Source organism: Bactrocera tryoni, chromosome 1 (genome assembly GCF_016617805.1).
Source record: "Bactrocera tryoni isolate S06 chromosome 1, CSIRO_BtryS06_freeze2, whole genome shotgun sequence".
Taxonomy (NCBI): Eukaryota; Metazoa; Arthropoda; class Insecta; order Diptera; family Tephritidae; genus Bactrocera; species Bactrocera tryoni.
Genome location: NC_052499.1, coordinates 32,830,267 through 32,974,445, shown reverse-complemented (window position 1 = coordinate 32,974,445; position 144,179 = coordinate 32,830,267). Strand labels below are relative to the sequence as shown.

The 144,179-nt window shown below is 37.8% G+C and overlaps 5 protein-coding genes and 1 pseudogene across 10 annotated transcripts; 1 reads left to right on the top strand and 5 right to left on the bottom strand.

Moving 5' to 3' along the window:
- Positions 1-37,314: 37,314 nt before the first annotated feature.
- On the top strand, positions 37,315-37,872 carry LOC120766728. The gene is made up of 3 exons (XM_040092377.1): positions 37,315-37,326; positions 37,388-37,603; positions 37,660-37,872. The coding sequence occupies exons 1-3, from the start codon at positions 37,324-37,326 to the stop codon at positions 37,870-37,872; spliced, it is 432 nt and encodes a 143-aa protein (XP_039948311.1). The 5' UTR covers positions 37,315-37,323.
- Positions 37,873-38,585: 713 nt separating this feature from the next.
- On the bottom strand, positions 38,586-39,517 carry LOC120766727. Its single transcript, XM_040092376.1, has 3 exons — positions 39,234-39,517; positions 39,042-39,172; positions 38,586-38,974 (listed from the first exon to the last, which is right to left on the bottom strand). Exons 1-3 carry the CDS (start codon positions 39,446-39,448, stop codon positions 38,586-38,588), a joined length of 735 nt encoding a protein of 244 aa, XP_039948310.1. The 5' UTR covers positions 39,449-39,517.
- Positions 39,518-48,129: 8,612 nt separating this feature from the next.
- LOC120766719 (extensin-like) lies at positions 48,130-48,792 on the bottom strand. The gene has a single exon (XM_040092366.1). The coding sequence runs from the start codon at positions 48,790-48,792 to the stop codon at positions 48,130-48,132; it is 663 nt and encodes a 220-aa protein (XP_039948300.1).
- An 8,990-nt stretch (positions 48,793-57,782) lies between these two features.
- Positions 57,783-96,672, bottom strand: LOC120772027 (epidermal growth factor receptor kinase substrate 8-like protein 1). Of its 3 annotated transcripts, none has more exons than XM_040100414.1 (7): positions 96,655-96,672; positions 70,789-71,205; positions 69,808-70,716; positions 69,587-69,743; positions 69,225-69,464; positions 58,048-58,388; positions 57,783-57,981 (listed from the first exon to the last, which is right to left on the bottom strand). In XM_040100414.1, exons 2-7 carry the CDS (start codon positions 71,200-71,202, stop codon positions 57,886-57,888), a joined length of 2,157 nt encoding a protein of 718 aa, XP_039956348.1. In that variant the 5' UTR covers positions 71,203-71,205; positions 96,655-96,672; the 3' UTR covers positions 57,783-57,885. The 3 variants fall into 3 exon arrangements, with proteins under 3 accessions (XP_039956348.1, XP_039956332.1, XP_039956340.1); XM_040100398.1 differs by lacking the exon at positions 96,655-96,672 and adding an exon at positions 78,951-79,032; XM_040100406.1 differs by lacking the exon at positions 96,655-96,672 and adding an exon at positions 74,953-75,079.
- A 144-nt stretch (positions 96,673-96,816) lies between these two features.
- LOC120772047 (peroxidase) lies at positions 96,817-113,469 on the bottom strand. 4 transcript variants are annotated; one of them, XM_040100438.1, is made up of 11 exons: positions 113,231-113,469; positions 103,904-104,012; positions 103,340-103,670; positions 103,124-103,277; positions 102,934-103,067; positions 102,221-102,828; positions 102,012-102,156; positions 101,775-101,945; positions 101,470-101,590; positions 97,491-97,650; positions 96,817-96,962 (listed from the first exon to the last, which is right to left on the bottom strand). In XM_040100438.1, exons 1-11 carry the CDS (start codon positions 113,319-113,321, stop codon positions 96,914-96,916), a joined length of 2,073 nt encoding a protein of 690 aa, XP_039956372.1. In that variant the 5' UTR covers positions 113,322-113,469; the 3' UTR covers positions 96,817-96,913. The 4 variants fall into 4 exon arrangements, with proteins under 4 accessions (XP_039956372.1, XP_039956363.1, XP_039956358.1 ...); XM_040100429.1 differs by having other exon boundaries at positions 102,880-103,064; XM_040100424.1 differs by having other exon boundaries at positions 102,880-103,067; positions 113,231-113,467.
- Positions 113,470-132,473: 19,004 nt separating this feature from the next.
- Positions 132,474-132,901, bottom strand: LOC120766707 (annotated as a pseudogene).
- Positions 132,902-144,179: the final 11,278 nt, after the last annotated feature.

Below are 144,179 nucleotides of genomic sequence, written 5' to 3'. Positions count from 1 at the left end.
GATCCCCACGTGTTTAAATGTTTGCCCCTGCGATTTATTAATTGTAACGGCGAAGGATAGCTTAAGGGGAAATTGAATTCTTTTGAAATTAAAAGGTATATCATTTGGGATCATCGGGATGCGAGGTATAAGTACTGTTTGACCAACTGCTGGACCAGTCAAAACAATTGCAACGATCACGTTATTGCGAAGAAATTTGACTTGAAGTCGGGTCCCGTTGCATAAATTAGGTGGTTTCAGATTTCTAAGTAAAATTATTGGGGCGCCTATTCTTAGCTTAAGGGAATGTGGAGGAAGGCCACTTGGGTTCAAAGAATTTAGAAACTCCTGTGGGTAATGTACCACATCTTCTTGATCCACTACATTATCAATAGATGTGTATGTGACTATATCTCCTTCAAGTTTATTTAAAATTATGTCATTAATTTCGTCCACGCTACTGTTTCTCGTCGCCAATATTGCCCTTTGACCCATCCATTGGTGATATTTATTTTCTATTTCGCTGATGTCAGGGTAAACTTTTGATATTAAATCTTCAATGTTACCTACTCTTACTCCTAAATCGCGGTCAATTTCAATTTTGTTTTGAAAGTGAGGTATTTTCCCGTCTCCTACCTAAAGTAATGAAGTTGAAGGGAAAGTTATACTACCTCCCCCCAAATGGGCTCTCATATTTGTCGAAAATTTTAAAATATTTACAAACTTCCATAATCGAGAACTTTTAAGGCAAGACTTTACAATGTCTGCTCTAGTTCTCCTTACTATTACGGGTAAAGTTTGTCGAAAGTCCCCAGCAAACATAACAGTAATCCCACCAATGATTTTATCACAGCTTCTAACATCTCTAAGAGTTCTGTCTAGAGCTTCTACGTGTGCTCTATGGATCATGGTACATTCGTCCTAGATTATTAAATTGACATCTTGTAAAACTTTTCCTAAAGGGCCATTTTTACGTATAGAGCACACGCTATCTTTCTCTAAAGAAACAATGCTAAGGCTAGCTGTCCCTGAGACATTACTTTTGCTAATATAAGATTAGTAATGAAGGTCTTGCCGGTCCCACCGGGTGCATTCAAAAAAAAAATTCTTCCTTCATTGAAACGAACACTTTGCAGAACACCATTATACGCTGTCACCTGGTCATTAACTAATCTTGGTTCATTTTGAATAATACTATACTCATTTAATTCATTTATATCATATGGTTTTCGCGATGCTACTTCCAACGCTTCCAAAAGCGAATAATTTCTTTTTGATGCAGGAAGCCCAAAATCAGTTAGGGATTTGTCGCAAATCTCATTAATTTTATCTTCAATTATGATTAGTCCATCATTGTATACATCATCATTATATGCTTATGTCATATCCTGATTCAAATTTGTAGGGCTCCGAAAGGCTAGGATAGGCTTTGCTCCCCGAAAATGAATTGATAACACTTATTTAACAAATTATTTATTTAATGGAAAAGTTAATAATGAAATTGAAAGAATAATCGTGCGCGTGAATATCTACTCGTGTCGCGGTGTTGCAATCAACTCGCTTGACAGTTGAGGAGAGGGTTGCCACCTTTACAGTTCGGCCTTTCCTGAAACTTCGGAGCGACCTCGCTCCGCTGCCGATGGATCTTCGCTAATTTCAACATCGCTGGTTTCGTCGTCATCATACATTTGTGGTAACGAGCACCACGGTTTCATTTTATTGCTAGCGTATACGGAGGAGTATTGGCGTTGCGTTCGTTGGGACCCAGGAATATCCTGCACCACGTAACGATCATGGTTTAGTACTTGGGTAACTTCAAACCTGTACTTGGCGCCTCATGTTCGAAGACAACCAAATCGTTGATGTTATATTTGGTTGGTGATGCGTGCTTTTTATCGAATCGTTGTTTAGCTTTGAAGCGTTCTTCTTCTATACGTTCTGCTGCTGCCGCTCGGAGTTCGTCTAAATTATCGTATGATGTATCGTCGTGTTGCATTACAAGGACGATCTTATTTTGGAGTATATCGCGTGGTTGAAAACCGAAGAGTAACTCTTGAGGTGTTCGCGATGTTGTCTTATTTCTCATACTGTTGATTGACCACCGGATCGCCAACGTGAAGCTCGCCTTCTTTCTTGCCACATGGAGTTTTGTTGTAAGCACATTCGATACATGATTTAATATACGACTTTACGAAATTTCGCATACGAGCAAATCCTGCAACTGCATGCCAAACAGCCAATCTTCTTCAGAAATCTGTACCTTGTCGGTTCGTAGCGATTCTGTTTCAATTTCGAGTGATGCTTCAACAGGAAAACGACTTAATGCATCTACATGCGCCATTCGCTGCCCACTACGATGGTCAATTTCAAGATCATAGTCCTGAATACGCGTTTCCAGCTCGTAGCTATGATAATGTTTTTCCGCGTCCGTAGTCCGCGACTATAGTATATGACTGGTTTCCTGTCTTCGTTTTCTTTTTGCAATAGAACGCCGGCCAGACCGATCGAACTCGCGTCAGTACGTACTTGTTGTTGTGCATCAACCCGGAATGCAGTCATCACTGGTCGAGACGCTAAAATTGTTTTCAGTTTATTAAACGCACTTTCTTGATCTTCTGCCCATATGAATGGTTCGTTTTTATGAAGTAAACGATTTAGCGGGGCGGCTATCAACGCATAGGCTGGCACAAATTTACGAAAGTACCCGCTCAGACCGAGAAACTGCCGAACTTCGACAATACCGTCAGGTGTCAACTCATGACCCAGAAATTGTATACTGTTTTAACGTTACGTTTGCGTCGCGAAGAGCACTCAACACTTGATGTAATTTTTCATACATTTCGTTTACCGTTTGACTTCCGATTAATATATCGTCCAGTTCATCATATCGTCACTCTTAACACGCTCTTTAATTTTGGCAATTAATCGCGAAAATACGGCTGGCGCATTTTTAAGTCCAAAGGGCATTCGTTTAAATTCGAACAACCCTTCCGTTGTTACGAAAGCAGTATATTTTTGACTATCTTTCGCAATCGGTATTTGGTAATACCCACTATTTAATAGCTTTGCGATTTGCAACTGTTCCTCAATGTTTGGCATTGGAAAAACTTCTTTACGCATATGTAGATTTAATCGTCTGAAATCAACGCATAAACGTTCACTACCGTTTTTCATTTTAACTAGAATCATTGGACTCGCATATTCAGAATTTATTTTGTAATAATATTACACGCTAATAGTTCGTTAATCATTTCCGCGACGATTTTCTTTTTAGGTTCAGGGACCCGAAATGGTTTCTGCGCGATAGGAACGTCAGTATCAAGATCTATGGACATCTCCACTAAATCGGTTTTGCCTATTTCATGCATGTTTGTTGCAAAAATACCACCGTAACTATTCAACAGTTCAACTAAATCATTTTTAGCACTTAACTCGCTTATACCGCCCTTTATATCATCGATAGTAAATTTATTATCGCTTACAAAAGTTATACGACCATCTACAATAACAGCCCGCATATCATTAAAAAGGTCTTGGCCCAGCAGTAGATCTGCTGTTAAGAGTTGATCATCTACAACATATAATATAACGTCACGCTTTAGGTTTTCAATTTGTATTTGTACACGAATTTTCGCGTGGGCGTATATAATACCATCACAAAACCCACTTATTTTTAATGCGCATTTTTCTTGTTCACATTTTAAGTTATTTGCTACCGTAGCTCTGACCATGCAGCTCTCACTGCCTGTATCAATAAATGCCATTAATTGTTGACCGTTTACAACAACACATTGCTCAAAAATGTTATTCGTTATTGTTTCTCGCGCTATATTCGTTTTTCTCACTATGGTTTTCTTTTTCCCGCAATTTTCCGGTTCACTTTTAGGATGCACTTTATCACAACCATTGCATCTTGGCCTGCGTTGTGGTTTAGGACATTTACTCGAAAAATGTCCTTTCTCTTGGCAATTATAACAAATTACTTGTTTATTTATATCGCTAACACTTACGCTTTTCTCACTTTCAATGTGTTTCATATATATTTACCCGAACGCAATTTTAAAACGAGTAGTTGCCATAGCCGTTTGTAGTTCACGATGTTTTAACTCATCTCTAGCATATTTCACAATTGCAGACTCACTTAAATCGTTTCCCTAATGCACTCACGCGAAAGCAATAGTCTAATAAGTTTTCATTTGGCTTACGCACTGCCTGACTCATTTTGTAGTGTATGTCAGCTTCATCTGGTATGCAGCTGAACTCTTCGCACAACTTCTTTGAAAGTTCGTTCCAATTGGAATACAATTTGTCTGTCGAATTGAGCCAAATTTTCGCGGCGCCTTTGAGTCGACTATAAACAGCCAACAACAAACACTTTTCTTCCCACTTATAGGCACTCATAGCACCATTAACTCTATCTACAAACTGCTCAACCGTGATTGACGATTCGGATGTTTGATCGAAGTCTGGTATCGTTTCTGCAATTTCTTTTACAGAATAGTTAATTTTAGTCACCCTTGTACTAGGTCAGGCCCGTCCAACATAATTTTGTGAAGGGCCAGGTTTAGCATTTTCATAACCGTAACGGGCCAAAAAAAAAAAAATAAAATGACCTTCAGTTTTGGTATATTAATTTATTTATAAAAAACAACATCACATAAATCTTAATATATTATTATTAATGTAACTATGGCCTTAGCATATAAAGATATTCTAATTCTTAAAATCTAATTAATGAGATGTCTGAAATTTTTTCTGTTTGCACAGCGCATCTATGTCAGCTGGAGTTTTAGAAGTGGCTACGCGCAAAATTTTAAGATGGCTTGTATCGGATCTGGTTTTTGATTTATTAAATTTCATGCGAGAAAACAGCTGCTCGCAAACATATGTACTACCAAATAAAGTGATTTTTAAGAGCTTGATAACTTTTTTTAAAAAAAACGCATAAAATTGCAAAATCTCATCGGTTCTTTATTTGAAACGTTAGATTGGTTCATGACATTTACTTTTGAAGATAATTTCCATTTAAATGTTGACCGCGGCTGCGTCTTAGGTGGTCCATTCGGAAAGTCCAATTTTGGGCAACTTTTCGAGCATTTCGGCCGGAATAGCCCGAATTTCTTCGGAAATGTTGTCTTCCAAAGCTGGAATAGTTGCTGGCTTATTTCTGTAGACTTTAGACTTGACGTAGCCCCACAAAAATAGTCTAAAGGCGTTAAATCGCATGATCTTGGTGGCCAACTGCCCATGCATCCCGAAAAATGCACTGTTTGGTGTGGTTTGTACGCTGGTGGAATCATTGGACCGTATTTTTTCAAAGATGCTGTTGGACGCAACGTTACGGTGAATGGCGATCGCTATCGTTCGATGCTAACAAACTTTTGTTGCCAAAATGGAAGAACTGAACTTGGTTGACATGTGGTTTCAACAAGATGGCGCTACATGCCACACAGCTCGCGATTCTATGGCCATTTTGAGGAAAACTTCGGAGAACAATTCATCTCAAGAAATGGACCCGTAAGTTGGCCACCAAGATCATGCGATTTAACGCCTTTAGACTATTTTTGTGGGGCTACGTCAAGTCTAAAGTCTACAGAAATAAGCCAGCAACTATTCCAGCTTTGGAAGACAACATTTCCGAAGAAATTCGGGCTATTCCGGCCGAAATGCTCGAAAAAGTTGCCCAAAATGGACTTTCGAATGGACCACCTAAGACGCAGCCGCGGTCAACATTTAAATGAAATTATCTTCAAAAAGTAAATGTCATGAACCAATCTAACGTTTCAAATAAAGAACCGATGAGATTTTGCAAATTTTATGCGTTTTTTTAAAAAAATTATCAAGCTCTTAAAATCACCCGATAGAACCTATATAACTGTGTGCATAGTTGGTCTTTCCCTTGTAGTTTTAAGTTAAGATCAGAAAGATATTTAGTTATATCAACCAGGAAAGCCAGATCAGCCAACCACTCCTCATCAGTAAGGAAAGTAATTTCTTGGTCTTTGTTGCCAAGAGAAATCTTTAAGTCGTCCAGCAGAGAATAGAATCGTTTTAGTGTAGTTGCTCTGCTGAGCCAGCGAACGCGACTGAAGTATACAATGTCTTCGTGATCTGAACCGACATCAGCCAGAAAAGCCTGGAACTGTCTGTGGTTAAGCCCTCTTGCGCGTATAAAATTAACTGTCTGCACTACTTTATCCATCACGTATTTCAGGCCTATACAACTGGGATGCCCAAAGACTATAAGAGATGGCGGGCCGGATGAAGGGCCTATGCGGGCCGGATGGTGGCCCGGGGGCCGTATGTTGGACAGGCCTGTACTAGGTGATTCTAAACGTGCTTGTTCCGCAAACGAATTTAAGTTACTCACGTTATCACTCAGTGTCGTATTCGAATTAGACTGCATCACCTGCAGCACCGAGATAAACATTTCGCGCAACTCATTTATTTGATCTTGCACAATCGTCTGTGTAAATTCTATCACGTCCGCACCAACCGCTTCACTTAGTAGCAAAATTAGTTCATTTTTATGCCCTTCCGTTTCTAAACTTCTTTCGCTAAGTAATTATTTTATTTCAGATAATTTCAGACTACTGATTTTCACTACCGCCATTTTGATTATTTACGTTTGTTCGATTGTGTGTGTTTTGCACAGAATTCTCATTAGAATTAAGTCGTTTTGTTTTGTTCATTAAAGTCGCACGTTGTCGTTACACTTACGCTTACATGTTTTCGCTACCGTTCAGGGATATAACTCGATTAACCCTTTTTCGCTAATGGACAATTAACGTTCTGCCCACTGCATTTGAATTCAACGTTCAACAAAATACTCGGGATGCCAGCGGAGCACCGACGCTTGCCCAGCGGAGTCTCAACAACCCGTTGCTCGCGAAATTTCACAGTCTTATGCGCAAACTCATCCCACTTCTGACCTGTAAGGCTCCGAAAGGCTAGAATGGTACTTTGCTCCCCGAAAATGAATTGATAACACTTATTTAACAAATTATTTATTTAACGGAAAAGTAATATTGAAATTGAAAGATATATTAATATTAAGTTAGAGTTATGTCGAACTCGTGCTCGTGGATATCTACTCGTTCCGCGGTGTTGCAATCAACTCGTTTGACAGTCGAGGAGAGGGTTGCCACCCTTACACATTACGCAGTCTGTTTAATATATCTTCACATAAAGCATTACGAAATTTATTCCATAACTCTAGGGGGTCAGATGGTCGGCAAAATATAAGGATGATGGTAAATAATTCCCTTAATTTTGTTGCTGACTCGGATATGACAGCATCAAACATGGTATTTTGCCAATGTTCATCTCCCTCCAGTACACCTAATTCCTTGCAAGCACCTTGATAAGTTTGGAAAATAACACCATTCACGGTCCTTAGATGTTCAAATGACACTGGACCGCGAACATATTGCAGTAGCATCCTTAAATAAAAACATTGAGTTTGAGTTGGATGAATGTTGTAAACACGGCCTAAAGTTGTGTCTTTTTTTACACCGGGATATCCTTCAACATCTTGTCCACGTTTTCTTCTAGAAAATGAATTTCTTTGCCACACGTAATACTGAGGAACTTCGTGATATAAAAGGATTTTTGCAAAATCGTCGCTTCTGCAAAGATCAAAGAACGCTGTAAGTGTCGTTGATGAAGGATTGTTAACACAATCTTGGAGATTTCCATTATTATAAAAATAAACTCCTTGTCCATTTTCCAAATGAACTGCTAAATGAACTACTGTCGGAAAACGTTCATGAATAGAAAATTGGAAAATTCTCCAGAACGCTTCGGAGGAACTTATATAGCGACCATTTAGGTATCAGGAACTACTGCCGGAAAACGTTCATGAATAGAAAATTGGAAAATTCTCCAGAACGCTTCGGAGGAACTTACATAGCGACCATTTAGGTATCTTTCTACTTCATCGTTATTCATTTGTAACGAAAATGTGGCTTAATCAGAACCTTTATGAATATACTTACAGATGTACTTAATAGCTTTGACCGATTGACAAAACTCTACGTTAATAAATATATGCATTGAAAATTCGTGATTATAGGAAACCACCCAACGATTATCCACGCTCATTTCTGTACCTTTGACACGAATTACTGCTGTGTTTCCACCATTATCTGGAGACCTGCGTCTGTAGGTTGGGTAACCGTCATCCCCGGTTTGTGTTTCCGAAATAAAATGTTTAGGGTACTTTTTAGAACAAACGTTTTCTTTCATACATGGTGACGCAGGATTATGAAATCCGCAAGGACCATGTATCATATTTTTTATGACAATTATATGAAGAATTGAATCTTGTTGATTGTCAGGTATTTCAGCCGATATTATTGCATCTATAAAATCTGGTTGTACTTTGTTAGCCAGCCACAATAAAATGTGGGCGTGAGGTAAACCTCTTGTTTGCCATTCTACGCTGTAAACAAAGGCTTTCGATGGACCAAAAATATTCTTCTTCGTTAGTAGGTCTATCATTTTCTTGAGTTTTAAATGAAATACTCTAGAAACCAAATCATGTCTGTCGTAAGAATGCTGATTAGGTGATAACTCAATTTTTATTTCCGGCCATTCTGAGTTACATGTAAATGTAATGAAGAGATCAGGTCTTCCAAATTTCCTGACATATGTCATGGCATCTTAACTTATTGGTTGAATAATCCTTTGAAATAATGTATGCTGTTAAAGTCATTTATTCTCACCATGAGTCTAAATGCATAAAACTGCAGGTCATAAGATCTATGAGTTTCAGAAACTCGTTGAAGTCGACCATTTCTCTCAGTCAACACAATATCTCGGGGACCTTTGTCTTCGTCGATTAAAAGAACAGCTACCTCATCTACTACTGGCGCATTATACCGACCTCGATGCTCGTTGGGCGGTTTCACACCAGCATGAATAATAAGTTTTAAATCATTGGGCGTTCTATTTTCCAGATTGTACTTAAAATTTTTAATATATGTATTATGATGGTGAAGATATGTTTGGAGAACGTCGATAAGATCGATCTGCAAGCTAGGGTTTAAATTTGAGCGCAAAGATATCTGATCTGCATGGGAAACTATATTTGCAAAAATTCAGGTTGTGTCCTTTCAGCTGGAAGTAAGTCACCGATCAAATGATAAACTTGCCCTTGGACTTTAAAAGTGGGCATAAAGTTTCCCTCTCGAATTTCTTTGGCACCAAATGAAGTCATCTGAAATAGTGTATTATATTGTCTTGAGTGATTTAAGAAATGCTTTGATGATGGATGTGAGCCTGATATCAGTTCTTTTAAAACTGATGTAGGTTGCGGAATTATAGGTATATTTACTTTACCACTACTACAACACAGTCCAGGAGCTTCCGCCGCCCATTTTTTTGCTTGGCATAAGTTGCAAATTTTATCCATTCTAACAATATCAATATCATTTAACTCAGTATAGTCAAGGGTGCAATCATAAATAAACGCAGCATACAATAACTGCACTGAACTCGTTGCCTGCGAGTTATATTCCTTGCTGATCGGGCATTTTGCTGTGCTAATCGATGGGATGGCAGTCGCTTTGCAGTAGCAGTCTGCCGAGAAAGCTGAGTTATTTTCTAGGCATTATAGTGACAAAGAAAGAACGTAGAAAATGAATAAAATGAATGTAGAAAAAAGAAATGTAAGATTAATAATTATTTTTACCTGCACTTGGTATTTACGTAAGCTGAATATTATGTCAAAAGAATTACCATAAAACGAAAAAAAGTTAAACTAACCTATTTATTTAATTAATAATCTACATACATGAAAACAAAAAAAGGATTAATTACTATGAAACTATTAGAAATAAAGTAATATACCAAAACAAAAAAATAGCTACTATATAGAAAACAACTACAAAACAAGTAAGGAAGGGCTAAGTTCGGCTGTCACCGAACATTTTATACTCTCGCATGATAAAGTGATAATCGAGATTTCATTATCCGTCATTTACATATTTTCAAATACCGTATTTGTGTAAAGTTTTATTCTGCTATCATCATTGGTTCCTAATGTAAGTATATATTATACAGAGAAGGCATCAGATGGAACTCAAACTAGCGTTATATTGGAAGAAGGCGTTGTTGTGAACCGATTTCACCCATATTTCGTACATGTCATCAGGGTGTTAAGAAAATAATATATACCGAATTTCATTGAAAAGTAGTTCCTGAGATATGGTTTTTGGTCCATAAGTGGGCGACGCCACGCCCATTTTCAATTTAAAAAAAAAAACCTGGGTGCAGCATCCTTCTGCCATTTCTTCCGTAAAATTTAGAGTTTCTGACGTGTTTGTTAGTCGGTTAACGCACTTTTAGTGATTTTCAACATAACCTTTGTATGGGAGGTGGGCGTGGTTGTTATCCGATTTTTTCCATTTTTGAACTGTTTATGGAAATTCCTGAAGGAAACGACTCCATAGAGTTTGGTTGGCATAGCCATAGTAGTTTCCGAGATATGTACAAAAAACTTAGCAGGGGGCGGGGCCACGCCCACTTTGCCAAAAAACTTACGTCCAAATACGCCCCTCCCTAATGCGATCCCTTGTGCAAAATTTCCCATCTTCGAACTTAACCTTCTTATGGAGCCAAGAAATACGTGTACCAAGTTTCATCATGATATCTCAATTTTTACTCAAGTTACAGCTTGCACGGACGGACGGATGAACAGACAGACATCCGGATTTCAACTCTACTCGTCACCCTGATCACTTTGGTATATATAACCCTATATCTGACTCTTTTAGTTTTAGGACTTACAAACAACCGTTATGTGAACAAAACTATAATACTCTCCTTAGCAACTTTGTTGCGAGAGTATAATGAAAATGTGTTTAAGAAGTATTATTACCTCGATAATATATCGCAAAAACAAAATAGCGCTGCGTTCGACCGTTCAGAAGGAGCCGACCGCGCGAATGATAGCAGAAACAGTGGAGAACGTAGAACGTAGGCCCGACTCAGCTGATACGACCGTTCTTACGGGGCATCTCGACAGGATAAAATCTATGTCTAATAGCACAGCCAGTGAAAAACGCTACTGCCTTCCTTCCTTTTCCTTCCTCATCGGGAAAATGTGTGTACAGTGAAAAACGTAGTAAAAACGCAGAAATCAGCCATCTTTGTTTGTTTGAACAATGTTGCCATTGCCCAATACGCATATATAGTTTTGAGCACATCTTTGTTTTCAATTACAGTTTTTTACAATACAAAATATCAAAACTGAAAACAAACTATTAAAAATAGTTTACATATTTATAAATAATAGCACTTTGATTTTGAGTTATTTTATGAAAATTTCAAACATATTGAACAGATTGAATTATAAAAGTTGATAATTACTACAGTGTATCGATATTGGCAACCCTGCGTTGTGAGAGAGCAATCAGCTGACACGTTTCCACGGCAAAAATCCAAATGTCGTGAATTCTCACGTCATCGCACGTCAAAGAGAGAAGGGAATAGCGTTTTTCACTATTCAGTTGCATTGCGCGCCCATAAGATAGGTCGTGGCAGCTGACACGAGCCACGATTCTACGTTTTTCACTGGCTGTGCTATTACTAACTGTCAAATCTATTGCTATTGCCATTGCCAAATCTGTATGTGATCATTTGTTATCATAACATAATCATTTGCGCAAAGGCGTATGGTAGGTAGGTTCGAGCTGATGTAGTGCACGTTTTGGGCTCTTGAATATTTTTTGTGGAAAACAAAAAAAGGATAAAGATCCCTTTGTTTACAAATGTATTCCTGGGAAAAATAAGATAATAAGAAAAGGAAATTTTTGGGAAAATAAGAATTCATATTTTTGGACTACTATATAATAATTGTTGCATAAATTTTATATACCAATTAAAATAATAAATTCAAAATGAGAAATGATATTTTGATTTATGCTTGTATAAGTTGGCATTCTTAGCACTATTCGCGATTTGAGCTCTCAAATTTTCATCGCCAGCATCAAATCTGAAGCGTAATAGGGCTCTAAATTTTCCATCCTTCTGTTCAGGCCGAGTTAATGACAGCGCGCCGCTACCATGGTTGCCTCTTAAAGGAAGTTCTTGCTCTGCGCAAAAAAGGATTGTTTCAATAATAGGTTTGAGAGCACTTCTATTTTCTTCTACTTCCTTTGCGCGCTGCATATCCAATCGAGATCTTATCTCTTGTTTGCTAGATAGCACATTTAAGAATGAAGTGAAGATTAGAAGTGAACACATTCTGAATGGTATATGTTTTGCTTGTGTTTATTAAAATTCTCTTTTGCATTCTTCCATTTTCGATAGCCAGTCACAAAATGTCCAGGATTTTGATGCCCACCTTTTCCCACACCTTCGTGAAAAAATAACCAACAAGGCTTACAAAAAACGCTGTCTCCACTTTTAGAGTAGGCAAACCAAGCGAAATCTCTATCTGTAATCCACTTGCATCAACTATTTCAGGAGTTTGATTTAAACTGTCATGCTGATCTAGATATGTATTAACAAAAAAATTTGAAAATCTTTAATTTATTATTTTGTTTGCATTCTTTTTTACCTTTCTCAGTGACATCAACTAAAGAACTTGAACTACACACATTTGTACTGCTTGGATTTTCCAAAACAACATCTATAAATATTTAAACCAGGCCTGTCCAACATACGGCCCCCGGGCCACCATCCGGCCCGCATAGGCCCTTCATCCGGCCCGCCATCTCTTATAGTCTTTGGGCATCCCAGTTGTATAGGCCTGAAACACGTGATGGATAAAGTAGTGCAGACAGTTAATTTTATACGCGCAAGAGGGCTTAACCACAGACAGTTCCAGGCTTTTCTGGCTGATGTCGGTTCAGATCACGAAGACATTGTATACTTCAGTCGCGTTCGCTGGCTCAGCAGAGCAGCTACACTAAATCGATTCTATTCCCTGCTGGATGACTTAAAGGTTTTTCTTGGCAACAAAGACCAAGAAATTACTTTCCTTACTGATGAGGAGTGGTTGGCTGATCTGGCTTTCCTGGTTGATATAACTAAATATCTTTCTGATCTTAACTTGAAACTGCAAGGGAAAGACCAACTATGCACACAGTTATACGAACACGTTCTAGCTTTCACATAAAAGCTTTTGTTGTTGGAAAAGCAGCTGGAACAAAAGCAGTTGATTCATTGGGAGACCTTATCTACAAGAAAGCAGGATACCTTGGATTTTGATAAGTACGTGTTGATGTTACAAAGATTAAGGAACGAGTTTGACGACAGATTCGCAGACTTCAAATCACAAACTCCCTGCATGAAAGTGTTTCAAAATCCATTTGATGTTGAAATTGAAGGCGCTGCGCAGAGTTTACAGCTGGAGTTAATAGAATTGCAAAGCAGCTCTCATCTAAAAACAGCATATTGTCTTCCAAACTTAATTGAATTTTACAAAAAGTATATTACACCCAGTCAATACCCAAACCGTACTACGCTGGCTATTCAACATATTTCTTTATTTGGTAGTACATATGTTTGCGAGCAGCTGTTTTCTCGCATGAAATTTAACAAATCAAAAACCAGATCATCTTTATTAGATAGCCATCTTAAAGGCATTTTGCGCATAGCCACTTCTAAAACTCCAGCTGACATAGATGCGCTGTGCAAACAGAAAAAATTTCAGACATCTCATTAATTAGATTTTAAGAATTAGAATATCTTTATATGCTAAGGCCATAGTTACATTAATAATAATATATTAAGATTTAAATGATGTTGCTTTTTATAAATAAATAAATATACCAAAACTGAAGGTCATTTTATTTTTTTTTTGCCCGCTACGGTTATGAAAATGCTAAACCTGGCCCTTCACAAAATTATGTTGGACGGGCCTGATTTAAACAAATAGACAAAAAACAACATAGAAGAAAAACATAAACCATAATCACAACAGACACATGTATGAACTTAAACAGCGTAATTTGATTTACTACAAAACCTAGTTAAATTTGTCAACACTTTTCTTAAGAGTTTATGCACATACATTTATTATTATTTCTTATTGTTGTTATTGGTATTTGTTATTTATATACATAAATAACATACTGGTAGTTTGTTTAAATTCAGTGACTTGGATTATGTTAGATTAACATAATCAATAATTTCTCCTGAAATCAACCATAATCACCCTTAATATGCATTGCCAAATTTAACTGGGTTTTTAGGAAGTAGATTTAGAGTTAAATTTTAGCACTGACCACTTTGCTTTGGTTTTTTAAAAAAAGATGAAATAGTTTTTTGATTTTTTGATCGCTTCATCTTTTTATACTCTCGCAACAATGTTGCTAAGGAGAGTATTATAGTTTTGTTCATATAACGGTTGTTTGTAAGTCCTAAAACTAAAAAAGTCAGATATAGGGTTATATATACCAAAGTGATCAGGGTGACGAGTAGAGTCGAAATCCGGATGTCTGTCTGTCTGTCCGTCCGTCTGTCCGTCTGTCCGTCCGTCCGTCCGTGCAAGCTGTAACTTGAGTAAAAATTGAGATATCATGATTAAACTTGGTACTCGTATTCCTTGGCTCCATAAAAAGGTTAAGTTCGAAGATGGGCAAAATCGGCCCACCGCCACGCCCATAAAATGGCGGAAACCGAAAACCTATAAAGTGTCATAACTAAGCCATAAATAAAGATATTAAAGTGAAATTTGGCACAAAGGATCGCATTAGGGAGGGAAAAATTTGAACGTAATTTTTTTGGAAAAGTGGGCGTGGCCCCGCCCCCTTCTAAGTTTTTTGTACATATCTCGGTAACTACTATAGCTTTGTCAAACAAACTCTACAGAGTCGTTTTCTTAAGGCATTTTCATATACAGTTCAAAAATGGAAGAAATCGGATAATAACCACGCCCACCTCCCATACAAAGGTTATGTTGAAAATCACTAAAAGTGCGTTAACCGACTAACAAACAGCGTTAGAAACACTAAATTTTACGGAAGAAATTGCAGAAGGAAGCTGCATCCAGGCTTTTTTTTTTAATTGAAAATGGGCGTGGCCTCGCCCACTTATGGACCAAAAACCATATCTCAGGAACCACTATACCGATTTCAATGAAATTCGGTATATAATATTTTCTTAACACCCTGATGACATGTACGAAATGTGGGTGAAATCGGTTCACAACCACGCCTTCTTCTGTATAATATATACATTAGGAACCAATGATGATAGCGGAATAAAACTTTACACAAATACGGTATTTGAAAAATATGTAAATGACGGATAATGAAATCTCGATTATCACATTATCATGCGAGAGTATAAAATGTTCGCTGACACCCGAACTTAGCCCTTGCTTACTTGTTTTGGTTTAGTTTTTATTTATTTTTTAATCTGATTTTTCGACACTTCTTTACACTTGCATAAAACTTTCCTCTAGAAACCCCCAAACTCTTTTTTGTTATATGAATTATTATAAATAAAATAAATAAATAATAATATTACGCAAATATTCGGTGGTATTACTATTAAATAGCACTTAAACACTCACCATAATCAGCAATTCGTTATTTTTGTTAAATTTCGAATTTGCGATACACCCACTTTGCACAGAGCTTTCGCCTCTTTAGGTCGTCATTGCCCTAGTGCTCATTCGCCTCTTTCCAAATTAGCAAATCTCATTCACCGGTTGATTTCCCTGGTTCAACAGTATTTAGTAATATTATCTATGTGTCAGCTACAGTAAAACGTGGACGGGTTCTCTAGTTACATTATAAAAATCAATCATAGAATATAAATTACATCGTTTTCTTTTCTCCCAAAAAACTTTAGGCCCGAGTGGTCAAAGTTGCGTTTATTTTCTCAGAATGATGCCTTCTAACCTAAAAAAGATTAAAATTCCAACTTGCGACTTTGGGGATGTTCGAGTCTCAATCACCGCGGCAGTATAGCAAGGCATTATATTCGATGCAAAAATGTTGCAATACTAGTATAAGTATCAGCTGAGTATCTGCAGAAAAACAACAGAGTCGCAATATTGATGCAGTTATTTGCTTGTTCAAATATTCCCTTTGTTTGAAGTTTTTCGTGTGCCAAGTATGTTGTGCTCGGTGTTTCGAAAAATAAATTGATTCACTAAAGGCCAAGGCAATTTTGTGAACTTACAGTCGGAAAGATATCCTTAAGGTGAGTTACTATATTCAATTTTCAAACAAAATATTCGTGATTCAGAAGTCGTACCAGTAGGCCGTATAAGCAGCTGGAAATTTTCTCAACACTTTTATGAAAAACTGAATTTCTGTCGCGTTGTGGCTGGAAAATCTTCAACAACACTCGAATCAAATATAAATGAAAATCGAGTCTGTCAAATAATTGCAGTTCTTGCTACTAAATCTCTTAGTTTGCTAATAAATAAATAATAATGTCGGAAAATGTGTGTTCGCGTGATTTTACCTACCGCAATTTTTCCGATAAGGATAACTTTTTCTCTAGGATATTTTACCGTGAACATTATTGTAATTTTTCATTCGTCAAAAATTATCGAACACGCTGATCGAAATTTTCAGTAAATGGCGGATTGGGTGATAAGGACTCAAATATACACAACAATTGCAGTGCTCATTTCTCTCGAAAACTCAGTTTAGGAATTGCTATAACCCCTAAAGTCGTTAAATATTCACAATGTGCGAAATGTGACAAAAATATTCTTTAATGCATTTTGTGAAGACGGTTATACAAGTATTCAAATTAATTATGTTTTCCATAACTATTTATCAAGAAAAAATTATGGGTAACTATTTCTCATCCAAATAAACTCTGCAGGTGCAAAAAATTTAAGCTATTCATAAATATAAATATATAGGATAACGAAACTAAAAGAGCATGCTTACAACCCAAGTAGGATTATACTATATAGTACATATCATCACATTAAAAAAGTTGTGGAATACTTTCGTCAAAATTAAGATTAGAATAAACAGTTATCTATTATACTTAAGTTGTTTGTAAAACTGGATTCACATATGTACAGGCTCTTAAAAGGTGTTGTACTAGTATATGCTTAAATACCTGAATTCAAAAGACACAAGTACACGTTAGCGTTCTTGTTTCACCTCATTATGTAAAAAAATACGTAACATAATATAAACAAGTAAGAAAGGGCTAAGTTCGAGTGTAACCGAACATTTTATATTCTTGTAACTTACAAGAATTAAAGTCAGGGAACTACTTTAAGGTGTAAAACCAATCATATAGAGTAAAGCCAGCCGGATTTTCGAAAATCCTGATATTAGTTATATAGGGGTTAGGCCAAGCTTTCGTTTAAATTTATCTATTTTAGGCACAAAGAAACGCCAAAGAAAAAAACACACTCTTATTTTCATTAAGTAAAAGGGGGCTAAGGGAAGTATTGGTCCGATTCAACCAATTTTTGACATACAGACCTAACATTTTAAGGGAAGAATTATCCCTTAATTTCAGTTATATATATCACACATTGACCGACATTTTCGATCAAAAGTCAACTATAGTTACTGGGGTCTAAATATTCGGTACCTAGGGACTTGAACAGTGTTTATTGGATTTAAACTTTTAGTCATAAGATGGCACAGACTAAACACATTACTCGTGCAAAGTTTTATCCCGTTATATAAATTGCTTCTTGTTTTGTGTACTGGAAACTGAACGAATCAAGTGGAATTTAAAATTGTGCTATATGGGAAGTAGGCGTGATTGTTACCCGATTTCGTTCATATTCGTAATGTAACATAAGAATGTAAGCAGAATGCCACGTACTAAATTTTGTCGAAGGTCCCAAGATATGGGATGCAACGACCATCGTGCCATTTTTACACCAGCTCCCATAAAGCTCTCTCATACCATCTCGGTGGTAAAATTTAATATCTCTGGCATAATTAGTTATTGATTTATCGTTTTTAGTAGTTTTTAACAGTACCGTTATATGGGGAGTGAGTGGGGTTATTCTCCGATTTTATCCATTTTCACATGTTCGGTAGAAGTTCTTATAAGATTTGATTTAGCAAATTTGGTTTTTGATGCTTAAGTGGTTAAAGAGGTATGTACATTAAATTTGTGAGAGGGTGGGGCCATGCCCATTTTTTCAAAACATTTTGCCGACAGGTGCCCTTGCTACTGCAATCTTCTGTACCAAATTACAGCTTTATATATTAATTTAGCGCTTAGTTATGGCGCTTTATATGTTTTCGGTTAAGGGTGATTTGTGGGCGTAGCAGTGGTCCAATTCCGATTACGCCCATCTACGAACTCGAATTTTTTTTGTACTAAGGAGGACCAAGTTTCATCGAGATGTCTCATATTTTTACTCATGTTACAGCTTGCACGGATGGATGGACGGACAGACAGACAGTGAACCGGATTTCAACTTTTCCCGTCATCCTGATCATTTATATACATACATGTATGTATATGTATAACCCTATATCTAAATCGCTTATTTTTGGGTGATACATACAACCGTTAGGTGAAGAAAACTCTATGGCAACTGGTTACAAGAGTATAAAAATGTAAATTTATTATATCACTTCATAAAGCAGTTTATATTTATTGCCTTACTAACAAGCCAGGACATTACGGTTCCCATATCCATACTAAACACCCCAAACGAAGACAATGTCAAACACATTTTCAATTATTTAAAACTTTTAAATATTCAAAAAATAAATTTAAATTATATATTATTTAACCAAATGTAACCGAACAACTAGGGCTGCTAGAGTTATTTCTCATTTATTGTAATTTCAATTATAATAAGTAATAATAATAATAATAAATACGGTAAATAGAGTTGACAGAAATGTATGTAAGTATGTCATTTTTAGATGCATATCATAAGTTCAAACACCACACTAAATTAAATAGAGTCTTTTTTACATCAAGTAACAGAAATGTTACAATCTCCTTCCGAACACACAATACAGCAAAAAAAAAGAAGATTGTTAATTTTATTTGATGTGACATTACTAGTAAGAAGCGTTTTATACAATTGCTGGTTTTTTATTTTTTTAAGATGTGACATTCTGTCTAAAAGGTTATGTTAATTTCAAATTTGGTGAAGTTAGTGAACACAATTGCAAGCGTTCTTTTCAAAGTTCAAATTCAAATTTCCGAAAAAAGCCTTTGTTTTAAGGTGGAGTTCATTTTTATGTACATTTGTACTCGTATATTTGATTTTGGCTTTACTCTTACATGAAGATTTTGAATTGCGAAACGCCCATACAGTTTATTTTTGTAATATTTCCCTAAGGATTTTTCCTGAATATCAGTGAGCAAACCTTACATTATACAAATGGATCCTAGCAGGAATTTCATGTGTCTGAAATCAACATCCAGCAATTTATTGGACTAACTGATAAATGTCTTTGGTACATCTTCCCAGAGTGATGAAATATTTGAATTATAAAATCGCAACACCTTTCATACGGGAAACAATGTCAGCGAAAAATTTTTAAAAGTTGAGGGATTTAAATTTCAATTCTAAGATGCTTCCTAGCGAGCATCCCAAATCGGATAAAATGTTTACGATTCGACAACTGCTGACGAAATTGAACGAAACATGTATGCAAATAAAGTACCTAACTGCAAATTGCCCACGGACAAAGATATTTCTTAGAAGGCTCGTCGACACTTCATCCAACATGTTGGAAATGTGGGATAAGTAGGGTCGGCCTGAGACAATTGCCGCCCTAAACAATTGCCAAATTCTGTGCGCCTCCAAAGCTTGTTTTGTCTTAAAACTGTTCAAATATCTTTGAACATGCATATGCTGAGTTGATAAAAAATGTGCACACACACACAAAAATATAAAATTATATGTATGGAGTTTTCCAACAAGAAAGATATGATTTCTTTTCAAAAACCACCAACCCAGATTGCTGTAAAGAAGAGAAGGACGAAAAGTAGTAAGCTAATATTTTAAGGTTATTTAAGAGCTAAATATACATATAACAAGGAAATAAAAAAATATTTTATAGGAAATAATCACAGCAATATGAAATATTTTAAGCTTAATTACTGTCAGTTATGTAAATCTGATACGAATAAAACTTACAAGTGCTCGTATTTTAAAAAAGGGTGAAATAAAATTGTATACAAATTTTTAAAGTGGACGAAATAATACATTAATTTTCAAAAATGTCAGTTGGTAATTTCACCCCAGAGGAGATAGCTAGATTAGTTGCTGCCCAAACGGCTAATCTAGAGCTAAAATAGCTCAATTAACGAACCAATTTAGTACATGGACAAATGCCACACGTGTGACAGAATACGAAACTCAAATAACTTGCAGGACTTTATTTACTTTAAGTGATTGTATAACTACTATTAAACTAAATAATTTTCACTTTAACACCTACTGATTTAACAAATGCTCTTGCTAAAGCAGCATCAAAAAACAAATATGTATTTCATTCACAAAACCACCCGCAAGCTAATCAAAGAACATCAATTTTCAAAATAAATGTGTGTAGATTCTGTAAGCAGTCTCCAGTCACTATTTGAGACATTTTGAGGTAAAATCTCAATTTGTGACTAATTACTATTAACTAAACAGTCTCTAGCGTTAGTCTCAAAATATTGTCTCAAATTTGTGACTTGATAGTTAGCAGGTCACAAAACTAAAAATAACTCTTTTGCCATTTTGAATATACTGAGATCATCATAGATATTAATCGATTGTCATTTTTTATATTTTGTAAGCAACTCAAACACGAAATAGTTAAAAATAAATCAATTTTACATAAATTTCGTAAATATTATGAAACAAAGTCAACATATATTTTTATTTTTTATTGGTAATTATGTTTTTTTCATTCAAGTGTAAAAACATCTCTGAATAATAAAATGTGGTAGATTTTGTGACTGTCACTTACAGGATAGCAAAATTGTCTCTAACTTAAAATTCAAATTTGGAGACTTGTGACTGTATCACAGTACAGAATCGCACGGTAAACCTACCAGTATCAGTCAAACTGACCGTTTTCAAACTTTTGTACAACTTTGTATGACAATTCTTAGAATATGCCTATAATATTTTCTTCATTCTTTAGTTTAAGTTATTTTTTATTTATAATTTGTTATGTGGCCTACCTACCGCGGTCGGTCAATATGACCGGTGAGAAAAAATATTATACAGTTGTCTCAGAGTAAAATGTTTTATAATTATCTCAGCGCCGGTTTGAATGGAAAAGATAATAATAGTATTGATTACAGTATCAAGTAGTGCACTTTTAAAGAGTTTTTTATGCATTTTTTGTTTTACAATCGTTTATTTGAAGGAGATAAGGTAAAGTATCAGTACTTGGATGTAAATTTTGTATTCCTTGCCTAAAACTGTCAAAGCGTTGGAAAGTTATAAATTACTTAAGAAATATAACGGAAATGGAAGAAAAGGATTCAGAATATGATGAACCATATAATTGAAAGAAAAACATGGCACAAGAGCTACTTAAAACATGTGAATTGGAATCAGAAAGCGACAGTGAAGAAGAGAATTTTGACATCCGAAAGTGATACAGATTTAGAGGATCAACACATCGAAACAGCAGCTAATGGAACAGTCTACGAAGAAATAAATGGAAGTCCCAACCCTGGCAGGTTACCAGTGCATAATATTTTTATGGATATGTCAGGGCCAACAGGATATGCTAAACGAAAGACATATAATGAAAGGACAAATGAAGGAAAAATGCGACCACCAATGAAATTTGTGAATTTTACGGAGACGATGCTGTATCAGTGTGTGTAGCACAACAATGGTTCGCTCGCTTCTGTTCTGGAAATTTCGATGTGAAAAAGTCGATGAAATTATGGAAAAGATTGACCAAGACCGTCACATAATCAGCCATGACATCGCTAAGGAACTTAACACTCATCATCAAATGGTTTTGAACCATTTAAAAAAGGCTGGCTACAAAACAAAGCTCGATGTTTGTCTGTGAAAAATTTAATGGACCGAATTAACATCTGCGAGTGATGAAACGAAATGAAATCGAACCATTTCTGAAGCGAATACACTGCCGGTCAACTGAATAGGTTCATGATCTCAGAGGTAGGAATTGTTCTATAATTCCTTTTACGAGAAAACTCGATTCTCGAGTATAATCGAAGTCGAGTTTACCATCCCTACTGACAGCCATCGCGTGCACATATAATAACCTACGCACAATAACCACCACAAAAAAATGACTTTTTTTCCATGTTATTTAAATGGAAAATAGAAAATTTGAAAGAGGCACCTCTTAATATTAATATTAAGAGCTCATCTTTTGAGTGACAGCGTTATCGTGCTGGTAAGTCCATTTAATAATGTGAAAAATATTGGAATAATGAGGAAACGCAGTCTATGTGATGGATTTGTAGGTTTCCGCGTTCATTTTGGAAGTATCAAATTGAAGGTCGCAAGTGTCAAAGACTGATACCGACCCTCACACCGTTATGCCTCTCTCATAGCTATGGCGACGGCTCAGGAAATGCTCTTCCTTTCGAAGATCCTGATAATAATAGTTGTATCAATCAGGGCCGTCTAAATTAAATTTTTTTTCGTCGGAAAAAACCACCTTCTGCCATTCGCTCGTCCAGCTCATGTGCTTGCGCGCAAAGAGCAGTCGTAAAGCTTTCGTGCATCATTTAACGGTGTTTTTTTTTTTAATTTCATTCGTTTCAGATGATCAGCCGACGAAATCACACGTTTAACTGTAGACACACTGGCTGTAATACCGCAAATTTCTTTAATTTTGGGTGCTGAGAAATGTGAATTGGACGCAGCTCGCACAATATGCCTCCTGACTGCCGCAGAGGTGGCGTGTTTGACTCCGCCTTTCATGTTTTTGTCACACTCTGCTTTTTTTCTCAAAAGTTTACTCACAACTTTTTGGCTTCGTCCAATTTTTTGAGTGATTTTGCGATGGCTAAGACCACTTTCACGATAGGCTTCGATTTGGCCTCTTTCATACTCGGATAATTGTTCTCCGCGTCCCATTTTTCGTTTAATTTAAATAAAATATATGAAATAAAAAATTTGTATCAAAAATGTGTCGCCACACCGTTTCTTTACTAGCGCACACTGATTGACACAAATATAAAGTTAAAACGTTTTTAAAAAAACATGCGTACGATCAGTATGTGATGAAAAATTCATGAAAATGCAAGCGCATTTATGTGAACCTATTCAGTTGATCGGCAGTGTAGGTGAGATGATCTTTTTCGCACTGGAAAGGAATCATCCACTATGAGCTGCTCCAGCCTGGTCGAACGATTGATTCCATATTTTACTGTCAACAACTGATGAGGTTGAAGCAAGCAATCGAAAAAAACGGCCAGAACTGATCTACAGAAAGTGCTTCTTAGACCACACCAGCTTTGATGACTCGCAAAAACTGGGAGAGCTTTGCTGGGAAGTTTTGATGCATCCACCATATAGCCCTGACATTGCACCATCCGACTATCATTTGTTTCGGTGAATGCAGAACCCCCTTAATGGAGTAAAGTTGCCTTCAAGAGAAGTGAAAATTACTTCTCGCAGTTTTTCGCCGAAAAACCAGAAAAGTTTTACACTGATGGAATAATGTCTCTAGCGGAAAAATGGTCGACCAAAATGGTACATATTGGCTCATTATAAATATAAAAAAAAATAAGTTGAAGTTTAACTAGAAATACGAAAAGACCCTATATTATAAAATGTACAGATGAAGAATCATTAAGGGTGTTAGGAACTAAGTGAGAGCTAAATGCAAGTAAAAAAAAGATGCATTCATTGCGTTGTTCTTTGCTCGTGGCGCATATGAAGCAAAAAATTTGGATATCTCATATTTGTAGAATAAAATTTGGGGACCCGCTTGTTTTCGAAAACAATGAGCCGAAACGACTTTACTGAAATTGTGAAGTTTATACTATGTTCGGAACGACAACGAAAACATGTTTTCGTGGAAAAAACTGGTTTTCGCCCTAAAACTTGTGTTTTCGTCCATGTAAAATCTGTCAAACGAAAACACATTGAAAACCAGTTTTCGCTGAAAACTACTTGAAAAGTTACATTCCACTCATTATAATCGGTGCTTGCTCTAGTTTAATCGATTTTATTGGAAGACATATTTTGCAAGTGTATAAATGAGCATCCTCTCCCGGACATCCTCACATACACCACCCTATCACAGCACATCAACTCAACTTCACAACACTGACACGCATCGTCACCACGCTGATTCCACACACAAAAGGAGAAAAAAGGAACCAAAAGGAGATCAGCAACTCACTTCGCTTCGATTTTTCACAGCGACCGGCACGCGTGTGCAAATATCTCGACCGAGCGTTTTTTCCCAGTTCCTAGTTTTTCGGCAGTTCATAGTGTCGGAGTTCTAAATATTTTTTAACTATTTTATAACGTTAACATTAAAATTGTACACCGATCCTGAAAATACATTCATATACATATACACGCGTATACCAATTTTAAAATAATTCGATATTTTTCATTTTTTTACAAAACAAAATTTGTGGTGATCGTGAAGGTGAGTGCGTGCGAAAATATAAAAAAAGAGAATTTGCGGTGTACAGCAGATCGGTGAGTTATTGAATGAAACATGGTCCTTCGAGCCGGATGGAACGGCACATTGGAGAAACGTTAAAAAAAAAAAATATATACATATATATATATATATATATATATATTTAAGTGCTTCTTCTTCTTAATTGGCGTAGACACCGCTTACGCGATTATAGCCGAGTTAACAACAGCGCGCCAGTCGTTTCTCCTTTTCGCTACGAGGCGCCAATTGGATATTCCAAGCGTAGCCAGGTCCTTCTCCACTTGGTCCTTCCAACGGAGTGGAGGTCTTCCTCTTCCTCTGCTTACGGTACAGCGTCGAATACTTTCAGAGCTGGAGTGTTTTCGTCCATTCGGACAACATGACCTAGCCAGCGTAGCCGCTGTCTTTTAATTCGCTGAACTATGTCAATGTCGTCGTATATCTCGTACAGCTGATCGTTCCATCGAATGCGATATTCGCCGTGGCCAACGCGCAAAGGACCATAAATCTTTCGCAGAACTTTTCTCTCGAAAACTCGCAACGTCGACTCATCAGTTGTTGACAACGTCCAAGCCTCTGCACCATATAGCAGGACGGGAATTATGAGCGACTTATAGAGTTTGGCTTTTGTTCGTCGAGAGAGGACTTTACTTTTCAATTGCCTACTCAGTCCGAAGTAGCACCTGTTGGCAAGAGTTATCCTGCGTTGGATTTCTAGGCTGACATTGTTGGTGGTGTTTACGCTGGTTCCAAGATAGACGAAATTATCTACGACTTCAAAGTTATGACTGTCAACAGTGACGTGAGAGCCAAGTCGCGAGTGCGACGACTGTTTGTTTGATGACAGGAGATATTTCGTTTTGCCCTCGTTCACTACCAGACCCATTTTCTGTGCTTCCTTGTCCAGCCTGGAGAAAGCAGAACTAACGGCGCGGGTGTTGAGGCCGATGATATCAATATCGTCGGCATACGCCAGCAGCTGTACACTCTTATAGAAGATGGTACCTTCTCTGTTTAGTTCTGCAGCTCGTACTATTTTCTACAGAAGCAGGTTGAAGAAGTCGCACGATAGGAAGTCGCCTTGTCTGTAACCTCGTTTGGTATCGAACGGCTCGGAGAGGTCCTTCCCTATCCTGACGGAGCTTTTGGTTTGCTCAACGTCAGTTTACACAGCCGTATTAGTTTTGCGGGGATACCAAATTCAGACATCGCGGCATAAAGGCAGCTCCTTTTCGTGCTGTCGAAAGCAGCTTTGAAATCGACGAAGAGGTGGTGTGTGTCGATTCTCCTTTCACGGGTCTTTTCCAAGATTTGGCGCATGGTGAATATCTGGTCGGTTGTTGATTTTCCAGGTCTGAAGCCACACTGATAAGGTCCAATCAGTTTGTTGACGGTGGGCTTTAATCTTTCACACAATACGCTTAATTGAACCTTATATGCGATGTTGAGGAGGCTAATCCCACGGTAGTTGGCGCAGATTGTGGGGTCTCCTTTTTATGGATTGGGCATAGCACACTTAAATTCCAATCGTTGGGCATGCTTTCGTCCGACCATATTTTACAAAGAAGCTGATGCATGCTCCTTATCAGTCCTTCACCGCCGTGTTTGAATAGCTCGGCCGGCAATCCGTCGGCCCCTGCCGCTTTGTTGTTCTTCAGGCGGGCAATTGTTATTCGAACTTCTTCATGGTCGGGTAATGGTACGTCTGCTCCATCGTCATCGATTGGGGAATCGGGTTCTCCTTCTCCTGGTGTTGTGCGTTCACTGCCATTCAGCAGGCTGGAGAAGTGTTCCCTCCATAATTTAAGTATACTCTGGGCATCAGTGACTAGATCACCTTTGGGGGTTCTACAAGAGTATGCTCCGGTCTTGAAAACTTCTGTAAGCCGCCGCATTTTTTCGTAGAATTTTCGAGCATTACCCCTGTCGGCCAGCTTATCAAGCTCTTCATACTCACGCATTTCGGCCTCCTTCTTTTTCTGTCTGCAGATGCGTCTCGCTTCCTTCTTCCATTCTCGGTATCTATCCCATCCCGCACGTGTTGTGGTCGATCGTAACGTTGCGAGGTAGGCAGCCTGTTTTCTCTCCGCTGTGACACGGCACTCCTCGTCGTACCAGTTGTTCTTTTGCACTTTCCGAAAACCAAGGGTTTCGGATGTAGCTGTACGTAAGGAGTTTGAAATGCCGTCCCACAGTTCCCTTATACCGAGTTTTTGATGAGTGCTCTCAGAGAGCAGGAGTGCAAGCCGAGTAGAAAATCGTTCGGCAGTCTGTTGTGATTGCAGCTTTTCGACGTCGAACCTTCCTTGTATTTGTTGGCGTGCGTTTTTTGCTGCACAGAGGCGGGTGCGAATCTTGGCTGCAACAAGATAGTGGTCCGAGTCGATGTTATTACCTCGGAGCGCACGCACATCTAAAACACTGGAGACGTGTCTTCCGTCTATTACAACATGATCGATCTGGTTGGCAGTTTTTCGATCCGGAGACAGCCAGGTAGCTTGATGAATTTTTTTGTGCTGGAATCTAGTACTACAGATAACCATATTTCGGGCCCCGGCGAAGTCGATCAGCCTCAACCCATTTGGGGATGTTTCGTCGTGGAGGCTGAATTTACCGACCGTAGTGCCAAAGATACCTTCTTTGCCCACCAAACACGATTTTGACATCGTGGCGGGGGCATCTCTCATAAGTGCGTTCCAAGCACTCATAAAGGCATCTTTGGTCACATCGTCCTTCTCTCATCCGTCGGAGCGTGGGCGCAGATCAGCGATATGTTGAAGAACCTCGCTTTGATGCGGATTGTGGTTAGACGTTCATTCACCGGAGTGAATGATAGTACTCGGCGACGGAATCTCCTCTCCCACCACGAATCCCACACCAAACTTGCGCTCCTTTATATGGCCACTGTAGTAAATGTCACAAGGACCTACTCGTCTCTGTCCTTGTCCCTTCCATCGCATTTCTTGGACGGCGGTGATGTCAGCCTTTGTTTTTACGAGGACATCAACCAGCTGGGCAGCGGCACCTTCCCAATTAAGGGACCGAACATTCCAGGTGCATGCCCTTAATTCGTAGTCCTTCTTTCGTTTGCCATGGTCGTCATCAAAAGGGGGGTCTCTCATCCGAGGCTGCTGTTGGTTTTTCATTGGGGTGAGCTTTTTACGTGGCGGGTCCCAAACCCAGCGCACAACCCTATGCAGGGGTGTTTCGCCTTCTCACTTTAGCTCACCTTTGAACGGATGTTCTTAGGCTACCCAGAGGATATTTGGTCAAAGACCGGAAGTCGTGAGCTGCTTGAGTCATATGTAAAAGAATCGTTTCTGGCCACTCCCAAGTGAATGGCGATCAGAGAACTTGCCTCACTTGCGTGAACTTCTACACATAACCCCATCTTCCTTTAAGTGCATATATATGTAAAAACAACAAAAAAAAACCGTTTTACATATGAAAACAGTGCAGTGACACCAAGAAAAATATATAAGAACGAAGTGGCACGAAATCTACATACATACATACATACATGCATACATTCTTGTATACGACAAACCAAAAAGTGTGGTGTAAGAAAAAAAAAAATTAAATTTAAAACCGGAAAACAGTGCATTGAAATAATATAATAATAATAATACATATAACATATGTGCAAAATTGTGTTAACTTCAAATTAACAAACAAAGCATTAACTGAAAGTGGGTGCAAACTAACATATATAATACGGGCGCGAAAATAAAATAAATTAATAAAATACGGGCGCGAACTCTTAATAAACAAATGAATAAAATAGCCAAAATACAAATAAAACAAATGTGAAAAAAAACCTAACCAACACAACAAGCGGATCGCCGGCGTGGGAAGGAACTACCACTCATACAAACAAGGAATCACACCACTTTTCAAGAAAATTCAAACACAAAGCCCCTGAGGAAAAACAGGGTGAGTGTATCCAATCCACCTTTGATTTTATTTATTATGTATATATGTATGGAACGTTGCACAAACGGTCAAATTAAAAGAACCGATAGAAATCAAACCCGTTTAATAAAAAGGTTAGTAAAAGTTCTAATCGGCGGGAAATTTAAGTACCGATACAAACCAATACGGTATATAATATATATGTATTTAAATAATATATATATATGTATATAGTATATATATATATATATTTTTTTTTAAATAAATTTAACTAAATAAATTACTATTCCTCGCATTTTAAGCTTACCCGTGTATACAACACACACAATCCACAAGAGTTCAATAAAAATTTATTTTCAAACTATTCTGGCAATACCGCCCCAGTTCATATACTGTCAGAGGAATACTTGCAAATTATACGAACAAAAAAAAGTAAGCAAAAAATAGCAGGAAGAATATCGCATAAAAGAAAATAGAAACATACATAGATATATACATATCCTCAAGCGGATTAAACATAACGAAAGAAAATTAAATTTTTTATACATAGAGATACATATATATATGTATATATCCGTATAAATATACCTACCTACAAGAATATAAACATACATACATTAGCGTTTTAGCGCATATTTCTAAACGCGAGTATACAGCCGCGAGCACATAAAAGCGAATTGTTTTATATACTATACATATTGCCGTATATCTTCAAACGCGTGTATACCTACAAACATAGGATACAATTAAATAACACAAAACATATTATAATAAATAAACGGTGCAGAAAATCGAATAGTATTGGTTGAAAATTAAATATTTCATACTAATTATCTTTGTACATACATACATACATGTATTGAAAGAACTAAAAACGTTCAACAAGACTTAAATCGAAGCTTCAATCGAACATCGAGGAGAACTGTTCAAACTAAGAGCCCTAACAGACCAAGGATCGCAACGATCATTCATAGCGTCTAGGGCACAAAATAGGCTAAAACTGCCAACAAAACATGCTGTTTAAATGACTTAAGCATGCACCCACTCTACCCGGGAAAAACTGGCGCACCCTAATAAGAAAGCTTAGTTCACCACAGCTGAGAACACGACAACACAAGCCTATACACCAACAAGCTTATAAAAAAGGATGGACAACGAGAAAGCAGACACATTCGCTTACGCAATTCGTTGACACTGCGCCGCGTCGACACCTTTCGCCAGCACCTACAACATTTTTCGTCACACACATTTCGCACGTCAACAATCATCTACAAGACATTCGTTTACACACAACCGTGCTGATACTTCCGACTCGTCTGCGCGCCTAACTTTGGATCGGCCGTGATCTTGAACGTTTTCGACATCGCTTCGTTCCACATTGATCCCGCATTTGTTTCCCTATTTGAATAAGTTTCAATTTGGTGTAACCGGAATTTGTATTACAAATAAATTAACACTTATTTCCTATCCGCTCAAATAATGCTTTTAATTAGTAACATAAATCGCGAGTGTTAGTGACTTATAAAGCTTAAATGCAGTGGTGTGATTCTCACTTGGCTGTGCACCCAAGTACTCACATGCCAACTATGAAATTACGGGAATGGGCGGACGAGTAGTGCAAAACTCAAGTAAAATTTGCCCCATTACCCTAATTTCCCCCAAAGCGGATAAGCGCATTCAAGCAAATGCTACTGTCTTACCGCAACTAACAAACATGCTTCCAAGCTATCAAATCAATAGCAAGCATTGGGATAAAATTTCACAACTGACGCTAGCAGATCCCAACTACAACACACCAGCTCAAATAGACATCCTGATAGGCAGCGACCTTATACCGCAAATCATATTAGAAGGTGTTGATAAAATTTCGAAAGCACTACTGGCGCAAAATACCATTTTCGGATGGGTCTTAAGTGGACTAGTTGCGGAACCAGTCATAACATTGATAACTCAAGTTGAGGAAGTCTCAAATGAGTACCTCAATTCACAATTGAGAAAATTTTGGGAGTTAGAAGAACTCCCCCCCATTTCAATTACAACACCAGAAGATCAGTATTGTGAAGACTTTTACAAAGCCACAACTACTCGATCAGGAAATGGTAGGTATGACGTACGACTACCACTAAAACAACAATTTCCAGACACACTCGCCTTAGGTCACTCTCGCACCTCTGCAATGCAGCAGTTTCTAAGTATGGAAAAAAACCTACTTAGAAAAGGTGAGCTTAAACAAGATTATGATGGTGTCTTAGAAGAATACCTCCATTTAGATCACATGGAGGAAGTAAGCCCATGTGAAAAAATCATAAAAGGCAAATATTACTCATTCTACTTGCCACATCATGCAGTAGTAAAGCCTGAGAAAAAAACAACAAAAGTGAGAGTTGTTTTCAATGCCTCAAGAACCACCAGCTCGGGGAATTCCCTAAATGATATTCTATTTACGGGACCTACACTCCAGCCAGACCTAATGCTCATCATATTGAACTGGCGTATATACAAATACGTATTCAATGGGGATGTCGAAAAAATGTACCGACAAATACTCGTACATAAAGATGATCAAGATTTTAAGCGGATTATTTTCTGAAAATCTGCCAATAGTCCACTACGCGATTTTAAATTGAAAACAGTTACCTTTGGCGTAAATACCCATACCTAGCCATTCGTACACTACACGAACTGGCAGAAGACACAAAGCCAGAATTTCCACTGGCAACACAAGTCTTAAAAACGCAAACGTATGTAGACGATATCCTGTCTGGAAGCCACAGTCTTCCACAAGCATACGAGACCTTATCACAGGTAATAAATGCCCTCAATACAGCAGGATTTCCTTTAAAAAAGATCACAGCCAATCACCCAAATATTTTAAAAAATATTCCAAAAGACAATTTGTTGGATACTAATTTCCTTATATTTGAAAAGGAAAGTACAACAAAAACACTAGGCATCCAATGGAATGCGATATCGGACCAGTTTTCATACACGACTGAGTCCATATCCGCATTATCCGCTGTTACAAAACGCCAAATCCTCTCCTCGGTGGCAAAACTTTTTGACCCCGCAGGATGGCTTTCGCCAATTATGATACAAGCGAAAATTCTGATCCAAGAATTATGGCTAGACGGAACCGACTGGGATGAACAAGTGAAACCTCTTCGCTTAGAAAAATGGTCCCAGTTCGCTAATAACTTGAACGACATCTCGAAGATACAAATTCCACGGTGGGTAAACTATTCCCCCGAATACAAAGTGGAACTACACGGTTTCTGCGACGCCTCTGAAAAGGCATATTGTGCCACTATGCGCACACAAAACGATATTGCAACCACAAGCCACTTGCTGGCGGCAAAAGCAAAAGTCGCACATCTAAAAACCATAAGTCTACCACGACTTGAACTCAGTGGCGCTCTGCTACTAGCAAAGCTAGCTTCAATGGTGCAGACCCACTTAAATATGGCGAAATATAGATTATATTTGTGGTCCGATTCCGAGATAGTTCTAGCCTGGTTAGAAAAACCACCACATGCGTGGAAAACTTATATTTCTAACCAAATATCTGAAATACTTGACATATTAGGATCAGCCACTTGGCGTCATATAACCAGCGCTGACAATCCTGCTGATTTAGGTACAAGAGGATGCAAACCTCTGCATCTTGCCACCTCCACCCTCTGTTGGAATGGCCCCCGATGGTTAACAGAATCTCCCGATTCTTGGCCACAATCGCCCATGCGCAACATACTTGCCCCAGAAAGTCGTAAAATCGACACTTATCATGCAACACTGGATGACACTGACATCCTTGAACGATTTTCATCGTTCCCCCGAGCCCTCCGGGTAGTTGCCTATATGCTCAAGTTTCTAGAGCGGCTTAAACTTAAAGTTAAAGGAGCAACTTATCTCCATTGCGATAAATTGACGCACCAAGATCTACAAAAAGCAAAGGTCGCTCTTATCGCATCAACTCAAACGCGCTACTTCAGCCGCGATATAGAATTACTAAGAGAATCGAAGCCTATTGATAAAAAGAGCTCACTCTTAGTATTAAACCCATTTCTAGACACGAAAGGTCTGCTTCGTGCGAATGGTCGGCTTGCAAATTCAAGCCTAACATATAATGAACGCCACCCTATAATTGTACCTGAGAGGTGTCCATTTGCCACCTTATTCATCGCATATATCCACATACTAATGCTCCATGCCGAACATCGCCTCATGCAACATATGGTTCGCCAAGAGTTGTATATACCCCGACTTAAGCCCCAAATAAAAAAGTGCATTTTCATGTGCAAAATCTGCACTATGCATAAGCAGAAAATGCGATCGCAGATTATGGCAGCACTTCCACCTGAACGCTGCAATTTTGCTCTGCCTTTCACCACTACAGGTGTAGATTTTGCTGGGCCTTTTATGATAAAGGCATCCATGCTAAGGTCTCCTACCCTCATGAAAGGCTATGTGGCTGTTTTTGTCTGTTTCACGACAAAAGCAGTACACCTTGAGCTATGCACGAATCTGACGACGGAGGCTTTTCTGGCGGCTTTTGCTCGTTTTGTCGGACGACGAGGCTTTCCATCAAAAATCATGAGCGATAATGGGAAAACTTTTATCGGAGCTCAAAGAGCTACCGAAAAACAGTTTGTGTATTTCATGAAACAAGTCTCACCGGACATTGTACAAAAATATGCTCCCCAAGGTATCAATTGGCAGTTTATCCCCCCAAGCGCTCCACATATGGGTGGCTTATGGGAATCTGCCGTAAAAAGCTTCAAATCTCATTTTGAAAAGATAGCTGGCAACCATAAATTTAATTACGAAGAATTCGCGACCCTCTTAATTAGAATTGAAGCCGTTCTTAATTCACGGCCTCTCGCTGCACTCTCGCAAGATCCCTCAGACTTTACTGCCCTCACACCAGGGCATTTTCTTAAAGGAGCGCCCATTCTGGCGACACCTGAGCCAGGCGTGGAGTCGCTTTCCTTATTAAATCGTTGGGAAAGAATAAAAATTCTTCATCATGACTTCAGTCGCCGATGGAAAGATGATTATTTAAAGGACCTCCACAGAAGGTACCGATGTAAAATCACAGAAAATGCGCCTAAGCTTGGAGATAGTGTCTTAATCAATGACGATTGTCTCCCCCCTACCGAATGGCGGCTTGGCCGCATAGAGAAGCTCTACTACGGCTCCGACGGTCATATTCGCGTAGTCGATCTCCGTACACAATCGGGAACGCTAACCAGACCGCTCGTTAAATTATGCTTTTTGCCAACCGCAGATAAAATCGCAACGTAACCGCAACTAAAAAACAAAGAAATTCACAAAAAAAAATATAATAATGAACTCACCCACTATAAATAAATACCCACCAAAACCAAAACCAAAACAAAAAAAAAACGGGTCGATCCACATGACGACTCATTCGAGCCACATCACGTGGTACCAGCGCCCATATGATTATATACACAAATATATATAATAATTAACCATACTATTTTCTTAACAGATTAATATGGACGCCAAGATGCCAATTGCGCCTACGCCCACTGTGCGTTCCGCCGTCACGGTTCCGCGCCCTAGAGCTACTCCAGTAGCAGCGCCGCGCACAACCATCGCTGCCGCACCTCCCCGAGAGGCTCCATCGGCTCCACGCAGTGAGCCGCAAGCAATAGCTCCAGCGCAGCCACAGCGTCAATGCGTGCTGTGTCGACGACGACATCGGTTGCCACACTGTGGCATCTTCAAGGGGATGACAGCTTAGCAACGCCAGCAGGTCGCCCAGGCCCACGGCCATTGTTTGAATTGTCTGGCGCCTACCCATCTAACGCGCGAATGCACCACCGGGTATCAGTGCCAGGTGTGTATGGGTCACCATCACACGATGTTCCACGGCAGTATCGGACCCGACGTCGAAAGTCATCATGCCCCTCGCGGCCGTACTGCCAGCCGACGACTCCCGCGATCGCAACCGCGAAGGCAAGCCTTCCCTTCGGAGGAGTCCTGCGCCTGGCGCCATCATCACCATGCCACCCCGCATCGAAGGCGCCATCCTAGGCCGCAAGCGCGTCGTAAGACAGGCCTCAGCAACGTTGTTGCAACACTGCAACAACTTCAGAAGCTACTAGGCTAGATACTTGCCTAGGGGGGCCAGGATGTATAAATGAGCATCCTCCCCCGGACATCCTCACATACACCACCCTATCACAGCACATCAACTCAACTTCACAACACTGACACGCACCGTCACCTTACTCACCTCACCAATCATTACAGCTTACAATCCACATTCCACTACACACCAACCACCCACATCACATCAGCTGATTCCACACACATAAGGAGAAAAAAGGAACCAAAAGGAGATCAGCAACTCACTTCGCTTCGATTTTTCACAGCGACCGGCACGCGTGTGCAAATATCTCGACCGAGCGTTTTTTCCCAGTTCCTAGTTTTTCGGCAGTTCTCAGTTTTTCGGCAGTTCCGAGTTTTGGCCAGTTCCTAGTGTCGGAGTTCTAAACATTTTATACCTATTTTATAACGTCAAAATTAAAATTGTACACCGATCCGGATAATACATTCATATATATACATATACACGCGTATATCAGTTTTAAAACAATTCGACCTTTTTTCATTTTTTTACAAAACAAAATTTGTGGTGATCGTGAAGGTGAGTGCGTGCGAAAATATAAAAAAAAGATAATTTGCAGTGTACAGCAGATCGGTGAGTTATTGAAAGAAACAGCCGGCCCTAAATTGTCACTTGATATTTGTTTACATTCCATATACAAATACATTTGATTTCATATTAGGGGCATTCTCTTGCTCTTGCAAAACACTTGCACGGTGCACGAATTGCAGAAGGACTTGGTGCAACGACACAACAAAAAACACACGCAGAAAATTATTTGCAATGGTTGTAAAATATAACATGTAAGACCAAACCTGTAGCTGTCATTTTATATAAAGACATATTTCGTCGTTAAATTGTTGAGGAAGGTAAGTTTTAAATAGATTTTATAATTTCCACTTAAATTATAAAGATTTGTTACAGTTTTTTTTTAAGAATGTATGCAGAAGATGCGCTAATTCACAATAGTCATTCTTAACAAATTGACCGAATCAGCCGTTCATATATCACTAAATTCTGCAAAAGGTGCTCTCTTGGCCTTGCATATTTCAGTATAAGATTTTTGGAAATGCAAAAATACATAAAAAGAAATTTGTGGAGTGAAAGGGGAGAAGCCCGAGCATTGAATTGTGGCAAAACAAAATTAGTGCTCTTCGCGGGTTAATATTAAGGCATCCAAAACTTACCATTCTCGTTGCTCAAAATGTACACATACAAACAAATTTGTGAGTTGTCAGCGAAAACTCATCGAAAACACACATTGTCGGTCCGAACGACTTAGATTCCGCAACCCACAAATGTGTTTTCAAGATGTTTTCAATGTCGGTCCGAACATAGTCAGGGGTGTTGTGGAATCTGATAGTTGTCGGAATCAAAATTTTAACCGATCAAAAAACGTAGTATGTGTCACGAATTCAGATATTATTAGTTTGATATTCGAAACAGAATTTGTATCGATTTTGGTGTCACGGAAACCAATTTTATCGGTTTTGCTATCAGAAAACAAAGCAAGAAGATAGTCGCTCACAGATTTGAAATGTAAGTTAAGAAATCAAGTCATTTTCTTGTTTCGAATTAATTTATCTTTATTTCTATAGGGGAAACATGAGTATAAAACACGAAATGTCTTAATTATTGAGTTTTTGGAAAAAAGAATTCGGATATTTAAAGATATTAGATTTACAAAACGTAATAAATGTAATTTAACACCCAAATGCGTCTTTATTCATTCGATAAATGTTATCTCTTAAAATCTTTCTTTAATTTAAGTTTTGTCACATTAGTATACAGCTGATTCGAATATTGGTTTTGCGTATGTTCGAAAAGACGAAAATCTAATCAGATTCTGTGACACCAATGAAAATAATGAAATTGGTTTGCAATTCTGACAGCTAAGCAATTCTGTCTTGGATTCCACAACACCCCTGAGTATTATACGACTTGATAAGAAAAGCGAAGGAAGTCAGCGTTTACAAACCAATAAATTTGCCGTGATATCTACAATTAGGGATCGATTTATTGAAAATTCACAACTAAACGCGCTAATATATCTGCTAGACGCTCGGTCAATATTTCCCTTCTAGCGTTCAAAATATTTCGAATTCCCATCTATAAGTAGGGGACATATTCTTAGATTATTTTTAAAGAGACTTAAGCAAAAAAACAAATTCGTTTTTTTAAGTCTCTAAAGCAGGCTCCCCCTTAATACACTATTGTTAATACGCACAATTGGTTTTTTACTAAAAAATTAATTATATATTTTAAAATAAAAATTGAAATAAAAAAGGCAAAAAAAGAAGAAATTATAAAAAAAACAACAATTAAAATTAATCATCCCGAAAATTTGTATTCGACGAGACGAGACGCTTCGATTTAGAGGTGGGGGAGTTAACACTACCAATATCACAAACCACAAAGCTATTAAGTACACAAAATCTATGATTGAAGAATTGATAAGAATCATGCATCAGTTTCTTTGTAGAATATTGTCGGACGAAAGCATGCCCAACAACTGGAATTTAATTGTGCTCTGTCCAATCCACAAAAAGGGAGACCTCCCAATCTACGTCAACTACCATGGTATAAGCCTCCTCAACATCGCGTATAATACTATGTTCGGACCGACATTGAAAACATTTTGAAAACACATTTGTATGTTGTGGAACGTAAGTCGTTCGGACCGACAATTTGTGTTTTCGCTGAGTTTTCACTGACAGTTCACAAATTTATTTGTTTGTTTACATTTGAGCAACGAGAATGGTAAGTTTTGAAATCTTTAATATTTGCTTATAATTATTACTAACGATCGTGTTTTTTTTAGAATTCTGAGAAAAAGATGTTAATTGCGAAAGCATTGGCTTTGAGAAGCCAAATAAATATCCTGCTCATCGACAATTCTTCAAGAGAACTATTGGAATGTCTTACTACTCAGCACCATGCCTTGACAAAAGAGATAGCCGAGTTAAAGAAACAATATCTAATCGTATTAGATTTAATAAAGGACACTGGGATGCCGATTAATTCATGTTGGACAAAAGTGTGTATATGTTCCTATTGATGCAAAAGTTTTCAATTATATATTATTAATTCCAGCAACGTAAGAATCAGTTTTGGGAACACGATTGCCAACGAAACGGTTGTGCTTTTTTTAAAGAGAACTTTCACATGAACCGAAGTTCCTTTGATAAATTATGTGACATCCTCCGCCCGTTACAAAAATGGATACAAATTACCGAAAAGCTATTCTATCGAGAAAAGAGTGGCTATAACATTATTTGCTTTAGGGTCATCTGCAGAGTATCGTAGTATCGCCAACATGTTCGGTGTAGGAAAATCTACGGTTTGCGAAATTTTACTGGAATTTTGCACCGAAATCTGGAGATTACTGCAGCCATCCTGTTTTAAAATGTTGCCTTTAAACAGAGAAAATATAACCGAATTGGTGACTGGTTTCGAGGTAATTGGATTCCCACAATGCTTAGGAGCAATTGGTAATATTGGTTATAAAATCTTAAATTTGCGCTAATGTTCTAATAATTGTTTACAGACGGATGCCACATTGAGATTCATCCATCATCTGACGAAGCTGTTGATTATTATAATTATAAAGGATGGTATTCCACCGTTTTAATGGCATTAGTTGATTCTAAGTAAAGTCTAAAACTCAATATATGTACATATGTATAAGTACATAAGTAATGTTTACAATATATTTTCAGATACCGTTTTACTTACATAAACGTTGGAAGTCCCGGGCGATGTAATGACTCTCAAATTTATGAGACGTCATCACTTAAAAAAGAAATGGATAGTTGTTCTTTACTAAGCGAAATGTCTAGAGAAATTTCAGGCGTAAATGTGCCATTGTACGTATCCATTTAGCGTAAACACAATTTACACAATTGCATATACATTAAATCAAAGATAAAGTTGTACACACCAAACAAAATTCAATTTTATTTTCCATATAAAAAATAATACATATCAACGTTAAACAGAAAATACTTATATTAATTTTTTTATTTATTTAGAAATTGAAGCAATCGTTCATTTGTTTCTTTACAATCTTTTATAAATTGTTCCATCATTTCGGTTTTTTTGTTATCATTTTCAACCATTTTTTTTGTCAAGTCCTTAATTTCTTTGCTGGTTTCAAGGGATTGCTGATTTGCTTTTTCGAGCTGCTTTTCTATTTGTTCAAATTTTTTTAAAATTATGGTTTGAAAATTATTCCTTTTTTTATTGATAGCATCACTCGGCTCGGGAGACGGTACTGGTACCGAAGAAGTATCTCTTGGCGACATCGGCATAGCTGAGGGCGATGGTAGGCAAATCGGTGATGGCAATGGCGATGCAGCAACCGCAGCCGTTTCCACCGAAATTTGGAGTGGTTCGGAGTTGGTAGAACCTTTTTAAAAATTTAAATATACATGTAAATATAAATAATATATTGAATTAAAACAAATGTTTCTTACTTTGAAAACTTTCCTCCACTAAGTTCTCGGCATTGTAGCTGACGTACGGCAACAGCACGGCTCTCATTTTCTCGTAAAGTGGCCACTGCGAGGGAGAACCGCCAGTTGACCCGACTGCTGTCTTCTCTTTCCTGTAAAACATGATATATATGTAAAAGCTCTATTTTTTCTTAATTTTATTTAATTACATACCTATATCTCTGTGAAAGGTTGTGCATTTTCGACTTTATTTCACTCGCCGTGAAATGCACACCTTGTTGCTGCATCTCCATTGCCATTTCCTCCACTATATGGCTGTTCTTCTTGGGTCCGCGAAAAGCACTTACTTTGTTCCGCCACAATTCAATTAATAGGGCTTTTGCCCTATCACTCCAACAACTTCTTTTTTTGTACTTTTGTTTTTCCATTTTCGAAATGATTTACTTGTCAGCTGTATTTTATATGGAATGTAAACAAATATCAAGTGACAATTTAGGGCCGGCAAAATATGTCTTCCAAAAAAATCGATTAAACTAGAGCAGGCACCGATTATAATGAGTGGAATGTAAGTTTTCAAGAAGTTTTCAGCGAAAACTGTGTTTTCGTTTGACAGATTTTACATGGACGAAAACACAAGTTTTCGTGCGAAAACCAGTTTTCCCACGAAAACATGTTTTCGTTGTCGGTCCGAACATAGTATAAGCTTCTATCGAGCGTATTGTGTGAAAGATGAAAGCCCACCGTCAACAAACAGATTAGACCTTATCAGTGTGGCTTTAGCCCTGGCAAATCAAGAACTGACCAGATATTCACCATGCGACAAATCTTGGAAAAGAGAATCGACACGCATCACCTCTTCGTCGATTTCAAAGCTGCTTTTGACAGCACGAAAAAGAGCTGCCTTTATGCCGCGATGTCTCAATTTGGTATCTCCACAAAACTAATACGGCTGTGTAAACTGACGTTGAACAACATCAAAAGCTGAGTCAAGATCGGGAAGGACGGGAAGGCTCTCCGAGCCGTTCGATACCAAACGAGGTTTCAGATATGGCGACTTCCTTTAGTGCGATTTTTTCGATCTGCTCTTGGAGAAAATGATTTGAGCTGCAGAACTAAATAGGGAAGGTACTATCTTCTATAAGAGTGTACAGCTGCTTGCATGTGCTGATGATATTAATATCATTGGCTTTAACAAGCGTTAGTCCTGCTTTCTCTAGACTAGATAAGGAAGCAAAGCAAATGGGATTGGTAGTGAACAAGGGCAAGACGAAATATCTCCTGTCATCAACTGCGAAGTTGTGGATAATTTCGTTTATCTTGGAACCAGCACCATTACCAACACCAACAACAACGTCAGCCTCGAAATCCAACGCAAAATATCTCTTGCCAACAGGTGCTACTTTGGGCTGAGTAGGCAATTGAGAAGTAAAGTCCCTCTTGACAAACAAAAACCAAACTCTATAAGTCACTCATAATTCCCGTCCTGCTATATGGGGCAGAGTCTTGGACGATGACAACATCTGGTGAGTCGACGTTAAGAGTTTTCGGGAGGAAGGTTCTGCGGAAGATTTACGGTCCTTTGCGCATTGGTTACGGCAAATATCACATTCGAAGGAACAATGAGCTGTATGAGGTATAGGACGACATTGACATAGTTCAGTGAATTAAGAGACAAGGGCTGCACTAGATAAGTCATGTCGTAGGTATGTATGAAAACACTCCAACTTTGCAAGTATTCCACGCAGTACCCGCCGTGGGAAGTAGGGGAAGAGGAAGACCTCCACTTCGTTGGAAAGACTAGGTGGAGAAGGATCTGGCTTTGCTTGAAATTTCCAATTGGCGCCACGTAGTGAAAAGAAGAAACGACTGGCACGCTGTGGTTATCGCGGCTCTAATCGCGAAAGGTTTTGATAAGTTTAGAGAATCTGCGCCCTTCACCAGCTCCGAACAAAGGAAGTGTTAGCAATACCCGTATTGCCGTGAATATATTTACATCGATATCTATTAACTCTTTTGAACAAATATAATTCAAAACGTGAAGTAGTGTAGTTTCCTGAACACTTTTTCTATCAATAGACTCGACTTCTTGGCTAAAGTCTATATCCATTAATTCATCGAGAGTTACAATGATCAAAAATGGCTGTCTGTAAAAGTTTGAAGCTGATCAATATTAAATAAAAATTCAAAAGTTTTAATAACTTGTTTCAACTGATCGTATCTTTTATCTATTGAAGACAATAAAATATCAAAAATGGCAAAAACAGAATTAATTTAAGAACTTTGCTTGGCATCGTCAATTGGCTCATCTTCTTCCTCGTAATTGTACCGTCTTTTCTGTTTTCTCATTTGGACGGGCCGGCCCTGGAGAGAAATACAAGGTGCGTTCCAAAGTAAACAGGAATTTTCGACTGGTGTGTTAGAATCTGCTATCTTTATCGATTATCCAGTGAGAATTTCATGACATTTCATTGATTGGAAGTGAAGTTATTGCGTTTTAAGTGTCAATATGTTTGTTTTATAGCCCCGACAGACGAGAGCGCTAATATGCATTAGCGGGCTTAATTTACATTTATGTACTTCCCAAAAAATGGCTAGTTTCTGCAATTGTTTGCCAGATGTCGCTTGAAATCTGCCAACTTGTCTGCTAATTAAATTATGTGCAAGTATATTAATAAAAACAAATTTTAATAGTTTTAGATGGCAGGAAATAAACAACGCACAGTTTGCTATCCATTTTTCCGAAATTCTTAACTTTTTCGCACACTTTTATTTCACTTTTTTTAATAAATAAATAAATTTCACTATCAGCTGTCTAAATCATCAATTTTGCTCGTCTGTCAGGGCTATTATCGGTGCGAAAATGAGCTTCGAACAAAGAGTTAAGATTAAATTTTGTTTTTAAATTGGTAAAACTTTTACGAAACCGTTTCAATTGATTAAACAATTTTATGGCGATGATTGCCTATCCCGTAGCAGATTGCACGAGTGGTTTCAATGTTTTAAAGTGGTCGTGAGGACATACATGAAGATCAACATGTGGGCCAAACAAAATCCGTGGTCACCGGAAATTCTATCGAAACTGTGCGTGAGTTCATCAAAAATCTGCCGAAATCAACATTTGGGCTTAAGAAAGGTGTGTGCTCTGTTTGTTCCGCACAAATTGACTGACGACCAAAAATTGCTCAGAATCCAACATTCGAAGGATCGATTATTTGACCAAAAATCACATTTTAACCATTAACCACTCCCCGTATTCACCTGATATGGCACCGTGCGACTTCTTTCTTTTCAGAAAAATGCATTTGCCCATGAAAGGAAAGCGTTGTGCAGACGTAGAAGCCATTCAAAAGGCTTGCACCGGCATACTGGCGGCCATACCGGCCAAAGAGCTTAAACACCCCAAAACCATTTGTTCTGTTTTGTTTAAGTCCTGTTTACTTTGGAACTTACCTTGTACATAGAGTTTTTCTGACAAAGCCAACAAGAAATATATTACCATTGAAAAGCCGTACGTAGTGAGCGGGTATAATCCACACGTGGGTGGCGCTCATTGATAGTATCATGGGCCGCTATAAAATATGGTTGAGAAGTAGAAGATGGCTAGTTCGGGTGTTTTACTTCTGTTAGATTTTGCCGTGTCTAATTCTTATCTCTTATACACAAGAGTTTCGGAGAGAAAATAATGCGCAGAGCAATCAGTTGTCATCAGTTGCAATACGTTTAGAGGTTGCTACGGTCCAGAGCAAAATTGGTACAAAGGTAATAATAACACGCCGAGCTGGAATAGAAGAGGATGTTCAAGCGAAAATTTACTCCTCCAATGACAGTTAGGCAAGACCAAGATGGACATTGGCCATTATGAGCTGAAAAGAGAATCCTTTGCAAGCATATGTACATATACATATGTATGTATATACATGAGGGTGTGTCATTCTGAGTCAACCTTTTTTTTCAACTGAAAAACAGGCTAAAAACTTTTGAAAATGTGAAAAAGAATATCACTCAAAAGATGAGCTCTTAATATTAATATTAAGAGGAGCCTATTTCAAATTTTCTGTTTTCCATATAAATTACATGGAAAAAAATCATTTTTTTGTGGTGGTTATTGTGCGGAGGTTATTATATGTGCACGCGATGGCTGCCAGTAGGGATGGTAAACTCGATTCCGATTCTACTCGAAAATAGAGTTTTCTCGTAAAATAATCGAATCTTTAAATGAGAGAAATAACAATGCCTTCTTGATGAAAGAGTTGACTAATCCGGAAGGGAATACTAATCAATTTGAGAAAAATTTGGATGTAGGATATGATTTGATGGATTTGGAAGATGCCTCGGATCCACCATTCAAAAATATTATTTCATATAGATGGGCAAAGACAGAATGGAATACTCCAATCTCAGGATTTTCAGAAAGTTATCCAAAGCAAGATGTAAAAACTCCTGTTTCATATTTTCTAAAGTACTTTTCATATGATTTTACTGACACTATTGTTCAGGCAACAAATCAAGCCTCATTTATGAAGAGTGGAACCGCTGTTAATGTTGAAAAAGAAGAGATTCTGACATTAATAGGATTGAAAATCATTATTGGAACAATCGGATATCATCGATTACAAATGTACTGGGCTGGTGCTGCTGAAATACCAGCCTTTCGTAAACACATGACAAAAAAACGGTTTCATATAATACGTACTATTTGTCTAAAGTTTTGCATAGTTCCCCCTCAACCGACAAAATTTTTAAAGTTCGGCCACTTGTAAATATGTACATACATTCCTGAAAAAATCTTATGATATTCCGAAAGATGAAAACTGCTGCTGTGATAAAATGATGATTCCATGCAAATCGAAAACTGGATTGAAGCAGTATATGCCTAAAAAGCCTATTAAATGTGGAATAAAAATATTTTGCCTATGTAGCTCAAATGGAATTGTTTATGATCTGGAAATATACCAGGGAAAAAACACAATTGTTGGAGACTCAAAGTTAGGTTTTTGTTCGGATATTGTTATTCATTTATGTAAAACTATTCCGGAAAATAAAAACCACAAGATATTTTTTGATAACTATTTTACCACTATAAACTTATTAATATATGTGTTTGCGAGGAAAGGGAATATGGGCAACAGGCATACGAGGAAACAGAATTGGAAAAGCTCCCCTAAAACCAGAAAAGGATTTAAAAAAGTTAGGAAGAGGTAGCTATGACTATTGCATTGAAAGGAACCAAAACATTATCGTTTTGAAATGGCTAGATGAAGGCTGTGTTCAATTGGCTTCGTCCATTTATGGTGATAAAGACACAAAAGAGGTCACCAGATTTTGTTCTGAACAAAAGAAAAAGATTGTTGTATCACAGCCTAACGTTATAGCTGTGTATAATAAATATATGGGAGGAGTCGACAAGATGGACTTTTTGCTATCTTTGTATCGAATTTCTATTCGGACAAAAAAGTGGACCCTTAGAGTTTTCGACCATTTTCTGGACTTAGCAGTATGCAACCCTTGGTTAGAATATCGCAATGATTACGAAAGTAATAACATAAGAAAAAAAGATCAAATGGATTTATTAGCGTTACGGAATGATGCAGATGATGGATTGCTGGTATTGGCGACAGTTCAAAGTGTCGCACGAAAAAGAGGAAGACCCATGCAATCGGAGGACTTAGACCTTTCTAGCACTCCATCAACTTCGAAATCAAGACCTTCATATGAAAGGGCACCTTCAGGTTCGATTCGTTTTGATGGTATTCAACATTGGTCTGAGTATACACCTGTAAAACCCATATGTAAAGTACCAGGATGCAAAGGATATTCCAGATACTTGTGTGCAAAATGTAACGTTCATCTCTGCATTGCAAACGGGACCAGAAATTGCTTTAGATTATACCATGAAAAGTGAGGTAAGTTATTGATTTATTTCTATATTTGAATTTGTTTTATATTATTTCTTTTTTTTTCAAAGAACTATACAGATGCAGACATACTCTTGAACCAGAAATTGACAATGAATTCCTATTTTTTATAGTTTTAGTTAAAATTAACTCTTATTTTTTATAGTTTTTTGCGTTTGCTTATGTTTAAGTTTAACCTTTATGTGCTCGGTAGCATTTTTGCAGAAAAGGTTGAATAAAAAAAAATTTCATAACAACATGGTCCGAAATTTTCAGTAGTTTTCTAAAAATCAATTCTAAGCAGCTTGGGCCACTAACACGTAAAAAAAATAGTTTTCAGCACCTTTCAGACTCTACTTTTCAAAATGACCATCTCCTGGCGGTTAGTCTACAAATGTAGACGCCATATAAAATGTATGAAAATTCATATCACTCTTCCACTCAACTCTAATGTTTTGAATGCGATTTTTGAATAAGTAGACTGTGCTTGTGTTACTGACTTTTCAACGTATTTTGCAATAGCAATAATTGTTTTTGCAGTGATTTATAATCAATATTCATATTGTGGTGATCAGTTTTGCATTGCTTCTCAAGCATTTCTTTGTGCATAATAATTTAAAATATTTGGAAAAACAACAATAAATATGTCTGGACATGCCGCAAACCGTCCGATACGAGTCGTTAAACGGTAAGTGTATCTTTTTCCATGATATGGATGACATAAAAGAAAATTGTAAACACAGGCTAGGGTACGAAGAGCTTCAAGACCATATTGAGAATCTATTGAGTGAGGTAGATGAAGAAGCAGAAGAGGGCCTAGATTTTGATGATTCTATTGATGATTACGTACCACATGGTATAAATCCCGAAGAATCTGATGCTGAAAACGAAATGATACTTGAAGATGACTATATTCGATCCGATGAAAAGATAGAAGGCGTATTGTTTGAAGCAGATTACGAGGAAGAGATGAATTTCGAGGAGGAGGAGGCAAATGAACAGCGTATTGGTTCGCTGGTTTCAAAAGACAACACTACCTGGCTTTCCAATCTGCCTAATCAAGCAATTCGAGTGAGTGCTCATAATGTGTTTCGTGGCACTGCTGTTGGCCCATCTCGTGCTACCAAAAGACTCATCGAGTCAAGTGTTTTTGATTTGATTTTCACCCCATCGATGTTCGAACAAGTTCTAATTGATACTAACGCGAAAGCTGAAAAAACGTTTCAAAACAGGAATGAACAAAACCTCAACGGAAAAAAGAGAATGTGGAATAAAGTGACAATTGTTGAATTGAGAGCATTGTGCTCTTATTTTTGGCAGGTGTTAATAAGTCTAACGATGAAGACATTGATGTATTGTGGAGTATAGAAGCTGTAATGCCGAAATCTCGGTTCAAGGAAGGTTCGCATGCTATGCAAAGTCTTTCTATCCTCTCAACTGCCAGATTTACACAGGAAAGGAATCGAATTCTAGTCGTGCAACTAATGTAGGAGAGAATGCCGTGCAAAGACTGGTTTCTTCTTCTTAATTGGCGTAGACACCGCATACGCGATTATAGCCGAGTTAACAACAGCGCGCCAGTCGTTTCTTCTTTTCGCTACGTCGCGCCAATTGGATATTCCAAGCGAAGCCAGGTCCTTCTCCACTTGGTCTTTCCAACGGAGTGGAGGTCTTCCTCTTCCTCTGCTTCCCCCGGCGGGTATTGCGTCGAATACTTTCAGAGCTGGAGTGTTTTCATCCATCCGGACAACATGACCTAGCTAGCGTAGCCGCTGTCTTTTAATTTGCTGAACTATGTCAATGTCGTCGTATATCTCGTACAGCTCATCGTTCCATCGAATGCGAATTTCGCAGAATTTTTCTCTCGAAAACTCGCAACGTCGACTCATCGGTTGCTGTCATCGCCCAAGCCTCTGCACCATATAGCAGGACGGGAATTATAGAGCGACTTATAGAGTTTAGCTTTTGTTCGTCGAGAGAGGACTTTACTTTTCAATTTCTTACTCAGTCCGAAGTAGCACCTGTTGGCAAGAGCAATCCTGCGTTGGATTTCCAGGCTGACATTGTTGGTGGTGTTTACGCTGGTTCCAAGATAGACGAAATTATCTACAACTTCGCAGTTATGACTGTCAACAGTGACGCGCACGGTTCCAGTGTGGCTCCGTGTTGTTGGCACTCTTGCTGACTGGACTGCCTGCCAGTAGTTCTGTGCTGAGCATCTGGCGGTTAGTGGTTCGGTGTCAAGAAGAGTCTGGACAGGATTGCCCTAAGGGTGCAAGCGTCTGTCCAGCGTTGGAGATTGCGACTCCTGTAAGGACTAACGGTCGTAACAGCGTTACCGTTTAAGCCCACGGTGCGATTCGGTACAGCGCCACATCGGTCGACTCTCGGACGTTACGGGGACTTTGTCCGGCCGGCGGCCAATTGAGTGGCCTTAGTCCGACCACTGGTTGGGGTTGTGGGCTGTGCCACCGCGAGCACGCCATAATCGACCGCTTGGGTGGTCGCTGTTATTGAGCGGGCCCTTGCGTGGGTTGCACTTTTCAGCGCGTACAGACGCACGTACCTGGAGAGCAGCTGCTCCAGAGTCTTCCTGTCCGTGAACCGTCTACGCTAGTGGTACGCCAGCGGATCAACTGTCAATTGTGTTTTACGTGGGATCCTGCTTATGTAAAGCTTAACTCCACGGTGCTCAAAAGCACAACGGATCAATACAATGCGTCGATCAGCGCCCTGAAAATTGGGTAAGGATTTTCAGTACCAATTGGCAGTGCGGTAAGGACACACTAACCACCTTGGTAGGGCTCGAGGCCCATCTAAAACCTCTGCCGTACTTTGGGTCCGGCACCCGGTTGCAATGCAACTCCACATTCGACTGACAAGTCAGTTCTTCCCGCGATTTGGGTTTTAACCACAGCCACCACGAATCTCCACAAAGGGCCAAACCCACGAGCAGACTGGAGCGAACTCCAGGGGCTACTGCTCCCCGTGGTACCAGGTTAAAGTCTTTGGTATTGACCTTGTAGCCGAAACTACGACCAGTTGAGCCTCCATACAGCCCTGGACTGGTGGCCAGGATTTTAGTCGCCTCTTACGACAGGCATGCCTTACCGCGGGTATATTCGGTTTCCCCTCGAACCCGGAGGGGTCCCCCCGTACCCACAGGGGGACCGTACCCGCAGGGGGAGCGCCAGCGGATCAGTCCGACTGAAGGGTTAGTTGGGAAGCGAGATACCTCCTGGACGGAAGAGGAGGACGAAGGCCCTCGCTGGAAGCGGAGAATCCGCCGCTTCCACAGTCGTGGATGACTCCACGTCGGGCGGCGAGGGGGAAACGACGGGAGCGGTAAAATCTCCACCGCGGAGTAAGGCGCGTTTGGGGTCGCCGCGTAAGGAGAACGGAAGCGAGGGAGGGAGCGAGAGCTGTGGCGGGAGTGCCACCGTGGCCTCCGTCGAGAAGGTGGTTGCGCGTGCTGGGTCGCCGCGTAACGTAGGGGGTACAGAGGGAGGGAGCGGGAGTTGTGGCGGGAGTGCCAACGTGGCCTCCGCTGAGAAGGTGGTTGCGCGTGCGGGGTCGCCGCGTAACGTAGGGGGTGTCCAGGGAGGGAGCGGGTGTTGTGGTGGGAGTTCCTTAGGGGCCACCACCGTGAAAGCGGCTGCGCGTACGGGGTCGTCGCGTAACGAGGGAAGTAGCGGTAGTGGGAGCGTTGCCCATCCGTCTAGTACGGTGGGCAAAGGAGTGGGCGTCGCAAAGGAGGGCGCTGGGAAAGTTGTCACTCGTGTCGCGAGTGGCAATAAAGAGGGAACGCGGGCTCTTCCATGGGGAGCTGTTGTTGTTGGGGGTGGGGCAGTCAGCCATGTGGCGGCTGCAAAGCGCATTACCTGAAGTCCCCTGATAAGGTCAGGAGCGATCCTCGATCTTATCGGGGCATCAGTCTCCTTCCAGTACTTGGAAAAGTGCTGGAAAGGGTCATGGTGGAACGGCTTCAGGAGCTAACGCGGAGTATGTGGTCGGATAGGCAGTTTGGGTTCAGGAAAGGACGCAGTATAGAGGATGCGTGGTTCTATGTTCAGAGTGTCGTTAGGGAGAATGTCAACAAATATGTCCTCGGCATATTTGTTGACTTCAAGGGGGCGTTTGATAACCTTAGCTGGGATCGAGTGGTGCAACGGCTGGAGGAGCTTGGCTGTCCGGAAATTTCTCTTTGGCGGAGTTATTTTTCGGACAGAAAGGCCTCTCTTGTCGGCATGAATGGGAGTGTGGAGATCGGAGTTGATCGAGGCTGCCCGCAGGGTTCCATCTGTGGTCCATATATTTGGAACCTTATGATGGACACTCTGCTTGGGCAGCTCGAGCCACTCTGTAAATGTTGTGCGTATGCGGACGACCTTCTTCTTATGGTCGAAGGTCGCTCGAGGTCTGAGCTAGAACGGGCGGGAGGAGATCTCTTAGAGATCGTTAATTCTTGGGGTTTAGGAGTGGGGGTCGACATATCGATGGACAAAACGGTGGCAATGCTGCTGAAAGGTAGATTGTCATCGGGTCGTCCACCGATTGTCCGTGTGAACGGGGTCAGCATCAGATATGTGACGCAAGTCAAATATCTGGGACTGACCATGAGTGAAAGGATGTGTTTTACTCCACACTTGGTGAGTGTAAAGGAGCGACTGCAGGCAACTGTAGGCAAAATACGACGGATTTTGAGGAGCGATTGGGGTCTCGGACGTCGTGCTGTTCGCACCATATATCGTGGCTTGTTTGTGGCCTGTGCCACTTATGGAGCCCCTGTATGGTGGGGAGACAGCCACGACTGTCTGGGGGTCTCAAAACTCCTCTCAATCCAGCGTTGCATGATGCTTGCTTGTTTGCCTGTATGTCGCACCGTCTCTACGGATGCGATGCAGGTCTTGTTAGAGTGCACCCCTCTTGACCTGATTGTCATACAGCGTGCTGTTGCATTCAGGTTAAGAAGGGGCTTGAGTGTGTCATTGCTGCGGAATGACTGGATTTCTGACGATGATGTGGAGAGGGAGGATATCTAGGAGCAAGAGGCTCCTAGATGATAGGGTTAGATGTAGGTGGCAAGAACGTTGGGACAATAGTCCTAACGGCCGAGTGACGTACGAGTACATTCGGGACGTTGGGTTCGCTGAGGATAACCCAGACTTCAGATTTTGTCTGAGTCTGGGTTTTCTGCCTCTGCATCAGAGGCACCTATCGGATACGTCGGGGTGTTTTTGTGGGGCAGTTTTAGAAAACTGGTCGCATTTAATTGCGGAGTGCCCGATGTACTCGGACATTAGGGATCTGGGTGGTATGGGGATTAGCTGGACGGATGGACGATTAGATGTTAGTGGTGTGATCTCCACTAGTCGGAATACCGAACAGTTAGGGTCGTTTGCGCGTGAATTATTTAAGCGGCGAAGGCGGTTAGCTGGAAGTTAGGGTTAGTTTCTGTATGATTGGGGTGTGTTAGGGATGTGTGTATGGGGTCCAACCCTGGCCACCAGTCCAGAGCCGTATGGAAGCTCAACTGGTAGTAGTTTCGGCTACGAGGTCTGACCGGAGACTTAATTCTGGTACCACGGGAGGAGGAGCCCTGGAGTTCGCTCCAACCTGCTCGTGCGGACTGGCCCCTCGGGGAGTATCGTGGTGGTTGTGGTTAAAACCCAAATCGCGGGAAGAACTGACTTTGTCAGTTGAATGTGGAGTTGCATTGCAACCGGGTGCCGGATCCAAAGCACGGCAGAGGTTTTATATGGGCCTCGAACCCTACCAAGGTGGTTAGTGTGTCCATTCCACACTGCCAATTGGTACTGAAAATGCTTTGCATTCTCAGGGCGCTGATCAACGCATTGATTTGATCCGCTATGCTTTTGAGCGCCGTGGAGTAAGGCTGTCGTCAGCAGGTGCCCACGTAAAACACACCGGACGTTGTCAACAGTGACGTGAGAGCCAAGTCGCGAGTGCGACGACTGTTTGTTTGATGACAGGAGATATTTCGTTTTGCCCTCGTTCACTGCCAGACCCATTTTCTGTGCTTCCATGTCCAGCCTGGAGAAAGCAGAACTAACGGCGCGGGTGTTGAGGCCGATGATATCAATATCCTCGGCATACGCCAGCAGCTGTACACTCTTATAGAAGATGGTACCTTCTCTCGGAGAGGTCCTTCCCGATCCTGACGGAGCTTTTGGTGTTACTCAACGTCAGTTTACACAGCCGTATTAGTTTTGCGGGGATACCAAATTCAGACATCGCGGCATAAAGGCAGCTCCATCTCGTGCTGTCGAAAGCAGCTTTGAAATCGACGAAGAGGTGGTGTGTGTCGATTCTCTTTTCACGGGTCTTTTCCAAGATTTGGCGCATGGTGAATATCTGGTCGGTTGTTGATTTGCCAGGTCTGAAGCCACACTGATAAGGTCCAATCAGTTTGTTGACGGTGGGCTTTAATCATTCACACAATATGCTCGATAGAACCTTATATGCGATGTTGAGGAGGCTAATCCCACGGTAGTTGGCGCAGATTGTGGGGTCTCCTTTTTTATGGATTGGGCATAGCACACTTAAATTCCAATCGTTGGGCATGCTTTCGTCCGACCATATCTTACAAAGAAGCTGATGCATGCTCCTTATCAGTTCTTCGCCGCCGTATTTGAATAGCTCGGCCGGCAATCCGTCGGCACCCACCGCTTTGTTGTTCTTCAGGCGGGCAATTGCTATTCGAACTTCTTCATGGTCGGGCAATGGAACGTCTGCTCTATCGTCGTCGATTGGAGAATCGGGTTCGCCTTCTCCTGGCGTTGTGCATTCACTGCCATTCAGCAGGCTGGAGAAGTGTTCCCTCAATAATGTAAGTATGCTCTAGGCATCGGTCACTAGATCACCTTTGGGGGTTCTACAAGAGTATGCTCCGGTCTTGAAACCTTCTGTAAGCCGCCGCATTTTTCCGTAGAATTTTCGAGCATTACCCTTGTCAGCCAGCTTATCAAGCTCTTCATACTCACGCATTTCGGCCTCTTTCTTCTTCTGTCTAAAAATGCGTCTCGCTTCCCTCTTCAACTCTCGGTATCTATCCCATCCAGCACGTGTTGTGGTCGATCGTAACGTTGCGAGGTAGGCAGCCTGTTTTCTCTCCGCTGCGACACGGCACTCCTCATCGTACCAGCTGTTCTTTTGCACTTTCCGAAAACTAATGGTTTCGGTTGCAGCTGTACGTAAGGAGTTTGAAATGCCGTCCCACAGTTCCCTTATACCGAGTTGTTGACCAGTGCTCTCAGAGAGCAGGAGTGCCAGCCGAGTAGAAAATCGTTCGGCTGTCTGTTGTGATTGCAGCTTCTCGACGTCAAACCTTCCTTGTGTTTGTTGGCGTGCGTTTTTTGCTGCACAGAGGCGGGTGCGAATCTTGGCTGCAACAAGATAGTGGTCCGAATCGATGTAGGACCTCGGAGCGCACGCACATCTAAAACACTGGAGACGTGTCTTCCGTCTATTACAACATGATCGATCTGGTTGGTAGTTTTTCGATCCGGAGACAGCCAGATAGCTTGATGAATCTTCTTATGCTGGAATCTAGGACCACAGATGAGCATATTTCAGGCCCCGGCGAAGTCGATCAGCCTCAACCCATTTGGGGATGTTTCGTCGTGGAGACTGAATGTACCGACCGTAGTGCCAAAGATACCTTCATTACTCACCCTGGCGTTAAAGTCGCCAAGCACGATTTTGACATCGTGGCGGAGGCAGCTCTCATAAGTGCGCTCCAAGCACTCATAAAAGACATCTTTGGTCACATCGTCCTTCTCTTCCGTCGGGGCGTGGGCGCAGATCAGCGATATGTTGAAGAACCTCGCTTTGATGCGGATTGTGGCTAAACGTTCATTCACCGGAGTGAATGATAGTACTCGGCGACGGAGTCTCTCTCCCACCACGAATCCAACACCAAACTTGCGCTTCTTTATATGGCCACTGTAGTAAATGTCACAAGGACCTACTCGTCTCTGTCCTTGTCCCGTCCATCGCATTTCTTGGACGGCGGTGATGTCAGCCTTTATTTTTGCGAGGACATCAACCAGCTGGGCAGCGGCACCTTGCCAATTAAGGGTCCGGACATTCCAGGTGCATGCCCTCAAATCGTAGTCCTTATTTCGTTTGCCATGGTCGTCATCAAAAGGGAGGTCTCTCATCCGAGGCTGCTGTTGGTTTTTCATTGGGGTGAGCTTTTTACGTGGCGGGTCCCAAACCCAGCGCACAACCCTATGTAAGGGATGTTTCGCCTTCTCACATTAGCTCGCCTTCGAACGGATGTTCTTAGGCTACCCAGAGGATACTTGATCAAAGACCGGAAGTAGTGAGCTGCTAGAGCCATGTGTAAAAGAATCGTTTCTGGCCACTCCCAAGTGAATGGCGATCAGAGAACTTTCCTCACTTGCGTGAACTTTTACAGATGACTCCATCCTCCTCCTGGTTTACCCTCGGCAAAACACCGGAAGAACCATAATCTGTGATAACTTTTTTACTTCATTGAATCTGGCTAGGCATTTGATGTCGAAAGGGCTCTCTCTTTTTGGTACTGTTCGTCAAAACAAAACATTTGTGCCAAATGAAATGAAAGCAGACCGCAAACGAGCAGAACAGTCAACAATTTTTGGTTTTCTCGAATCAAAATTTGCGTTGGTATCTTAAGTGCCAAAAAAGGGAAAAGCTGTTATACTACTTTCCAGTACGCCCTTGACAAATGCTATTGTACCTGAGGAGAAAAACAAGCCACAGTATATCCTTGACTACAACGCTACCAAAGGAGGCGTCGATGCAATGGACAAAATGCTTCCTGTATATTCCACTAAACGGAAAACTTCGCGTTGGCCTTTAGCAATGTTTTTTAACATGCTAGATATAAGCGCTCTAGCCGGATTTATTATATATTCGGAAACCAACGACCATATCCAACAAACAGACAAACGACGAAAGTTCCTGCGATGCCTTGCAAAACAGCTTTTCATGCCAGCAATAGAACAGCGCTCTGAAAATCCAAGGGTATTAGGCAATGCTCCAACACGCCTGGCTATTGAAATGGCACACGGTAGTTCTGCTGTTTCCGGCACTATTGCGAACCACTTGCCTGATTTTTCAAACGAATTTCAACCTATGCACCCTGTTCGTTGTCAAAATTGTGAAGATGGAAAGCGTAAAACCACATGCAAGATTTGCAGTTGGTGTAAAAAACCTGTATGTGATACACATGCCACAACATATACTTTGGGTAAATGTTGTACCATGAATGATATTTAAACATTTTCAACTTAACTATACAGTACTTGTCCAATAAATTACGAACGAAAACAAAAATTTAATATTTTCAATATAATTTAATAATATTGAATATGATTCAATACAAAAATATGATAATTTAAGTTTAATGTATAGAGCATATAAAAAATAATTTTTTTTTTAAATACGCCAAATATGTATTTATGTTTTTATTAATGATTAACGTTAGAACTCCGGATAATTTTTTTGTTCGTTCGTAATTTATTGGACAGGTACTGTATATAAAATTAAGTGGCAAAACTTCCTGTTCGCATACTCCTCCTAGACGGCTTGCCCGATTTCAATGAAATTTTCAGGGGTGATTGGGGTCTGTTTGGAGGGTGCACATAAGAAATATAATGTGTGTAACATTGCACGTTTTGCAAAAAAAAAAAAAACAAAAAAATGTTACATCCCGCCTATACAAATTCTCATGAAATAATGTTTTGCCGCGCAAGATTGGCAGTCCTGTCAAATGCCTTTTACTAATAAACAGAAACAACTGGCGGATGTTTACAATTAATAAAAAACATTGACATCGCATGTTGATCGTTTTTGCCTGTCATTCGTTCTTTCTATGGATGACTGTCAAGCAGACAAGACATACAGAACGTAAGTGTTCCGCTGCACTGAGTGTATCAAAAAAAATATTTCAACATTGTGTGTATTTTTCTCAGATTTCAACGTGATTAACATTCTGCGTACAACACAAAGCAAGTGAGTATTGTTGTTGTTTCGTATGTGATGCCATGCGGTTCGATTGTCGCTTGAAAATGCGCGGTGTGTGTAAAAAAAAAGTGTTTCAACATTGTGTGTTTTTTCCAGATTTAATCACATCGATTTGCTACATTTATTCGAACCGATTTTGTGTTTTTCTGCTGACCGTGCAACACACACAAAGCAAGTGAGTATTGTTATTGTTTCGTAAGTGCTTTCATGCGGTTTGCAAATAAACTGTTGGTTTTACATCACACTGTTGGTGGGTCTTATTGCATATGCGTGTGAGGGCAAAATACATAGTTTAAGATGTAGTTTTAGGTTAATTTTTCCATTTTTATTTATGTACTTCAAATATGCATACTCTAGCACGACCACCGGGGACAACACTAACTACCTTTTTCGAGTTGTGTGAAAACGATGAAATTGCAAGAACATTGCTATATTCCGAAATACCACAATATTTCAATTGGAATCCATCATCGAAAACATTTCAACGGCGAAAGCAAGGAGAGCGTGTTGACGGTTATCCAAATGTCCGTAAAACCGATGCCATAAGACGCATTTACACCATCCATCCGAACAACGCCGAATGTTTCTATTTGCGTCTGCTATTAGTCAACGTGCGCGGACCAAGATCATTTGATGATTTGAAAACTGTTGACGGTCAGTTGTGTGCGACGTATCGTGAAGCATGTCAGCGATTGCATTTGTTAGAAGATGATATGCATTGGGACACCGCACTTCATGACGCATCACTCACATCTCATCCAAAACAAATACGCGTACTATTCGCCATAATAATATCTACATGCCTTCCGTGAAATCCGCAAGAACTGTGGAATAAGTACAAAGACTGCATGACCGAGGACTTATTAATTTTGGCGCGTAATCGAGCATCGGACGCAGACTTGCTATATACATTACAAATGTATAATTCTGCTTTGATATTGGTTGAAGATCTGTGCCTTACAATTGCGAATAAGGCATTAGCGCAACTTGGCATTACTGCGCCCAGTCATTGACCATGAGCTTCAACGTGAACAACAATACGATTGCAATGAATTGCGTGCTTTCATACAAGCTAACATTACCAAATTGAATATTCAGCAGAAAAATGCTTATGATAAGATTATACGAGCGGTTGACAATAACGCCGGTGGATTCTACTTTCTGGATGCGCCCGGTGGTACAGGGAAAACGTTTCTGATCTCTTTGATTCTTGCTACTATACGGTCACAGCAGAAAATTGCGCTGGCAATTGCTTCGTCAGGCATCGCTGCTACTCTACTTGATGGCGGCCGAACAGCACATTCTGCGTTGACATTACCGTTGAACATCCAAGTCGTTGAAACACCAACGGCAACATATCGAGGAATTCAACAATGGCAAAAGTTTTGCGAGGAGCTGGAATAGTTCTATGGGATGAGTGCCCAATGGTTAACAAAAAGTCATTAGAAGCATTCAATAGAACAATGCAAGATTTACGAAAAAAGCAACAACTTTTTGGCGGAGCATTAGTCTTATTATCCGACGATTTTCGGCAAACTTTGTCAATCATTCCTCGATCAACTCCTGCCGACGAAATAAACGCATGTTTAAAATCGTCAGTTTTGTGGAGACATGTTCAAAGGCTGACTCTTACCATCTACATGCGAGTCCAATTGCAAAATTATCGATCCGCAGCGGCGTTTTCGAAGCAGTTGTTGGACATTGGCGAAGGCAAAATACCAATCGATGATACCGGTTTGATCACATTGCCGAACAACCTTTGTACACTTTTACAATCGAAAGAAGAATTGATTGAAAGTGTATTTTCGAATATTGTTCAACACTATCAACGCCACGATTATTTAAGTGGACGCGCAATATTGGCACCGAAAAATGTACACGTCAACGAAACCAATTTTGCCATTCAAGAAAAACTGACAGGAGAAGCTACAACATATACATCGATTGATAGCGTTTTGAATCAAGATGAAGTAGTCAATTATCCAACTGAATTCTTGAATTCTTTGGATCCCCCCGGTCTGCCACCGCATCGTTCGGTTCTGAAAGTCGGTTGACCCATTATACTTCTACGAAATCTGAAGCCACCGACTTTGTGTAATGGCACAAGACTTTCAGTCAAAAAATTGTGGCCAAATTTGATTGAAGCAACAATACTAAATGGCAAGGCAGCAGGCGAAGTTGTACTCTTACCACGCATTCCCATGATTCCAACGGACATGCCGTTTGAATTTAAGCGCTTGCAGTTCCCAGTACGTCTTGGCTTTGCGATGACCATCAAAAAATCGCAAGGGCAAACGTTTCAAGTGTGCGGCGTCAATTTGGAAGAACCGTGCTTCTCCCACGGCCAATTGTTCGTCGCATGCTTGAGAGTGGGAACACCAAGGTGCTTATTCATTTACGCGCCAGGTGGAAAAACCAAAAATGTTGTATACCAATATGTTTTATAAATGTTTTATAAATAAGTAACAGTTTTACAACAATAAATAAAACATAAAGTAAAAACTCTTAACAGTTTTAGTCGATTTAGGTGTAGCGAAAAACACAGGGTAACAGCTAGTATATTATATAATAAATATGCATTCGAGTATAAAACTCTTCGTGCCAGTGTTTTTGTTCATATGTTGACATAGTTTTCTATACAAATTCGTAATTGCTACAAATGTAGACTTCCGACCGCCAACGTAAGTTTACAATCCCTAACACATAAAGGTTAAAAAATATAATTTTAATCCAATAAAAACAACAATTTTAAAACTGAATTAAAAACTTATATATTTTATTCTTTTTTCCTTTAAATGTTAAAAAATTAGTTTTGATTATTCATAAAGTGGGATTAAGTTTATAAAAAAACTAAAAAATAGATTTTTAAAACCAAAAACAAAAAAGAAGCCCCGAAAGGGTTAAACGCCGGAAAATGTATAAAACAATCCTTCTAATTAGAATACTTCATTTGGATCGTTGCGTTGTTGGTCCGCTTTTTGACGGGCTTTCGCCAATTTCGCCGATAGCTCGGAAGAACGAACTGTTTTATACTATAAAAAAAGGATATAATGGACATTTAAAATCGCATAAACAAGAAATTGATTTGTCTAACTCACTTCACAGATGTTCTTCTGAAGTACTATTTGAGAAATTAAACGTCTACTCTCTTTTTGGCCAAAATATCCCTCGATAACATGGGGTGATAATGCAAATAATTCCTCCCCATTTAATTTGCACAACTTGGATACAATGCTATTTGGGAAACCTTTAGCACGCAGCCATTCCTCTACTTCCTTGGGTGACGAATACTGGTTTATGTATATATTAGGCGTTGTTAATATTTCTAAATCCTTGCGTCGTTCTCTCTGATATAGTGTATTTCTCAATTCCTCATTAATTGACCCTTGCAGCAAAAATAGCTCGTCATTGGCCTCAGTGTCATTGCGAGCTCTCATAGCTTCCGTATATAGTAAAAATCAAATATTAATATTCGCATAGCACTTAGAACTTAGACATTGTGTAATGTATATTTAAATTATGATTGAGTAAACCTATAAGTAAATATATCGTTATCAAAGCTATTTTCAGTTAAAATTTATAACAGAACGTATAAGAGATAATAGATTTAACGTTACTTATGTAAGTATTAAGAGCTAGTACAGTTTGAATATGAAAAATCAAATGAAGCGAAAAAATTAAATTAAAAGTCAGGAAATATACTAAGGTCTTTCTTAAAGGTAAAAACAGAACTCTTTGAACGTACTCTAACTTATCAGAATATTCTTGAAAATAGAAGTTCTCCACCACCCGCTGTTCAGATGTTCGTAAACCTTAATATTAACAAGTAAGGAAGAGCTAAGTTCGGGTGTCACCGAACATTTTATGATGATAAACTGATAATCGAGATTTCATTATGCGTCATTTACATATTTTTCAAATACCGTATTTGTGTAAAGTTTTATTCCGCTATCATCATTGGTTCCTAATGTACATATATATTATACAGAGAAGGCATCAGATGGAATTTAAATTAGCGTTATATTGGAAGAAGGCGTGGTTGTGAACCGATTGCACCCATATTTCGTACATGTCATCAGGGTGTTAAGAAAATATTACATACCGAATTTCATTGAAATCGGTATAGTAGTTCCCGAGATATGGTTTTTGGTCCATAAGTGGGCGACGCCACGCCCTTTTTCAATTTTTAAAAAAGCCTGGGTGCAGCTTCCTTCTTCCATTTCTTCCGTAAAATTTAGTGTTTCTGACGTTTTTTGTTAGTCGGTTAACGCACTTAAAGTGATTTTCAACATAACCTTTGTATGGGAGGTGGGCGTGGTTGTTATCCGATTTTTTTCATTTTTGAACTGTATATGGAAATTCCTGAAGGAAACGACTCCATAGAGTTTGGTTGACATAGCTATAGTAGTTTCCGAGATATGTACAAAAAACTTAGCAGGGGGCGGAGCCACGCCCACTTTTCCAAAAAGCTTACGTCCAAATATGCCCCTCTCTAATGCGATCCTTTGTGCCAAATTTGATTATAGATTTTCGGTTTTCGCCATTTTGTGGTCGTGGCAGTGGGCCGATTTTACCCATCTTCGAACTTAACCTTCTTATGGAGCCAAGAAATACGTGTACCAAGTTTCATAATGATATCTCAATTTTCACTCAAGTTACAGCTTGTACGGACGGACGGACAGACGGACGGACAGACAGACATCCGGATTTCAACTCTACTCGTCACCCTGATCACTTTGGTATATATAACCCTATATCTGACTCTTTTAGTTTTAGGACTTACAAACAACCGTTATGTGAACAAAACTATAATACTCTCCTTAGCAACTTTGTTGCGAGAGTATAAAAAGCTTTGCTCGTGGCAGATTTTGCGAACCTTTATACAAAAAAATGATGCTCAACAATTCAACATGCGATATTTCGAAAGACAGAATGAATACAAACAAATTTGGTATCTTGTAAAGGAGTTACTTTGTTTGTTTCTAATTTTTTCGCCGTGTTTAAAATGTTATACAAGTATCAGTCTAATAAACTACATAAATAAGTAGTATAATATGATATGAGGTTTAGAACATTTCTGTTTATACAAGCTTTAAATTTTTGTTTAAGAAAACTTCTGCACTTATTTTCAATAAAACATCCTACATATTGACCAACATAGGAGGTTTAAGCTTAGCTGGAATTTCTGAAATCACTATGTCGGTTACGATGCCCTGATATATTCAGTATAAAGTCTATTAGAATAACCAAAACAAAATAAGTGGTATATGGAAACTGGAATAATTCGATTACCGGTTTCACATATTTTCGGCATTAAATTATAAAGTGCACTATTTGCAATATTTTAATAAGTCATTTAATTGATTGATCTACTTATATATACGGCAAAAGACAAGCGGAAGTTAGAAAATTTGGTATGTAAGTTAACCCGAGCCTTGACACAGCTGGCTAACGGCAAATGTAAACAATTAACTGCATCTGCAGACCACACAATGCGCTTTATCCGCGGCTGACTAAGACTTCATATTTATTTAAGTTGCGAATAAGCGCACTTTAGTATTATATATAAAAAACGCGATTTACAAAGTGACAGCTCTTTTACTTAAATTAACGGCAATATAGTACTGTAGGCAAAAATTTTTTGGACTTAAATAATTTAAATTTCGCACGAAAACCCATTCGTCGAAATATTTTATTTCTAGTGTGACTGTCAGTGACATCTCTGCCAAATGTCAGGCATAATAATCATTAATGTTTAGTACACACTTGTCTTTCGTACACAAAGTGCATTCGGCGATTTTCACGATGAGTGAAATTATTCAACACAAAAGTTCCATTAAATTTTAGTTGCGGAATCAAATTTCTGGAGCCGAAATGTTCAGAATGTTGGTAAAGGCCTTCGGTGATAATTGCTTGTCGCGAACAAGTGTTTTTGATTGATACAAATTATTCAAAGAAGGTCGAGAACGAGAGAAATTATTCAAAGAATATTCGACGAACCACATCCAGGACGGCCATCAATATCAACTGATGATCAACACGTAAAATAATGAGAATTGGTGCTTGAGAATCCACTGGCGAGATCTTACTAGCATCGTTGGAATATCGGAAGGATCAATGAAAACCATTTTGAAAGTTTGGCATTCGGCGATTAGTCTTGGATCTATGGTTATGACCCAGAAACATACGATCAAGTCAAGGCAGATCAACAATCGGGGTTATGTTGACAGTTTTCTTCGATTATCGAGTTGTGGTGCATTCCAAATTCCTTCCAACCGTCCAGACTGTCAACAAGGAATGCAATTTAAGTGTTACGCGTCATTTGCGCGAAGATATTCGTAAAAAAAGGTCGGAATTACGGGCCGAGAGTTCTTGGTTGTGCGTCGTCGCATACTGAATTGATTCTTCGTGAGGTTTTCGTCAAATTTTCAACCAATATCGGGTCGCAACTAGCGTATTCGCCTGATTTAGCTCCGTGTAACTTCCAATGGATTACATTAAACGGTAATAGCTAAGCATTTTGAAGGATGTTCCGGAAATTGACTTGAACATTCTGGAAATTGACTTTGACATCGAGGATTGGAAAAAACGTTGGCACAAGTGTATTGGGGCCAAGAGGAATAACGTTAATGGGGACGGCCTAGATATTGAGGAATAAATTAAGATCGACGTACGAAAAAGATAGAAACCAGTGCGAAAAGGCTAAAAACTACAAATGTAAAAGGTAAAATATTAATAGATAAATATTATATATATTAAATATATAAGTATGTATATATATTAAAAATTAAAAAAATTTCAAATGTTGAATTATCCTTTTGAATAAGGTTTAATTTATAACACTATTAAAAAATATATAAAACAAACAGTAACAAAATTCTTTTTGAAAACCTGTACAGTTTAAGCAAACAATTCAATAAAATGGCAGTAAGAAACTAAACTAGTGAAGAACTGATAGCTAGGTTTATAACTTATAGTAAGAAACCATAATAGTGAGGAATAGATAGCTAGGCTTACAGCAGAATAAAGCAAATTTGAAAGAAGAAATACTAAATACTCTCAAACAAACATTAAATAACTTAACACAAACAAATGGGATTACTGAATTCGCAACCGAGAGATAATAAAATCCCTGCCAGAATTCACAGGGAATTATAGTTAGTTGGCGATAAGTTGCAAACAACACCATGAGTTTATACAGTATATACGAATACGAGGAGCCGCAAATATTAGAGGTTAGTGTTTTGCGACAAAGTTCAATGACTTTAATTGATTACTATAACTAGGTTAATCGAAAACTTACGTTACTAATAAATGAAGCCAACATGACCTACGGTTCCAAGACCACAATGACAAATGAACTGAACAACAAAAATAGACAAAATGCATTAAGAGTATTTATAATTTATATATAGTATTTATAACTGGTCTCAATGCACCTTTGTCTTATATTAAAAAAGCATTAGCAAAGGCTTAAGAAATGGAACTAATTTCTCTCTACAATTCACTAGGAATCAAAGAGAAAATAATACAAGAAATATAAACCAACAAAATAATTTACGATTCAATCACAACAAACCCCAACACAAATTTCAATCGAGGTTTCAATAGGAATCCCAATATGAACTTCAAAAGTCCCGATCCTATGGACGAATAGATTGGTCCTATTTCTTACCAACAAAGGAATGGACATAATTTAGTAATACTTTTTCGAGACAACAACAAGGCGATAAATGTGCAAATTACAGCGAACAGTTTAGTCTCCAACCAAACCCTAAGGTTTAAAGGGTTAATAACCTAATAATTAATGTGATGTTTTTGACGAGCGCCCAATCTACCCTATATCACCATACAAGAGGCAAATGTTAGTCACCGGTGCAACTAAATGTTACTGAACACCAAATATAATAGAGAATCGAAAGGAGTTAACAATAAATAAAATAATAGAAACTATTAACGGATTCACTTCCATAACTAATTAATAAGAGGCAGAAATATTCAATATTAAAGAATGCTTCTATAAAATAGAGAATCTACAAACAAATATCTTAGTAGGTTGCAATCTTTTAAAAATTTACTTCGAAAAAGGACTATTAATCCATAAAAAAGGACATATATATTTACTTTATTAATTTTAATGATAAACTAAAAAAGTAAATGAATATACTTTAACAAACAAATCATAAAGCGTCAGTCGAAGAAAATATGTACCGGAAATATTAAAAATAAAAATCAAATTGAAAAATAAAAAATATCTATAGCGCCAGCCGCCTAAATTAACGGCAATATCAAAAAGAAAATATTAAAATTGTGGAACAAAAACGTTCTACTGCGCCAGCCGAAGACATTACATTTCTTTAAATTTAGAAGAGTTGATTGAGAGTTCATTTACAAAAAGGTGATGAAAATAAAAAAGGAAATGAAAACGAAAGGAAGTTGAATAAAGTAATATATTAAACAATTTACTATTTTCTTAATTTAATAATATTCATTCAAAAATAAATACCATTTTACCATTTCGAACAGTTTTAAGAGCTGAAATTCGTATAACAACAGACTCACCTGTTTGGAGTAAACAATATCCATACCAATTGACTAAAACAATTTCTTTAATGAAGAAGTCAAAAACTTTTGGATAATAGAATTGTCAGAGCAAGCAAGAGTTCGTACAATTCACCTATCTGGATTGTCCTTAAGAAGGGAATTAATGATGATGGTACAAGTAAACTTAGTTGGTTGTCGATTAAAAAAAAAATTAATGAAATCACTATTGCGGATGGTACTCATTACCAGATTTTAATATAATTTTATCAAATTAAGGGAAGTCAAGTTATTCTTTAACACTCGACTTAGAATCGTGCTTCCATCAAATCTTAATGAAAAATTAAGATGTTGAAAAAACGCCATTATGAGTAAACAATGGGAAATATGAATTTTTAAGAATGCCGTTTGGTTTGAAAAATGCTCCTGAAATATTCCAACGAGCAATGGACAACATTTTAAGGACTATATTGGAAAACTTTGTCATATCTATAGGGACATAGTATTTTTAGTATTTTCAAAGTTTAGATGAGCATAAAATTAAATTAAACATGTAAGAAAGGGCTAAGTTCGGGTATGACCGAACATTTTATTCTCATGCAACTTGCAACAATCAACGCCAGGGAAATGCATTAAGATGTAAAACGGCATATTCCATATAACTTATACACTGACCGACAAATTCGTCATAAGATTTGTCAGAGAAACGAAAATCATTATTTGTAGTATATGTGAGTTGGAGTAGTATCGACCCAATTTTATCTATTAACTATTATAATACACATACTAAAAAAATGCTCCCTGGATTTCATTACGGTACCTCATATAGTTTTTGCCTAGTTGTATATACATATTTTATGCAAAAAGTATTATGAGTAAAACATGTTCTGAAATTTTCATTGAGATAACTCAAATATCGGCCAATATATTTAGCATAAATTACTCGGAAGTTCGAATCCTTTTATTAGGTATATGGGGGCTCAGAGAAATATTGAACTGATTTTTACTCATTTTTGACGCACAGAGTTTCTAATGCGATGACAGGATTATCTCAATATTTCAATTGTAGATCTCATACATAGACCATATTTTTGATCAAAAGTCAACTATCGATACTGGGGTCCACATATTCGGTACTTAGGGGCTTGAACCGTTTTGGTTGGATTTGTACAACCATTGGGTGGCATATTTTTTAGTCATTGTGGGGCATATTTTAAAGAAATCATTTGTGCAAAATTGTATCCCATTATATCAATTAGTTATTGATTTGTGTACCGGAAAGTAAAAGAATCAAGTGGAGTTTAAATTTTTTTATATAGAAAGTAGGCGGGGTTGTAGTCCGATTTCGCCCATTTTTGATGTTATGTTGTAAATTTAATCGAAATCGGTCTTTCCAGCCTCGAGCTATGTGATTTCACCAAAATGTGGGCCGTGCCACGCCCATCGTCCAATTTTCACACCGGCTCCCATAAAGCTCTCTCATATCATCTCGGTGGTAAAATTTATTGTCTTTCGCGTAATTAATTATTGGTTTATAGTGCCTTTAGTAGTTTTGAACAGTACCGTTTTAGGAGAGTTAGCGGGGTTATCTTTCGATTTCATCTATTTTCATACTGTAGGTAAGAGTTCGGATAGCATTTGCATGAGCAAATTTGGTTGTTGTAGCTTTAGTAGTTTAGGAGATACGTATATTAAACTTATTAGAGGGCGGGGTCACGTCTACTTTTACAAAATTGTTTGCTCAAAGATTACAGTTTTATATCTTAATTTAGTGCTTAGTTATGGCACTTTATAGGTTTTTTGTTAACGACGAACTCATAGTTTTTTTGTACTTAGAAACCCACATACCAAGTTTCATCATGTTATCTCAATATTTACTCTGGTTACAGCTTGCACGGATGAACGGACAGACAGTCAACCGGATTTCAAGTTTTTTCGTCACCCTGATCATCTTTATATGTACATATGTATATATAAATCTTCTGACCGTGTGTTTGTAATTGAACTGCTCCTAAACGGCTGGACCGATTTTGATGAAATTGTTTGTGTGTGTTCAAGGATATTCGAGAATGGTTTAGATTCACAATTTGGTCCACTGGAAAATTATTATTTTTAATTAATTTTTCATTTGTAATTAATTGCTAATTTTGGAATGTTTGACCGATAGATTGCGCCACCATCGCAGTATCCAATATTCAAACCTTAAATTGGTGTAAACGTACAATAAACAAAACGATGCCAAAGTAAAGTTTTCATAACGTGGACAGAGTTGTTCGTTCTTAAGTAATAAATTGGGTGATTCAAGACATCTATGGGTAGCTATAACATTTTTTTCATACCTGCTAACTATTGGAGGGGGTATCTTGACAGGCAATTTAAAATTGCAAAAGATCTGGCATAAAAAAAATAGCGGCATAACTAAAGTGTTGATAAAAAGGTCTATTAAAATTTGAGATATACAGAAATCTTTTCGAAGCATTGCAAGACTGATGCCATAACCTTACCAGCCGATTATTTTGTCTTTCCACCGTTTCTTAATATGCAGTCCACCAGGCTGACAATCGATTGGACTCGATTGATTTCACTGATGCACAGCGAAAATTCAATAGTATTTTTACCCCAAAAACCAATTCTTTCTTAACGCACGAAATACTTTTTGATTCATTTTTGTTGCTTCACCAAAAATGCGATTATATTATAATCTAACTAATAGAAATCATATACATAGATGGTATCAGTAGTACTACCTATGTATCAGCCACAGTAAAACGTGGGCGGGTCCTCTAGCTTATATACATATATAACCCTATTTCTCTATTGCTTAGAGAGTTTTAACATTACAATGTTGCAAAAAATATAATAAAAACTGATCCCAAAAAAATTTAAACAAATTTTGAATTGAAACAATACGACATCTCCGAAGCTTTGTAGGCATGACAGGTTACTATCGAAAATTTATTCAAGATAATGTAGCAAATGTAAAACCCTCAACAACATTATTATCTCGCGAAAGTGGCCATATTTCACACCACATGTCAAAGAAATTTGAAATAAACTTAGACAGAGATGAAATTTCAGCATTTAAAAACTAAAAACAGTTGCTTATAAACAAAACTGAGTTATTCGACCAGATTTCACAAAAAAATATAGCAATAGATGCAGTGTTATCACAAAATGATAAACCTATTTCTGAAACACTTAATAAAACTGAACCAAGTTCTGCTATAAGAACTTTATGCCATTGAATGGGCATTAAAAAGTTTCCGCAACTATAATTACGGCGTGTAAAACTTAGAAATTTTTATCAATCATCAACCTTTATCTTTTGCTGTGTCACCAAGAAATCCCAATGTAAAAATGAAAAGATGGCATGTTATAATCGAAGAATTCGCACCAAAAATATTTTACATGCCCGGAAAAATGAACATAGTAGCAGATGCCTTAACAAGGCTACTATTAAACAATTCAATTGACGATTCATCAGGCCTAGAGACGATTCATTCTGCTGAAAGTTGTGATAATTGTTTAATGTCAGAAACTGCGAAACCACTGAATCAATTTAAGCAACAAATCTTGCTTTATAAAAATAATTTTACTATTCATGAACAACTAAGAAACTTTGCATTTAAATTAAATATGATACTTTATCAAATTTAATAACTATTTCTTTCAACCTAATTTGTACAGTAGAAGACTTGTAGGAAATACAATAACCCCTTAAAGAAACCTTTCAAAACAAAGTCCTCTATACCAAATTATTTGTGATGGACGTTACAAATAAGAAATAGCAATGTTTAATCATTACACAAAATAGGGCACATCGTAATTGTAATGAAAATAGTAAGCAAATACAAAAATTATATTGCTGGCTTGAAATGAAGAAACTGTTAAAAACTTTTTTAGTTTTAATAAAAGCAAATATGAATTTCACTCGAAATTAATTCCAATTGGAACAGCTCCAATACCGCAAAAAGAAGGGGCACAACATTTACATATACATATATTTGTTATGCTCACAAATTGAAATTTATTACTTGTATCGATGCATACTCGAAATTAATTGTTCTGAAATCCACTGACGATAAAACTAACAATGATGAACAAATTTAGAGCAAACCCTTTCCTGATGGAAACAATAAAATTTTGACAACGAACCAAATTTTTCTACCCCTTAATTTAAATCTATGATGCAAAAACTCAAAATCAAAATATTTTGGTGTTACCCAAGACATAATTCAACAAACGGACAAGTTAAACTAACCCTAATCGAGATAGCTCGATGTACAAAAGAAGAACATTCAATAATAAGTGATCAGGAAACAATAATATAAGCTGCCCAACAGAATAATTTGACTATACATTCAGTCACAAATTTCAAACCAGCAGATGTATTTTATAATAAAGTTAGTCATGGAAATTTACCATATACTCTCAAACAAGTTTAGTCTAATACGCTCAATTTCCATTACAAACGCAGGAAAAAAACAATACCAGGAAAAATAATTTAGGAAAAAGTAATAGGTGAACGTAATAAGATTAAATTCCGATTTAACAAATATCCTAATATACGAGACTATTGGAGACATATTCCACATAACAAATTTAACTTATTACATCATACTCGTATTATGGCACGAAGAAAAATACACTTTCAACAAGACAAACTTAAACATTCATACCCTCACGCAGATTACCTAGAAACGTAATTTGAACTAAACTTAATAGAGGATTTTTTATCACAGTTAAAGAGAAATAAGGTAAAACGTGGCCTTAACGAAATAGGTACAATTTTGAAATGGATTGCAGGAACCCCAGATCACTACGACTTCGCATTTGTATCAATTAATATAAACGATTTAATAGAAAACCACAACGAACAGTTTACGGTAAACTCTGAAATATTTAAGGAAATTCGACGACTGGCATTGGACGATGGACGCGGCACTGCCCACTTTTTGGCGCAATCGCATATCACGGAACCCGACAGACCATTTTCGACAAAATTTGGTACGTGGCATTCTTTTTATATTACTATGTCACATATAGCACAATTTTAATTTCAACAAGATTCTTTTATTTTCCAGTACACAAATGAAGACGCAATTAATATAACGGGATTCAACTTTGTACGAATAATGTCTTTAGTGTGTGCCACTTTATGACCAAAAAGTGTTCATATCCAACAAAAACTGTTTGGGCCCTTAAGTACCTAATATTTTGACCCCAGTTTCTATAGTTGACTTTTGATCAAAAATAGAGTCAATGTGTGAGATATATAATTGAAATTCTGTATTGTAAAAATGGGTTGAATTGGACCAATACTTCCTTTGGCCCTCATATACCTTTATACTTTATACCGCATACATACATACATATATCAGCCAATATGTGAGTATCGTGTTTTACTCATAACTAAAATAGATAAATTTGAGCGAAAACTTGACTTACCCGCCATATAACTAATATCAGGGTTTTCGAACATCCTATGTATGTGACACGTTAATAGTATGAGAGTCATACTCGTATATAGTAAATGTATATATGAAATTGCTTGGATTTCGATCCTCAGGTTGAGGTTTTACACCATAAAGTATTTCCCTGGCTTTAATTCTTGTAAGTTGCAAGAGTACAAATTGTTCGGTTGCACCCGAACTTAGCCCGTCCTTAATTGTTTTAATTTAGGCTTAGCAATAAACAGAGCCATACTGGCCGCGTAGGTAATTTTCGTAAATACCTGCTAAACTGCCAGCAGCAGCCATATTACGCTTGAGAGTACCACTTGGTGTCGGTGTCTCACTATCTGTTGGAGGAGGCATAGGGGGTGGAATCGGAACATTTGGCATGCTGTAAGAGCGTGGCATAGATTTTGCTATATTATTAGAAGTCATCGATTCGCGTTCTGCTACATCAACAAAAGGAGTGAGTGTATTTCGATATATGTTGTTCGCATTGCTTTGGTTCACATTGATTGCCTCTTTAAAAGAATAAAGAAAAATAGTTGTAATTTTTTTCTTTTATAAACATATGTTTTTGACATGGTGTTAATATAAACATATACAAGTATTATATTTTTTAAAACAATAAAAGCATGCATACCTGCTTCGTGCAAAGATGAGGCAATTGAGTCTGCATCCTTCATTGAGTAATTGGAATGCCCTTCAAAGTTATGTGGTTTAAGGACTGTATGCGGAACATAACCGACGTTGCCCACTGAATTTCTGACTTTCCACCAGTTACGTGTATCATCTATAACCTAATAATAATTTTATTTGAAACTTATGGGTAGGTATTTTTATAAACACGAAATATACATTTACCTCAAGATATTCTCCAATTGAAGCATTCAACTCTTTATCGTTATTTGCTTTGCTATTATATACCACTTCTGCAATTTTCACATTTCTTGATTGCAAACGTGACAGCCAAACGGCATTACTTGCTAAAATCCGTGGAGTTACCGGCGAATTAGGTTTTGGCGGTGTTACATATGTAACTTCTTCGTCAACTATCCAATCCGGTGACCAATCATCGTAGAATATCGGATGGAACGATCCTTTATGATCTTTATGATATTCCTTCGCTGTAGTCCAGTTTTTTCCTAAATATCTCCAGAAATCAGAGTCCGATGTATTTAAACAACTAGATAAAAATTGTATGGTATCACGTCGCAGCAGAGGGTTTACAACATTCTCTGGTATATTAGCACTAACATGTACATCATTACAAACATTCACAATGGTTCGCAATGAAATGAATAAATCAGAAATCGGTTTCGTTCCGTTAGAGAAATTATGATTTAGCTTAACAACATAATTTATGGCCATTTTAACTTTTGCAAAAATATCATAAAACTCGCTTTCAATGGGTGGCCGTGACCGTAATATTAGCAGTCCCTCTCCATGTGGGTTGTGATCATTATGACGTAATTCTAATTCGCGCAGTGCCTCTGCAGCATATTGCAGACGTGCTACAAATCTTTCGATATCTTCGAAACAATGATTTAAGACCTGAATGTCACGCAAGCTTTGCTCAGCATCATGAGCATTCTTTTGTATAGCCATTTTTGCAGCAGCTGTAGCAATACCATATTGATCGCGAGCATTATGGGAGGGTTTTTCGGCTTTAAATACTTGGACAGGTGTCAAATTTCGATCAATCAGCACCGTTTTGCCAGTGCTCAATTGCTTCAAGTCTTCAACCAAATGTTTTGACGACACATTCGTTACCTGTGTTTATAAATACACTCATTTAGAATAATACTATTAAGTTAAAATTTTAAAACCAAGGAAAAATATTACCTGAAAAAAGTGCATTTCTGTCGTTCCCAAAGAGACGCCTGGTACTGTAAATACGAGAATATTATTGTAAATCTCTAATGGGTCCTCACTGATGAACGCCATTGGTTCTTTTATCAGAGAACCTGGGAAATTTTCAATTTCCTTCATTTCAGAGTCCAACATTACCAGCCATTGTCCACTAAAGGACATATACATTTTCTGAGACCAAATGGCTCCTGACTCATCCAACTTCATCAGAATCTTTAGCTTTTCTTTTGGATTACATATCTCGGATTCATACTTTACTTTGAAAGTGGCTAAATGTTCCAAAGCGTAAGTGGGTTTGTCGTCGACATTACCTATTTCAACATTGGACAGGTCCTGTTGATGTTCATTACTACAGGACTTGCCACCGTAATTATTCTGCACCATCATAGCCTTAAATATAGTTATATAAAAATATTTTTGTAATTAATATGTAAGTATGATATTTTCTTAGTAAATTACGATCAGTATACGTTGAACATAATTTAAAGAAAAAAATGGTTTAGATCAAGTGTACATAATTGAACATTTTGACCTTACCAATTTATCATTTTTAACTATGTTTGTTTATTCGTTTTCGCTTAATGGCATTTTGTGGGCGTAGCAGTATGCAATACCAACTTCCCATGGGTCCCAAGAAACATGTGTACTAAATTTATCTAAATGTTTATTATTTCTCGAGAGTATGAAACCGCTGCGTAAGAATTCAACATTCATCATTCGGCGAAACCGGATATGAATTTTACTTCGTCTTCGAGGCTTTTCTAACAAAAAACCTTATCAACTGAAATATGGTATAAACTCTACCAAATGCGTTAAATTTAATACATATAATGAAAAAGTCAACAAAAACTTGGAAATCTATTTATTTATTTATTTAATACATATAATGAAAAAGTCAACAAAAACTTGGAAACCCATTTATTGTGGATATGGGGTTGCGCTAATCCACTTTATGATAAAGCAAAACACGTCCACTATATTTCATTCTAGCATCGTCGATATGTTCGGTATAAAGCCAATTGGAAAGTCTGAAATCACTATACGAAGAAGCCCTAGGTCAAGTATAGACTTAATTTTACCTATTTTTGATGCAAGCGCACTTTATTAAGAGGCAAGGCTGCACAAAATTTCTTACGAATTTTACTTTTAAAAACGCCAAATGCTTACTTTTATAAATAAATACATACAAACATAGGCAGTTTATAACAAAAGGGTTATGAACCATTGCGAAATCTTTGGTATTAAACGAAAACTTAAAAAATTCGGAAAATATTTTATATATACAAAAACTTAACTACGCCGTCAAACCATCACAGTAAGTCATCTTTAGTTAAAACATGATATGACAATTAAATGTTTCAAGTTGAAAAAATATTCAGGGCATGATCAGTACAGGAAGGTATGTCAGGAACTATTATATACATATACACATATATAAATAATAATTCGAGCTGCAGAACTTAATCGAGCAGGTACAATCTTTTATAAGAGCGGACAGCTGCTGGCGTATGCCGATGATATTGATAACATCGGCCTCAACAGCCGCGCCGTTAGTTCTACTTTCTCCAGACTGGACAAGGAAGCACAGAAAATGGGTCTGGCAGTGAACAACGGCAAGACGAAATATCTCCTGTCATCAAACAAACAGTCGTCGCACTCGCGACTTGGCTTTCACGCACTGTTGACAGTCATAACTTTGAAGTTGTAGATAGTTTCGTATATTTGGGAACCAGCATAAGCCGCTGACATTGTTTGTCAGCCTGGAAATCCAACGCAGGATAACTCTTGCCAATTGGTGCTACTTCGCACTAAGTAGGCAATTGAAAAGTAAAGTCCTCTCTCGAGGAACAAAAGCCAAACTCTATAAGTCGCTCATAATTCCCGTCCTGCCATATGGTGCCGAGGCATGGACGATGACAACAACCGATGAGTCGACGTTGCGAGTTTTCGAGAGAAAAGTTCTGCCAAAGATTTATGGTCCTTTGCGCGTTGGCTACGGCGAATATTGTATTCAATGGAACGATGAGCTGTACGAGATATACGACGACATTGACATAGTTCAGCAAATTAAAAGGCAGCGGCTACGCTGGCTTGGTCATGTTGTCCAGATGGACGAAAACATTCCAGCTCTGAAAGTATTCGACGCAATACCCGCCGGGGGAAGCAGAGAAAGAGGAAGACCTCCACTCTGTTGGAAGGACCAAGTGAAGAAGGACCTGGCTTCGCTTAGAATATCCAATTGGCGCCACGTAGCGAAAAGAAGAAACGACTGGCGCGCTGTTGTTAACTCGGCTATAATCGCGTAAGCGGTGTCTACGCCAGTAAAGAAGAAGAATATTATATATACATACAAAGAATCATATTTTAAAATTAGAAATACAGAATTGAATTTAATAATGAAATAAAAGTTGAATATCATATTTTTTGGAAAATTCAATTTATTCGATCCATTATAAAGAATACACGCACTTATTCAGTAAATTTTAATATCTGTTTTAAAAGTTTACCGCATTGCCAGTGGTCGAAAAATAAATAAAAATAATTCGTGTATTCACATTGGAGGAATTCCTTCCAATAAATATAAATTTTTGTTTAAAATAATTAAAAAATGTAAGTAATTTTTTTCGAACTAAAAATTTCAATAACAAATACGTATATTCTCTCATCATTATATTTTCTGACTTTTTTTAAGATTTGACTCAATACTATGAAACTTTTCTAAGCTACCCAGGTTGTTCGACTTGTCGAATTTTTGAAGACCCATACTCAACTGAACTTAAATTCCAAATAAGTAATTTAATTTCAAACATATACACGTATACATATGTATGTATATAGAAATATACGTAATTGTGTAATATTCAACTAAAGTAAAAACTGTCAAAATTTTTCGGAACCAAGATGCCATTTATGAAACATTTTACTAAAGTAAATGTTTTGTGAATTTCGATATATTTACTTTAACCCTGACAGGATTGGGTCTCACTTATATATGAGATTTTAATAATAAATTTGTTTTAATATTTGATTTTTTGCGAACCTTTTAATTAAGGAATTACATAGATTATTTTTAAAACCAATTTACATATTCATATTTTATATATAGTATAATATATACTTGCATACAAGTATAAAGCAATTTTAATCAACTAATCGGACTACTTACTTTTTGGCATATAATTTATCGTTCTGAAGAAGGTAAATTATTAAGTACACTGCATTTGATTTACGCATATATTAACTTAATTGTTTTTTGTGGTACGTGTGCTACTGTGATCAAATTGAAAGGTGAATTTTTATTTATACTTCGTGTGTTTTTCGAACCGCTAAATTTTTTCTGGTAGTACTGTTAGTAACATCTATGCTAAATATCACGTCAAAATATTCATTAGCATTTGATATACGCGTTGTTTTGTGAGGCTCTAAAAGTGAATTCTCGATTCGATTCGATTTTTACTATGTCTGAACTTATTGAACAAAAAAGTGCGATAATGCTCCATCTCATACTGCATTGGTTATTCGAGATCATTTCGCCACATGTTTAACTAATAACCGCAACCACCGCCTGATTTACCTTTGAGTAACTTGCTATTCAGCAAATTCACATGACCACTCCGAGGACACCGTTTTGACACAATTGAGGATACAAAACCTGAATCGAAGAAGACTCACGACGAATCACGACGAAGGATTTTCCCAAGTGCTATCATAACTGGAAAATTCGTTGGCATAAGTGTATTGCAGCGGGAGGGGATTATTTTGAAGGAGACGAAATGGACAAAATTAACCTTTCAATTTGATCACAGTAGTATATATACATATGTACATAATAGCAGAGCATTAAATATATGGGAAGTGTGGTACTTTTCTGATTAAATACAACTGTTCAACAATTCTTACTCATGAATCTTAATGTAAGAATATTTTTGCACTATTTACTGGGTCATTGGCGTGACATTCATTGTCTTATCTACAGAGGCCCAATTAAATTGCTTTATAATGAAGTAATGGTTTTAATTTACTCTTTCATAAATATTATATGTCTCCATTTTAATTTATTTCTTAAATTAATAATTTTTCACTTTGATGTTAACAGTATAACCACTTTCTTCACATATTAACGTAACGGTAATTTACCTAATTTTTAGTGTCAATTCACTTTTCAGGTAGGAAAAACTTCTACGAATGCAGGTAATCTATCTATTATATTTGTTATAACTTTATGGAATCGAGGGCACAACTGTTTATACAATCCAGTTTTGAAAATCCAAAACTTTAGAAACAATGAAAATTGTGACTAAGAGAATTCTTATCATTGTCAATTCGATTCAACTATCATTTTTCATTATCGTTCCAGTCACCTGTGCGCGAATACATAACACACATACTTCCGTATGTACATACTACGTACTTACACATGTATGCAATATAATTATGACCCCAGATTGCTATTTCGTTGGGTATTTTTATTATTTTTGTTGATTTTCACTTATGGTATACGTGCGTGAACATGAGTATGGAAATTTACCTAAACGACGGTTAAAATTGACATGTTACATCGCCCGATTTTCCGCTTTTTGAACGACAAATGCACTCTACATTGGCTTTATATTGAACATTAGCATATTTACTGTATTCGGAGGTCTGCACATTGTATAGTCATATGTAGAAGAACACGGATAAAACAAATTTTTGAATTGCAGACTCATGCTGCTTTATAACAACATATGTATATACTTATTTCTTATAAAGCGTCTGAAAAAGAATATTGACTATCTGAATTCTGAATTTATCTAAAATCATTTACTGGCTATTAAGATCCCGTTATAGAGAAGAAATGTTAGTCAGATAAGTGTTAAGTAATATTTTACATTTAATAACTGAAATTAAACAAATTTGCTATTTTTAACGAAATTCTAATCCAATTTAAATCAATGGCTTTTCCATTTTCAAACTACAGCCGCGAACAACCTTAACCTACTATTTGCCACACACACATATTTACATATGTATGTATATGTTAGTAGCCGATCAAATTCCAATACACTCACCGTTGCCTATCTTATCAATGAACCTGTAGAGTAAAATAATATTCGTTGCTTTTTTTCTAGATAACAAACTATTTTTTAAAAACCTCATTTGGATGTATTAACCAAGCATTCAATTATGATTCTCATAAATTATACTCACATTAAGGGTTGCCATACTTGTACATACATATGTGTGTAAATTAATTATGTGTATTACCAACAACAACATCAGTATCGCGGTATATTGAGAAATCTACATAACTTAATGTTATGAAAACATAGTCATTGATTTAGGATGTAATTGTGATGGTTCTGACGGATGCTAAATGAAAAAACCAGGTTCACTGCAAAAATAATAAATATGCTGAAATTACTGTTTCCTTTTGCAAATTAACAAAAACCAGTCGGTCCGTGAAATAAGAAACTTGTGTGCTTACGTTTTAAAGCAACCTTTGTATCTAAGCATCCGATTAGGGTCTTTCGGATTATTAAAAAACTGCAAAATATTTAAATCGAGGAGTATAATAATGAAGAGGTGGTATGACCATTATGAAGACGATTGCGGCATCACTTGGCATCTAAAGTGCAATTATTCTCCTTTTTGAGAAGAAACAATATTCTCAGTAATGCCTAGTCTAAGAGCAGATTTTTTTTAAAGGTACTATGTTAGAGACTTTTATCTCTAAATATAATATAGGACAGACCTCAGAGATCTAGCATCAAACGCAGCAGTACTGTATTCAAAAAATCATACTTTAAAAAAGGTTGAATTGGATGTAGGTAAATATCAAACGTGATTGTAGCAATGTAATGTTAACAGATGAAACAAAACTTTCAAAGGATTGTTAAGCACCCTCAAAGGCTTCTTATAGAGTTTACTGAAGTCAGCTGAAATGCTTTAAGGCAAAAATAGCCATGATTGGATACTGCATGAAGACAATGATCCGAACCATAGGAGCAGACGCTATACTCAATGGTAGCAAGAAAAACATATTGTTACTTGTAATGAAGCCCAAATAAAAAAAAAAAAACATTTATCGTATTTCATCTTAACATGTATCTCAACTCCACGATATTTCAATGGCCAGTTGCTTTGGAATAAAAATTCAGAACAAGACTGATACAATCATATGGTTCGTGTCACAAAAATTTATTATAATACCCAACGATTACCCTCCTCCCGCCCAACCGACGCGAGGGGCGCAATCCGCGAACGAGCGGAATTAGCCGAGTCATAAAAGGCAAGAGAGTTTTAAGCGCTGCGATCTTAAGCTGCTCAGCTACAGAAACAAAAATTGCAACAGCCGAAATTAAGAATTAGATCAAAGTTTATAATTATTAAATGTTACTTGTTAAGAGTAGATAAAATAATTTTTTTAATGGTAAAGAGTGAGTCTGTTAGATCAAATGTGCTGGAATGAAAATTGAAATCATGACATATACGGCGGAATGGTTCGTTTAACTCAAAATTTGTTCTAGATAATTTTAAAAGTAAGGGTCTAAACTGCCTGGTAGGGCGAGCGGGAACGTTAAAATTAATATCAGATAAGAGAGATGGGCTACAGACTGACCCATTCATGAGTTTTACAAGAAATATTATACCAAGCATCTCCCTACGACTAGCGAGTGTCGGGAGATTTATAAGTTTTAAACGGTTAATGTAAGGGGGAAGATTTAAACTGGAATCCCAATGCAAATGATTTAAGGCAAAAAGTAAAAAATGTTTTTGAACGGACTTTAACTTATCCGAATGGACTTGGTAACTAGGGTTCCAAACCACAGAAGCATACTCCAATATAGGCCTCACCAGAGATGTAAAAAGAATTTTTGTGGTAAGCGGATCTCTAAATTCTTTAGACCAACGTTTAACAAAATTAAGAGCGCCTTTAGCTTTAAAAACCGTGGAAGATACGTGAAGATTAAAATTGAGTTTGGGGTCCATAGTTACTCCCAGATCAACAAAACTGCATACTTGCTCCAACCTAAAGTTTTGTATTGCGTATGAGGTAGGGTCTACAGCTCTACGTGAAAAGCACATCGTTTTACATTTTTTAAGGTTCAATGGCATGTCATTTCTACCACACCAAGAAACTAGGTTGTTTAAGTCTGTTTGCAACTGACATCTTTCGCTGTTTGAAGTATATGTTTTAAAAAGTTTTACATCGTCAGCATATAATAAAACTTTTGAAAACTTAACAACAGATGATATGTCGTTAATAAATAACAAGAACAGAATTGGACCAAGATGGCTACCTTGAGGAACGCCTGAGATTTACTACATTTATTTACTACATATATGTTTACCTGGAATATTAAACGTCAATTAGGAAAGGTCATTAGGGTATCAAAAGAAACTCTTTGCCACATTTGGTATATTCAAGGTTTTCGCAGCTTTTGAACGAATAACGATGTCTTTTTAAGAATTTAAGGAAAATTTTTATTTTTATTATATAAAGTCGTAAAATTTCTTTATTTTGGTTTATAATTTTTTGTATTTATGTAATGATTTCTAACACATACAGTGCGCGAAATATTTACATACATGGGACAATGCTTCAATCACTGGTCCTTATATTTTAAAAGCGCGTTAAAGATGCATTATTATAAGCTCTGACCAGAATGAAATCACCATCAGTGATTCCACAATATTAGACAGAATAGCTTCATCGCGGCCAGAATCAAGTGAAGGTAAGGGAAAATTATTTTCACGATCGAGTTTGGCTGAAATGTTATTCCTTTATTAAGCTCAAAATAGAATCGAAAATTTTTCGTGACACATGTGTGATTTTCTTAAAACTGTTTTAATCAAGTTCCCATACGCGTTCTTTTAAAAATACTTTGCATTTCATACCCTATTTTGGATAAGAGGAAGAGTATATTAGCATTTTTCAACCACGGCTAACACATATGTATAGTACATATATAAGATCCTCAATCAATAAACTACTATTTCATCTTTTGTTTTCATCTCTATCTCTTTCATATACAAAGTCTTTTACTAAGTAAGCTTTTCATAATTAAACTCTTTGAAAAAATTTTTGTAACAAAGTTACATTAAATGATAATTTAATTCGGACAAATATTATTGAAGAAGGGTTTGCTCACCATCAGCAGTGAAACATTTTTCAATAATTTCCTCCAGATAATTGCATTTAAGGTATGTTTTTTATGTTGCTGTTGAAGAAAGCATAAAATAAGATTTTCGCGTTTCACTTTTAAAAATAACATCTAAACATTCAAAATTGGTTTCTCAAATAGGTTATGAGTTACACAAATAGCACAAATGTTAAACCAAATCTTTTTGAGTACTAATTTATAGTTTTCCCATGAGAAAACATCAAAAAAATAGCTTGGAAGAGAAATACACACCAACCAATAGCTACGGGGAAAAGGCTATAAACAGACACAACGATTGCTCTTAAATGAATTATCGATGAACATGACTTCAGAACTTCAGAAGTAGAAGTCCTTATAGACACAAGCGACTCGTTAACGGTATTGGGAAAGGTTGGCAACTTAAAGTTGTTCTTTGGCAATTGGGTTGAAATACGTTTTCCAGGTGATTTGCAAATCAATTTGCCTTATCCTCATCACTACGTGCCCAATCACCATTCAACTGTCTTATAGCCCTGGCAGACGACAGCGCTAATATGCATTAGCGGGCTTAATTTACATTTACTTGCGCATTTGACCTATGTTAATGCAAGTTTGTAATGCACAAGAATTTCGTGCATTTAGCTGAATTTACCAAATTTGAGTAAGCAACACTGCTCAAAAATGACCGATTTTTGCTATTTTTTGACAGATGTCGCTTGAAGACTGCCGCCTCCTTTGCGTTTGCAGCATCAGAGGTAAGCAGTTTTATATTGCCAATGAAATTACTATGTGTAAGTATATTAACAAAAACAAATTTCAATATATTTAGATGGCAGAAAATAAACAGCGCACAGTTTGCTATCCATTTTTCCAATATTCTTAACTTTTTCGCACACTTTTTCCGCATTACTATCAATTATTGCTTTTAATTTCACTCTAATATCTTTTAACGTAGTTAATAATAAACGATTTTTTTCGTTAAATTTATATTGATTTTCCAAAAATACCAAAATTTCTATTAATAATTTATTTTATAAATTTTTATTTCACTTTTTTTTAATAAATAAACAAATTTCACTATCAGCTGTCTAAATGCACAAGTCTGCCGTCTGTCACCATAAAATTTCAATGCGCATTAGCGTTGCTTAAGGCGCATTAATTTTGCTCGTCTGTCAGGGCTATTAGAAGCATGTTGGAATCTACTGGTGGCTTGGAAAACTTTTGGGCTTTCCAAAGGGAGTTTTGCTTGCTAGAATTTGGACACAGTTTCTTTATATAATTTTGAGTGTTGTGCTTTTCCTCGCGTTTAAGCGCTGCTGATATATTTTCTATATTTCAACCAGTTAGTTTTATTTCATGTTAGAGAAACTTTTGGCTCAAATATCATGGGCTGTTCGTATAATTTTATATTGCAACATCTGAAGATGGCAAACACTATTCCCCAATCGAAGACGTTGGAATAGACGTGCCCAACTATGATGAGGTTCGAATAACAATTACCCGCATGAAGAACAACAAAGTAGATTTACCAGCCGAGTTATTCAAATACGGCGGTGATAATTTGCATGCATCAGTTTCTTTATAGCCTTAACAGACGAGCAAAATTAATGCGCCTTAAGCAACGCTAACAGACGGCAGACTTGTGCATTTAGACAGCTGATAGTGAAATTTGTTTATTTCTTAAAAAAAGTGAAATAAAAATGAATAAGAGAAATTATTAATAGAAATTTTGGTATTTTTGGAAAATCAATATAAATTCTACCTCTGATGCTGCAAACGCAAAGGAGGTGGCAGTCTTCAAGCGACATCTGTCAAAAAATAGCAAAAATCGGCCATTTTTGAGCAGTATTGCCTACTCAAATTTAGTAAATTCAGCTAAATGCACGGAATTTTTGTGCATTACTAACTTGCATTAACATGGGTCAAATGCGCAAGTAAATGTAAATTAAGCCCGCTAATGCATATTAGCGCTGTCGCCTGTTAGGGATATTACAAGATATGGTCGCAACTTGCAAATTTAATTTTTATTATACAAATTTAATAAAGTAAGGATGTCGTGTATAATTATAATAGAGCAATTCAGAATCTTGTGCATCTGATTTTGCAAAATTATGCAGTTGCAAATATTTAACATCAACAATGAACGTCTTTTTTCTGGTTCTGTGCAACCCTTGCAAAGACCATTAATTCACAGCTGATCAGTGAAGAAAAACATTGTTTGTAAAAAAAAAAATCGCACAAATTGGAAAATATGCCGAAAAAAAGTTTTGGGGAAAAGTTAACTTACGCTTTATTTGATGAAGCTTCTGAAGAAATAACGGACATTGAAGGTAAGAAATATTTTTATGCGGCACATAGCACAAATTTCACTTTTATTTCTGGAGCTTCCGCTTTTTATTCGGCTTTTCGTGTTTTAGCCTTATTTTTTTCAAACCGGTTTGCTTCATTTCATCTTTTTGTTTACAATGTTTTTACTTTTGACAGCAGCTGATAATTTGCAAACCAGTGTTGCAAATAATACAATGTCGTTTTAGTGTTGCTTATTTGCAAGGGTGTAGCAGGTGCATCGTTATAGCATAAATATGTTCGCTAATTTGCAATTGCAAAGATGCAAGACCATTTGCACCAGATTCTGAATTGCCCTAATATGTGCAGCTGATGAGAAATAAAAAAAAGCTGTTGATAAATAAAAAGGTTTCATTTCATAAAAAAATTCACTTAATTATTAATGCTTTTAATGTGACAAAACCAAGGTTATAAAGTTGAGAAGGTCATAAACAAACTTCAACACAAAAACAAAAAATCCATTAGATATGTTTATTGTATTCTTCGAATCTACAGAGGACGTTAAGGAAATCTGTGAAATGAAACATATTTTAAGGGATCGTCTCAGTGTGAAATTTGTTTGTTGCATTATCGGATAGTACACACTATAATAAACATTCTCTCAAATTTTGAAATCGAAAATTAAATTATTACGGTCGCTACAGAGTTTCTTGTATAAAAGGAACAGTGGTATCCCTGCAACTCCAATCTTTAAACCCGTTTTTTTCAGAATGGTGTTTTTCACAGTTTCCACTTTCAAAGGAAGAGTTTTGAAGATATCTATTTCAAATTAAGAGAAAACATTGTTGTAGTCATTTGCTATCACGATATGGAAACTTTTATATTTTTTTGAAAGCTTCCAATTTTTTTCTACGAAAAACTGTCGAAAAAAGGGCACAATTTCATATATTTTGTTTAAACCACGGCCATTTTGTCAATTTTCAAAAAACAAAAAAAAAGGTTCCATAGCGCGATAGCGACGTTCTTATAGGTTAATAATCTTTTTGAAATTTTTGTTTTGGACCAAAATTACGGCCGCAATCGTTTCAACAATTTATTTAACTATTATACTCCTCAGAAGAAAGTTACTAATGTAAGTCAGCAAAATGGAAACCCCTCATTTGCCAGCTTAACTAAGCGTACTAATCAAGTTCAACAACATACTTATGTCTGCAAACCAAACAAATTCGAAAGTCATTGGAGATATTACCGGTAATTTATCGTCAGTAAGCTTAATAAACTAGAAGAGCAAAATACTCAACTAGAGTGACATCAAAACGAAAATTAGGCACAAAAATGAAACTCATAAAAGTTATGACCTAGAATATAAATGGTTTGCTTAAACATAGAAAAGAATTAAAGACATTACTCCATTCTGTAAAAATTGACATTTGCCTTATATTGAAACCCATTTTACAAATGAGATTTTCGTTAACTTCAAAAACTACAACTAAACTGCTCGAACCACCCAAATAACAATGCTGAGAGGGGATGGCCTTAATTATCAGAGATAATATTCCCCACTCCGAAGAAATCAATATATTTAAGTGCCCCAGAATTCCAAACCCCGACCATATCGGCTGATGGTTTAGGGAAAATAAGTATTACTGCAAAATATAACCCTCCTAAACACAATAGGTGGGGCCGCTGGACTGCCAGCCGAAGGGTGCTCTGCCCCATCCACAAAAAGGGAGACCCCCCAATCTGCGCTAACTACCCCAGGATAAATCTCCTAAACATCGCATACAAAGTTCTATAGGGCGTCAACAAACAGATTGGACCTTATCAATGTGGCTATAGGCCTGAAAAATCAACAACCGACCAAATATTCATCATGCGCCAAATCTTGGAAAAGACCCGTGAAACGAGAATCGGCACACACCACCTCTTCGTCGATTTCAAAGCTGCTTTTGACAGCACGAAGAGGAGCTGCCTTTATGCTGCAATGTCTGAATTTGCTATCTCCACAAAAGTAATACGGCTGTGTAAACTGACCAAAATACCAAAAGCTTCATCAGGATCGGGAAGGACCTCTCCGAGCCGTTCGATACCAAACGAGGTTTCAGACAAGGCGACTCCCTATCGCGACTTCTTCTGCTACTGGAGAAAATAATTCGAACTGCAGAATTTAATCGAGCAGCTACAATCTTCTATAAGAGTGTAAAGCTGCTGGCAAATGCCGATGATATTAATATCATTGGCTTCAACACCCGCGCCCTTAGTTCTGCTTGGTCTGGCAGTGAACGAGGGCAAGACGAAATATTCCTGTCAGCAAACAAACAGTCGTCGCACTCGCAACTAGGCTCCCACGTCACTGTTGACAACAATCGTTGTGATTTACGTGAAGACCCGCTTTACCTCACGGTGTTTTTAAAAAGCACATATGTACATATATCAATATAATGCGTTGATCAGCGCCCAAATTATAAATACATTTAGCACGTATTTTTTGGTTCCAATCCGTCTAGGTGGAAGGGACACCTTTTCTACTTTGATCGGGTTCGAGACCCATCTAAAACATCTGCCGTGCTTTTGGTCCGGCACCCGACCGCAGTGCGACTCCACACTGGACCACAGCCACCACGAATCTCCAGAAAGAGCCAAACCCAATCAGCAGATTGGAGTAAAGGCAGCAGCTACGCTTGCTAGGTCATGTCGTACGTATGGACGAAAACACTCCAGTTTTGAAAATATTCGACGCAATATCCGCCGGGGAAGCAGAAGAAGAGGAAGACCTCCACTCCGATAGAAAGATCAGGTGGAGAAGGACCTGGCTTCGCTTGGAATTACCAATTGGAAGCAACGACTGGCGCAACTTAATTCGGCTATAATCGTGTAATCGGTGTCTATGCGAGTAATGAAGAAGAAGAAGACACAATATCAAAAAGTACGTATACACAAAATTTATTCTAAAACACGAAAGGATGTTCATCATGGGTGGTGACTTTAACTCAAAACACTCGAAATGGGGTTCAAGAGTTACGAAATCGAAGCGGAAAGCGCTCTTTAAAGCAGCTATGGGATCCGAATTCATGTCTACTGACAAGCCGACTTATTGGCCTTCTGGCACAAGAAAATTATTTAACCTGATCGACTTTTACTTAACCCGACAAATATCCAAGACTTTCAATACCATGGAAAATGGTTTGGTCTTAAATTTGGACCACTCGGCCAGTATTTCGAATCCTAAATGGTTATCTAAAAGAAATCGACATGCCGCCTTATCTCTCTAATAGACATGCGAATTGGCAGTATATAAAAGTTATTCTCGACAAAAATATTGATTTGAAAGTAAATATAACAACTCAAGATATTTTAGAAGATAAAGATTATACATTTACAAAAACTATTAAATAATTGGCTTGGAAAAGTACTCCTTTTCCGAAACTAAAAAATTGTATATTAAATAATCTAATGAAAGATGCTCACGCGATTTCTAATTATATTGAAAAATTAACGCCAAAATAAAAACATATTATTCCATGGGTGTTCCATGGCACTTTACCTCAGCTTGAAGGATCGCAATACGTAGGTGATACCCAACCGGCAACAAATAAATAAATGGAAAATATCATTAAAACTATATTTAAACCAAAAAAGACTAAAAAATCTATCGCGAAAATCATTAGCAAAGCGTACATGGATAATCAATATAATAGGTCCACAAAAAAAAAAATCAGGATTTTTTCCTAACCTCAAAATTCATGTCGGGTTCTACTTGACAGAAAAAAATTTTCAAAAAATTCTTAAATTTTCAAATATTTTCCTGAAAATTTGGGTGACTTTAGTGAAGAGCAGGGCGAGAGATTCCACCAGGATTTACAAGAGATGGAAAAGAGATATCACTGGGTATGGAATGACCACATGTTAGCATACTATTGTTGGTCACTAAAAAGAGAGACTTCAAATCCACATAAAAGAAAAGCACTACGAAGATCATTTGAAACTAAAAAAACTCGCTACTTTAAATAAATTAATACAAACGAATCAGCCTTTTTGTTGACCAATCCTCTACGAATCCTCCACGACAGCGTTTAAAAAACTGCGGCAAGTTTCAGTTCATATGATTTTGCTTCTGCTACTGCTTCTGAAAAAATCAGAAGTCGCAGTCGAAGCATAGACAAAAATCAAACAGCTACGAAAATCAGAAATCAGCATAAGTCGCTGTTATTCGTTTTTCTGCTTTCTGCTTTGCTGTAGCTTTCGATCGTATCCATAAGTTGCCGCAGCAGCTATCGACAATTTTCGACAGTCGTCGGCAGTCACAGTCGCGAAAAGTAATGCATTCGACTTTTTGCTACTTTTGATTTTTGTCGCTGTTGCTTTCGATCAGCAGCGTAAGTCGAAAAAAGCAAGAAGCGTCCGTGAACAAGGACAGAGACGAGTAGGTCCTTGTGACATTTACTACAGTGGCCATATAAAAGAACGCAAGTTTCGACAGTCGTCGGCAGTCACAGTCGCGAAAAGTAATGCATTCGACTTTTTGCTACTTTTGATTTTTGTCGCTGTTGCTTTCGATCAGCAGCGTAAGTCGAAAAAAGCAAGAAGCGTCCGTGAACAAGGACAGAGACGAGTAGGTCCTTGTGACATTTACTACAGTGGCCATATAAAAGAACGCAAGTTTGGTGTTGGATTCGTGGTGGGAGAGAAACTCCGCCGCCGAGTACTATCATTCACTCCGGTGAATGAACGTCTAGCCACAATCCGCATTAAAGCGAGGTTCTTCAACATATCGCTGATTTGCGCCCACGCCCCGACGGGAGAGAAGGACGATGTGACCAAAGATGCCTTCTAAGAGCGCTTGGAGAGCGCCTATGAGAGCTGCCCCCGCCACGATGTCAAAATCGTGCTTGGCGACTTTAACGCCAGGGTGGGCAAAGAAGGTATATTTGGCACGTCTCCAGTGTTTAAGCTGTGCGTGCGCTCCGAGGTCCTAACATCGACTCGGACCACTATCTTGTTGCAGCTAAGATTCGCACCCACCTCTGTTCAGCAAAAAACGCACGCCAACAAACACAAGGAAGGTTCGACGTCGAGAAGCTGCAATCACAACAAACAGCCGAACGATTTTCTACTCGGCTTGCACTCCTGCTCTCTGAGAGTACTCGTCAACAACTGACAGAACTGATAAGGAGCATGCATCAGCTTCTTTGTAAAATATGGTCGGACGAAAGCATGCCCAACGATTGGAATTTAAATGTGCTATGCCCAATCCATGAAAAAGGTGGCCCCACAATCTGCGCCATCTACCGTGGGATTAGCCTCCTCAACATCGCATATAAGGTTCTATCGAGCGTATTGTGTGAATGATTAAAGCCCACCGTCAACAAACTGATTTGACCTTATCAGTGTGGCTTCAGACCTGGCAAATCAACAACCGACCAGATATTCACCATGCGCCAAATCTTGGAAAAGACCAGTGAAAAGAGAATCGACACACACTACCTCTTCGTCGATTTCAAAGCTGCTTTCGACAGCACGAGAAGGAGCTGCCTTTATGCCGCTATGTCTGAATTTGGTATCCCCGCAAAACTAATACGGCTGTGTAAACTGACGTTGAGTAACACCAAAAGCTCCGTCAAGATCGGGAAGGACTTCCACGACCCATTCGATACCAAACGAGGTTTCAGACAAGGCGACTCCCTATCGTGCAACTTCTTCAACATGCTTCTGGAGAAAATAGTTCGAGCTGCAGAACTAAATAGAGAAGGTACCATCTTCTATAAGAGTGTACAGCTGCTGGCGTATGCCGATGATATTGATACCATCGGCCTCATCACCGGCACCGTTAGTTCTGCTTTCTCCAGGCTGGACAAGGAAGCATAGAAAATGGGTCTGGCAGTGAACGAGGGCAAAACGAAATATCTCCTGTCATCAAACAAACAGTCGTCGCACTCGCGACTTGGCTCTCACGTCACTGTTGACAGTCATAACTTTGAAGTTAGGAACCAGTATGAATACCACCAACAATGTCAGCCTGGAAATCCAACGCAGGATTGCTCTTGCCAACAGGTGCTACTTCGGACTGAGTAAGAAATTGAAAAGTAAAGTCCTCTCTCGACGAACAAAAGCTAAACTCTATAAGTCGCTCATAATTCCCGTCCTGCTATATGGTGCAGAGGCTTGGGCGATGACAGCAACCGATGAGTCGACGTTACGAGTTTTCGAGAGAAAAATTCTGCGAAAGATTTATGGTCCTTTGCGCATTGGCCAAGGCGAATATCGCATTCGATGGAACGATGAGCTGTACGAGATATACGACGACATGGCTAGGTCCGGTTGTCCGGATGGATGAAAACACCCCAGCTCTGAAAGTATTCGACGCAGTACCCGCCGGGGGAAGCAGAGGAAAAGGAAGACCTCCACTCCTTTGGAAGAACCAAGTGGAGAAGGACCTAGCTTCGCTTGGAATATCCAATTGGCGTCACGTAGCGAAAAGAAGAAACGACTGGCGCGCTGTTTTTAACTTAAGAAGAAGAAGAAGGATACGCTGCGCCGTTATACATCGAAGCCGTGCAAGATTCCAGCATAGAATAATTCATCAAGCTATCTAGACAAAAGACACGTCTCCACGGTTATAGACGTACGTATGCTCCGAGGTCCTTAATTGACTTGGAATACTCTCTTGTTGCAGCCCGCCTCTGTCCAGCAAAACGCACGTCAACAAACGAAAGGTATGGTTGACGTCGAGAAGGTGCAATCACAATAGATACCGGAACGATTGATTCTCAACTTGCACTCCTGCTCTCTGAGAAGACTCATCAGCAACACGGTATAAGAGAACTGTGGGACGGCATTTCAAGCTTCTTACGTACTAGTATTTTCAACACCATTGGTTTTCGAAAAATGCAAAGGAACAGCTGGACGATGGGGAGTGCCGTGTCACAGTTGAGAGAAAACAGACCGCCTTTTACGGTTGTGGATGGGATAGAGACCGAGACCTGAAGAGAGAAGTGAGACGCATTTGCAGACAAAGAAGGATAGAGGCCGAAATGCGTGAATGAAGCCGATTCTCCAATCGATAGCGATGGAGCGGACGTTCCATTCCAGCTCAACTCAACAAACTCATTAGACCTTATCAGAGTGGCTTTAGGCGGGGAAAACCTACTTACCATCCGTGGAAAAAGGATCGACACACATCATCTCTTCGTCGATTTCAAAGCTGCTTGTGACAACACGAAAAGGAGCAGTCTTTATGTTGCGATGTATGAATATGGTATCCCCACAAAACTAAAACAGCTCTGTAAACTGACGTTGAGCAATACCAAAAGCTCCATCAGGATCGGGAAGGACCTCTCCGAGCCGTTTGTTACCAAGGCAAGGCGACTCCCTATCGTCCGACTTCTTCAATCTAGCTGGAGAAAATAATACGAGCTGCAGAGCTAAATCGAGAAGGCACAGTCTTTCACAAGAGTGTATAGCTGTCGGAAACAGAGGAAGAAGAAAACTCCAATCCCTTGGAGATATCAGGAATAGAAGGACCTGGCTGCACTTGGTATCTCGAGTTGGCGCCAAATTGCGAAAAGAAGAAACGACTGCCGTGCTGTACTAATACTCCTTTACATTACTCTAACAAATTCCATAAAGTAATAAAGGCGTAATGTAGAGGAATATCAACCGCCCCAACTTCACTCAACAAGCGAAAGAAGAGACAAAAAAAAAATACTTTTTCCCTCCGTTTTTAAAGCGAAAGCATACATACATATATCATCCCGCCATAGGAATGTGAAATACAATACATTACAAGTGAACATAAAGAGGTGGGGTATTTTTTTTATACAAGGTGGACAAACACATGGAGAGGAAACATCAACTTACTAAAAAACATCATAATACAATCAATTCTACCAGAAACCTAAAGAGATACGGATACACTCAACATCAAATAGGATAGGAAGGAATTATAACCCTTAGCAGGTTACAATAATTAAATAAATTAACATAAAATTGCATACATACATATATCCACAAAATAAAACAATTAACCAATTTTGGTAACACACACATCCATATATATTATATATCACAATTATATATTAAATTTGAAGTTTATAACGGTCACACTAACACACAACACAGAAATAGTGACAAAATTGGTAACATAGTCTCTGCCGATTTAAAATTGTTGTCAATTCTAAAATATTTTTCGTGGTTCGCAAAAGTCTGCGTCGATTTGTATGCAACCACATACAAAAACATACATACATATGGTTTGTTGGCGAAGCTGTTATTAGCGAAGTAGTGACAATCGGCGATCGTTCGTTTATTTTTTTCGGCACTGCTCAGATTTTCTACCAACAACATAATGTTGTGACGTTTTGTCGTACCGTCGGTTTTTCGACTTATTGACTCTTTGACGTGAAAGCAAAAAAATCAGTTTCGGCCGGGGCTAATGAGATGCCTAACTTATTCCAGTGTGAGAGCGCCTCAAAATAAGCGTTTTTTTACTATGGCCAGATCGAAGAAAGTAAGTATTTTTGGGCATTTAAATTAAAACACCCAACATTTATTACGATTGCAAATTATTATATATTGGACTTTTAATATAAGGCGAAACTACTTAAATCTTTTTTATGATTTTATGGTATATTAAAACAACTTGATTATTTTTGTAGTTTATTAGGATATTCTAATCCCACTCACACCCGCAATGAAAATTCCAAATTAAAATACGCGGGTAATTGGTTGTACAATTTACTTTTAATATGTTTTATATTTAAAATACATTACAATTTTAAATACATATGTATATCTAAAAGTTATCGGCGGAGTTTTTTTAATCGCACAGCGAAATTGTGCTAAATCAAGTTGATCGCTTACAGGAACCGGGTTGAGACGAAATCTGAGGTATGGTGCGTTGCCGCGGCGTAGTATAGAGCGTAATGTTGTGCAAAACGGATTGTTTAGAACGAATTGTGAGTAGGAAGGTGTCGACGCGGCGCAGTGTGTACACGAATGTGTCAGCTTCCCCGGTGTCCATTCCTTTTGTTGGTTGGGTTGGTATAGGTGTGGTGAGTTATTAGTTTTGCTTTGCAGTAGCATTTTGTGGTTTATTGCGCTGTTTTATTAGGATGCGCCAGTTTTACCGGGTAGAGGGGTGGATGCTTAAGTCATTTAAACACAACTGACTTTTGATTTTTCAATACTTAATAAGGTGAATTAAGGCTGTTAGTTCTCAATTAATAAATGTTTTTAATCATTGGTAATTGAAAATGAATTGTACTATGCATCACATTGCAAAACGTTTCATGAAATATATTTAAATTTCGAATTTTCTTTGATTTTCATTGTTTTAAATTTTTATTAGTGATCTTGAACGGCGGCAACAAATTCCTCCGTTCACATATAATGGGTTGTCAAAAAAGTCTTGCGGAATTTTTATTGATTTTTTTTTTTTTTTGAAATTGAAATTAATTTTTGATGACTAATGCCCAGCGCTTGACCGATGCTACGGCTGCTACTATGCCGGTCTCTTTCGACCAATTCAGCGATTTTATCGCAATTTTCGACGACAGGCCTTCCGGAGCGTGGCGCATCTTCGACCACCTCTACAGTAGAACGAAAACGTTGAAACCATCGTTGTGCGGTGGAAATGGAAACGTTATCGGGTCCATAAACTGTACAAATTTTCTTGGCGGCTTGAGATGCATTTTTGCCTTTATCGTAGTAGTACTGTAAAATATGCCGTATTTTCTCTTTATTTTGCTCCATGTTTGGGACGCTATAACTCACGAACGACAATCAATCAAACACGTGTTAGCGCGTGAAATGAGCTTTCCAAAAAGATATAGCATGACCCGATGCGACGAATAAAACTAGAACTACGCGCTTTCAGCGCAAACTAGCGAAAATACCGCAAGACTTTTTGACAACCTATTATTTTTGGTATAATTTCAATCTGGCCGTTCCAGTCATTCCAATTGCAAAACGTATAAAACCTATCCAATCCAGTGAACTTTCAAAGTTCGGTAGGAGAACGGTTCTCACATTTCCAGTGATAGGAGAGTTGGGGATCTCTTTATCTCTGGTAAAAAGCAACGGCGATACGATGCCTGCCTAGTATTTGTCGTGCACTTAAAAGATCGTCTCAGTGTGACCCTCCGATAAATTTTTTTCACGAGTTTTTTTAAATGTTGGAATTAACTAATCAATTACAATTTGTTTGACTTTTTTTTATAAATAATAAAAATAATACTTTCATAATAATGATTTTTATAAATAAATACATTCATGACGAATACAAAATGATTTTTTTATGTTTATTTATTGGGTGTACTCGTATAATAGTTGTTGAAATGACACGTAAAAAAAGGTCCTGTACGATCTCCACGATTGCAGCCGCAATCGGACTGATTACTTGATTCCAACATTGCAAAAAGTCGCGAAAATCAGTGAGACGATCCCTTAATGCACTAGTAGGATAGAATATTAAAAAAAATACTTTAAAAGAAAAGTTAGCCTTAGTATTTGCAACTGTTGGCGCAACGAAGTAGTTTAGACTACCAACGTATATTTTAGATATTACTATTTATTGCAACCTTGAATTGTTCCATTCCATGCATCTATTTACAGTTTATGATATATTTTCAATTTCTACTCAGTTCAGTTCTTTGTAAGCAGCCCATAAGAAAACTTGAATTAAAAGGCTTTATAATATAAAATTCCAAACTCCTCGTTTCATTTAAACAGGTTATGGGCCCAGAGTTTTATACTATAGGCAGTAATAAAAGTTTTTCGTGGCGTGAAAAGTCTGTCGGTTACACGCGTGGTATAAATTTCAAAAAGAAATTTAGCGAAAATTTTGAGCATGGCAGGAGTCGCACATATCGAGCCGCTAAACGCGGAAAATTCGACACATGGAAGCTGCACATGCGCGCAGTTTTGGTAAAAAATGATTTATGGGCATACGCAAATGGTAAAATAGAATGTCCAATTGATGAAGCAGCCGCAAATTTGTGGAAAATAACCGACGAAAAGGCGTGTGCGGACATTATGCTTGCAATAAGTCCCACAGAATTAAATCAAATTTCTGAATGCACAACCTCACATAAAATGTGGCAAAAATTGCAAACGACACACGAGTCGAAAGGCCCCGCTAGAAAAGCTACATTGTTAAAGAGAGTGGCGCTGTCACGTATGAAAGAGTGTGATTTGGTTAGAAACCATTTAAATGATTTTTTTGACGCGGTCGGTAAATTAAAGGAAATAGGGGTTGAAATCGGTGACAATTTGCTCGTAATCTTATTATTATATAGCTTACCAGACTCATATGAAACATTTCGGTGTGCACTTGAAACACGTGATGATTTGCCAAAGCCCGCAATGCTTCGTGTAAAAATATTAGAAGAGTGGGAATCGCGAAAAGCAAAAAATGAGCGTAGTGAGAGTGATGCTCTATATGCAAAAAATATGACAAAAGCAAATGTATACAACAAAAGTGAAAACAACAACGATCGATTCAGTGGTGAAAAACAATCAGAAACGAAACGAAATGTTTGCTGCTATAAGTGTGGTAAAAACGGTCATTATGCAAAAAATTGTCGGTTGAATAACCGTAATAATCACAGTGCAAACAAAATCGAAGAGCTTAGAGCAACCGAATCTGTTTTTTTATGTCCAAATAGAATTGACAACTAGTGTTTGGACAGTGGGTGCACTTCGCACATGAGTTCTAACAAAAATAATTTTCTTGAAGTTAAAGAATCGAATCAAGTGTTAAGTTTAGCCAATAACGATTCTACGAAAATCACTGGTGCAGGAGACATTAAAGTGAAAGTAGACGAGAAAGGGTTCGAAAAGAATATAGCATTAACAGGTGTGCTTTATGTGCCAGATTTACGTACTAATTTGTTGTCCGTGTCGAAAATGACAGACAAAGGGTATGTAGTACATTTTCGCAAAAACGATGCGATTGTTATTGATAAAAACGAAAAAGTGTTGTTTACTGCAGAACGAAATGGCAATTTATATTTTATGAAAGACAGTAAAAATAGTGCATATTTGGCTCAGAATATAAGTGATATAAATCTATGGCACTGCCGAATGGGTCATCTAAATGAGCGAGATTTAAAAGAAATGGCCAAAAATGGCGATGTGCATGGACTAAAAGTAAACACAAAAGAAAGTTTATCGGCATGTGAAATATGTTTGAGTGAGAAGCAAACCCGTATAGTTTTTCCCAAAAGCTCTAATAATCGTACCAATGATTTACTAGAAATAGTACATAGTGATGTACATATTAGGACCACATATGCAGGTGCAGCTCAAACGGTGGAAAAAATTATTGTGTTACATTCATTGATGACAAATCTCGATGGTGTGAAATTCACTTTATAAGGCAAAAGTCAGATGTGCTAGAAGCGTTCAAAAAGTTTCAAAGTGCGGCAGAGACATTCGCGGGTAAAAGAATAATGCAATGCTTTTATTATATCTGACAATGGGCGTGAATATTGTAATCGCGAATTTGATTTATTTTTGCAAAAATACGGAATTAAACGACGTTTACCAACCCCGTACACTCCACAGCAAAACGGAGTTTCTGAACGTAATTGCTTGATGAAGCAAGCTGGTGTTCCTCCTTCGTTCTGGGCTGAAGCAATAAACACTTCATGCTATATACATAAGAAATCGGTGTATTACAAAATCTACGGGAGAAGTCCCACATAAAACATGGACTAGTAAAATTTCAACAGTTACGCATATGAAAGTGTTTGGCTCAAAAGCCTATGTGTTAAACAAACAACAATCGAAAGGTAAATTCGAGTCTCGATCTGAACAGTGTGTGTTTGTCGGATATTCGTCCGAATCGAAAGCTTATCGCTTATGGTCCAAAAATAAACGAGACATTATCATTAGTCGTGACGTTAAATTTATAGACGGATTCGGTTTTAAAAAGGAATATGAAGAAATAATCGAAATGCAAAGTAATACTATTGAATTAGAAACAAAGACGCTTGAAAAATCGGTATCAATGCAAGACTGTGATGAAACAGCAAGTGAGTTTGAAACGTGCAACAGTGACCAAAATGAAACAGAAGTTAAACGTGGTAAAGGTCGTCCGAAAAAGCTTAAGACCGGTTTGCCCGGAAGACCGAAAAAGGTTTATCAGCATGCAAAAGAAAATAATTGCGAAACTCAGCATAAAGACGAAGAGTCTGAAATAAGTCAATTGGCGTGTATTGGTATACACGAAACTCCGTCAAGTTGGTTCGAAGAAGATACCAGTAATTATTCATTAGAATGGAAGAAGGCTATTGAAGATGATTATTTGGCATTAATTTCAAACGAAACATAGGACATAATCAATCAACCTAAAAACAGTAAAATTATTGGTAGCCGTTTAGTACTGCGAACGAAAGAAAATAATCAGAAGAAAGCACGTCTCGTTGCGAAAAGGGGAGGATTTCCACGATACTTACTCGCCGGTGGCACGGTATACATCAATCCGTTTGCTTGCAGCAACGGCAGCTAAAATGGACTTAGAAATCCATCAAATGGATGTCGTTACTGCGTATCTCAATGGAGAACTAGAAGAAGCCGTATACTTGGAAGTCCCAGAAATGTTGATTGAAGTTTTGAACAAAATAAAATCAGGTGAGCCTCCAGGTAGTCAGGGTATAACAATGCATAGTAAAAATGTCCAAGAGACTGCAGACAAGTGGCTTACAGCGATGAAAGACCGTTAATCCCGTATGTTTACTGAAAAAGGCCCTATATGGACTACGACAATCCGGTTTGATGTGGTACAATCGATTGACAACTAAATGTAAACAGCTTGGTTTGGAGGCATCTACACAAGATCCATGTCTTTTTATCAAACAAAAAGGTAAACAAATTTTAATACTAACAATATATGTAGACGATTTGTTACTAGCATCAAACGATAATATGTTACTAAAAAGTATCAAGAAGGCATTAAGCGAATAATTTGAAATGAAAGATATTGGTCCAGTAAAGCGTTGCGTTGGCATTGACTTTAAGCAGAATTTAAACTCACATCAAGTATTTTTATCGCACCAGCTTATACTGAAACTATTTTACAACGATTTAATATGGGTAATTGCAAACCAGCAAAAACACCCCTAGAAATGAACTTCCAAATTGAAAAACCAATTAAAGTCGATGAAGAAGCCATGAAGAGTTATCCGTATCAAAGACTTATAGGAACACTCATGTACTTAGCAGTTACAACAAGGCCAGACATAGCTTTCGCCGCAAAACGAATTCTACGTTATTTAAATGGTACCAGAAATTATGGTCTCCTTTATTCGCAAAACGACAATAGCCAATATGGTGTGATAGATGCAGATTGGGGTGCAAATATAACAGGCGATGACAGGCGATCCTATAGTGGATATGCGTTCATAGTGGCTAGAGCAGCAGTAAGTTGGGAGGCGCGTAAACAACGCACCGTTGCGCTATCCAGTACCGAAGCCGAATATATGGCAATTACAGAAGCGACGAAAGAAGCTATATATCTTCAAGGCATTTTTAAAGATTTCGGCATATCGTATGAGAACACTACATTATTCAACGACAGCCAAAGCGCTCAAAAACTAATTCAGTGCTTAGGCTACAGCTCGCGTACAAAACATATCGACGTGCGCCATCATTTCATCAAAGAATGCCACCAAAGGGGGAGAATCACGTTAACATATATGCCCACCGAAGATATGCCAGCAGACTCAAGCAACGAAAAGCTTGAGCAGCGTCAAACATTGCAAATACTCATCAGTGTTAGGCATGACAAGTAGCCTCACTACTTCGAGGGGAGGTGTTGGCGCGACGAAGTAGTTTAGACTACCAACGTATATTTTAGATATTACTATTTATTGCAACCTTGAATTGTTCCATTCCATGCATCTATCCGTGCGATTCTGTACTGTGATACAGTCTCAAGTCTCTAAATTTGAGATTTTAAGTTAGAGAGCATTTTTGAGACTTGAGACGATTTTGCTATTCTGTAAGTGACAGTCACAAAATCTATTACATTCCATTATTCAGAGATGTTTTTACACTTGAATGAAAATAAATATGTCGATAACAAATATTAAATTTTCTATAACATAGTCAAAAAACATAATTATCAATAAAAATAAAAATATATGATGATTTTGTTTCATAATATTTACTAAATTTATGTAAAATTGATTTATTTTTAACCTTTTCGTGTTTGAGTTGCTTACAAAATATAAAAATACGACAATCGATTAATATCTATGATGATCTCTATTCAGTATATTCAAAATGGCAGACAAAAGCTCTTTTTAGTTTTGAGACCTGCAAACTATCAGGTCTCAAATTTGAGGCAATATTTTGAGACAATATTTTGAGACTAACGCTAGAGACTGTTTAGTGAATAGTAACTAGTCACAAATTGATACTTTACCTCAAAATGTCTCAAATAGAGACTAGAGACTGGTTACGGAATCCCGCTATATGTATTTACAGTTTATGATATATTTTCAATTTCTACTCAGTTCAGTTCTTTGTAAGCAGCCCATAAGAAAACTTGAATTAAAAGGCTTTATTATATAAAACTCCAAACTCCTCGTTTCATTTAAACAGCAACATCACTGCCAAATTTTTACACATTTATTTAATTGTTTTTTACAATTGTTCAACAATCTATAAAAGTCTACAATATCTTATGGACGTAATAGCTCCACATGTTCATTACATGGCAACATTGGATTTCTGGAAGAAAACAAATTTACAAGGTAGTTATTAAAATACTAAAAGTAGTTAAGACTAAAGAGAATGTATGTTATAAATGAAGGTATCAAAATAGATTATATTTTTTAAAAGTTTTAGATCTTGAGATACCAATTAGTTTTAAAAGTTTTTGCTATTTACAAACCATTTGTTTGTTTGCTTGCTTTCTTAAATACTCCCGAATGAGCTTAAAATTGTTTAATATGTTTTTTTCAGATATATTGCGTGTCGTAAAAGAAAATGCACGCAAACCACTTTCGAATTATTTCTTATAAATTCCTCTAGATTTTTGTGAAAATGCACAATGTTATATAAAATTAATGAGCTATATGTAAAACGACATATCCAATTTGCTGTATTATAAAGGCGATACCAAGTTTGAAACATTGGGCTTTCATTAAGGCTACATTGTAAATTACGTATAAATAAACAACATCAAAGTTGTAAATGATGGAATCACCAGTGTCTGTATGTATCATACAAAAGATGCACATATTTCAAAGAACTTACTTGTCCGAAGGTAAACTAAATATATTTCTCTGCACATTATTCAATTTAGAATTTGCGCAAAGCAATTCAACCGCGTTTGCTTTTTTAAATTGTACCAAATCCGTTAATATTGGGTCTAAAGCATGAAGCTGCCTCTGATATATCTTCGAGAACTGTTCGGCTGAAATTTTGAAAGTTTGTTAGTTGGTTAAATAAAGCGGAAAATATGTAAACAATTATAATTAAGTTATGAGTATTTTTCAATAATAATGCGGAAACAAAAAAATTAGCACCACCTATCAGGTACCACAAAATATATGGACTTGTAATACTATGAGCAAAAAATAGTAAGACATTGTTCATAATATTAAAATTCTTAAATTATTCTTCAAAATCTATGCCGTTCCTCTCAAAGTAATCTCCCTTCGCCCCAATAATACACTTGCGCCAAAGTTCTTTCTAATCCTCGTAACAGTTTTTAAAGTCAATTTGCGGAATAGCCTTCAATGCTCCTAGCGATTCAAGTTTAATGTTTTCAATTGTCCCTTTTTGCGTACAATACTCAAATAGTACTCCTTGTTGACAGTTTGGTAGGTCGAAGGGAATTAGATGCACCACATCTCGATAATCGAAGAAAACTGTCAATATAACGGTGACTTGTTTTGACGTGGTTTTTTCGGATTTGGCTTATCTTTGCCGATCCGGGTGGTAAGCATAGATCCAGGACTCTTCGCCAGTAATAATACGTTTCATCTTGGTAGTGTCAGAAAGTATTGTTTCATAGACGTTAACGCAACGGGTGTTTTCAGAAAAAATTGACTGATTTTGAAACCACCCTTTTCTTATGCCCAAATTATCTTTCAAAGTGATCCATTCGATATTCCAAACATGCCAGTATTCTTATTATTATTTATTATTTTATTGACGTGTTGAACAACATCTGATGTTGGTGGTCATACTGGACGTTCTTGACCTCCTTTAAATAATTTGTACCAATCAAAAACACTTATTCGCGACAAGAAATTATCACCGAAAGCCTTTTCCAACATACTGAACATTTCGGCACCAGAAATTTGTTTCCGCATTCATTCATCACTTATCATTTAATAATTGCCCAAAGAAATAGGCATAATAAGGACATTAATATGGAATATACCTTTTTCTCCAATCATTATAACATTATTAAATATAAATATTACTTTTGGGAAAGTAATTTTTAATTGATATAATTGTTGCCGCATGCGAACATAGAATACATTATTGCCAACCTCTACTCTGCTAACCAATTTTTCATGCTTGGTTGAATTGCGTACAACAAATAGTTACATAAGGAAAAATACCATACATATGTCATCGAAAAAATTACACATTAATTGTAAAACCACTTTTGGATGCGTGTGGTAATTCGCCTGCAAATTATGTTAGTACGGATATTTTTTACTTTCAAATTCTTATGGCTATGTACCAGTTCACAAGAGTTTTCGTAATTCCATTCTTTTACTTAACGCTATTCTTGTTAAAATGTGCATACATCGTGGTAGATTAACTTTCTAGTAATTAGTTTAATCTGAAAGCTAACTGCTACTTTGATTAATTTTTTATATACATATGTACATCTATATTTCTCCTGAGACGTAAAAGTGTTATTGTTTATTTCTAAGAGAACATACATATATTTAGCCATTAAAAACATCAAACTTATTATTCAATCTACATATTGATTGTTTTCAAAATTTGTATCCGCGTTAGCTTTGCTTCATTCATTTTATGGATTCCACATTACGATTTGAATAATTTTTTTGTAATTTATAAATGGCAAAATTCCGATTTCTTTTCTCCTGATTAAAAATTATATGGGGTTATAGGTACCGCAAACGCTTAGTTTAGGACATATTCGGGCGATTCCGATTACTTTGGCGGAGGGGTAAAAAAACTGAATTTCCGTATAAATGGGGTATGTGCGGATAAGGAAGCTTCTCCAGAGAAGAAATATTCAAAAATATTACAAAAATAACTTTTATTTTTTAAAATATTCACGATTAAAAGTTCAAAAATTTGCACTAATAACACATGGCATTTCTCTATGTTTCACTAAATTTTTTCACGTTTTTCACTCTGTATATTTAAATATATACTCTAAACATTGAAATAATTTCACATTTCACTTTTATTTTGCTATGTTTTACCTAAATTTATTAATTTAAAAATCACTTAGCACACTCATCGTTGAAAAGGTTAGATTGTTTACAATTATGAGGAAAACGAGCCTTGCCAGATCTTAAACATCAAATATGAAGGATTTTTAACAATTTTTTTTTGTTTGTTTTTTCGCGTGATCTTTTTTCTATATTAACTATACTGAAGTGCTTTCCTGCACTCCTGCACTACTACTTCTAGTACTCCTTTCTGCGTTAAAATAAAAAAATATATTGAGTTTCGTTATAAAGTGGTTATATTTTTTGGGTATCTTGCACTGATATTGAAACAAAATTTGAGTTTTCGTTATAAAATGGTTAAATTTTGGTTATTATATCTGTCAGCGCTTTCCACTTATTTTTGATAATACGTCGTTTTGTATATTAGGTGACAATATATATAATATTATTATATAATATATAATATTATTATATAATATAATTATATAATATTACTATATAATATTACTTATTTGTTTATTAAATTAAATAAAGAACATATCCATATGAATGGATAAAGGAATTTTTGGGAAAAAAGGAATTTCAGCGAATTTTCTTATTATCACATGGCAGCGCTCCATTTCGTCGTAATTTTTAGCACACACATGATGTTCACTAAGAGTGTAAAATGTAATTTTTATACTCTCGCAACAAAGTTGCTAAGGAGAGTATTATATGTAGTTTTGTTCACATAACGGTTGTTTGTAAGTCCTAAAACTAAAAGAGTCAGATATAGAGTTATATATACCAAAGTGATCAGGGTGACGAGTAGAGTTGAAATCCGGATGTCTGTCTGTCCGTCCGTCCGTGCAAGCTGTAACTTGAGTAAAACTTGAGATATCATGATGAAACTTGGTACACGTATTTCTTGGCTCCATAAGAAGGTTAAGTTCGAAGATGGGCAAAATCGGCCCACTGCCACGACCACAAAATGGCGAAAACCGAAAATCTATAAAGTGTTATAACTAAGCCATAAATAAAGATATTAAAGTCAAATTTGGCACAAAGGATCGCATTAGAGAGGGGCATATTTGGACGTAAGTTTTTTGGAAAAGTGGGCGTGGCCCCGCCCCCTGCTAGGTTTTTTGTACATATCTCAGAAACTACTATAGCTATGTCAACCAAACTCTATGGAGTCGTTTCCTTCAGGAATTTCCATAAACAGTTCAAAAATGGAAGAAATCGGATAATAATCACGCCCACCTCCCATACAAAGGTTATGTTGAAAATCACTAAAAGTGCGTTAACCGACTAACAAAAAACGTCAGAAACATTACTTACTTGTTAAAATAAAGATTTCTTCGGTAAAAAAAACTGTTAGAAGTGTAAAATGTGGATTTATATAAAAATTATAGTTTAATTTAAATAATTTGAACTGAAAAATGTGAGTAAAATGTGTTTAATGTTTTAAAATAGCTTGTTGAAATATTCGAATTTTGGGAATTTTTGAACTTTAAGGTCGAATATCTCGTAAACTAAGGGTTTGCGGTACCTATAACCCTGTATATTTTTGTGGCTGTCCTCTTTCCAACGGTACCTTCAAATCGCGGCGCCAAGGAAATCGGAATTGTGCCGATATTCTCATGGCTTATTTCTAATATGTTTAAATGGATAAAATTCTGACAGGCGTACTACTGTGATCAAATTAAAAGGTGACTTTTTAATTTATACTTCGCGTGTTTTTCGAATCGGTAATTTTTTTTAAGTTGGTAATACTGTTAGTGACATCTATGCTAACTATCACGTCAATATATTCATTACTATTTGAGATACGCGTCGTTATTAGAGAACCGTTGGATTCTTACCCAAAATATATTTAAACGTTGGTCCAACTGCAGCTCCGAGTGATTTTTTTTCTGCCATACCACCAACTAGAAGGTCAATGTTTTCAACATTACTATAAGTAGCTTTTAAAACATTTAGGTCCTAAAAACAAATGTGAATTAATGAGTACATGATCATTACGGCAACACTCAACAAAGACAATTATATGTATTTCAGTTTCAATTTAGGGTATTGAACGAAGCAAATGCAATAATCACAACAATCACATAAATGTTTTTGTTTTCCTAGTGACCATATATGATTTCCATTAGTTTTTATTACGCACGTCAATTTCTATAAAACTCTCGAGATCTTTCCAGGTACCGATGTTTTGTCCAATTGAAAGCTTCAAATAGTCAATATAGCGTCTTAAACCATGATCTCGCCCTCGTTGAATATCGTAAGCCAGCAGATCACCATGTGTGGGTCTATTCACGCCAAAGTTATTCCAAATAAGCTGAATATATTAAAAAAAAAATAATTAACTGCGAAGTTCTTGCATTGCAATACGTTCCGCGCTTACACTGTCCTCATATACTGTATCTAATTTCATGGCATGTTGGTTCAAAATCGATTCCAGTATGGTATCAATTTGTTCAGGAGTATATTCCAAATCAGGCTTATATGTTTGATTAAAAAATGAAACTAAATTTTCGTTGCGGATAACTCTGCAGTATACAATATTATCTAAATGATGAAGGGCATAAATTTGTAAAAAAACATAGTACATACCCACTTTCTTGCGGAAGCGAACCCGATGTAGTGTACTCCACACGTTTTACTTCAGTAAAATTCTGCAGAAAATTCGGCATCATGGACATGTAAAACCGCATGGCTGCGATCCCAAATTCATTTGAAATTCTATCAATGTCCACAGATTCCTTGTTGAACGAAAATTCTTTAATTTTAAGAGCAACATCTTCGCCCAACACAGTGGGCAGCCACTCGTCAAAAACAATATTCCTATAGATTTGTATGTTAATTGCTTTTGCTGTTCTGAAAAGATCTTCATCCTGCCATAACGGATATTTAATAGTTAGTTTTTGGGCAATCTGGTTATGATTTCTCATAAATAGTGTATAAATAGTTATCGTGAGTGGGCTATTGTTTGCTCGAGAATCGCCAGCCATGAAACATTGACTAATTTGCCTGGACGGGTTTTTGAACGCACAATAATTACTCCAGTCGCCAGGTACCACAGCTAGTTCATCATTATAGATATTTGAAGTCTTGGCTGCGAATTTAATTTGACCATTAGTCCATGTGCGCATGCGTTTTTGCGCCTCATCTGTGAAACCGTATAGTTGAGATAAATCCAAAAGCCATGTTGCTTGGTTTAACTGAGAAAATTAATTAATTTCATTACTTTGTCCATATGGAAAAACAATTACTTGTTCCACCGCGCCGAATGTGCATTTTGTGCTGACAGCAACAGCACTACGTACATAATTGAAACAGTTAACTTTTGCGTACTGCGATTCATCGTTTCTTATTATCAAAGGAGCACAAAATGGATGTCGATATCTGGGTATGAGCTCAAAACTGTTATTATCGCAGCATTCAATGTGACTTCCATCTCCTTAAACACTTAGTAGATACAGTTAAGATGACCAAAATCTATTTCAAGGCGCTTACTCATTGTTGTAACTACAGGTTTACTGAGATCATGCTCAACGAATTGAGTCCACTGTATAACAGCTAAGTTTCTTTGCTTGTCCTCGAGATTTTTTTTCACACTCAAGTTGTGCAAGGATTTACTCACCATGAGAGGTGAAACAAGAGGCAACATCTAAAAAAAATTGTTATATTAATACTACTTTCACGTGCTTAGAAAAGTGATTAAAAACATACCTGATAGATGCCATCCTGATAATGGCGATCCAATAATCTTCGAAATGTGTTGTGGCCATTGCGTCGTTTTTCAATGATTCTTAAACATTTTTGTAACAATTCACTTCCTTTTGGAAGTGACTTATTTGATAAAAATGTTTCGCAATCTTTGCCATTTATTCCATGGGGTAGACATTTACTATTGAAGACATAAAGACTAGCAGCCAAAAGTTTACTAGCAACGTCATTGTCCAATTTTGCTTCTTCGTTTGGCAAAGCATCCAAAAGATAAGTATGTGAGATACCACCTTTTTCGACAATTATTCCGGACTTCACCAGAGTTCCTTCAAGCCTGTATGGAAAATTATGTAATTACCTGAGTTTAAATTTTAAAACTTTACAGAAAAGAAAATCAACAGCTAAAAACCAGTAATCGATAATCGGCTGTGGCCATAACCGACAGACCAAATGCGTTTTCACAATGTCTGGTTAGTGCACATCTGACGGTTAAAGTCTGTTTAGGTTGGCAAAAGGATAACATACTACCTAATATGTACAAAATTTCACTTAAGTTTTAGTTTTTACCTTTTCTGTCTGTTTACAGATTCGATTCCAAAGACTAAGTCACGCTCCCAATCCTCTGAGGAAATACTATTTAAGTATTGAAAGCTTCTTTCATCGATTGTGTAAGCACCTGTTATAGAACAAGAAATATATTAATGTATGTATATCGGCTATAACAATAATACAAGTCTATAGTTATTTTGGCAATATGTGGACTCTCATATACCATACAAGTATATTATCTCAACCTACATTTTGAATATGTTACGAGGCATTGTTTATAAAAAACGGATATGAAAATCAATTTGTATACATACATACGTAAAAAGAAACCCAACTACTCTTGATTTTTGCACCACAATAATGAACCGTCGCATACTGCATTGATTCTTCGTGAGTTTTTCGAGAAATTTTTAACCAATACATATCTTACCGCTACCACCGTATTCGGCTGTTTTAGCTTCGTTTGACTTCTGGCTATTCAGCAAGCGAAAACGACCGCTCTGGGAAAACCGTTTTGAGTCAATTGAAGACATTAAACGTGAATCACTACGCTCATTGTTTGCTATTCAGAAAATTTACTTTAAAAACTGTTTTAAGGATTAGAAAAAACGTTGGCACAAGTGTATTGTGGCCAAGGGGGCTTACTTTGAGAGAGACGACAAAGATTTTGAAGAATAAATTAAAAATCTTAAAATTATGAACAAAGTCTCACTATTTTTTGTTCTTAGTAGTAAATGAGTACTTATAATTCTTCTGTTAGAACTAGGAGATTAAGTGGCTTAAACGCTTACCTCACCCTCGGAGATATTCGCGTGTTAATAGAAACTTTCGAATGTTTGATGGAGGCTTGTTATAATGGTCAGGGTTATACGTGTCTAAAAAAAACAAGTAAGGAAGGGCTAAGTTCGGGTGTCACCGAACATTTTATACTCTCGCATGATAAAGTGATAATCGAGATTTCATTATACGTCATTTACATATTTTTCAAATACCGTATTTTTGTAAAGTTTTATTCCGCTATCATCATTGGTTCCTAATGTACTATATATTACACAGAGAAGGCATCAGATGCAATTCAAAATAGCGTTATATTGGAAGAAGGCGTGGTTGTGAACCGATTTCACCTATATTTTGTTCATGTCATCAGGGTGTTAAGAAAATGTTATATACCGAATTTCATTGAAATCGGTATAGTAGTTCCTGAGATATGGTTTTTGGTCCATAAGTGGGCGAGGCCACGCCCATTTTCAATTTTTAAAAAAAGCCTGGCTGCAGCTTCCTTCTGCCATTTCTTTCGTAAAATTTAGTGTTTCTGACGTTGTTTGTTAGTCCGTTAACGCACTTTTAGTGATTTTCAACATAACCTTTGTATGGGAGGTGGGCGTGGTTATTATCCGATTTCTTCCATTTTTGAACTGTATATGGAAATGCCTGAAGAAAACGATTCTGTAGAGTTTAGTTGACATAGCTATAGTAGTTTCCGAGATGCGTACAAAAAACTTAGTAGGGGGCAGGGCTCACTTTTCCAAAAAAATTACGTCCAAATATGCCCCTCCCTAATGCGATCCCTTGTGCAAAATTTCACTTTAATATCTTTATTTATGGCTTAGTTATGACACTTTATAGGTTTTCGGTTTCCGCCATTTTGTGGGCGTGGCAGTTGGCCGATTTTGCCCATCTTCGAACTTAACCTTCTTATGGACCCTAGAAATACCTGTACCAAGTTTCATCATGATATCTCAATTTTTACTCAAGTTACAGCTTGCACGGACGGACGGACAGACAGACATCCGGATTTCAACTCTACTAGTCACCCTGATCACTTTTGTATATATAACCCTATATCTGACTCTTTTAGTTTTAGGACTTACAAACAACCGTTATGTGAACAAAACTATAATACTCTCCTTAGCAACTTTGTTGCGAGAGTATAAAAAATTTCGAGTTATGCCAGGATATTTGTATGCAATTTGACTTCTATTGCTAATTTAAGAGTTCAAGTTAATGAGAACTTCGAGTTATAAAATTTTGAGCTATGGAAGTTCAACTGCATTTATTTCTTTGGGGATTGTGAATACATGCATATTTTTCGAAATATATACAGTGAAATCTCCCATAAACAGACACCAAACCACAATATGCGAAAAAACATAAACAAATGTAAGTATTGACTTGATTTTAGTATTTTTTGGTATAGCAACACATAAAACTATAGCCATTTCCAAAAAGGATTATTATTAAATTATATACTATATCTTATAAATTGACCGTTATATACGGTAAAAAGTCAACTATAGGTACTGGGGTCCAAATATTCGGTACCTAGGAGCTTAAACAGTTTTGGTGGGATTTGGACAATTTATTAAGATACCTGACATATTGGCCGATATATGTGGTAAAAAGTCACCCGGAAGTTCGAAAATCTGTATATTAAGTATATGGGGGCTACGGGAAGTATTGGTCTGGTTTAACCCATTTTTGACATAGAGACATATCATTGTTCGAGAAGTACTATCCCTGAATTTCAATTATATATCTCAAAGTCGGTACCTAAGGTCTTGAAAAGTTTTTATTTAATTTAAAAAATTTTTGGTCATAAGGTGGCACGCACTAAAGATATTATTCGTGCAAAGTTTTATACCGTTATATTAATTGCTTCTTGATTTGTGTACCGAAAACTGCACGAATCAAGTGGAATTTAAAATTGTGTTATATGGGAAAAGGCGTGCTTGTTGCCCGATTTCGTTCATTTTTACACTGTGACATAAGAATGTAAGAAAAATGCCACGTACTAATTTTCGCGAAATCGGGTCCCGAGATATGGAATTTCACCAAAAACTGGGAGGTGCCTCGCCCATGGTCCAATTTTCACACCGGCTCCCATAAAGGTCTCTCATACCAGCTTGGTGGTAAAATTTAATATCTCTCACGTATTTAGCTATTGATTTATTGCCTTTAGCTGTTTTTAACAGTACCGTTATATGAGAGAGCTCCGAGTTCTTATAAGATTTGTATTTAGCAAATTTGGTTGTTGTAGCTTAAGTGGTTTAGGAGATATGTACATTAAACTTTTTAGAGGGCGGGGCCACTCCCAATTTTTCAAAAAATTTCTCCCTTGGTGTGACCTTTGCTGCTGCGGTCCTCTCTACCAAATTACAGCTTTATATCTTAATTTAGTGCTTAGTTATGGCACTTTATAGGTTTTCTGTTAATGACGATTTGTGGGCGTGCAGTAGTTCGATTACGCCCATCTACAAACTCGACATTTTTTACTCAAGTTACAGCTTGCATGGACGGACGGACGGACGGACATACAGACAGTCAACCGGATTCCAAATTTTCTCGTCACCTTGATTATTTATACATACAAATATAACCCTATGTCTATCTCGATTAGTTTTAGGTGATACGTACAACCGTTAGGTCAACAAAACTATAATACTCTATAGCAACTGGTTGCAAGAGTATAAAATCAGCAATTAAAATGGAAGAGATTATTGGTGTATGCACGTTAGAGCGGTTTAATTTACAATGAGCCAAAGAAATGGAAAAATAGCGTATGAGGAAAATGTCCTAGGGATCATTCTGAATAACTTTGCTCATGAGACTAAGGGTTTAAAACCGGATTAAGGCTGTGATTTTTAAGGCGAAATTTTTTAGGAATCATAAAAACTTTGTGGCCAGTTTTTTAAATATCCGAATGAAATGTGATGCGTTGGTGCATTTTGATAATCTATTGATAATTTTTCGGAATCGGTCAGATTGGACAACTATAGCACTTATCTCCCATACAACCAATTATTAGAGTTTTTTAAATTTCGCCTTAATATTCACTGGCTCGAAATTGGTTTTGGGCCCTTAGTCTCTTAAGCAAAGTTGTTCAGAATGATCCATAGAGCATTTCCCACATACGCGATTTTATAGAAAACAAGTAAGGAAGGGCTAAGTTCGGGTGTCACCGAACATTTTAATCGAGATTTCATTATCCGTCATTTACATATTTTTTTATTTTACTGTAAAATTAATTAGATTAGATCAATTTGTGTACTTTGAGTATTGCATTATATTTTCATTTCCTAATGTATACATACATATATTATACAGAGAAGGCATCAGATGGAATTCAAAATAGCGTTATATTGGAAGAAGGCGTGGTTGTGAACCGATTTCACCCATATTTTGTAAATGACATCAGGGGGTTAAGAAAATATTATATACCGAATTTCATTGAAATCAGTTGAGTAGTTCCTGAGATATGGTTTTTGGTCCATAAGTGGGCGACGCCACGCCCATTTTCAATTTAAAAAAAAAAGCCTGGGTGCAGCTTCCTTCTGCCATTTCTTCCGTAAAATTTTCCAAAAAAAATTACGTCCAAATATGCCCTTCCCTATTACCATCCTTTGTGCCAAATTTCACTTTAATATCTTTATTTATGGCTTAGTTATAACACTTTATAGGTTTTCGGTTTTCGCCATTTTGTGGGCGTGGCAGTGGGCCAATTTTGCCAATCTTCGAACTTAACCTTCTTATGGAGCCAAGAAATATGTGTACCAAGTTTCATCACGATATCTCAATTTTTACTCAAGTTACATCTTGCACGGACGGACGGACAGACGGACGGACGGACAGACAGACATCCGGATTTCAACTCTACTCGTCAGTTGATGAGGCAGAAACAAAGCGCCTCAAAGCAATAGTGAAGGAATATGAAAGCTAACTGAAAAGAAGTTGGAAGCAATCAGAACCCCTAGTAGAGAACAAACAGGAGAGCACTTCACAAAAAAGGAATCGCTCTACGACAGAAACACCCGAAACTCTGCCTAAAAAACCGAGGCGGAGTGAAGGCGAACAGAGCAGCGCAACAGCAGCAAGGCATTTCTGCGATGTAGCCAGAGATAGCCTGCAAGTGGCCATCATAGATGGGAATTCCTCCTCACCGAGCACGGTACAGGAAAGATGCGTGGAGATCGACGTCAGATTGTCGAGTATGGTGCTAAGCTATGTACTCAACAATCCAGCGGGTCCTCACCCGGAGTTTGACTCCTCTGAGACCCTCAGGGGCTACAGGGTCATCAAGTGTGCGGACCAGGCCTCCCTGGATTTCCTGACGGGTGGTGTTGCTAAAATCAGCAACGCCTTTGTAGGCCTCCAATTGAGGCTCATACCCGCCAGGGACATTCCAAAGAGACCTCGTGCTCGCATTTGGTTACCCCCACTAGAGGAGCCAGGCGAAAAACTCCTGAGGTGTATCAAGCTGCAGAACAAATCTATACCTGGTATAGATGAGTGGCAGCTGATAAAGGAGGAAAAACCAAATAAAAAAAAACCAGGTTGAAAATCTTCCAAGGCGACAAAGCGGCTGTCGAAGACGACACGGAAGAGGTCGACGACGCCAGCCAGTTGCTAAGGAATGTGGGGATCGAAGAAACCCGAGATGCCCAATAACAACCTTATCCTTCTTATCAATAAAAGTATAAATGTACATATTTCTTTGTCCTAATTACAGCACAGCAGATATCATAGTGGTAAAGGTGGAACAGAAAGAAAAGCCCTTCTTCTTAGTCTCGGCCTACTTGGCCCATGACGAAGGCATACCACCGACCCCGCTCACCAGACTAATAGAGGAGAACAGAAAAGAAGATGTCCTAATAGGGTGTGATGCAAACGCAAGGCACACCGTATGGGGTAGCTCCAGCATAAACACCAGAGGTGAGTCACTCTTGCAGTATATTCCAAATAGTAGTCTAAGTATATGCAACAAGGGCGATAAGCCAACTTTTATTTTTCCAAGCTCTGATAGGTTTCCGGGGTGGGAGGAATGCTTGACCTCACGCTATCAACAGACACAAGCAGTCTCGTTGTGGATAACTGGAGGGTGTCCGATGAGCCTTCCATGTCGGATCCCTCCTGGATACTCTCCAGCATCCGCGGGAGGTACAGTGCTCCTCTCACATACCGGAACCCTAGAAGAACAGCTCGGGAAAAATATACCACAATAGCAACAAAATGCCTCGAAAAGGGAGGCAATAAGAGTATCAGAAATCCTCAAGAATTAGATGCAGAAGTAGAGAAGTTGGAAGAAATCTTAACCACAACTTTCAATAAATCTACTCCGCTAACAGTTTTGGAAAAGAGAAAGTCTCTCCCTTGGTGGAACAGTAAACTCAAGAATTTGAGAACACAACTAAGGAAAGCTTTCAATGAGAGTTTTAGAACCAAAATATGGCAGCCATATAAAGATATTATGAAAAGATACAAAAAAGCAGTCAGGAAGAGCAAAACACGACTCTTGGCGATCTTTCTGCACATCGATAGAAAGTTGCAGAGAAATCGCTAGGCTGAGCAAAATGCTATCCAAAGATCATATTAACACTGCTTACATTAGGACGGAGGGAAGTGATTGGACCTCCTCGGCAAAAGAGTCTCTGGAGGTACTAATTACAACACACTTCCCCGGGAGTCAGCAAACACCTTCAACGAGGGTTCAACCAGAACCACCGTTGAACGCAGCTGATTATCAAGGCCAAATAATAGACAAAAGCAAAATCAAGTATGCCTTAAATAGTTTTGCACCATTTAAAGCGGCAGGTCCTGATGGGATTATGCCCATAATGTTGCAAAAACTGGTAGAACCAATGGTTCAAAGACTTGAAAATACATATATACAAAGCTAGCATTCTATTATCCTACATCCCAAGAAGTTGGAAAAGAAGTAAAGTTGTGTTCCTTCCAAAACCTGGCGGAAGAACACACTAAAATGCCAAGGACTTTAGACCTATAGGCCTTACCTCCTTTATGCTGAAGGTACTGGAAAGGCTAATAGATCTACACGTAAGAACAATAATGGCGGAGAAGTTATGGAAGTCCCAACATGCGTACATAAAGGGCCGATCAACCGAAACTGCCCTTCACGAGGTGATAAGTGTAATTGAAAAATCACTACACCACAAACAATACACCATGGCTGCTTTTCTAGACATAGAGGGCGCCTTCAATAACATAAAAGTAAATGCGATAATTAACTCTCTGGCACATGGTGGCATAGATGACACTGTGTGCAGATGGATACTATCGATGCTTGAGAATAGGAAGATTATAGCTTCAAACGACGCCGCAACACAAACAAGCTATGTGAGTAGAGGGGCGCCTCAAGGAGGGGTCCTTTCTCCGCTCCTATGGGTTGTAGCGCTGAACGAAATACTCCTCCAACTAAACGGTGGAGGAGTGAAGGCAGTGGCGTATGCAGACGATATAGTGTTGTTGGTATCAGGCGTGTTTCCTTCAACAGTCAGCAAGATTATGGAAAGAGCACTTCGAAGGTTAAACCTATGGGCTAAAAACAATGGACTAGGAGTTAACCCGAACAAAACAGAACTGATGCTATTCACAAGCAGAACCAAAATACCTCAGTTTCAACTTCCGGTACTAAACGGTACAACACTCACTCTATCCCCCACAGCTAAATACTTGGGGGTGGAGATTGACACCAAATTGTCCTGGAAAATAAATATAGAAAAAAGAATAAACAAAGCATACATGGCTTACTATACTTGTAAGAGAATCGTCAACCAGAATTGGGGCCTCAAACCAAGTATAGTCATGTGGATGTATACGGCGGTCATAAGACCTATACTTACATATGGAGCACTGGTATGGTGGCCAGCGTTAAACAAACAATACAACATTAAAAAATTAAATGGTATACAAAGAGCAGCATGTGCGGGTGTTACTGGGGCAATCAGGTCATGGCCGACTGATGCGCTCAACGTGATCCTGCATCAACTACCAATGGACATTTTTATTCAAAAAACAGCAGCTATTGCGGCGACAAGAATAAAAGAATTGGGAGGTTGGAACCAGCAGAACTATGGACATAGTGTAATTCTAAACAAGCTCACCATTAATAAATCAGACTACATTCTCCCAAAGCTGGACTTCAATAGACACTTCCAGGTAAGGATACCATCTAGACGAGAATGGAGAAGAGGCTCAATAGAAGAGGAGGATACCATCTCTGTCTATACCGACGGGTCCAAAATGGACTGTGGAGTAGGCACGGGGGTATTCTCCACTGATCTTGGCATATCTCTCTCTATATGTCTACTGAACTCGGCTAGCATCTTCCAAGCAGAAGTACTAGGCATAGAAAAAGCCTGCGAAGCTCTATTGGAAAACCACGGGAATTCAAATAAAGCAACTATATTTACGGAAAGCCAGGCGGCGCTCCTGGCCTTGTCTTCACCCATGACAAAATCCAGCACAGTACACAACTGCAAGAGAGCACTAAGCGCAATAAAAGACAAGCTCCAACTAAACTTAATCTGGGTTCCCGGCCACAGGAACATTTTCGGTAACGAAAAAGCAGACGAGTTGGCAAAGGCAGGAGCTTTCCTCAACGAATCCGAGGCGGAGATAATACCAAGTCCGCTAGGATCAATCAAAGGAGAGATCAATAGACAATTTCAACAAATTGCAAATAACAGGTGGAAAACATCACAAAATGTGTCATAACTAAACAATTATGGCCAACATATGACAGGAAAAGAACCAACGACTTACTAAATAGGTCAAGGAAAAGTATTTACAGAGTAACAGCTACCACAACAGGGCACTGGCCATTTGGGGAACACGCATCCAAAATGGGTATGCCCTACAACGACATCTGCCGTAGCTGCGGAGTAGCTGGGAACAAGGAAACAATCTTCCACTTTCTCTGTGAATGCCCAGCTCTAGCACACCGACACAAAATACTTGGAATTCATCTAGCACCAAACCTTGAATGGATTTCCACTAAAAGCATATCGGACATAAGTAGTTTCATCGAAACCTCAAAATGGTTTGAAAGAGAAGGTGAAACGTAATAGCAGATACAGGAGGTTCTACGAACAGTGCATCAAAATGGCACATCAAGTGTTAATTGAGCCCGATAGGGCTGCACTCCTACCTACCTACCTACTCGTCACCCTGATCACTTTGGTATATATAACCCTATATCTGACTCATTTAGTTTTAGGACTTACAAACAACCGTTATGTGAACAAAACTATAATACTCTCCTTAGCAACTTTGTTGCGAGAGTATAAAAAAAATCAACACGTCGCAAATCCCATACATAAGTATGCGTCATGCAAACAAGATTATTTGTGTCGTAATCGATATGCATAAACTATAGCATTTTTATTTAAGTCAATATATTTATTATATTTAAATCAATGAAAAGCCTAACCATAATTCATGAAAAATATGAGTACTGCCGCACTCGCTTTGCATATGAAAGAAACAGGTTTGCAAAATTTACTAGTAAGTTAAATAAGTATGAGTATGGATCAGAGATCGCCAACTTACCTATATTTGGAATTAACGTCCAGCAACATATAATCAGAATCGACAGATCCAATTTCACGTAGTAGCTACAACTATTTCTTACACGAAACATATTATTCACAATAGATTGTTATTATATAGAAAAGTACAAATCTAAAATTTTCTGTTACAGTGCCACTTTAGAACTTCCTACGTTCTTTTATAAACACAAATTGTAACTGCGTCAACGAAATATTTAATTTTCACATTCGAATGAAAACTGAGTTGTTACACTACGTATGTAGACATGTATAATACATATGTAGATCATTGATGATAAGGGTTCGTTTCTGCTAGGGCATTGATACAACATGCATATAGAAACATAACCTTGTATATCACTTGTATGAACATCATTGACCCACAATCCGATTAATCCATTTACATATTTGCATCCATAAATCTTATATGTATATGGTACATACATATATGTACATATATACATATGTATATTATCATGTTATATTTTACAAATGTATTTTTTTTTAATTAGAGATGTACTCCTCATCCAACAATTTTATTACGTAAAGTAGAAAATGTTAACATTCTCTGATAAAAACGTTATTAACCACAACACATACGAAAGAAGAGTTCTACTGATTAATCGTCAACGGCATCAGTTAGAGTTACGATCAGAAAAGTTAATGCTAGCAGATAAGATCCTGGTCCCTACCCATCTAGTATGATTTTCTAAAACATTATGATTTTTGCAATGCTTTTTAAGAAATTACTGTATGACGATTCCCATTTATTAGCAAATTGGATCGATAATGTATTTGTATGTTATATATACATACATGCATATGTAACCAGCTAGCAGAACCACTACTATAAGCACATCTATATGGCATAAGAAAAGTACCATGGAAGAAGGTATTCTACTAATAAAGATTTGCTATATGTACATACCTATTTTTAGTTATTAAATAGTGGTGGAAGTTAAATTTTATTGTTCTCCTAATATTTATACATACACCATGCATGTTATAATGATGATGAAATACTAGGAGTTTTCCAAAGTAAACAGGACTTTTTGAATCCAGCGCCCCCCGGCGGAGCCGATGTCGATTAGTGTGTTAGAATCTGCTATCTTTATCGATTGTCCAGTGAGAATTTGATGACATTTCATGAATTGGAAGTGAAGTTATTGCGTTTTAAGTGTCAATTTGTTTGTGTTATCTGTGCGAAAATGAGCTTCGAACAAAGAGCCAACATTAAATTTTGTTTTAAAAAACTTTTACCGAAACGTTTCAATTGATGAAACAAGTTTATGGCGATGATTGCCTATTCCGTAGCAGAGTGCACGAGTGGTTTCAACGTTTTCAAAGTGGTCGTGAGGACATAAATGACGATCAACATGTGGGCCAATCAAAATCCGTGATCACCAGAATTTCCATCGAAACTGTGCGTGAATTCATCAAAAATCAGCCGAAATCATCATTGCAATTCATGGAAATGGAATTGAACATCTACAAAACATCGATTCATCGTATTTTGACCGAACATTTGGGCTTACGAAAGGTGTGTGCACTGTTTGTTTCGCAAAAATTGACTGACGACCAAAAATTGCTCAGAATCCAACTTTCGATTATTTGACCAAAAATCACATTCTAACCATTAACTACTCCCCGTATTCACCTAATATGGCACCGTGCGACTTCTTCCTTTTCGGAAAAATGCATTGCGCATGAAAGGAAAGCGTTATGCAGACGTAGAAGCCATTCAAAAGGTTTGCACCGGCATACTGGCGGCCATACCGGCCAACGAGCTAAAACACTCGTTCGACATTCTTTTGGACCGTGCAAAAAGCTGTATTGAAGCAGAAGGAGACTATTTTGAATAAAATGAACTGATTTTGTCGAAAACACATTTGTTCTGTTTTTTTTTTTTTAAAGTCCTGATTACTTTGGAACCCACATTGTATTAACAAAATAACACAAGTAATTATTGGGCATATGAGGGGAAAGTTAACCGGAGGGGCTGAAGTTATTAAATAATATTAGTTATCAAGGTCTGGGCCCATTTCAATTATATTTAACATTAAACAGTTTGATGGCCAGAAAAAATGTACAATATATTATAATCCGAAAGTCGAAATTCACTATACTGAGTATTTGATTCTAAAGGAAAGACTGGACTTTATATAATTAACAACTGCTGGATATTTATAATTTTTTGTTCAAGACGAGAGAAGCAGTTTTGCAATAAAGAGGACACGATAGTGTTGAAAGTGAATTGGTATAAATAGATATTTTTTGTCAAAACAGCTTGTCTCGAAATAAAACAATTTTCCAAAATATTATCATATACGAATAATGTAAAAACTATCAACATATTTCTACGATTTGTAGTGTATAATAAATGGATGAAATCGGAGGATAACCCCACTCACTCCCAATATAACGGTACTGTTAAAAGCTAGTAAATGCACGATAAATCAATAACTAAATGCGCCTCAGCTGCCAAGATAGTATGACAAGGCGTTATAAAGGCCGGTATAAAAATTGGACGATGGGCGTGGCACCGCCTACTTTTTGGTGAAATCCCATATCTGGGGTACCGACTGGCCAATTTCGATTTGGTTCGAGGCATTCATATTCATATTCCTATATCACGTTGTAAAAATGAGCGAAATCAGACAATAACCACGGCTACTTCCCATATAGCACAATTTCAAATTCCACTTGATTATTTTACTTTCCAGTACACAAATCATTAAGCAATTAATATAATGGGATTAAACTTTTCACGAATAATACCTTTAGTGTATGCCTTATGACAAAAAATTGTTCAAATCCAACCAAAACCGTTCGAGACCCTAGGTACCGATTATGTGGACCCCAGTACCTACAGTTGACCTTAGTCAATATCAGTCAATGTGTGAGATATGCAATAGAAATTCAGACGGAATCATTTTACTGCAGTAGTTATTCTGTGTATCCAAAATGGGTGGAATCGGGTCAATACTTCTCTGAGCCCCCATATACTTAATATAAAGGTTTTCGAACTTGCTGGTGACTTTATGCTGGATATATCGGCCAATATTTGAGTTATCTCAATGAAAATTTCAAAACGTATTTTACTCATGACAGTATATCATTGTGCCTAAAATGGATACAATTGGGTGAAAACTTGACCTAGCCCCCATATAACCCTTACCAGGATTTTCGAACATCCAGCTGATTTTGTATAATGACTATGTATAGTATAATGATTTTGGTTTTTCTAACAATCTTATGCCGAATATATAAGTATGTTGTAGATATACATATGTATATGTTATATATTTTGCAGAATTTCTAATGAAAAAACATGACGTACTTTTGACAAAACAGCCTGAAAGCATTTGAGGCTAATACGAGTACAGTTTCTCAGAATTGCGTTTGATAAAACAGCTTCTTTCGGTTGAAAATCTTTTACCAATTGCTAAATTGCATAAACATGCTTTTTCATCTGGGATAAGTTGATTTATCAATCATTCAACTTCGAAAATTCGGCTTGTGTTTAGTGAAGTTTTTTTGTGAAACTGTAAAATGTAAAAAGTGAATGAGTTCTCTGTTAAAATTGGTAGTATAAGTAATAGAAACAGAAGTGTTGTCCAAGGGTTTTATAAAATAATTGCTTTAAGATTTCTGTGTTGTAACAAGAATCACATTTTGACGATTTGAATTATGTGCCATCAGAAAATTACAAACAAAGCATTCGAGAAATGGCTGATGCAATAGATTTAAACATGAGCAATACGGTTTTACCACAACATCAACTTCTACGTAGACAGACACCAATAGCAGTAAAGAAGACCAGAAAGTTAAACAAAAATTTGGGAAAAAACATGCCAACTGAAGAAATATTTCAATCCCTCCTAAAAAGGTGGAGAAATTGAAACAGTGTCATCTATTATGTAACATTAAAATCATTACGGAGCAAAAAAAGCAAACATTTACTGCTTATTGGAGTATGCGAGATTATAAAAGCGACACCAATATATTTCAGGTATGATCGATATTGAGATCAAGAAAAAGCGAAACTCTCAGAAAAGCAGTAAATTCAAAAAACCGTCACGTGATCTACTTTTACCATTTTAATGGCCAAAAGTCTCGTTTATGTAAAGTATGTGTATTTTTTTATATTTGGATAAATCAATCAGAGTATAACAATGGTAAACCGGCACAAAGTTCAAAAGCAATCTGGCGGTAATATTCCAAACGAATCTCGAGGCAAACCCTCTCCGTCGCACAAATTGCCAATTGAAAAAGGCAATGAAGTGATTAAATATATAAATAGTATTTATAAATAACAAAGCCAATACAGTCGTCACCATACAAATCAGTTGTCAGTGAGGCATAAATCTTGCTGCGTTATATCGATTGTCCAAGTACCAAGAAATATTAAGACTACTAAATACAAAATTTAAACAACACCAACCCTTTAACATACCTATGCAATACGTGTAAAATTACAATTAGTAAATACATTGGATGAAGAAGGAAAAATCAACAATTAATTCAACAAAAGTATGCTTAAGAAATGAAATAAATTTCTTCTCTCACTTCTTTCGACTTTGTTCTCCAATTCGCATTTGACAAAATAACTTGTTTAGACATATGTACCTGTAAGTTTCAAAAACTCATTTTTATTTTATTAAAAATCAATTTGACAAAAAAACTTGTGTGGAAAAAGTTAATTTTTTTCGTCACAGTCGATTTGACAAAACAGCCTATTTATTTATTTTCCATCTATATAACAAGCTATGAAATATATTTATAAGAAATTCAATAGAACAAAAAACGTTGTCTAATTGTAGTTTATAGTTATAGTTTATAGTATATAGTTTTACTTTGAATGCAAATATTTCAGGTTCTGAGGCATATTTTTTGATTTTTTACTCTCCTGAAAAGTTGGCAATTAAGAAAGATGTTGTTTTATACAGATATATATACATATGTATATAACGAACAATGGGCGTGGCGCCGCTCGATTTTATTAGAAAAAAAAAGAAATAATTAAAATATGGAGCAATCTTTTATAACCACGTCTACTTCCCAAATAATATAATATAGCACAGAAATCTTCTATGCCTCCAGATACATAGGTTGCCTTTTATATTTTGCAATTTGACGACTCTAGTGTTACAATCTGGCAATTGAAAACTGTATCGTAAAGTTCGACATAGATCTTATAGATACATACTCAAAATGTTTTGAATTACGAGCGCTATTTGTGTTGTTTATAGTAACTTAAATTATTCATCTTGGCCAAAAAATAAAATTAGATCGCGGACATCTGCGCGCGAGTGCTTTTTACAACTTTCGACGTGGATTATCTCAGCAACAGTGCTTCGATGAACTTAATTCAATTTTGGGCGACGAGTCTCATGAAGGACCATTGCTTATGGTTGGTATGGTGATTCAATCGAGGTCGAACATCGCTCCAAGACGAGTTTCTTGAAGGTCGTTCAAAATCAGTTGTTGTTCCGGAAACTACTGATGCTGTCCGAAAACTTATATAGCCCGCAGCATTCATTCAGATAAATTTTTCCTCGTTGGATCCCACACAATTTGTCAATCGGTCAAATTAAGGCTCGTGTTAAAAAATAGGATAACGGCGATAACTAACATATTCCTACTCGCCCAGACGAAATTTTTACCAACATGAAGGACTCATGCCGAGGTTAAATAACTACGCAAATAACCCCATATTACTGGAGGAAATACCTCCTTAACAACAGACCGAATTTGCCAAACCACCGACACCGATAAAATTAGACCAGTCAATACTTCTCCACCTGTTCCTTCCAACGGAGTGGAAGTCTTCCTCTCCCTCTGCTTCCCCCGATGGGTATTGCGTCGAATACTTTCAGAGCTGGAGTGTTTTCGTCCATTCGGACGACATGACCTAACTAGCGTAGCCGCTGTCTTTTAATTCGCTGAACTTTGTCAATGTCTTCGTACATCTCATATAGCTCATCGCTCCATCTAATGGGATATTCGCCGTGGCCAACGCGCAAAAGACCATAAATCTTTCGCAGAACTTTTCTCTCGAAAACTCGTTACGTCGACTCATCAGATGTTGTCATCGTCCATGCCTCTGCACCATATAGCAGGACGGGAATAATGAGTGACTTATAGAATTTTGTTTTCGTTCGTCGAGAGCGGACTTTACCTCTTAATTGCCTACTTAGTCCGAAGAAGCACCTGTTGGCAAGAGATATTCTGCGTTGGATTTCAAGGCTGACGTTGTTGTTGGTGTTGGTGCTGGTTCCAAGATAGACGAAATTATCTACAACTTCGCAGTTATGACTGTCAACAATGACATGGCTGCTTAGTCGCGACTGTTTTTTTGATGACAGGAGATATTTCGTCTTGCCCTTGTTCACTACCAATCCCATTTGCTTCGGTTCCTTATCCATTCTGGAGAAAGCAGAACTAACGGCGCGGTTGTTAAAGCCAATGATATCAATATCATCGACATATGCCAGCAGCTGTACACTCTTATAGAAGATTGTTCCTTCTCGGTTTAATTCTGCAGCTCGAATTACAATATTTTCTCCAGAAGCCTTGTCTGAGACCTCATTTGGACATCGCGGCATAAAGGGAGCTCCTTTTCGTGCTATCAAAGGCAGCTTTGATATCGACGAAGAGGTGGTGAGTGTCGATTCTCTTTTCACGTATCTTTTCCAAGATTTGGCGCATGGTGAATATCTGGTCAGTTGTTGATTTGCCAGGTCTAAAGCCACACTGATATGGTCTAATCAGTATTTGACGGTGGGCTTTATGCTTTCACACAATACGCTGGATAGAACCTTATACGCGATGGTGAGAAGGCTTATCCCACGGTAGTTGGCGCAGATTATGGGGTCCCTATTTTTGTGTTGATTTAAGATCTTTAGAAACTTTATTTAAAATAGATTTATCAGCTGGGCAAGGAATTTAATGCCACTTACGTCGTAGCTTTTTCTTTAATTTAATTATTTCTCTTATATCATTGGGATATTGAGAGTCAACAGCAATTTTCCATAATTTTAAACTTTTCCAATCTGCGTGCTGCATACTTGTTGTAAAGTGTAAAATTTCAGATTCCAACTGGTCTGTATTTAATATGGAGTCATATTTACTTTCGTAACATTCCACGATCTTTCTGAAGTATTCCTAATCCGTACGTTTAATATAAAAGGCCGCGGTTTTGTCTTTAAAGATGACGCTTTCACTATAGGTTAAATAGATTGGAGAATGATCCGAGTTAAGGTCATAACCCTGATTGATCGACCAGTAGTTCCGGGATATTTTGCCCGCAATGAAAAAATTTATCAGGTCTGGAATCTTTTGATTATCTGATGGCCAATATGATGGTAAGTTCATCGAGAATGCGTAACTTCCGGTTGACCGCTGTTCTTTATAGAGTTGTCTCCCCTTTGTAGTCGTAAGACTTGAACCCCAGTGCGTGTTCTTTAGGTTGAAATCACCACCCGTTATGAATTTATACCTGTGTCTATTTATTAAGTATTGGTACTCTTCAAATTGGATTTGATGCCTTGGAGGACTGTACGCAGAGGTAAGTGAGAGCGGACTTTTAACTCCGTAAATAGTCACTGTTGTGAATCAGTTGAAAGTTTTTCTTCCTCAAAGTGTTTAATCGTATTTTTTATTAATATTGCGCTTCCGCCATGGGAGCAATTGCTAGGATGAATTGTATGGTAAGTTTGATAGATTTAATTTTAAAATAGGTTTGTGACGTAAAATGTGTCTCCGATATCATACTACGTCAACATTTTCCGAGTATAATACAATTTCGATTTCATTCTTATGTTTGATTAACCCATTTGAGATCCATAAAAGAATTTTTCTAGATTTAGACATCTTTGGTATTACTTAAAAAAATATTTTTCAAGCTTGCATAAGCAATTTTGTAGGGAAGTGTTGAATTCGTCTTGTTTGTTGAGTTTCTGTAAGATCTGTGATAAAATGCTGTAATTGGATATATTATCATTATTATTTGCTTTTAAAACATGAGAAAAAGTAGATTTTTTTGATGTTTCAGCTGTAATTTTAGGATCTTTTCCTTTGATGATGTTTATTGATTTTCTTCCCGAAGTCTACAGGACTTTCTAACTTTTGGGCTGGACCATCACCTTTTTTGTGGCCGATTGTGTTAGCTCGTATTTTTTGTAATTCTTTGGCAACAAGGCACCCTCGATAGTTGGCTGGATGTGCTTCGCCACATTTACAGCATTTAGGCTGCTGCTTCTCTGATTTCGAACATTCAGATGTTTTATGCTTAACGGCGCACTTAACGCATCTTGGTTTTTTGCCACAATAGTTTTGTGTGTGGCCAAATGACAGGCAATGTTTGCATTGTGGTATCTTAGGCAGTTTTACTGGTTCAATAGAAACAATTGAATTTAATATAGTTTTGGTTTCGTAATTCTTTTTTATGTTCTCCATGGGATCGAATGTTACCAAAAACATGTCGAGGGGAGTTTTAGTTTTCTACTGAAGACGATTGACAGCACTCAGCGTATTTACTCCTTGCTCTTTTAAGTCATCAATAATCGATTTTGGATCATAAGAATTGTGCAAATTTTCTACAATAACTCTAACTGGCCGCGTTTACTTGTTCTCAAAGCTATACCAAGATATATTTATATTCGAAAGTGCTTTTGATATGCATCTGTAGTCCTCTATGGAGAAAGTATTTACTTTGTATATTCCATTATTTAAGAGGTGAACGGTAAAATTGTTTTTTACCTCCAATTTTGCAATAGCATATAGTTGCTGATATTTACTGCCGTTGGCATCTCCAGACACCATAATTGGTGGAGGCCGCGAACTATTTTTTGGGGTAATCGGTTTTGATATGGCTTTATGTTCTTTTTCCGGAAGATCAGGAGAATACTCCGCTTTTCGTTTTTTGGCTGACCTTTTTTTAAGAATCCATTCCGTTTCTCTAGCTAGTTCTTCTTCATCCGTTGAGAATTTAACCTTATTTTCCAAATTCGGAATTTTCTTTGCATCGGTGGACTTGAGCCTTATATTTTCGGCTTTTAAAGAATTTACTTCCAGTAAGAGTTTCTTACACATTTGTTCCATTTCCTCTAGCTTTTTTGTTAATTCCTCGATTGTGACATCTTTTTTGGCAGTTTTAGTTATTTTACCCCTCCTGGAGGTGGGGTCTTGATAATTGGCATAATTGATTTTAATATTTGCTTACAATTATATTTATATATGTAAATAAATAAAAATGTAAATATAGAATAAACAAAAACAATACTTGGCAACACTATAACTCAGTTGGCTTGTGAATAATTATTGATCTAAATTTTTGGTATACTTTTAGGCTAAGGTAATATAAGTAATTTTTTGTAGCGCCAAACAAGTCTCCAAGACCGCTGATATTTTTCCCCTCTTCTTCTTAATTGGCGTAGACACCGCTTACGTGATTATAGCCAAGTTAACAACAGCGCGCCAGTCGTTTCTTCCTTTCGCTACGTGGCGCCAATTGGATATTCCAAGCGAAGTCAGGTCCTTCTCCACTTGATCCTTCCAACGAAGTGGAGGTTTTCTTCTTCCTCTGCTTCCCCCGGCAGGTACTGCGGCGAATAACTTCAGAGCTGGGAAAGCTTTGCACCTCGAATTATTTTCTCCAGCAGCAGATTGAAGAATTCGAACGATACGGAGTCGCCTTGTCTGAAACCTGAGTTGGTATCGAACAGCTTGTAGAAGTCCTTCTCGATCCTGACGGAGCCGTATTAGTTTTGAGGGGATACCAAATTCAGACATCGCGGCATAAAGGCAGCTCCTTTTCGTGCTGTCGAAAGCAGCTTTGAAATCTACAAAGAGGTGGTGTGTATCGATTCTCCTTTCACGAGTCTTTTCCAAGATATGGTGCATGGTGAATATCTGGTCGGTTGTTGATTTTCCAGGTCTAAAGCCACACTGATAAGGCCCAATCAGTTTGTTGACGGTGGGCTTTAATCTTTCACACAATACGCTCGATAGAACCTTATAAGCGATGTTGAGGCGGCTTATCCCACGGTAGTTGGCGCAGATTGTGGGGTCTCGCTTTTTGTGGATTGGGCATAGCGCACTTTAATTCCAATCGTTGGACATGCTTTCGTCGGACCATATTTTACAAAGAAGCTGATGCATGCTCCTTATCAGTTCTTCGCCGCCGTGCTTGAATACCTCGCCGGCAATCCATTGGCCCCCGCCGCTTTGTTGTTCTTCAGACGGGTAATTGCTATTCGAGCTTCTTCATGGCCGGGCAATGGAACTTCTGCTCCATCGTCATCGATTGGGGAATCGGATTCGCCTTCTCCTGGCGTTCTACGCTCACTGCCATTCAGCAGGCTGGAGAAGTGTTCCCTCCATAATTTCAGTATGCTCTGGGCATCGGTGACTAGATCACCTTTGGGGGTTCTACAAGAGTATGCTCCGGTCTTGAAACCTTCTGTAAGCCGCCGCATTTTTTCGTAGAATTTTCGAGCATTACCCCTGTCGGACAGCTCATCAAGCTTTCGTACTCACGCATTTCAGCCTCTTTATTTTTCTGTCTACAAATGCGTCTCGCTTCCCTTTTCAACTCTCAGTATCTATCCCATCCCGGACGTGTTGTGGTCGATCGTAACGTTGCAAGGTAGGCAGCCTGTTTTCTCTCCGCTGCGACACGGCACTCCTCGTCGTACCAGCTGTTCTTTTGCACTTTCCGAAAACCAATGGTTTCGGTTGCAGCTGTACGTAAGGAATTTGAAATGCCGTCCCACAGTTCCCTTATACCGAGTTGTTGATGAGTGCTCTCAGAGAGCAGGAGTGCATGCCGAGTAGAAAATCGTTCTGCTGTCTGTTGTGATTGCAGCTTCTCGACGTCGAACCTTTCTTGTGTTTGTTGGCGTGCGTTTTTTGCTGCACAGAGGCGGGTGCGAATCTTAGCTGCAACAAGATAGTGGTTCGAGTCGATGTTAGGACCTCGCAGCGCACGCACATCTAAAACACTGGAGACGTGTCTTCGGTCTATCACAACATGATCGATCTGGTTGGTAGTTTTTCGATCCGGAGACAGACGGGTAGCTTGATGAATCTTTTTATGCTGGAATCTAGTACTACAGATAACCATATTTCGGGCCCCGGCGAAGTCAATCAGCCTCAACCCATTTGGGGAAGTTTCGTCGTGGAGGCTGAATTTACCGACCGTAGTGCCAAAGATACCTTCTTTGCCCACCCTGGCGTTAAAGTAGCCAAGCACGATTTTGACATCGTGGCGGGGGCAGCTCTCATAAGCGCGCTCCAAGCGCTCATAGAAGGCATCTTTGGTCACCTCGTCCTTCTCTTCCGTCGGGGCGTGGGCGCAAATCAGCGATATGTTGAAGAACCTCGCTTTGATGCGGATTGTGGCTAGACGTTCATTCACCGGAGTGAATGATAGTACTCGGCGACGGAGTCTCTCTCCCACCACGAATCCAACACCAAACTTGCGCTCCTTTATATGGCCACTGTAGCAAATGTCACAAGGACCTATTCGTCTCTGTCCTTGTGCCGTCCATCGCGGTGATGTCAGCCTTTATTTTCGCGAGGACAGCAACCTGCTGGGCAGCGGCACCTTCCCAATTAAGGGTCCAGACATTCCAGGTGCATGCCCTCAAATCGTAGTCCTTATTTCGTTTGCCATGGTCGTCATAAAAAGGGGGGTCTCTCATCCGAAGCTTGTTGCTTCCTTTCATTGGGGGTGTTTTTTTACGTGGCGGGTCCCAAACCCAGCGCACAACCCTATGTAGGGGATGTTTCGCCTTCCCACATTAGCTCGCTTTCGAACGGATGTTCTTAGGCTACCCAGAGGATACTTGGTCAAAGACCGGAAGTAGTGAGCTGCTTGAGCCATGTGTAAAAGAATCGTTTCTGGCCACTCCCAAGTGAATGGCGATCAGAGAACTTTCCTCACTTGCGTGAACTTCTACACATGACTTCATCCTTTTCCCCTCAGTGTCCAATAAAAAGTGATATCGGCGAAAAGTCGCTGCTTCTGCACTCCACTACACCTGAACACCACGTCTTAGACTCTCCGGATCGATGAGCAGATTTTGCCAATTTGCTGCTCTTTTCCCCGAAATTATTTAATTTTTTTTAGCACGCACAATTACTCACTCTTTTAACAAGCAGAGTTGCCAGAACATATAGTTCAAGTAAAATAAATAATGTCTTGCAAAATAATAATAACGAGGTACTAATTAATAAACTTATAGCCCTGACAGACGAGCAAAATTGATGCGTCTTAAGCAACGCTAATGCGTTATGGTGACAGACGGCAGACGGCAGACTTGTGCATTTAGTGAAAATAAAAGTGTTCGGAAAAGTTAAGAATATTGGAAAAATGGATAGCGAACTGTGCGTTGTTTATTTCCTGCCATCTAAAAATACTAAAATTTGTTTTTGTTAATATTCTTTCACATAATTTAATTAGCAATATAAAAACTGTTTACCTCTGAAGCTGTAAACACAAACAAGGCGGCAGATTTCAAGCGACATCTGTCAAAAAATAGCAAAAATTGGGCATTTTTGAGCAGTGCTGCTTATTCAAATTTGGTAAATTCAGCACTTGGACAAAATTCTTGTGCATTACAAACTTGCATTAATATGGATCAAATGCGCAAATAAATGTAAATTAAGTCCGCTAATGCATATTAGCGCTGTCGTCTGTCAGGGCTATTACAATAGGCAAAATTGGTGAAATAACAAATATTACGAATAATATAATTAAAACTATACAAAATGAAAATAATTCAGTTAGAAATAATTAAAGAAGAAGTTTTAAATATTTTATGCGCAATACATTAGACAAAAGTCGATATAATAAATTCGTTTATCTTGTCAAATGAAGAAATAGATATTACAAAGAAAGTAATAGACAATGACGATATCCCATATATAAATGTAGAATTTCTGATGTTACGGCATTAAAGTACACTTTTATATTACGTATGGTTTGCTTTATTCACAATAAAATTCATATAAACGTATCACTAAGATTTAGATTAGCCAAAAGTCACCAAATTAGCACTAATCGTCGCTGCTTCGCGTTACAAGGGATGGTAAACTCGATTCCGATTCTACTCGAGAATCGAGTTTTCTCGTAAAATAATCGATTTTTCGGAATCGATCTTCAGTACTCGAAGTCGATTAAGAATCGATTCTTGACATTCGACTTTACTATTAATTGAGTGACTAGTTTCAAGTTATACATACTACATATGAGCTCAAGAAAACTCGCGATTCTTAACTCTTGACGATAAATTTATTAAAATGGCGCCTAGCGCTGTATGGATTTACTTTAAAAAAATAAACAACGGGTCGAATGCCCAGTGTCACCAATGTGGAGAGCAATTAAAATATAATAATAGTACGTCTAGCTTAATCAAACATCTCGAAAAATCACATAAACTTTGCTTAACTGCTTCTAATCCTAATCAAAATCCCACATTGAGTGAAAAAGGGAGTGACGATGAAATAATAAGTGTCTCACAACCTAAAAGGTAAATATATTGTAGGTTTTTATGTTAAAAATTTTATATGAAATGTAATGTTCTTGGTACATTATTATAGACCAAAAAATATAATTTTTTATAACTATTTTTGTGTTTTATTTAAACGATTTGAATTATTCATTCAATTTATGCCTTGTGATTTAATAAATAAATGTTTGTCCTTTTAATTTAAAATCGATTAAAGTCGAAAGTATCGATTCTTGCGCTCGATTATTCGATTCTTAAAATCGAAAAATATGAATCGAGAATCGATTCTGTGAACAATCTTTCCATCCCTACGCGTTACAATCAGGAATGGCCATCATAATTATCTCGCTATGATAGACACTAAGCCTTGCCGCCCACAACTTCTACGTAATCCACAATTGGCATCCACTATTTGACATTGGAATAAGTGGTTGCCACTTATCTGTTAATTATGATGAATTATGAAATTCTGATATCAATTCGAATCCCATAATCGGCCGTCATGACAAGGTATTCACCCTCGAATAACTAACCACACTTCTTCATATTTTCTGCAACTGTAATGGTCTTATTAGGTCCTTCATGGACTCCTACTTTTCCTACTTCGAATCTTCCGTGTGGTAATTGTGCGACTATTTTTCGATATTTCGGTCAATCTCATGCCAACCCCGAACTGCGTTCTTTTAATTGCGACTAATTCATTAATTCTGTATCTAGAATTCCCCATTCTATTCTTGTTGAATGTTCTAACGTTCTCTTCCTGAATTGCCTTTATGCTTTCTTTTGCTTCCCGTCTCACTAAATCGTGTTGCGTATTTAACTCTTCAACCTCTACTTCGTCTAACATAGTTTGTAGTTCTGGACTATCTGAAGTACGCATATTCAGACCTGTAAGTATTTTGAATGGTGCTATCCCCGTACTACGTGGAGAGGTTTTATTCATAATCTGTTGAACTTTCGGCACTTGTCGGTACCACTGAGTTGGAGTGCTCTGACACATTTTTGAGAGCATTGGAATAATTATACGATGCACTCGTTCTACCTGGCCGTTGCCACGAGGAACTTCCGTTGCAATCAGCAAGTGTTGTATGCCTTCTTTGTTGCAATAATCCTTGAAAGCATTTGACGTACAGGCAGCGCCCGCATCTGTAACAATCCGCCTCGGATTTCCAATAATCGATGACTGTTTCTCTAATCTATCCACTACCTTTTCCACCCCAGTTGATTTTGTCGGGTACAACCACACGAACTTTGAAAAACCGTGTATTACTACCAAAATGTAGTAATATTGTTTCCTGGTTTCGGTCAACGGACCCACGTGATCTATGTGGTACGTTCCCAATGGTTCTTGAGACTTATCGATTGGGGTCAATAAACCCTCCTTTTTTCCCCTCTTGGCATTCGCGATAATACATTCGATACATGCTTTGATTATTTTCTGCACCTTTTCATTGGCGTTTGGTATATAATAATTCTTACATAAAATCTCTTCCGTTTTCTTAACCGCAAAATGTCCTTGCCTGTGTGCTAACTTTATAATCTCCTCTTCCATGCCCGTGGGCACAACAAACAATTCCTTGATGGGATCGTAACATACTAACTCATTTCTTATATAAAACTTTTCATTGGGTTCATTCTCTAACGCTTTCCTTACCGCTCTAATCCAATCGTCTTGCAATTGAGCTTCCTTTAATCTAAACTTTAACTCTATTAGTAAACAATATACGCGACTTAATGCGTCTACGTGTCTCATCCGCGTTCCTGACCTATAATCAACTATATCATTGTACTCCGAAGTGCTATTTAGAATAATCCCATCTTTAAGCATTTCCCCAACTTGATCATCTCTATACCTCTGATCTTCGTACGACACTCGACGAGGCCGTTGATACCCTGGTCTCCCGTCTGTCGAAATTAATTTCATCTCAACTGGCACACTCATTGGTTTCTGAGGCTGATATTTGTTTATCAACGTTTTGACGAACGCTGCGTCAGATTCTTCAAAATGTGATAAGTCTACTCTGTCCGATTTATCCTCTATCTGTACCTCCATCCCACACAAAACTTTGAATTCTCACTTGCCATTAAGGTCTTCGCCAGGACATACCATGCCCTCCTTTCTCAGCCCTTAAGGACTAACCTAATCTTCGCTCACCTGCTCGGCAGAAACCCCCTCGCTCACTGCGATTTCAGTTTCATCGTCCACTTTAATACCTTTACTTTTAACTTCTTTTCCTAGCACTTCCGGACAAACCTTATCTTCGCACACTTGCTCGGCAAAAACCCTCTCACTCACTGAGATTTCAGTTTCATCGCCCACTTTAATACGTTTGCTTCTAACCGCCAACTCATTGGCACCCGGTCAACCAACATTTCTCTACCCCTCTTCTTCTTCTTCTTCTTAATAGGCGTAGACACCACTTACGCGATTATAGCCGAGTTAACAACAGCGCGCCAGTCGTTTCTACTTTTCGCTACGTGGCGCCAATTGGATATTCCCAGCGAAGCCAGGTCCTTCTCCACTTGGTCCTTCCAACGGAGTGGAGGTCTTCCGTTTCCTCTGCTTCCCCCGGCGGGTACTGCGTCGAATACTTTCAGAGCTGAAGTGTTTTCGTCCATCCGGACAACATGACCAAGCCAGCGTAGCCGCTGTCTTTTAATTCGCTGAACTATGTCGATGTCGTCGTATATCTCGTACAGCTCATCGTTCCATCGAATGCGGTATTCGCCGTGGCTAACGCGCAAAGAACCATAAATCTTTTGCAGAACTTTTCCCTCGAAAACTCGCAAAATCAACTCATCCATTGTTGACATCGTCCAAGACTCTACACCATATAGCAGGACGGGAATTATGAGCGACTTATAGAGTTTGGCTTTTGTTCGTCGAGATAGGACTTTACTTTTCAATTGCCTCCTCAGTCCGAAGTAGCACCTATTAGCAAGAGCAATCCTGCGTTGGATTTCCAGGCTAACATTGTTGGTGGTGTTAACACTGGTTCCTAAATACACGAAATTATCTACAACTTCAAAGTTATGACGGTCAAAAGTGACGCGAGAGCCAAGTCGCGAGTGCGACGACTGTGTAAGGCTCCGAAAGGCTAGGATGGTACTTTGCTCCCCGAAAATGAATTGATAACACTTCTTTAACAAATTATTTATTTAATGGAAAAGTAATAATGAAATTGAGAGATATATTAATATAAAGTTAGAGTTATGTCGAACTCGTGCGCGTGGATATCTACTCGTGTCGCGGTGTTGCAATCAATTCGCTTGACAGTCGAGGAGAGAGTTGCCACCCTTACAGTTCGGCCTTTCCTGAAACTTCGGAGCGACCTCGCTCCGCTGCCGATGGATCTTCGCTAATTTCAACATCGCTGGTTTCGTCGTTATCATACATTTGTGGTAACGAGCACCACGGTTTCATTTTATCGCTAGCGTATACGGAGGAGTATTGGCGTTGCGTTCGTTGGGACCCAGGAATATCCTGCACCACGTAACGATCATGGTTTAGTACTTGGGTAACTTCAAATGGGCCTTTGTACCGTGGTTCCAATTTGCGTGACGAGCCTGTACTTGGCGCCTCATGTTCGACGACAACCAAATCGTTGATGCTATATTTGGTTGGTGATGCGTGCATTTTATCGAATCGTTGTTTAGCTTTGAAGCGTTCTTCTTCTATGCGTTCTGCTGCTGCCGCTCGGAGTTCGTCTAAATTATCGTATGATGTATCGTCGTGTTGCATTACAAGGACGATCTTATTTTGGAGTATATCGCGTGGTTGAAAACCGAAGAATAACTCTTGAGGTGTTCGCGATGTTGTCTTATTTCTCATACTGTTGATTGACCACCGGATGGTTCGAAGCGATTCATCCCAGCGTTTATCGTTGTTTACTGATGGTAAGAGCATTGATAGAATGGTTCGATTATAACGCTCGACCATTCCATTAGCTCGAGATGTTCTCACAAAACTGCTCAAAGTCTTTGGAGGTATACGACGTCCCACGATCAGATATGATACGTTCGGGTATACCCAAGAAGCTGCTAATTTCGTTGAATACGTCGATAACGTGTTTTGTCACTGTACTCTCAACCGCCCGTATGACAACAAAGCGTGTAAATGCGTCGATTATAACAAGTATGTGCTCGTTGCGTTTTGCGCTCTTCGGAAATGGACCAAGGTGATCCACATGTACGGTTCTAAATGGAATAGGTTCTACATCGCCAACGTGAAGCTCGCCTTCTTTCTTGCCACCAGGAGTTTTGTTGTAAGCACATTCGATACATGATTTAATATACGACTTTACGAAATTTCGCATACGAGCAAACCACATATGCTCACCTATACGTTGGAGCGTTTTATCTAAACCGAGATGTCCAGCTTTGTTATGCGCATTGTGCACAACTTGCCAGCGTAATGCTTTTGGAACTACCCAGGCGTGTCTTCCATTAACTACTTTGAACAATCTACTGTTTTTGAGGGTAAAATCTTTCATTGTAGCTTTATCGCCTCGCCGTATTTTGTCGACTATTTCTCTGGTGTGTTCATCCTGCAACTGCATGCTAAACAGCCAATCTTATTCAGAAATCTGTACCTTGTCGGTTCGTAGCGATGCTGTTTCAATTTCGTGTGATGCTTCAACAGGAAAACGACTTAATGCATCTACATGCGCCATTCGTTGCCCACTACGATGGTCAATTTCAAGATCATAGTCCTGAATACGCAACCACCACCTAGCGATTCGCGGCACTAGCTCACGTTTCTTCATTGTTGTTTTTATAGCGTTACAGTCAGTAATCAATTTTATTTTTTTACCGTAAACATAGTATCTAAATCTTTCGATGGATTCGACAACCGCGAGCGTTTCCAGCTCGTAACTATGATAAAGTTTTACCGCGTAGTAGTATGTATATGACTGGTTTCCACTCTTCGTTTTCTTTTTGCAATAGAACGCCGGCCAGACCGATCGAACTCGCGTCAGTATGTACTTGTTGTTGTGCATCAACCCGGAATGCAGTCATCATTGGTCGAGACGCTAAAATTGTTTTCAGTTTATTACACGCACTTTCTTGATCTTCTGCCCATATGAATGGTTCGTTTTATGAAGTAAACGATTTAGCGGGGCTGCTATCAACGCATAGGCTGGCACAAATTTACGAAAGTACCCGCTCAGACCGAGAAACTGCCGAACTTCGACTACACTTGTTGGCGTTTTGTAATCTCGTATCGAAAGGGTTTTAACTAGTCCTGGCGCAATACCGTCAGGTGTCAACTCATGACCCAGAAATTGTATACTGTTTTTCAAAACGCTTTAGGTTTTCAATTTGTATTTGTACACGAATTTTCGCGTGAGCGTATATAATACCACCACAAAACCCACTTATTTTTAATGCGTATTTTTCTTATTCACATTTTAAGTTATTTGCTACCGTAGCTCTGACCATGCAGCTCTCACTGCCCGTATCAATAAATGCCATTAATTATTGACCGTTTACAACAACACATTGCTCAAAAATGTTATTCGTTATTGTTTCTCGCGCTATATTCGTTTTTCTCACTACGGTTTTCTTTTTCCCGCAATTTTCCGGTTCACTTATAGGATGCACTTTATCACAACCATTGCATCTTGGCCTGCGTTGTGGCTTAGGACATTTACTCGAAAAATGTCCTTTTTCTTGGCAATTATAACAAATTACTTGTTTATTTATATCGCTAACACTTACGCTTTTCTAGGCACTCATAGCACCATTAACTCTATCTACAAACTGCTCAACCGTGATTGACGATTCGGATGTTGGATCGAAGTCTGGTATCGTTTCTGCAATTTCTTTTACAGAATAATTAATTTTAGTCGCCCTTGTACTAGGTGATTCTAAACGTGCTTGTTCCGCAAACGAATTTAAGTTACTCACGTTATCACTCGGTGTCGTATTCGAATTAGCTGATGCAGTCTAAGCAGCATCGAGGTAAACATTTCGGGCAACTCATTTATTTGATCTTGCACATTCGTCTGTGTAAATTCTATCACGTCCGCACCAACCGCTTCACTTAGTCGCAAAATTAGTTCATTTTTATGCCCTTTCGTTTCTAAACTTCTTTCGCTAAGTAATTCTTTTATTTCAGATAATTTCAGACTACTGATTTTCACTACCGCCATTTTGATTATTTACGTTTGTTGGATTGTGTGTGTTTTGCACAGAATTCTAATTAGAATTAAGTCGTTTTGTTTTGTTCATTAAAGTCGCACGTTGTCGTTACACTTACGCTTACATGTTTTCGCTACCGTTCAGGGATATAACTCGATTAACCCTTTTTCGCTAATGGACAATTAACGTTCTGCCCACTGCATTTGAATTCAACGTTCAACAAAATACTCGGGATGCCAGCGGAGCACCGACGATTGCCCAGCGGAGTCTCAACAAACCGTTGCTCGCGAAATTTCACAGTCTTATGCGCAGACTCATCCCAATTCTGACCTGTAAGGCTCCGAAAGGCTAGGATGGTACTTTGCTCCCCGAAAATGAATTGATAACACTTATTTAACAAATTATTTATTTAATGGAAAAGTAATAATGAAATTGAAAGATATATTAATATTAAGTTAGAGTTATGTCGAACTCGTGCGCGTGGATATCTACCCGTGTCGCGGTGTTGCAATTCGCTTGACAGTCGAGGAGAGGGTTGCCACCCTTACAACTGTTTGTTTGATGACAGGAGATATTTCGTCTTGTCGTCGTTCACTGCCAGACCCATTTTCTGTGCTTCCTTGTCCAGCCTGGGGAAAGCAGAACTAACGGCGCCGGTGTTGAGGCCGATGATATAAATATCATCGGCATACGCCAGCAGCTGTACACTCTTATAAAAGATTGTACCTGTACGATTAAGTTCTGCAGCTCGAATAATTTTCTCCAGCAGCAGATTGAAGAAGACGCACGATAGGGAGTCGCCTTGTCTGAAACCTCGTTTGGTGTCGAACGGCTCGGAGAGGTCCTTCCCGATCCTGACGGAGCTTTTCGTGTTGCTCAACGTCAGTTTACACAGCCGTATTAGTTTTCCGGGGATACCAAATTCAGACATAGCGGCATAAAGGCAGCTCCTTCTCGTGCTGTCGAAAGCAGCTTTGAAATCGACGAAGAGGTGGTGTGTGTCGATTCTTTTTTCACTGGTCTTTTCCAAGATTTGGCGGATGGTGAATATCTGGTCGGTTGTTGATTTTCCAGGTCTGAAGCCACACTGATAAGGTCCAATCAGTTTGTTGACGGTGGGCTTTAATCATTCACACAATACGCTCGATAGAACCTTAAATGCGATGTTGAGGAGGCTAATCCCACGGTAGATGGCGCAGATTGTGGGGTCACCTTTTTCATGGATTGGGCATAGCACACTTAAATTCCAATCGTTGGGCATGCTTTCGTCCGACTATATTTTACAAAGAAGCTGATGCATGCCCCCTATCAGTTCTTCGCCGCCGTGTTTGAATAGCTCGGCCGGCAATCCATCGGCCCCCGCCGCTTTGTTGTTCTTCAGGCGGGTAATTTCTATTCGAACTTCTTCATGGTTGGGCAATGGAACGTCGGCTCTATCGTCGTCGATTGGGGAATCGGGTTCGCCTTCTCCTGGTGTCGTGCGTTCACTGCAATTCAGCAGGCTGGAGAAGTGTTGCCTCCATAATTTAAGTATGCTCTGGGCATCGGTGACTAGATCACCTTTGGGAGTTCTACAAGAGTATGTTCCGGTCTTGAAATCTTCTGTAAGCCGCCGCATTTTTTCGTAGAATTTTCGAGCATTACCCCTTTCGACCAGCTTATCAAGGTCTTTGTACTCACGCATTTCGGCCTCTTTCTTTTTCTGTCTGTAAATGCGTTTCGCTTCCCTCTTCAACACTCGGTATCTATCCCATCCCGCACGTGTTGTGGTCGATCGTAACGTTGCGAGGTAGGCAGCCTGTTTTCTCTCCGCTGCGGCACGGCACTCCTAGTCGTACCAGCTGTTCTTATGTACTTTCCGAAAAGCAATGGTTTCGGTTGCAGCTGTACGTAAGGAGTTTGAAATACCGTCACACAGTTCCCTTATACCGAGTTGTTGATGAGTGCTCTCAGAGAGCAGGAGTGCAAGTCGAGTAGAAAATCGTTCGGCTGTCTGTTGTGATTGCAGCTTCTCGACGTCGAACCTTTCTTGTGTTTGTTGGCGTGCGTTTTTTGCTGCACAGAGGCGGGTGCGAATCTTGGCTGCAACAAGATAGTGGTCCGAGTCGATGTTAGGACCTCGGAGCGCACGCACATCTAAAACACTGGAGACGTGTCTTCGGTCTATCACAACATGATCGATCTGGTTGGTAGTTTTTCGATCCGGAGACAGCCAGGTAGCTTGATGAATCTTCTTATGCTGGAATCTAGTACTACAGATAACCATATTTCGGGCTCCGGCGAAGTCGATCAGCCTTAACCCATTTGGGGATGTTTCGTCGTGGAGGCTGAATTTACCGACCGTAGTGCCAAAGATACCTTCTTTACCCACTCTGGCGTTAAAGTCGCCAAGCACGATTTTGACATCGTGGCGGGGGCAGCTCTCATAAGTGCGCTCCTTCTCTTCCGTCGGGGCGTGGGCGCAAATCAGCGATATGTTGAAGAACTTCGCTTTGATGCGGATCGTGGCTAGAGGTTCATTCACCGGAGTTAATGATAGTACTCGGCGACGGAGTCTCTCTCCCACCACGAATCCCACACCAAACTTGCGTTCCTTTATATGGCACTGCAGTAAAAGCCACAAGGACCTACTCGTCTCTGTCCTTCTCCCGCTATAAAGTTGCCCATTGTGGGAACCTCGCCCTTTCCTATTCCATACAGCCGTTGTTTCTCTTCTTTGAGGCTAATTCTTCGGCATAACCTCCACGAAATACTCTATTATACTCTTTTCATCGAGTGATATTGGCTTACCAATTTCGATAATTGAGTATAAGTATTTCTGCAAACTTTCTTTCTGTTGCTTACGCCTATTCCTCGACGCACGATGTACATACCTCTACGGCACTCACCTTTTCCCCGAACTCTTTAACCAACGCTATTTTCAAATTATTCCAATTCCTGACTCCTATCGCTCCTCTAACAAAAAGTTTGGCCGCTCCCTTCAACAACTGCTTTGCCTATATAAATTTCTGTAAATCGTTCCACCCTACTGTTTCGGCGACTTCGTTGAACTCATCAAACCAGTGGTACACGTTATAGGTACCGTCTCCATAAAATGGATATACTATCCTCGACATCACGCAACGTAAATAGCCCCTACCTACATTTCTATCTACTGCAGTGTTTAACGAATTTGCTGATTCGTTATCACTTCCTACATCATCCGCTTCGTCCCCGAAAACCATGTGTTGCAACAACCTCATTTGCAAGACTTTTTTCCTCCCGACTATACTCAGGTTAAGTTCCCTTAACTTCTCCCTCAACATTTTAACAGTCATACTTTTCACGGTCTCGGCGTCCATCTTGCAAAAATTTTTATATTCTCTTATATATGTAGGGGTACAATATATGTATGTAATTATTTTAAAAAATGATGAAATGTTCAAATCTACGGTATTGAAAACATTGCTACTACTTACGCCCATACGTAGTTATATTATTACAATGCGCACATAAGTTAAATACAAAATACTGTAGGTAGATATAAGCTAAAGTTCAAATGATACAGTTGATGCTGTACTAATTCTTAGTACTTCTCTGAATATAGTATATATGTACGTATATGTATGCATATGTGTACCTACATATGTATATTTGTAACTACAACAATTTGCTATGCTTCTCTGCAGTGATCTGCAGTGAATGAGTTAAACACAACTTTGAGCGAAAAATTGAGTATGAAGCAAGCAAATTATTCACAGAATGAGTTCAAATGTGATTACTGCTCACTTGCGATTATGAGAGAGAGAGTTTTGGCTTGTGGGCTGCTTAGCTTGTATGAAGCATAAGTATATTCACAAGTGTTTGGTTATGAGCTCACAATACTTCTGAATATTTGCTTATGATTCTACGAAGCTCAATTGTGCGCAAGCCCCTTGAGCCTTTAGAGCAGGCCCGTCCAACATAATTTTGTGAAGGGCCAGGTTAAGCATTTTCATAACCGTAACAGGCCAAAAAAAATAAAATAACCTTCAGTTTTGGTATATTTATTTATCTATAAAAAGCAACATCACATAAATCTTAATATATTATTATTAATGTAACTATGGCCTTAGCATATAAAGATATTCTTATTCTTAAAATCTAATTAATGAGTTGTCTGAAATTTTTTCTGTTTGCACAGCGCATCTATGTCAGCTGGAGTTTTAGAAGTGGCTATGCGCAAAATGCCTTTAAGATGGCTATCTAATAAAGATGATCTGGTTTTTGATTTGTTAAATTTCATGGGAGAAAACAGCTGCTCGCAAACATATGTACTACCAAATAAAGAAATTTGTTGAATAGCCAGCTTAGTAAGGTTTGGGTATTGACTGGGTGTAATATACTTTTTGTAAAATTCAATTAAGTTTGGAAGACAATTATTATATGCTGTTTTTAGATGAGAGCTGCTTTGCAATTCTATTAACTCCAGCTGTGAATTCAGCGCAGCGCCTTCAATTTCAACATCAAATGGATTTTAAATGGATTCTTTCATGCAGGGAGTTTGTGATTTGAAGTCAGCGAATCTGTCGTCAAACTCGTTCCTTAATCTTTGTATCATCAACACATACTTGTCAAAATCCAAGGTATCTTGCTTTCTTGTAGATAAGGTCTCCCAATGAATCAACTGCTTTTGTTCCAGCTGTTTTTCCAACAACAAAAGCTTTTTTGTGAAAGCTAGAACCTGTTCGTATAATTGTGTGCATAGTTGGTCTTTCCCTTGCAGTTTCAAGTTAAGCTCAGAAAGATATTTAGTTATATCAACCACGAAAGCCAGATCAGCCAAACACTGCTCATCAGTAAGGAAAGTAATTTCTTGGTCCTTGTTGTCAAGAAAAATCTTTAAGTCGTCCAGCAGGGAATAGAATCGTTTTAGTGTAGCTGCTCTGCTGAGCCAGCGAACGCGACTGAAGTATACAATATCTTCGTGATCTGAACCGACATCAGCCAGAAAAGCCTGGAACTGTCTGTGGTTAAGCCCTCTTGCGCGTATAAAATTAACTGGCTGCACTACTTTATCCATCACGTGTTTCAGGCCTATACAACTGGGATGCCCAAAGGCTCTAAGAGAAGGCGGGCCGGATGAAGGGCCTATGCGAGCCGGATGGTGGACCGGGGGCCGTATGTTGGACAGGCCTGCTTTAGAGCAGTGGTCGGCATGAGAGGATCTGTCACTGTGTTGGTGAGCACGAAAAAAAAGTAGCCCAGTGAGAAATTAGAATTAAAATGAAGCAAATTTTATAAATAATTAATAGTATAATGAAAATTAACAAAATGTCTTGTAAGGATATATTCCCTATTATCTTTAAAAGACTTGGAACATAAAAGGCATTGCATGGCACCAAAGGCATTTAGAATCACACAATATTTCTCGCAGGGCATATTATTTTTGCGCTATAGTCTTGCGTGATGTTAATTCGTTGCTGGCTCCATGGATAATATGATACGAGACTCTCACATTGGCTCTCATTTTTCCCTCAAACGCGTTCCCTGATTATTTGACAGCCAAGGAGATCAGGGAATTTTTGACAGTTGATTCAGAGAACGTAAAAGAATAGAGAAGGTTCACGGCGCGGAGAGCGTAAAAAGTATTTTTGGCTAACAAAATGCGATGAGCGTGTTTCACTACAGCAAGATCAGAAGGAGAAATCTTAACAGTGGCGCGTGAACGGAGCTGAGCATTCAATGAAAATTATGCTCAGAAATATACATTGCTATTACAGACGCATGTTGGCTTATATTTTTATACGTTTACATGCAATCATATTAATTGATATGAATATCATTTTGCGAATTTTCTGAATGATAATCAAAATGATAATGTTCATTAAATTATGCTATTTTCAAGGTAATATTTGTAGGTAATGTACAAATAAGAGATACCTTTTAAAAATTTCGTATGTTTGATAATATGTATGTCATAAATTCACAAATATGTATGTACATGCATATTTATGTGGATACGTTATATATATTTATGACATACTTTCATAATATCCTAAAAAATTTAATATATTACAAGAATATTGTCTGTAAATTACATTTCTTCATTTAAATTTTCATACGCATCTATATATTAGCACATAGTTACATACATACATAAGTATGTAAGTACAATTCAAATTCAAATCGTGATATTATCATTTATCAGTAAAAAGCGTAAGCGCACTGCTCTATATGTACATACAGACATATGCATATGTGCACGACATTGCCCAACAAATAATGTATACACAAACCAACATACAAATATGCGTACACATGTAAATATGTGCGTATGACATTCCCACACAAATAATGCATACACAACATGCATACTTATATGCGTTCACATATAGATATGTATGTAACCCGCAAATATTACGAATATTGTTCTACAAAAACAACAATGGGTTCAAATAGCATCAGCGGCGTCATAAGTCAATATGGCAGCCAAACAGTCGATGCCCAAATTTGTAGAAAAACACCTAACATCAATATTTTCATTCATGAACGCAAGCGCACTTTCAACAGGCAAACTTGCTTCATTCATAAAAACAGACGCCGTAACATCTCCCCGAGCATGCCTTTGCCCACAAGAGTCTTTTCGCGACGATGGCAAAAGCTAAAAATCATAAATTGAACAACTTTCTGATGCTTCTTCACAGAAAGAAGTGACAAAAGTGGCAACATAGCCGTTGTCGATTTACAATATTTGTCAAAACTATTTTTCCGTGACTCGCAAAAATCTGCGTCGATATGTATGCAAGCTCACACACAAACATATATATCTACGCTGGTTTGCCGGCGAAGCTGGTACAGCGGCAAGGGAAGCAGTGGCAATTGGCGATCGTTCGTTTGTGTTTTCGGCACAGCTCGGATTTTCTACCAACAACACAATGTTGTGACGCGTCAGCTTTGGGCACATTGAAGTGCTGAACACAATGAGCGCGACCGACTGCAAGCGACATCTGTCAATTATTACAATACACACGTTCTTAGGGACACAGTTATTGAGGCAGCTGCAGAACTACATAACTGTGTCCATAAGAACATGTGTATTCTAATATTTGGCAGATGTCGTTTGCAGTCTGTCGCGCTCATTGTGTTGAGCACTTGACTCTTTGACTTGAAAGCAAAAAATATGAGCTTCGCCATTGGTTGTTCGCGTCAACGGAAATTTCGCATTGAAGCATTGAATGTACATATTTAAATACATTTGTTGCATGTAGACAAAGTTACGAACATTATGCGTATGGTTCTTATATTTGTTTACATGCAAGTTAATACCACCAGTTCACATTACATGAACATATTCTTTATCTGTCATAAATATGTAACATGACACTTACGACCCATATGGTCCGTATTAAGTATCCGTAAGTAACATTATGTGTACTTTGCTAATACTGTCCGCCTTAGGTGGTCCAAAAATGTAACTCATAGATTGTAAGATGAATCTTCCCACTTGGAACATATGTCCTACATATGTCCTATCTCAAGTGGATTGTAGATATACTTCCTAGAATGTAAGATTAATATTTGTATCTAGGCTTAAGCAAAATATTGTATTTAAGAAAATGTAATAAAGAAAACGGCAGGCAGTTGCCCGTAGTTGCCCACGAAAACTAAACTGAGTTTTTAATTGGCGATCCTGCCAGGAGAATCATAAAACTCCTGTTGGACCAAAACCAAAAAAAAAAACAAACAAAACGCAAACAAGTATCGCGAACTCGCGAGAAAAGAAATACAAAAGTACTAGTGTGTTACTCAAAGCGTACGGTAGCAACTAGAAACGCGCTAAGCAATTAACGGCAAAATAAAAATCGCTAAGAGACATAAGAAAAAATCTCAGCGCCACAATTGAAAAAAATCGAGTGTTTGCCAACTGCCGAACGCGCCACGTCTATACGGATTACGAGCGAAAAACAAGCTAACGTACGCGTTACAACAATTGAAAAAATAAGTAAAATTGAGAAACAAAAACTACAACAGTTTCACAAATAAAGTGATTTTAAAATGTGAATTGAAAAACCAAAAACTGAAAGTGAAAATTTTTGAAAATTTCAAACAAATAGAAGAAAGTGCGTGGATCTATAAACTATCCACATAAAAACAAATAAATAAAAAAATTCTGTAAATCAGAAATTTCACCAAAAACTGATTTCATTTAAACCTCGCACACGGCCGCCAACGACGACCATTGCACAACCAACCGCCAAAATTCGACTTAAAAAGCAACAGCAGCAGCAAAGTCAACAATAGCCGCAACAGTAGTAACAGCAGCAACAGCAGAAATAGCAACACTAACAACAGTAGCAGTAGAAGCAGCAACATAAAATTAGTTGTAAGTAAGGCTTATACATATGTATTTATTAATTAAATTAAGTAAAAAAAATTTGTTTATTGTGAGTATTAATTTGCTTCATGAAACTCACAAATACATATAGTATATAAAAAATAGGCGATAGGAATAAAGAATTTTTAAGAGATCAAGATAATTTTATAATTTTTCAAAATGGCAGTGAATAATTTTACTGTAGACGATATAGCTAGATTAATAGCTACACAAACCGCAAACTTAAGAACTGAGATAGCTCAGTTGAGTAATAGAATTAAAATTCTAACAGATGCGTCACATGTAACTGAGTATGAAACTCAAAGAATTAACGATTCCATAACATGTGACGAAAATTTAGACATAATAAAGTCTTTGCCAGAATTTTCCGGTAAATCTTATGTCAGCTGGAGAGAAGCTGCAAAGAATTCGATGAGCCTATATATTGAAGGTAGTAGAAGGTATTTTGGAGCATTAACTATCCTCCGAAATAAGATTGTAGGTAATGCCAATGATATGTTAACTAATCATGGCACAGTTTTGAATTTAGAAGCAATATTTGCAAGATTAGATTTTGCTTACGCCGACAGACGACCAATTCACGTAATTGATCAAGAAATGAGCGTTATGAGACAAGGATCGACATCCTTAATTGATTATTATAATGAAGTTAATCAGAAATTGACATTACTAATAAATAAAACTATAATGACGCACGGCACCAATTCCGATATTACAAAACAATTAAATATCAAGAATCGAGAAACCGCGTTAAGAACTTTTATAACTGGTTTAAATTACCCTCTAAACCAAATATTATTTACATTAACACCTACCGATTTGCCAAATGCTCTTGCTAAGGCACAAGAACTTCATTCAAATCAAATACGATCGCAATTTGCTTTGCAATTTACTAAAAACAATCATGAAATTGGTTCACGAAACCAGCCTCAAGCTAACCGAAGATATTCGAATTTTCAGAATAACTTAAGGTACCCCCAAACAAATAATAATTCCTACCAAATGTATGCCAATCACCCAGAACCTATGGAAGTGGATCAATCAATCCAATTAACAAATAAACCCAATCAAAGAAACCAACCACACGTGAGGAGTAACAGATATAATTGGCAGACAAATTATCAGCTAACAAATATACCAAAAGGTCCATTGAAAGTGCACAAATAAGCACACAACCTCAACCAAAAATTCAACGAATTAATAATATTGGTGAGAACCATTTTTAGGGTAAACTCCGATTTGCCGTATGTTATTAAAACCGATAAAAAACTGGGCAAATCTTTAGAATTCTCATAGATACGGGGCAACCAGCTCATATATACGAGCCGGAATTTATAATAATAAAAGCATTTTAGCTATTAAGAAGAAGGTTAGAACCATTCATGGTTCGACCATAATAAAATATTTTCATAATATCAATCTGTTTGGTATACAGGAACGTTTTTATGAAATTAACAATTTAGAGAGCGATCTTTTAATTGGAATTAATTTCCTAAATAAAATCGGAGCGACAATTGATATTCCGAATAGAAAATTGATTTATGGGAATAATAAAACAGAGAAAATAAATTTTCTCAATGATTTAATTATACTAAACCCCTTGGGACAAAAAAGTCCTGAGGCACCCGTCAGTAATAATATTAGCAAAAATGATACTAAGGATAGGAAAATTAATGAAGCAAATGCTCACAACATTTTAAAAATAAATAATGTTGAACATTCTAACGAAGTTGCTGATACGTACAAATGTAATAATAATGAAACGAAAGATATCAGATATCAACATTTCATTGCTAAGAGAGGATGTTATTGAAATAATAAATAAAGCTCATCAAAATGTTAACATGGATTTACCTTTTAGAACAGATATTAAAGCAGAAATTAGAACTGAGGATGACAAACCTATATGGTCCAAACAATATCCTTATTCTATATCTGCAAATAATTTTGTTAATAAGGAAATCGAAAGTTTACTCGCAAAAGGGATTATACGACATAGTAAAAGCCCATATAATTCTCCCGTTTGGGTCGTTCCAAAAAAGGAATAAATGAAGATGGTAGTCCGAAATTAAGACTGGTCATCGACTTTAAAAAATTAATGAAAAACAGTATCCGACAGGTACCCAATGCCTAATCCCGAGGTGATACTTTTTAATTTGGGAGAATCAAAATACTTTTCCACAATAGATTTAGAGTCTGGATTTCATCAGATATTGATGGAAGAAAACGATATAGAAAAACAGCATTTTCTGTAAATAACGGAAAATATGAATACCTTAGAATGCCATTTGGACTTAAAAATGCTCCAAGTATATTTCAGAGAGCAATGAATAATATTTTACATGAATTTATAGGAAAATTTTGTCACGTATATGTTGACGACATAATAGTATATTCAAAAACTCTAAAGGAACATATATCTCATTTGAAATATATAGTACAAACCCTCGAAGAAGCCCATATGAAAATATCTATAGAAAAATCTAAATTTATAGAAACCGAGGTGGAATTTTTAGGATACGTTGTATCCCATAAAGTTATAAAAACTGATCCCAAAAAAGTAGAGACAATAAAAAATTACCCATATCCCAAGACGTTACGACAACTTAGAGGATTTTTAGGATTAACGGGATACTATAGAAAATTTATAGGAAATTATGCAACAATAGCTAAACCACTAACAAAACATTTAAAGGGAGAAAATGGTAAAATATCTCAGTATATGTCCAAAAAAGCAATTATTAATCTTGATCAAGAAGGAATTGTTGCTTGTGAAACCTTAAAAAGAGCGTTACAAGAACAAGTTGAATTAGCTCAACCAAACTTTGAGAAAAATTAATTTTAACTACTGACGCATCTAATGTTGCTGTAGGTGCAGTCTTATCCCAAGAAGGAAGACCAATAACATTTATTTCAAAGACATTAAACACCAC

What these genes read in the sequence shown, in the direction of transcription:
- LOC120772027 (XM_040100398.1), bottom strand. An exon ending in CAATTGGAGAATATCTTGAG is followed by an intron (nt 69,744 to 69,807) that starts GTAAATGTATAT and finishes AATTATTATTAG; the next exon opens with GTTATAGATGATACACGTAA. An exon ending in TTCAGAAGAACATCTGTGAA is followed by an intron (nt 57,982 to 58,047) that starts GTGAGTTAGACA and finishes CTTTTTTTATAG; the next exon opens with TATAAAACAGTTCGTTCTTC.
- LOC120766719 (XM_040092366.1), bottom strand. Translation starts at nt 48,792, where the DNA reads ATGCGCTTTGCAGCCGCCACATGGCTGACTGCCCCACCCCCAACAACA.
- LOC120766728 (XM_040092377.1), top strand. An exon ending in TTAATTCATGTTGGACAAAA is followed by an intron (nt 37,604 to 37,659) that starts GTGTGTATATGT and finishes TATTAATTCCAG; the next exon opens with CAACGTAAGAATCAGTTTTG.
- LOC120766727 (XM_040092376.1), bottom strand. Translation starts at nt 39,448, where the DNA reads ATGGAAAAACAAAAGTACAAAAAAAGAAGTTGTTGGAGTGATAGGGCA. An exon ending in AACCTTTCACAGAGATATAG is followed by an intron (nt 39,173 to 39,233) that starts GTATGTAATTAA and finishes CATGTTTTACAG; the next exon opens with GAAAGAGAAGACAGCAGTCG. An exon ending in AGTGGAGGAAAGTTTTCAAA is followed by an intron (nt 38,975 to 39,041) that starts GTAAGAAACATT and finishes ATTTTTAAAAAG; the next exon opens with GTTCTACCAACTCCGAACCA.
- LOC120772047 (XM_040100424.1), bottom strand. Translation starts at nt 113,321, where the DNA reads ATGTTTCGTGTAAGAAATAGTTGTAGCTACTACGTGAAATTGGATCTG. An exon ending in ATACAGTATATGAGGACAGT is followed by an intron (nt 101,946 to 102,011) that starts GTAAGCGCGGAA and finishes TAATATATTCAG; the next exon opens with CTTATTTGGAATAACTTTGG. An exon ending in AACGTTTAAATATATTTTGG is followed by an intron (nt 97,651 to 101,469) that starts GTAAGAATCCAA and finishes TCAAAATTTCAG; the next exon opens with CCGAACAGTTCTCGAAGATA.